Source organism: Panicum virgatum, chromosome 7K (genome assembly GCF_016808335.1).
Source record: "Panicum virgatum strain AP13 chromosome 7K, P.virgatum_v5, whole genome shotgun sequence".
NCBI lineage: Eukaryota > Viridiplantae > Streptophyta > Magnoliopsida > Poales > Poaceae > Panicum > Panicum virgatum.
The window spans coordinates 51,529,402-51,661,426 of record NC_053142.1 but is presented as its reverse complement, the minus strand read 5'-3'; the positions used below and the strand labels follow the sequence as shown (position 1 = coordinate 51,661,426).

Sequence of the window (132,025 nt, the reverse complement as noted above, 5' to 3'; positions counted from 1 at the left end):
TACAAGCATATTATGATTTTTTAATTTAATAGCGGGCTGGGTTGCAACTGGGGCAGCAACATCAGGTGAAGCAAGTTGTTCTTTATCAGCTTGTACAATTTCAGCAGGGGTCATTGGGTGCAAAGTGATTTTCTGGCCCTTATACATAAGTGTGTATGTGTTACTTCTACCATGGTGGACAGCATCATTATCAAATTCCCATGGATGACCCAGCAAAAGCGAACATGCGTCCATGGGTACCACATCACAATCTGCATAATCAGAATATGGACCAAGAGAAAAATGCACCCGTGCAGTTTGATTTACCTTAACCTTACCCGAGTCGTTTAACCACTGAACATGGTAAGGATGTTTATGAGGACGTGTGGCTAAACCCAACTTCTGGACCAAATCAGCACTAACCAAGTTGTTGCAGCTGCCTCCATCAATGATGACACGTGCACGCCGATCGTTGATCACAAATAAAATCTGGAACAAATTATGGCGTTGCATCTTGTCGGCTTGTCCCAATTGTGTACTGAGGACACGGTGGACAATACAAATCCGCTGAGAGCCCGCATCACCCGCACTCAATGAAAGACCCTCATTAGAAGGTGGGTCATCCTCAGTGTCGTCCTCAGCATCCGAAGTACTGATGTAGCCACCATCATCAGTGGCAATGTATGTCCGCTTGCTTGGACATTCTCGAATCACATGGCCAAAGCCCTGACAACGATGGCACTGAATGCCAGAGGAAGAGCGCGCTGCTGGTGAGGCACTCTTGGTCGGTTCCAGCACACGAGGCTTACCATCGGCAGGCGTGGTCGCTGGAGCTGGTGACACATGCGTAGAAGCACCTTTGGGAGTAAAAGACTTGGGCATGTAGGATCTGTTGGAGGTGCTCCTACTCTGAGGTGGTTGCTGCTGTTGTTGTCGTCCCTGCAATTCTTTTTCTGCAAGCATAGCAAGCTGGAACAACTGGTTGATGGTAGTAAAAGATTTAAAGTCAACAATGTCCTGAATTTCACATTTCAAACCACCATAAAAGCGACACACTTTATCCTCAGCATCCTCAACTACACCACATCGAACCATGCCCTTTTGAAGCTCTGCATAATACTCCTGAACAGACATATCACCCTGATCTAAACGTTGTAATTTCTTACGCATATCACGCCTATAAGATGCAGGAACAAAATGATCACGCATTGCTATCTTAAGCGCGTCCCATGAATCAGGTTGTATATTTAATTGAGCACATTCTTGCCACCAGATTATAGCAAAATCTTTAAATTCATTAGTGGCTTGTCTAACCCTATGTTGGTCAGGAACAAGATGGGAAACAAATTTTTGTTCAACAGTCATTTCCCAATCTAAATATTCCTCTGCATCATAACGACCATGGAAAGAAGGGATGGTAAATTTGACTTTGGCATAAGGATCATCATTACCTGTAGTGCGCCGATGTTTGGTTCCCCCATACCTATTTTATTCTTGCGAAGACGTTGACGACGGACCTTCTCCGCACGAGTCTTAGCCATATCAGGCTCGCCATCAGACCCAAAAATGATTTCATCATCGTCGTCTAGCCAGTCATCATCGTCGTCTTTGTTCTTGGAAGGGTTGACTTCAAGACGTTGAACCCTGTCGGTCAGTGTAGAGAGGCGTTTGTTCACACCCTCAATCATATGATTGGCCCCTTGGACGTCTTGCGCCACCTTGTTTATCTCCTTAGCGGAAAACTCCTTGAGTTCGTCCTTCATGGCCTGCAATTCACTAGACAAAACAGGCTTGTCGTCCGGCATGGTTCGTGAAACAAAAAGACCCTATGAAATAGGTGGATTTGTTGGTGGAATCACACCCTCACACGCGTCTTACCAAGTTCTTACCAACACAAGCAGTGGGATGGTACAACCGGTGGATGGTGAAAACCTGTGAGAAGAGGGTACCAAGATTGCAAGGGTCCTTCGCTGCACTGAGATGAAGTGTATGTATGTGGAGCTGTAGGACAGGCACAATATGTATGTGTATGTGGAACAAAATCGAGTGCAGATGAGCAAAATTCAATAACTATCCAAAGTACAAGTCACAATTGCTGGCTAAGACGTGTCCTAGGCATAGCACAACAAGTTGGAACAAAGAACAATGGAAAAAACTCACAGAACAATCAGAATGGCAGTACCGTAAATATTGTACTAGCAATGCCAAAAAGGCACTAGTGCAAAACCTAGTTGATTTCGATTTTCTTTTTTCAATGATTTTTTGATATTTTTCTCAGCACAAGCAACACTAGAATAGGAACCACACCAAGTTTCACCTGAAACAGAGAGCAGATGTGGTCTACAGAAAATCAAACAGGTATGCCGAAAAGCGTGCTGGACAGAAACTGAATTTTTAAATTATCTTCCTGATTTTTTTTGAATTTTTTGAGATCGGCCTGATCGGTGAAGCCGGGTGAATCGTATGTGCAACTTTTCGTTGCCAAGCTCCTGTAAAAATTTCAGCCAAAACGGAGAACCGAGCGAAAAGTTATGCTTGTTTTATGGAAGGTATCCCAAGTTATGTTTTTTTTTTCAAAGGCACAACTCGGCAGATAGATCAGCAGCGGCTAGGGCACAAATTCTCCCTGGTATGCGCAATGGGTAATCGCCAGATGGATCCAAGGGGGGCTGCGGTGCAAGGCGGAAGGCACAAGGCGGCTCGCAACCTATCTAGGGCTGGCGCGGCGAGAGTTCACACAAGGCGGCTAGCGAGGGCAAGTCGATTAATGGGGTGGATCGGCTTGGGATCTGGGTAATGGTGGATGGGATAGCGGCGGAAACAAAAACACAGCGACGGTGCGGTTGAACTACGACGAAGACAAACCCTAAACCAGCAACACGACTCGACCACGGACACAAACTGAACAAAGCGAGTCTGAAAACGAAATTGCAAAGGCTAAACAAGGGTTCTAGGACAGCGGAATTTTTTTTGTATGGCAATTTTCTGGAGTTATAGGACGATGGAACAAACTAAACTAGGGTAAGCCTGACGGTAATACCTGAGTCTCTGATTACCACTTGATATGAACGGGGGTGCCCGATCTTCCGTCAGGTGAAGGATAACTCGTTTTGGTCGGAATGGGACACACCGATCCGGCTTCAAGTCAGCAACCGAACCCCGCAATATTAGCACCACAACTCCTCTGGTTATCAACCGTAGTCACAATCCAGTTGACCTCGCCGAGAAGGCTAATCCCTGCCTGCGAAACGAAGAACACAAGCAAGAACTCGAAAGAAATGCAGCACTCAAATTGAAGTGACAACTGCAGATGAATGATTAAGCTCGAAAGTTGGGGTTCTACAAACCGAAAGACGGCGACTGTTCAAAGACAGATTGATCTAAAGCAAAATCCGAACCCTAATGAGGGATGCGGCTACTGAGATATAGGGGATGGGGGCGTGGCTCCCCCTGGGACGCGCCCCTAATGGGCTCAACGAAGATACACGGCCTAAAGGCCAAATTACGATGTCGCAGCACCGGGACAGATTCTGGACGCCAACTTCCTCGGACAATTCCCGACGACTCAGAATGAGTTTGGTCCTGAAACCAATGCCAATAGAAGCTCCATGAAATTAGCTTTCCGTCCATATGTGGATCGTCGAATTCGGACTTCAGATGTGGCCTGGGCGTCCAATTTACGTTAGGCTGCTCCTGGACTCCGAGGTGGACTCGAAGTTAAATTGGATTGGGCCTCCATGTGGCTTGGCGGCCCTTGCTGTTCCTCCATGCCTCCATGCTCCTCTCCATGTGTTCCCTGGCCTTCTCCTTGGTTCCTAATCATATTATAAAAATTAGGTAGCAAACCATTCTCACAATTATTAATAGAAACGCTTAGAAGCGAGCTCACCTCTAAATTTAATTGTCGCGCGCGAGCTCTTGTGATTGGACCTTGAATGGTTTGAATGTCCAGCGGAGGAACCGCTTGTATATCCATAGGAGTGATGTCCTCATCACAACCCACGATATTTCACCCTCTCAGTCTTGGCTTGCTGACAGATGGTGCGTTGAGCCACATATTGCTTGATCATGTGCTTCATTTTGGGCCAGGCAAAGATATGTTTAATCTTTTGATAAGTCACTTGAAAACTAGAATGACCTCCCATTGCTCCAGCATGCAGGGTCTGGCAAATTTTGGTCTGCAGCATCTGATTACCATCAACCCATATTCTATTTTTATATCTGATCAGACCATCTTTTAGTGTAAAAAATTCTTGTGGAGATTTGATTGATAAGGCTGCCAGTAACTTGCTTGTAGCAGGGTGATGTAGATAACCATTCATCACCTCTTGAAACCAGATAGGTTGGACAGTGGATAGAGCCACCAATACACTCTGAGCAGTAGTAGGTTTTCTAGATAAGACATCAACAGCCTTGTTATCAGCACCCTTCTTATAAGTAATTTTGTACTATAAGCCAAATAGTTTGGTAAGAGCCTTCTGTTGCCATGAGGTGTGCAATAATTGATCATCCAAATGAGCCAGACTTCTTTGGTCAGTTCTGATCTCAAACTCAGCTTGAATCAGGTAATGCCTCCAATGGTCCACAGCTAACAAAATGGCCAAGTATTCCTTCTCATAAGTAGAGAGCCCTTGATTTTTGGAGCCTAATTCTCTACTGACATATGCTATTGGGTGGCCTTCTTGATGTAAAACAGCACCAATTTCTCTATCTGAAGCATCAGTTTCAATAATAAATGGTTCCTGAAAATCAGGCATTGCTAGAACAGGTGCAGTTGTTAAAGCTTGCTTTAGAGCTTGAAAGGCTTCTTCATGGGTGTAACGACCTGACTCGGGATAACGGCTAAGATCTACTCTGCACGTTGAGTAAATCACACCTGCTAAATAACTCTCTTGCGCTTTCGTCCTCGCTTCGCGCAAAAGGTTGCAACCAGAGTTATTCAACTACCCTGGGCCTGGTATTTAAGCTGGTATGGACTCAACTCCATTTCCAGTATGGGACTAAATTCGCGTCGCTACAGTACTGCTACAGTACTCGCGAATTTGGCCCGGCCCACTCTAGCTCGTGGGCTGTTACAATGGGTAGTGGTCCACAAAAATACTTCACCCTTTCTCAAGTGAGTAGTCAAAGGCTTGCTAATTAATCCAAAATTGTTGACCAACTTTCTATAATAACCAGTTAGTCCCAAGAAACCCTTAACTTCCTTCACACATGTTGGTGTGGGCCATTGCTGCACATCAGATACCTTCTTTGGATCAGTAGAAATACCTCTAGAGCTGATGACATGACCCAAATATGACGATTGTTCTTGCGCAAAAGCACATTTGGACAGCTTGACTTTAAATTGATGCTGGTCCAAAATCTGAAACACATATCTAATGTGCTCTATATGATCTGCATATGTTTGACTGTAAATCAGAATGTCATCTATGAAAACTACCACAAATTTTCTCAAGTATGGAGCCAAAATGGTATTCATCTCATGTTAAAAAGTTGCTGGTCCTCCAGTGACACCATATGGCATCACCTTATACTCATAATGGCCATGATGAGTCTGGAAGGCCATTTTGTACTTGTCCTTTGGATCAACCAGTATCTGATGATAGCCTGAAGCCATGTCCAGAGTTGTGAACCACTTAGCACCCCACAGTTCATCCACAATTTCATCAAATATTGGCAAGGGAAATCTATTCTTAATAGTCATAGCATTCAATCTTCGGTAGTCCACACATATTCTCCAGTCACCTGTTTTCTTCTTCACTAACAAAACTGGCGAAGCAAATGAGCTTTGGCTTTCTTGAATCATACCACTGTTTAACAACTTGGTTATTTGATTTTCAATTTTATTCTTTTGAGCTGGATTGTATTTGTAAGGCCTCAATCAAAATGGTTGAGCTCCTGCTATCAGAGGTATGGTGTGGCAACTGAATCTTCCCAGAGGAACCCTCTTGGGCTCTTGAAAAAGCTCAGGAAACTACTGGATCAATGCTTGAACTCCTGGAGGATATTGTACTAGCACAACAGGCTGATCAGAAATGTCCACTTCCATTGCACACCATATATCATCATTTTTGTCCAACTGTACCAATTCCTGTACTGAAATGGCAGTACAAACTGACAAATTAGTTTGTAACCCTCACAGATGAACTTCTGTACCCTGATATTGGAAAACCATGGATTTCAGCTTCCAATTCACAGTCATAGGGATGTGTTGTTCTAACCAATCCATGCCCAATATGATATCATAGCAATGTAGAGGCAATATCCTGAGATTGATGAGGAAGCAATAACCAGCAATCCATATTGGACAATTGAGCAGTTCATGAGTACACAGCAAGATACTGCCATTGGCTACTCTGACTTGAATGGGGGTAGGCAAAACTGACCACTGGGACCATTGTGCAGCAAGAGATTCACTGATGAAACTATGTGTACTGCCAGAGTCTACAAGCATTACTATTTCTGTGGCATAAAACTTCCCCATTATCCTCATAGTCTTGGGTGAATCGGTCCCTTGGACAGCATGAATAGACAGAGCCATCAAATCATCACCAGAATCTGACTCATCTTCTACATTCAGTTGAGAGTTGTCCTTCCCTTCACTTTGCACCAATTGCCACAGTTCCTCTACCATATTGAGGGAAACTGTTGCAGCACATTTGTGCCCAGGTTGTCATTTCATTCCACACTTGTAGCATAGGCCCTTTGCCTTTCTGTAAGCCATCAAGGCTGACATCTTATCTTCCACATTACTTGTTTTTTGTGATTCCACCACTCTTTTCTCTTCAGGTGAACTGTAAGGCACAGGAGCCTTGAAATGATCTTCTCTTCGAGGAGTGTTCACATGCCCAGTATAATAAGATGATCTATGGTTGGGTTTGAAACTCTGTGATTCTTCCTTGACAGATCAGCTGCTAACAAGGCAAGGGAACTAGCAGTATCCAAACTTTCAGGCCTATGAATTAACACTACTACTCTAATATCATCTATAAGACCATCAATAAATTTGTTAACCACATTAGCAGAATTAAATTTAGCATCATGAGCCAAAATCTGATGTACAAGTTCATCAAATTTCTCAATGTACTCAGCCACACTACCATTTTGCTTGACATGGAAGAATTGTCTAAGCAACAGATTGTGCTGATCTCTATCAAAACATTTACAGACTAGATTGTACAATTCCTCTCAAGACTAGACACCACTAAGATCCTCTAAGGATTGCAGCCAATAAACTGCTAGGCCAATAAAGTACATGGTAGCCAATTTCACTTGAAAACTATTGGGCACAGCATACAACTCAAAGTAAGTTTCACACTTCTTTCTCCACAATCTAGGACTACTACCATCAAATTCAGAGAAAGGAAGCTGAGGTAACGCAGCATGCATATTCATAAGGGAAACAGAGGAATCACTACTAGCATGACTATTGCCCCCCCAAAGTGAAAGAAACAGGAGTGATATTGTGACATCTCAGAGTTCTAAGATGCTAAGCAAGAACTAATAAATGAGGTTTCATGCCTAATAAACAAGAGAAAGTCAAGTTATGCATTTCTTGTTGGAAATTAACAGATGTGTATGCATGTGTATGTGTGTATATGTGCATATGTCAGGAACCTCAAATCACTTTCAAACCAATGCAAATAGACTTATGAAAATGAATAGACATGTTCACCATGAAAAGATTAGTAAAGGTCTAGTTGAACTCTATGGGTAAAAGTGGCAAAAATCACATGAAATGATAAGTTATTTGAATTATAGTTTTCGAAAATTTAAAGTAACTTTTAAACCTTTGCTCGAATAAACTTTTTCCTGAAATAAAAGTTGTAGGCTTTTAAATTCTCTACAACTTTCTTATTCAAGGTTTCTCATGTTTCAAAAGGAATCCTTGAGAAAAATTCGAATTTTGAATCAATTTAATTTCTCTCTCTTTCTCTCTACCCTCTCTGTTCTCTCTCTCCCCTCCCCTGTTTCGCGCCCGGCCGAGCAGAGCCGCCGGCCGCGCGCTGCCCGCCCGGCCAGGACCGCCTCCCCACCCCGGGTTTGCCCCGAACCGAACCCACCCAGTCCGCTCGGCCTCGCCACGCGGCACCGCCCCCTGCGCGCACGCCGAGGACGGCCGTCGACGCGCCACGGCGACGCCGTGACGGCCCGGCCGACCGTGCCTCGTCTCGCGCTCGTGTCCTTGACCGCCTAGACCTCTCCAGCAAGACTAGAGCCGTCCTTGACCTTCTCATCGTCGCGCCCGAGCTTGAGAGCCAAGCCCCGCACGCCCCTTTCGCCTGGAACGGCCGTCGCCGCCGCCATTAGCGCCGCCGCCCCCTAGCTCGCCGCGGAGCCCCCTCATCCGCCCTCCTTCGTGCCCAACAACCCCCGCAGCTAGCTTCCTTGGCCTCCACCGGTGCTCCCCGACCCGCTCGCCACCGCCCCGGGCCACCGGACCGCCGCCGCCACAGCCAACTGCCGCCGCCGCCGCCCCTGTTCCGCGGAGGCGCCGCCACCGGCCGTCCCACGCTCAACCGAGGCCACCCCAAGGTTGCTCTCGCTCTCCTCTTGCTCCTCCCCCTAGCTCCCCTCGCCGCCGTTGACCCCAGGCGCCGGAATCCGGCTGCCCGCCGCTCCCCTGCTTCAAACGCCGGCCAGGGGCCTCTCCGCGAGAAGAAAACTTCTTCCAGGGGCCTTTGCGCAAATAGAAATCCTTTTTCCTTTTCCTTTTCCAAACCAGCAAACTTGTAAATTCGATATAAATTCGTAGAAATTTCAGAAAAATGCAAATCCAAATGTTTTGGAATCTTTGCAACATGATCTACAACTTTCATTACATGCACATATTTATTTTCTGTATATATTTTAATCTAGGAAAAAGATTAGATTATATAGGCTATATTTATTCTAGGAGTTCTACTTAGTAGTTTTGGGTGATTTTTGGCTAGTAGTTACCTCATACCATGCTTATCTTTGTGTAAAAATTTGAGCACCATTTAACACATTTAACTAGATGAAACCCTAATCTTGGCTAGATCTATTAGAATATTTTACTTTTTATTTCTGGATGATCTGATATATATATGAGAATGAAACTTTTTATGTGTACTCACAATACTAAATGAACACCACTGTATAAGTTTCATTAGTTTTAGATTTGTGTAACTAGCTTTGTGAATTAATCCTTAAAAATGGTGCTATATTGTGATAAATAGTTGTTGCATATGGAAAATTCTGAAAATTTTACCATGGCTTAGTCTTCATAATATAAGATAGAATACAAAATTTGAGAGGCAAAAACACTTTGTAACTCTCTATATTAAATAGTCTTGTTATATGTGAGCTAATTTTGCCAATTTTATTACTCCTATTTATTTTTCTAGAAAAATTCTGATAAATTTTAAGTGTGTTTAGGATCCTATGTAGACTCCTCTGTAAAAATTTAAGACTCATAAACTATGTGTAACTATAGTTTTGGACAAAGGATGTTATCATTAGTTTTATTTAAGGAAACAACTTTTGTATGGTTTGGTCTATGATGAAAATCCCACGATGACTTTATGAACTAACTAATATTGTTTTCTACTCTATAAACGATTGCCCAATGAAAGAAAAATGATAGTGTGTTATTTCTGATTTGAGTTTTGTTGGTTTACATCTTTATTTTGAAATAATTCATGAATTAGTATCATCACAACAACTCACCCATGTGCATCTCATATAGAAACAACTACTCTCGCTGACGGAACATACAAGCTGGTGTCCGAGTCCGAGAGTGAGCAGCGTGAAGCTCAAGTGAACCTAGCTGAAGCTATTGAAGACCCGAACTCGAATCCGGAAGAGCCCAAGTCTAACTACGCCCAGGAAGGCAAGCCCCGGAGCATGTCCTACTATTCTAAATTTATGCAACTTATTATTGTTCCTATATACTTGTGCATTTAAGTTACAGGAGTTGATTGAAACCTTAGTTGCATGATCCTAGGTACCTATGTTTGAACACTAGTATGTATAGGTCACTAGTTGGCTATGCTAATGGTTCGGTAGAAGCCGAGTGATTTCCGGTCACTCGCGAGAATTATAGGAGTTGTATGTTTACTACCTACAGCAACTATAAGGTCTACGGGCGGGGCTGTGATACATGTGATGCCCCGTCTGTTTAGTGAAATTTGTTAAGGCCGCAGTGTGTGGTAGTGGTGGTTAAGTGTTTGAACGTACTAACCACATGACGAGAAATATGGTAATCGGTAAGCATAAGTACCTGATTGGACCGGCAAGTGGACTTTACTTTCACCTTCTTTGAACGTCGTTTCTCATGCGCGCACATGCGGGTGCAGAGTCGTCGTACTCTGTAGTCGAGGATGGTGACCCTGATCCACAACCCGGAAAGAAAGGGGAAATATTGCACGTGTGACTCTGGGAGTAACCACGTGACGTGTGTTTAGGTCTGCCTGGCCAGGTTAACAAATTCGATTCGAATCGTCCGCTTCTCACGGATAATGGGACTGCTTAACTCTTCTGCCACATAGAGTAAGAAGTGAAAGATGAGGATGATGAATATGGTTGATTGGATAATAAAAGATAATTGTTTTCACTATGTATGCTATTGGATAGATGCTCACCTAGAATGGTTAATTGAACTAGAACCTGAAAACTATAACATGCAATTAAGGATCTACTCTTTACTGCTTTTCGGCAAAACAAACCCCTCAAGCCAAAAGCCTTGCATGTCTAGATAAAGGGCTAAGTATACCCTCAGTCGGGTAAGTCTTACTGAGTATTAGAATACTCAGCCTTACTTGTGGCTCATTTTGTTTCAGGAGATACTTTTGAGGACATGATTGCCAGTTTGACCTGGCCTTGCACTCTCCCGCCTGGTTGGTCCGTGGAGTGGGATCCGTCCCCGGCCAACGATGACAAGAGCGAGTGATATCACGAATCGGGCTTCATCGTGACACCCATATCGTCGTTAGTTCACGTGTTTACTTTCTGCTGCAATAAAGAACTCTGGTGAACCTCTTTTATGTTGGCTTTGCAAAGCACTTTGTTAATTTTCGAACTCGGTTTGTAATTCTACTTTTATGTTAAACTCTATGGTGTATTATATTGTGAGGTGTTGTATTCTCTGGACTCGCCTTCGCGTGAGTTATGCTGCTTTGTTCGATCCAGGTTTAAGTGGTTTCATTGGAAATTTACCCGACAGACCTCCGATGTGCTCCATCTGCTGTGCGTGTTAAACCTAATTGCTTTTGCAACGATGGTTAGCGCACTTAAGCCGGTTTATGTCGGGTGGTTCTGCCACAGATATCCAGAGCATTGTTCGCACCTTTGACCGGGGTCGGCGCGATGGTGATAACCACACCATGGCCAATACTCCGGTGGATGAAGTCATCATGGTGGCCATTAGGCCCTGAAGCCGCTCCCATCGGAGGCGCGGTCAGATGGGCGACCGCCGGCTTCGTGAGATCAATCTCTTCATGTTGAAAGACCTTGTACGCAGGATTCCTCATCTCCTCTTGCTTCTGTGCTATCAGATCCACTTTGACTCGGAGTTCTTCGACCGAACCCTTCAGATCTTCAACCTTGGAATCAACTCTGGGCCCCCACCCCACCAACTCCTTCATCGCCTCAGTGTTCGCATCTACGACGTCTTGAGGACGTTGAAATTCTCTCGATCTGTGGCGCGCTCTGCTGCTCGATCGGTCTGCATCTTCTTCATCAATTCCGCCAATTCCTTGACCGATTGCTCCATCTCTGCTACTCGCTTCTGTTCTCTTGTTTGATACTGAGGACACAGGAGGTACTAAGGAATCGACGACGCCAGGATATCAAGCTCTGATTACCAAATGTCATGATACCAGTTCACTCGCACGGATTTACGAGGTCAAATTGGGGATCCAGATACAATAGAGCCGCAGCTCGCCGCCGCCGGATGCAGCCGGGGTTCTATTCGAGAGTTCTGGTTCTACACCCATCCCCAGCGAGCACACGCGAATAAAAAGGAACGTTATACATAGCAGACAGACGTCCTCAATGCTTTACCCATAATGGGCCTTCATAGTCTTCTCGCTCTTGACCTTTTTTCTGGGCTCCTTCACCAGCTTTTGATATTTTTTTTAAATATCCGGGAGCACTGGGAAGTCATGTAAAATTTTTAGACGCCCACATTAATCAGACTTAATACAGACGAAGCTGTCCGAGTAGTCTCGGGATGCGCCACACTGAGGCACTCACACCCACTACGCACGCATGCCTCAGCAGCTGGTGCGACACCGGGCACGTCCCAGACGGGAATCGAACCCGGGTGGGCGGCTCCACGACGGGAGCGCTTACCATCGCGCTACCAGCGCGTTCGCAGCTTCCGATATTGTTGCCGGTGCTCCTGAGGGCTTCATGACAGCTCCACCTCCCCATTCCTCTACAGAGAGGGGGAGCGACGCTGCGCAAGCCCACTCCATCCATCCCGTCTCTCTCGCAGAGGCAGAGGCAGCCGCAGCCGGTGAAAACAAAATATCCCCGCGGTAACACGTCCCCCGCCGGTAGATCTCCTCCTCCGCCTTCCCTTCTCGAATCCCCCGATTTATTCCCAAAACCAATTCGGCACTCCTCTTATCTCGCCGCGCCGCCGCTCCATTTCCTTCCTCCACCCAAAACCTTGAAACCCTACCCGCGGGATTCCTGCGCGGGCTCGCCTGCCTAGGGTGGGTTCACTCCGCGGTCTCCGCTCCGGCCCGCAGCCATGGCCGTGGCGGAAGCGAGTAGCAGCGGCGGCGGCGGCGAGGAGGGGTACGGGGCGTGGACCCGCGAGCAGGAGAAGGCGTTCGAGAACGCCATCGCGACGATGGCGGAGGAGGCGGACGGGGACGCGCGGTGGGAGAAGATAGCGGAGGCCGTCGAGGGGAAGACGGCGGACGAGGTCAGGCAGCACTACGAGCTGCTCGTGGAGGACGTCGAGGGCATCGATGCGGGCCGCGTGCCCCTCCCGACGTACGCGGTCGACGGCGGCGCCGAGGAAGGGGGCGGCGGCGGCGGCGGCAAGAAGGGGGGCGGGGGAGGAGGGGCCCACGGGGAGAAGGGGTCAGCCAAGTCGGCCGAGCAGGAGCGCAGGAAGGGGATCGCCTGGACAGAAGACGAGCACAGGTTGACTTCATCATCTTCATTTCTGCTGGGTAGAATTGCAGTGATGCTTCAAATTGTCAATCGGTTGCCGAATTGCTTGTGTTTTCGAGTAGGAGAGAACTGTTAGGATGGTGACTGTTGCTGTTTCATTGGGGCTATGCTGTCTAATTAATCTGCATACTTGTCATACGTTTCTGAAAATAGTTGTTTAGGTAGTTTACCTGGTACTCTTGCTGGCAAAACTGGGTGCAAGTACTGCCTACTAGGTGGGTCAGTTTGCAGCTTCAACATATATCTGGGAGTTGCATGTTTTACTCGTGCATGGGATTTTATTTGCTGGGCTTGGGACTAGAGAGATATGATCAAGTTACACTCCTGTGGGTGGATTGCATGGTCTATGCTCGCATGGTGGAATGAGTGTTCTATATCGAACTTACACCCTCAGTGTGAACTGCTTTTAACGTATAGGTAAGTGGATAATTATTATGAGCACATGGATGATTTAATTTGCTTTCAGCATCTGCATCTAAATTTTTATAGTACAATGGTAAACGGATATTACATAAGTATCATTGATTCTGAGCAGTAAGAGCATTTTGGCTGCATTTGTATATGTTTATGTTGTGTGCTCCATGTGTCATGGTCATGTTCCTGCAGACCATTTTATTTTTTGGGCAAACTGTCCTTCTAGAATTACCTGACATGCCTTAATAAACTAGTCACCTAACTTATGGTGCCGGACTGCCAGTGAAGGAAAAATTCTAGTACAATATATCTTTTATTTTTCCTTCGTCAGTTTCATAATGCTTTCCACAAATCCACAGTTAGAATCTCCAGCACCCTGTTATGCATGATTTCATGCTTGTTGGTGCATACCTACTCTTTTCTTTTCCCCTGTTTTCATTTGCTGTACTTGCCATCTTCTGATATTTGTCCTGTGGCACCTTTAAGGCAATGCTCTATTAACTGTTAAATTGCCAAGCAGGAAGAAGTTTAGGTGTTAAATTTACCTTTACAAGCTGTAACCCATTGCTGTCATGCTAAGTTCATAATAAATTGTGTGCTATTTGAGTGATAAAGATGATTTTTCTTTTTTTTTATATGGAAGTGCGACAAAGATGGGTTCGTCACTTGTAATTTTAATATTTAATTAAAATGGCGCTTGCACACAACTAACTTGCTGAGTAAATGTCAGAAAGTGAAAATACATACTGCTGTCAATGATGAAACAGAAGCAGTTGGATGCTAGAATTAGTAGGTAGCAGTTTCAAATGCATTGAGAATGCAGATACTTCCATATGTTATGTTATGCATATTGTTTGAAGGGATGTTTTATCACTGACACTTGCATGCTGTCAAGTATTATGATTTAAGGACAATTTGAGTGGTAGGTTATGCATTCAGCTTTCTTTTGCCTCTTCTGAAATCAGCATATAAATTTAACAATAGTTACCATGCAAGAGTTGTATCATTTATTAAATCAATGCTCCTTTTTTTCTGGAGATTAAATGTAGGAGGAACTTATTCCCAAAAGCATCCTTCATCTAGGTTTTACTTTTCTTGCTACTGATATGCTCTTTAAATTGATTTTACAGATTGTTCCTTCTTGGTCTTGAAAAGTATGGCAAAGGTGACTGGCGGAGCATCTCTCGGAACTTTGTGATCTCAAGGACACCGACTCAAGTAGCTAGTCATGCACAGAAGTATTTTATCCGTCTGAACTCAATGAATAGAGAGAGGCGGCGATCAAGTATACATGATATCACTAGTGTGAATGGGGACGCATCAGCTGCTCAGGGGCCAATCACAGGTCAAACAAATGGACAGGCTGCAAATCCTGGCAAGCCCTCTAAGCAATCTCCACAGCCAGCAAATACACCCCCAGGTGTCGATGCTTATGGTACCACAATTGGACAGCCAGTTGGTGGCCCCCTTGTCTCAGCAGTGGGGACTCCTGTTACGCTTCCTGTTCAAGCTCCACCTCATATGGCCTATGGCATGCATGCCCCGGTCCCAGGAGCTGTAGTACCTGGAGCCCCAGTAAACATTGCTCTGATGCCCTATCCAATGCCACCCCCGTCATCTCATGGGTGAGAAACATTTCAGAGTGCTGCATGGCTTCTAAACAAATCCATAATCTCCCTATGTTGCTTTTAGCGGATGTGCTACCATGTTGCAATAAAGCAATATCAATAAACTTTTGTGTACATTCCAAACTGTTGTTACATGTAGCACTTTGAGGACATTGCAGATTATGTACTTGTTGCATGCAAACTCTCCATGTAGACCTGCTCTAAGTGTTTCAGGATTGGTGCTGTCATTACGTGTCGCGGTCTGGCAGGCTTCAGGCTAGATGTTGTGGACTTGTGCTTCCGTCGGTCTGTGATTTGTAATTGTATATCTGTGGCAACAAAGAGTAAAGATAAAACACCCAGTTTTCCATGTACAATTTGCCGAACCAGATGTCTAAGTTAAAAATATTGGCAGTGATAATGACTTGGTGGGTTTTCCACGACCATTAATTAGGCATGATACACTCTACACTCTCACATAGTAGGACTGTCACAAAACCCCTCATTAACTCTATACTAGGATGTGGCATCATTCTTAATGAATGCTATTATTTTCGGCTTCCATTCCATTTATAGGTTTTGTTTGGTCGGCTTCTTTCTCAGAGAGATTTTACCACGGCATATTTCTTCTTCTTTAATATAAAAATAAAAACATTTATTTAATATTTTTTAATATAAAAAATAAATATGCGCAGCTCTCCTCCGTATCCGAGAAATGAGATATTTTACCCCGACCTTCCTAGGAAAAATTCCCCAAAGCCCGAAATAAATCAAGCAGTGCCCTGACCTCTTCAAGGCCACAGCCGCGGCCATCACCACCTCGCCCGGGCATCCTTGTGCGTCATTCACTTCCAAGCCATACACAGACGTCGTCGCTGCTTCGCATGGCCAACGCCAAGGGCTCGTCGGCCGGCGGCGCCGGCGCAGGCCATGGCGACCTCGGCAGGGGTATCTCGCATGAGCAGTACCAAGCGTTCGTGGCGTCCGTGCACAGGACCGCGCCGGGCGCCGCGAACGTGCACCAGTACCACCACCACCACCAGTACCCCGCCGGCCTGATCCAGGCGCCGCCGATGGCAATGCCGGTTCACGTACCCGTGCCGCGGCCCTCGTACTCCCCCCAGATCGCCGTGCCGCCGCCAGAGCCGCACCGCGCGCAGTCCCAGCCGCCGACCGGTCAGTGCCGCCAGCGCGCTCGCTGAATTCCGCATTTGAGTCTCTGTGATCTTGCCATTTGGGGTTTCTCCGAGGTTGTTCTTAGGGTTTTGATGCGCGCTCGGATCTGTACGTTGAATCGCGCTACATTCCCTAAATGTCGGATCAGGTTACGGTTCTCCTTCGCCGATTTTAATTTGCTACGGTGTCTGCTGTGGTTATTATGATTAATTATTAACTTCTGGTTTTGATAAACAAGCTGTGTTCATTACTGCACAAGAGGACCCCATTTCCATTTTCTGGAGGCGAAGGATATCAATGACAAATCGAGTAGAATTCAGTGTCTTTTACATATGCCATCATAATATGCATGAGAATAACTTACCATTATTTGAAGCAGGCATATGCATGTAGTGACCGTGCACTACTAAATGATTAAATGATTAGCATTTTCCTGCAGGAAAACAAGTTATCCATCATCGTTGATATAATACCGTTATTCTTTATAGCTTTTGTGTTGCATGTTGCTTCATATTCTCCACTTCATTTACACTATGCCAAGATCTAAGCTTTGCTCCCATATGCATATTCTCCAGGACGCTACCAGGATTATTCTCCATATGGCAACACTGCATCATCACAGTACACAAGAGGTTTTGCGGACTGGGGAACGCACAACAATGCGCTCATGTCTTTGGCTCATGCCACTACTACTTTCGGCAGCGGCAGCAGCAGTATCAACAGCAATGAATTTCATCAAAAATTTTCCTCGTACAATACACATACATGGACTACTACATACATGCCACGGGACCCTTACAACACTGCTTATGGTCCTGCAACGATGAATATGATGCTTCAAACTCCTTCCTTTCAGAACAACCATGAAAAGGATTCAGGTATATGTATGCATGTACATTTCACAGTTAAGAAAGGATTATCTGGCATGAGTTTGTGTTAGTTGCGTGTGTGGGGCTGGGTGTTTCTGATCAAGGAGGTAGGTGTCTCGACAGGAGGGAGGAGAAGGCTTGTAGCTCGAGCCCCTTGAACTGAGAGAGAAGAAGATAGGAGCATAATTTTTTTTTGTATTCATCCATGTCACTTTATCCTTACATAGAATGTCTGAGCTAACAAGACAATTTTATCTAATGACTTATTAACTATACTAACTCAAGCTTCCTACTCAGGTGGACCTTGCCCTGCAGGCTAGACTTCTTGTGCATGGAACCAGCCATAGATGCAGCCCATATAGGATTTTCACACTATGTTACTGTGGAGAGGAGGGAATCCATTTTGAGGGTTTGGTTTAACTAATGCGAAGTTGTAGGGAAACGCATGTAATACTAAGAATTTGAAGCCATTATTAATTATCCTTATTATAGTAGCAAGGGTGACCACGTGGAGAGTAGGGGTATATTGGTCTTTTCTCTTAGGGTCATTATCTCATAATAAATAGATAATAATCCTGGAAGCACCCTTGTTGACCATATGAGGTGGATACAATGTCAATCCACTTGATCCTCCGAGTGCAAAGTTGATTAGCGAGTTTGATTTCATAAAGTATACAAGCCCGTCTTCCAGACATTATAGACAACCTGCTTACCTCAGGATTTTACCTGACAAACAATCTTCTTCTTTTGTTGCTGAAAGTTCTTCATAATTTTAGAGTTGTGGTGAGTGGGTTGAAGATAGTCATAGAGAGGCCGGAGTGAGGAAAAGAAGACTATTGCAAGATGGGCAAGAGGCTAGCAGCCTCACCCATTGGCCGCTTGCCAGTTGGTAGGATAAAATCCCACCTAGAAAATTATTTCTTTTGTGGAAACTGATTGACATAAAGAGCGTGAATCTGCAGTCTGAATTAATTTTTAAACAGCTTCATTTGAAGATTTTTTTCATTTATCCAAATGCATGCTACTCTTTAAACTTGATTTAGTTGACGAAAATATATGCATCCTCATGCAGCTATATATGTTTTGAAAGAAAAGGAGAAATGGCCACTCATGTATTGTTTAATTACTTCTTAGCATTTGGTGGTGCCCAGGTGCAGGTTTTGCAGCTAGCAGCTTTACAATGCCTGCAACAGTGGTACCTACTTCCCCTTTTCAACTGATGTCCCCAAAATCAACCAACTATACCTCCACTCAAATCTTCGATGAACCCAACAATTTAGAGGTAAATTTGGACTCTTTCAGAGTTTAGTAAAAAAATCCAGTTCATATGAGAAGTTATGGTATCACAATTCTCTAGGATACTTCAACGGTCTTTGGAAGTGGAGATATCGAGAGCGAGAACAGTGAGGAGCCGGATCCCGCCCCGGTTGCAGAGATCGAAGACCTAAAGCAGGGCAATGGACATGTTATTAATGTGATGAGTACAACAGTATGTTGCCATGCTGATGCATATATGCTTTGTTGATACTATTACTGTTGCATTATTTAACCCAAGAAAATCATTTTGCTCATTCATTGTTTAAGAATAAAGATCATTTTTATATAATCTTCTTTTTAAGACTAGGGGAAATGAATTCACAAATTTTGAACAGTTGATTCTATCTTTAGTTTTTTTATTGTGTAAACAACTCAAACCTAGCGGTCAAGGAGTGGGAAACACTTGTAGAGGCTAAGCTTGTTTGTATTTCGTTTTCCTTTTATTTAATATATAATCAGTAGGGGCCCAGCCCCTCCTGTTGCATAAAAAAAAAGGAGTGGGCAACAAAAAACAATGATTTTAGGTAGCTAAAATGAAGAAGGTTATACTAAAATGCCTGAATCCATAGCTGAACCACTTGCACAATATTCATTTGTACTGTGCCTTGACCCTGAACTAAGTCTGATTTTTTGCCCCTCTTTTGCAAATCCATTACAAAAGATCAATTGTCAAGACTACCGTATTATCTTGCGCAAGGACTTGACAAACAGTGATGTTGGAAACATTGGAAGAATTGTGCTGCCAAAGGTAAGTACTTGTATATCCTCTTAATTGAGCCCTACTCTCTAGTTTATACAGTGCTACATCAATTACGTTTCCAGCACGAACAACATCTATAATGTTACGTTAACTACAAACCGCAACGCTGCTTTGCAATTTCACTGTTTTCTAAATTTTGTAGAAGGATGCAGAGCCTAACCTTCCAGTCTTGGAAGATAAGGATGGCTTGATACTGGAAATGGACGATTTTGAGCTCCCAGCTGTATGGAAGTTTAAGTATAGGTATCTTCATTGTACTCTACACAATAACTTGTTCAGAGTTTCTGATGATCAATAATTTAGGCTGAATACTTGCATGTAATTCCTCCAGACACCAAAAACGAATTTTGCTTAGAGAATTTTTATATCTGCCTGTTGCCGGTAAATGTATTTTATCATGGCCAGTAAATGTAATTTATTTTATTTTGCTGATCGTGCACTCCTTGCTCTAGTCCAAGGTTTGGAGCGCCTCTTTGTAATTAGACTACTCTTTCTCTCTTTATACAAAGATACGCAGCTCTCTTGCGTGTTCGAGAAAAAAGAATACTATCATACTGACGCAATATATTTCTTTCAGGTACTGGCCTAATAATAAGAGCAGAATGTATATTTTAGAAACTACTGGTATGTCGATCAGAGATTAAAAGTAAATATACTAATTCTGTACAGATGTTAATAAATTGCTTGTCCAATTCTCAGGTGAATTTGTTAAGAAGCATGGCCTTCAAGCTAAGGACATCCTTGTCATTTACAAGAACAAGAAGTCCGGCAGATATGTATGTAAACGATCTGTTCTCCCCTTCTTTCAGATGCACTGTATTGTACTTCTGACCATATCTATCTTGCACCTTTTCTTATTAGATAGAAAGGCACTCTCTATTTTTTTTTTTACCTAGCAGTTGTCTACCACCTCATGCCTCTCTTGTCTCCGTGCTAGGTTGCCCGTGCAGTGAAGGCCGAGGACATACAAGTGCCGCAATGCGAGTGCATTAAGGCTGGCAACCTCAGCGAAGAGTGTGGGTTCGCCGTGAGTCCTTCGGCCAAGAAGATTATTATCTAGAGGGATGGAGCTTCATGCCTGAATATGAACATCAGAAACACTTTAGGAATGTTGTGTTGACTGTTGTCATGCTGGAGCACACCAAAAGGCGTTGCTCGAACTTGGAGCGAATGAGCTGTTGTGAGTTTGTATCATTCAAACTGAATTCCGGCTGAATTTTCCGTAGGCAAAATAGAGCAAATAGATGCCTGCCGTCCGAAAGAATTTCTGTTTCCCTTGTTGGTAGCTATGCTGTTTCATGTAGTTTGAGTTAAATTAGTTTTTTTTTTGTATCTGTACATAGTTCGTGTTCGGCGGCAGGAAACAGAATAATGTGATTGTACCATCGTTTGAAAAATTCAGGTTTCACAGGGAAGTACCAATTTCTATGGGTTTGCACTCGCATGTGCCGCTGCAGATATTTTACAGCTCGAGCTAGTATATGCCTTAGCTTTCATTACTTAGGCAGTTGAGGTTTTCATGCATTTCAGACAAGCAGAAAAGAAGATGAATTGGTGAAGGCAACCATAAGACATAAAGTCTGCTCACTATTCAGGACAGCTAATGTTGCGATTGGATCTGGCTGTAGCTGTAGTAGGTTAAATCTTTTCCGCTCAACAGCTAGTGCTAAGGTTCTAGCTCAAGTTGGTGTGACCTAAACACGCCCTATTTGAACACGAGACACATAGGTGCAGTAGCACGGAATAAAAAGTATCATGGAAAGACATGGAAAAAGCATGTAGAGCAAGCTCAGTCCCTGTAGCATCCTAGGGACTAGTAGGATTCTATGATCAGAACCAATCATGTGCCCCTTCTTGTCACCTTTCTAAGAAGGGAAATGTGGAGATATGTTTTAGTTTTGCTTCATTTTCAGTAAAATTAGTTGAAGCAGAAAAGGCTAGCTAACTACATGAAACAAAAACTGCTCATTGACAAGTAAAGGTTTACCCTATCCTTGATCAGGACGATTAAAGACCATCACTTTCTTATAAATATGTGCCCACTTTTTTCAGTGGATACTTACGCTGTCACTGTACCTTCAATACTCCTGACAGTTCGTCCTCAGTGAGCCTACTAAATTTTGCTGACAATTAATGTAAAATCCCTAGAATAATTATAGATTCATCATGACATCATATACATCATCAAATATTTTCAAGAAAAGATTATCCGGATAAACCAAGAGTCTCCGGGTCTATACCCGGAGTTTTCGGGCTAGCAACCTAAACCCGGAGTTTCCGGGTTTGGCAGGACGAGTGCGTGTCAAACTCGCAGAACTTCGACGTCACGTACCCCACTTGGGCCCACGCGTCAGCCCGAGCCTCACCTACACCAGGACACCCTCCCAACTCTCTCTCTCTCACTCCCATTCACTCCACAACTCTCTCTCTCTCACCCTCTCCCTCTCTACTCCAAGTCATGGAGGAGCTTCACCCTCTCCTCCACCATTGAAGCCCCTCCACCTCGCCGGAGCATCGCCGGAGGACGCCGGAGATCGACGCCGACGAGCTGCACCGCCTCGACTTCATCTTCTTCCTTGGAGCTAGGAGCTTCCCCAAGCTTCACCTCCATCTTCTTCCTCCTCCTCTTCCTCAAGCTTCAAGCAAGAAGGACGACCTCGAGCTTCATCAAGCCCTCTACACCATCTTGAAGCCCTTGTCGGTGTTCCACTCATCGCCGGTGAGCTTATCCCATCCCCGATCTACTCCCATTGCCATTTGGAAGCCATGAAGCTCTCTAGAGCATTTTCACCATGGATGACCTAGATCTTTGAAACCCTAATGCATGCACGTTTTAGATACCAAGATAGACTCCCCACACTCCCAAGAACCTCTAAGAACAAACCCCACCTCAAACCGTAGCCGGAATCACCGGCAATGGTCATTTTCCCTTTTCTACACAAAGAAACGTAGAAAAACCTGGAGTATCCGGGGCTATACCTGGAGTATCCGGGTAACCCGGAGTTTCCGGGTTTTAGCTGTCTGGACTATCCGGACACATATCCAGAGTATCCGGGCACCCATAGAACACATTCCACTTTTAGTTGTTTAATTGCATTGCACTTACCTATGCCTAATACACATGTGTACTATATGTCTAGCCTCTTTTAGCATGGTTTTGCAATGTTAACACAAACTTTCTCATATCATTTGCATATCATTACAATCATTCATGGTATAGTTATTTATCAAGCATCATTGCACTCGTGTAGAGACCGTGACGCCGGAGTAAGAGGAGGTTGAGCCGGAGATCGTTGGAGACGATACTTCCGTTGTGAATCAAGGCAGGCACCTATGCATCTCTTACACCTTATTTTGGATCAATGAAGTATATGTGTCTTGTTTGTGCATGAGTTACTATATGTATCCTTATTTGCTTAGAATCTAATTGATGCATTACCAACCTTGCTTAGGATATTCCCTCATAGTTGAGTATGTTTGTTAGGTGTCATGAATTATATACTTAATCATGCTTAGCTTCGGTACAAGACGAGAGGTGGCAAGGGCACCACCACTCGCGAGCTATAGGATGTATGTTTAATTTCACATGATTAGTCAAGAATGGATAAAAGTTGAGCAACTATGAAGGATGATTCGGACTTGGGCAAGTATGGTAGGGCCATTTTGGGATGGAGCTCAAATGGTTAGACTTGCTTGAGTTGATTAAGGACCGATGCGTAATCGCTTTGATACTTGAGCACCTTTCCGTACAAACCACATACTTTATAATGGGACGGTAAGCCAACTAGCATGAGCCACACTTTGCCTTGATCGGATTCGGTGCGAGTTGTGATGGAGTGTGATCGGCGGATCCGGTGCACTTGTCATTCCCGACCGTTCGCTCATAGTTGGTTGTGTTTGTGTGAAAGGTTAAGGCATGAATCAACACTTATCCTTGGCCATGGGTATGGTCGTTGGTCTTGTTCTCGTGTGGAAAAAGTTGTACACCCCTGCAGAGTTTTTGATCTATTGCAATAGCCGCGCTCTCGGTCATTGAGCATGCTCTTATACTTTGACTTTAATGTAGAGTTACCGAGGAAGTTCATGGAAGATTGAGCTTATGATTCATGATCACTTTACTTATGCAATTGTATTGATGTATGTTGTAGAGATCATAGATGCTATGTCTTTTGCTTATTATAACTTGATCAAAGTAGATGCTTTTTTATGCAAAATTAATTACCATGACATATCCTTACTACTAACCAAATGCATTCTTCTTGAGGTCGGGCTAGTATATACCCATATCGGATAAGACCTGCGAGTACCTTTTGTACTCATGGTGCTCTCATTAAAGTTATTGCAGGTGAGACACAGCCGGAGGCCGTTTTTGGGTACTTCTACCCCGCGGACGGAGGTGCCGGTGAGGAGTAGATGGCCGGTGGCTATTAGAAGGACACTATCGCCATATAGTGTTAACCTTCTTATTATGTACTATGTATGGAATGAGAGCGATGTAGAATTTTCTGTTGCAAAACTCTAAGACTTGATGTTCTTGTACTTGAACCTCTTTTATGTAATCTAAACTCGGTGTACGGTTGTGCTTGTGTGATGATGTCGATATGTTGTGCTAGTGGAGTGTGTTTAAATCATGGGCGGTGCTCATGATACATTCCAAGGACTATCGGGGTTGGTATTTTTTAATCTAGTTGATCAATGGATGATGATTTGATTAAACATGATCAATTTGGGCTGGTTCCTCACAGTTAAGACGTACGTAGTGCCATTTCAGGTTGGGAAACGGTATCCCAATAATGTCTGCAGGTTACTGAGCCACGTCAGGGTATAGAACAGGGACCAAGAGGATGGAGATGTGACCCAGATCCAGCAAAGCTCACCTAAAACAGTGACCTGATCTTGCACGTGCCCTGACTAGCTAGCAGACCGGAGAAAAATCCCCAAATCCAACCCAGGTATCAACCTGACAAGTACGCAATCATGTGGTTGTGCTACCATCACGCATACCTTGCCTGACAACGACTACACCTTGCGTAGAACGATTTGCACCCGGCCGGGCTCTAGTAATCTTGACAGTGATTTTTTTTTCTGCTTTCGCATTCACCCAACAATTTTCCCCTCTTTCAGAAGTCTCGCATGCATCATCCAATGTCCCAAACTTTGCTTGTGTCATTTAAAAAAAAGAGAGTTAAATACACCAGCGGCCCTCGAACTTGTCCCCAGGTGCCACTTAGGTCCACGAACTCGCAAAATCGAAATCTGGCTCCCTGAACTTGTTAAGTTGTGCCACTTAGGTCCATACCCCTTCAAAGGGCATGAATATATGCAAAAATGCCCTTGAGTTTTATCGTCTTCTACCTTCACATTTGGGATGCAAAAATGCCGACTTGCGCGCCGCTCCTCCCTCCGCCGGCGCGCCTCTCCTCTCGTGCTGGGATGCAATTTGGGATCTTCTACCATTGCATCCCAGCACGGGCAGGCAGCACCCCAGCGCCACGACCCGCTCGTGGTCGTCGCCCTGCGCCCCTGCGGCGTCGGCCCCGCACAGCCGTCGGTTGCAGCAGCGGCGTGTGCAAGCAGCAGCAGCGGCGTGTGCAAGCAGCAGCAGTAGCGCCGCCGCCGTGACCACGGACCCGCCGCCCAGCACCGGCGCCCTCCGCCTAGGCCCCCTCCTCTGCGAGCGCCCTGCCGCAGCGCACGTACCCGTCCTCCGCGACCTGCCGCCGCCGCCACGCCCTGAACCCCGGCCCCGGCCCCTGCCCCCGCCTCCGCCGGTGATACCGCCGTGGCCTCGGACTCACCGCCGCCATCGTCGTCGGCAACGGCCGCAACGCTGTCACGGCCTTGGACCCGCCGCCACCGTCGTCGTCGGCGTGCGCAGTGGGCACAAATAGCAGCAGCGCCGCCGCGGCCTCAGACCCTGCCACTCGGCGCCGGTGCCCTCCGCGAGCGCCCTGCGGTGCCACACGTCCTTGTCCTCCAGGGTCTACTGCTGCTGCCGCGCCCTCTAGGCCCCTGCCCCGGCATCAACACGGCGGAGCTAGCACCGCCGCCGCCGCTCGTGTCCCACCACTAGAGGAGCTTGCAAAGGGTGGAGGCGTGGCTCGCGGCTCCCACACAGGCGGCGCATCGGTGCTCGTGGCGACCTCTGAGGCGAGCGCGCAGCTATGGACGCCGGGGCGGGAGCATCCGGTGGCGGCGGGAGCAGGGTGCGCCCTCCACACCCTGGCCCCCGCCTCTGCCGGCAACACCGCCGCGGCCTCGGAATCACCGCCGCCATCGTCGTCAGCGCGTGCAGCGAGCGCGAGCAGCGGGAGTAGTAGCAGCAGCAGCACCGTCACGACCTCGGCGCGTGCGGCGGCCTCGCCGCGAGGCAGCCCAGCATGGGAGCCGGCGCTCGGAGGTGGCCTCGCCGTGGGAGGCGGCCCTCGATGGGAGGCGGTCTCGGCGCGGGAGGCCGGTCGACTGTGGGCGCTCGCCGGCAGTAGGCTGGGCGCAGGCAGGGCCCCGGCCCCAGCCTCCCGCGGTGGCTGCCCGGCGGCGGCGTGGCTGTAGGGCAGGTGATGGGGCGGCGGCGCTCTGGACGTCGGGGCGGGAGTGGCTGCCGGCGGTAGGAGCAGAGTGGCGGATTGAGAAAGAGGTGAAAGAGATGAGGAGGATCTACATATAGAAGATGATAAAATTCAAGGGCTTTTTTGCATATATTCATGCCACGTGGCGCCACATCAAGTGGTATGGACCTAAGTGGCACAACTTAACAAGTTCAGGGTGCCAGATTTCGATTTTGCAAGTTCGTGGACCTAAGTGGCACCTCGGGACAAGTTCGAGGACCGCTGGTGTATTTAACTCAAAAAAAACTTGGCCTGCGGGGTAAGACCGCCCCCACGGCATTGTTTGAGAGGTAGAATGTCCTTCTCACAGCAGGCCAAGAAAACCCCCGAACCCCTGCCCCACCCGTACACGGGGGCCCGTCGCCTTGTGAGTTAGGCCGGGCTCCACAGTGTTTTGGACATGAGGCAGGCGAGGGAGTTTTTTTAACCGGATGCGGAAATTCGCCCCTTCCGGAGATCGAACCCACGACCTCCGGAGTGTCGCTGGACTGCCGGAACCAATTGGCCCGACATTCTTTGCCCTTGTGTCATTTTAACAGTTTGCTCTGATCCTGAGATATACCTTCTGATGGGTAATGATGAGTGTTTTCTCATCATCACTTGATTAGTGTGCGACACGATCGATACGACGTGCTCACGAGCGGGAGGGAGCTCGATGGAGCGGCGGAAGACGACTAGTTTGCCACTGACGGCTACGGACCACAAAGCCTAGCTAGGCCGGCGGTGGTGGGGCCGGCGGCGACGGCGCTTTCCCCGATGCTTCTCAGTAACCTCACATCAGCCATGGCCCCGCCTCGCCCTTGCTGCTGGGCGCTGGCTGGCCTGGTGCAGCCATCACGGCATCGCGCCAAGGCCACTGCGCATGGACATGTCTCGCGCCTGGCGTTGTTCGCTGCACTTTGCCCTGGCCGTCTCTTTCAGCCGGATAGGATAGTCGCAGCCGCCGCGCGCGGCGGTAGATTGCCAAAACAACAATGCGGTGATGAGCAGCTACCATATATATGTGTATACAAATATACATGCATATATACAACAATACACTTCTGGATGGTGAGTGGCATACATGAGGACTGGACCACAACACAGTTGCAGCAGAAGCTCCAAGCAGCCATCTCCATGCAGTGCAGAAATGATTTGCAGATGCTCCATGGAGGTGGTTGCCTTGTCACCATAACCACCATAACAGTACTCTGATGTTGTAGCAGGGTCAGTGGAAGAGGTGATTAGACCCAGTTCCGGGATAGTTTAAGTGTCATAATTGAAGCCTAGGAAGGTCCTATGACCCTAGCTACTAGTCCCAAACAAAAGGGCAGCCACAAAACAAGAGGACTTGTCCATGCCTCCATGGCACAGGTGTTGTTGCTGCCAGATGAGATGTCTGAAGATGCATGATCATCAGAGTTTGTGACATCTTGTCTAGAGGTAGTAGGAAACTAGCAACTCAAGGGGTGTGTGTCGCTAGCCTTTACAAATTTAAGTGCGTCTATCTACTCCTTTTGATGTTGAGATGGATGCAGCCCATGGAATTGTGCAGGCTACGGGAGCTGCAGGGGGAAGAATCCACCATACAGATCTGAATTCTGATGGATAAGTTGACTGTGGATGACAAGGATCAAACGTGAAATGCGCTTTCGAAATTGCGACAAAGGGGGTGGTTTGGGGCTTGTTGGTGCTGCCTTTCACGCAAAGCAATGCAATGCAATGCCCTGCACTCCTGCTTCACCGAATCACAATCATGCAGGGGTGCTTGTGGAGGGATGGTTCAGTACATGGCCCTTTTCGCAGTGCGATGTGAAGAGCCATGCGTTGATGCATGCTGGTGAAACAGTTCGGATGCCACTTTCAGGAGCACAAGGGACACACATTCTACTTCAGCCGCGCCTCATCTCCCAAGAAAATCCACTGGAGTTCGCCATGTAGAAACACAAGGACACCTCCTCTAGTGTTTAAAGATTATTATCGGAAGGCAATTAACTTGTTATTATTGCCTGATCACAACCCTTGAAAGTTGAAAACATTCAGAATTCAGTCCCTGAATATGACATCAAGTAGTACCGACTTTTGTTCATCAGGAACTGACTCTGTCACTGAGAGCAATAGTGCAATACTGCCCGAGTTTTTTTCACAGAAAAGTACGCATCCGTACTACGGCTAGATATCGAGTATCTGAAGACTGGAAGCTGAAAATGTTCTCTGGGCATCACGCCTGTGCCCAACCAAGTGTTCAGGTTTGCAGCCTTTACAGTTCAAGAAAACAGTATCTGATTCCTTGCATCTCCATGATTTTTCACCACGATATGATTTATTTGTCGTTAGCCGTTTCGTTACACATGGGAGGAGGTTAGAAAAGGAATAGTGTAACACCCTGTCCGGATACTCCGGTCATTGGCCCGGATACTCCAGGCGTGGAGTTTCTATTTCCCTTAATTTGGTCATCTGGATCCCACAAATATAATAAACATTCTATTTCTTTCTCTCTCAACAGCTCACTTTCACTCCCTCCCCGTTTCCTCTCTTCCTCTCACTCCCTCACCTTGCCCTACCTCTCCCCCAAGCCCTAACCTCCAAATCCCCCATCCCAACTCGACCCCAAAGCCATAGAAGCTTCCAACTGGCGTGGGGAACCTTCCTCTCCATGTGTTCCTTCCTGGGGAGACTCCGTTTTCAAGTTCTTCGTGCAAGCAAGGCTTGATTGAGGTACTCTAGCTTGTACTAGTTCAATCCGTCTTTTGGGATGTTTAGAAGGGTTTCCCCGGGTCAATAATCTCTTTTTGCATCACTTAAGCGGATCCCATCATCGTTTGGGCGATGCCCTAGCTCGGGCTGGGCAGAAAGTTGTGACCGGTATGGTCTGACCGGTTAGGGTCCGGATACTCCGGGTATAAGCCCGGATACTCCGGGTTTGGAACACTCCAGGCGAAACTCCAGGTATAAGCCCGGATACTCCGGGTTTGGGACACTCCGGGGGAAACTCCGGGTATAGGCCTGCAAACTCCGGACTTGGGTGTCCGGACACTCCGGATAGTGGTCCGGATATTCCGGATCTTTGGAAATATTGTCAACTAGTATGGGTGTATTTTTATGTAGATTATTAGTACTTATACTCGTTCAATGACTAATTTATCATTACAAGTCATAATTGCATTTCTCATATCATATGCGTACATGTAGCAGCCGCCGTAGAGGAGGTTGTGTACGAGGTGATTGCGGAGCCCCAGGAGCAGCCGGAGCAAGCCAAGCAGGAGGTTCACAAGGACTCGGTCCAAGGCCCAGTTGACCCTAGCTCTGAGCGGCAGCCCGAAGGTAAGCCCCGGTGCATGCCCTATTATTTCAAATTTATGACACCTATACATGTTTCTATTACTTGTGCATTAGATTTAGGAATTGTTTGGAACTCTAGTTGCATGATCCCTAGGTTCCCTGGAGTTATACTAGTATGTATAGGATGATAGAAATGTTATGCTTAATAAGATCTCGGTAGAAGTCGAGTGATTTTTGGTCACTCGCGAGATATAGGATATCTCGTTATTTTGAGTATATGGAATATTGGAATAGGTTGGAGAAGGAAAAGAAAATGGAGACTGGGCGGGGAAAGGCTAGCCCCGTCTGTGTCGGTTAAGGACCGTTCGTTGTCTGGCCCTGTGATCGAGTTAGAATTGTACTAGCCACATGCCGGGAGTAGGAGGTAGTCAAAACCGGTAAGCCTAGTACTGCCCTGCTTCGAAAGTACAGAACTTCATCACCACCCACTGGCGGACCCAGTGGGTGGCCAGGGTATGCCGTGGCATACTCTAAGCCAGCACTTCTCTTTCTAATGACTTCTTTAACTAGGATTAATAAAATTTGAATTGCAACTTGACAATCATATTGATGACACTAGACATGAAGACAGCTTCAAAGATCTTACCAATCTTGTTGACCTCTCAGTTCTAGTTCAAATTGAGAGGCATAAGGTTTATGATATGGTTTACAATCTTCTAAAATTGGTCTTGCTTCTACCGGTAGCAACATTTTTTTTTCCCAAAGCCAGCTTTTCACTAGTACATATCCAAAAGCACTTTCCTCTACTTTTATTGGCTTTTGGACATACAAATTACCCTCTTGTCATTGATTATGTAGATACCGGTTTGTGTTTTTTTCGTCGCTCTCTCCTCCCTCTCGCGACCGCTTCCTGGGCGCCCCTTCCCTCCCCTCCCGGCAGCGCATCACAAGCCTTGTCCAGCGGGTGCGCGGCCCTGCTCTTATGAGCGCGTGTCCCTGCCCTCATCGTCGTTGAGGCTCCGCGCCCTCCCCACGCCACTCCCCTCTCTCGAGAGGGCCGCATCGGGATGATTGTGGATGATATGTGGGTCCCCTTAACAGTTTTTTGATAAAAAAATTACAGCTGCCCAACCAAATGGCCTTCTGTTTTTTTCACAGCTGTTTTCCATGGCCCACAGCTTACAGCAGCTTTTCCAAAAGTCACAGCTCAATCAAACACACTTTTAATTTGCTTCTACTATTTATATTGTAATCTATGCAAGTATTGAACCTAACTACTTGTATACCGAATTGCTCGTGAAATTTTTTATTGTGCACCGAATTTTTTTAGATTGTACCGAATACCGAATTGTATGTTAAAACTTTGATATGGCATACCCTAAGTTTCAATCCTAGGTCCGCCACTGTCACCACCCCTTAGGGCGAGTCGAGTAGTCGCGGAGAATTGGGAATGCATGTATTTACTTTTGGTGGTCTCTCGTTGAGCTCGGCTGACTATATGTAGGTGGGGCAGTTCTGTAGTTCGAGGCGGGGAGGAGAAGGGTAGGCTCGTAGGGTCCGACGGGGCTTTTGCGTGCCGTGTTGGTTATGTCTACCTTGCAAGGTTAAATCGAATCTATTCGCCGTCAGTTGCTCTCGGATATGAGCACCTTGGTCGCAACACCGCATCGTAGTAATGCTTTATGGAATATAAGTGATGGTTGGAATTGTTTATCCTGAATTAATATTCAATGTTTGCTATGGTTGCTTAGAAGATGCAATTACTAGTTGATGGTTTAAACATATAGGATATGGAGTTAAAAGTTGAAATTAAGGAATTACTTTAGTTGTTTTTTCTGCAAAATAAACCACCAGCCAAATACCTTGCATGTCTAGGTATGTGGGCTAAGTACACCCACTGGTCGGGTAAGTCTTGCGGAGTATTAGTTGCTCAGGGTTTGTTGCCACCCAAGAATGTATTTCAGGACACCCCGACGTCGACTTCTGCCCTGCTGTGCCAAGTTCATCCGCCGAGATGCAGAGGGGTGGGAAGTGGTGGATCGAGATCAGTAGGATAGGAAGGCGGAGGGTTGCACACTTGAGGGCAGAGTGTGCATCCCCTCTGTTTTGCTTGGACCGGTCTGACCGGTAGGAGGTACCGGTCTAACCGGTGGTCTTGGGCAGGTCATGGGTAACCGGTCTGACCGGTTAAGAGAACCGGTCTGACCGGTTGAACAGAATTTGAACTAGAGTAGTTAGTAAATTGTAGGTCCTTTCTTATCGAACTTTGGTTACATCTATTATAAAACTTGTAAAGTATGTAAGCTAGTGTATATTTGAACTCGGTTTGGAAAACTATTGTATTTGAACGGTGGTTAGTGTAGGCCGAGGGGCACCGGTCTGTCCGGTGTTGGGAACCGGTCTGACCAGTTGTGTTGGACCTGAACCAGGGAGTTAGTTTAGTTGCAGGTTCTTTTCTTTGAACTTGTTTTGCTATTGTAAAGTTTGAACATTATGTAATCTTTGTAAATTATGTAAGTCATGGTGTATTTGAACTCGGATTGTAAAACTATGGTAATTTCACTGGGTTTGTAAAAGTTATGTATTACCTTGTGTCGAGTTGTTGTATTTTCAAGTATTTTGTCGTGCTTGTACCATATGCGCCCGCCTTCGCGTGGGACTACCGGTGTCGTTTCGATCGGGCCGTGGGTTGAAAAAGAATCGCCAAATTAAGCCATTAAGCGAATGTGCCTGATGTGTTCAAATGACGGCCATTACGCTTAATTAGAGTTTTAATTTGGCGGTTCCGTCACAAATAGTACGTGAGGAATAAAGAGGAACAGCAGTGCAAAACCAATCCATCTCACAACCGTGACTTGTCATCTGGATGCGTATGTGATACTTTGATCAACAGCAGCACATGCATCTAAGCTTTTCTTTCAAAAATTGCTGACTGTTCACTTTAGACAAAAACAGTGGCTATATATAACACACACAGTAGAAACATTGAACATGAGGCATCTAATGACCATTCCATGAAAATAAGAAAGAATCATGGAGCAAAGGTAGTGCATGTATGGTCATTGACATGTGGATCTCTCTATCCCACACAGACACACACCCCATGTGGTAGCAACAGTTCATATATAATCACAGGCACACCCACTACTTCACCAGTATTAGCACCATATATATATGAACTTGCACAATTAGCACTGTTATAATCAGTAAAAGAGCTGTAGGAAAAAAAGGAAAAGGGGAAAAGCTAAGAACAAATGCCAGGCTAGCAAGGGCAACAACTGAAAAGGAGAATCTAACAGCCAGGTACCAACTGAAACCATCATTTCAGCGCATTAAGGTCATCTCTAGCTACTGCCACAGCACCTCCATCCAATAATCCATCCAGAACCTTCGCAACCTGCAAATTCCAGAAAGGATCGGGACAAATTCATCAGTTCCAGCGTTTTCAGTCACTTGTTCATGGCGAATTTTACTGCAGGCATCTTATTTTCTTAAGAAAATAGACATCTTGCTCTGCTAATAATTTTAGTGCCATCAGGGGACATATAGCTTAATCCATATCCAATGATTTGCGTAGCTTTCCAGTACTAGAATCATTGCATTGTTTTACAGAAAACAGCAGTTGCTTCCCTCTGCCACTGAAGATTCAGATTTCAGAATACACTTTTTTACACAGAATTTTGACTCATTATTCATTTCCACTCGCAGAAATATCCACTAGAAGTCAGCATTAAGCAAAGCATGCATCTACAGTTAGATCCTGATGGCACCGAAAGGGAAAGATGAAAGAAGTGGACCGGACTGCTAGCGCAGAAGCCGACCGATTTCTTGCTTTCTTACGGAAAGCAGCCACGCCAATGCGTCGCCTTCCTCCGGACACGCAAACGACAACTCATTCCGGCTAATCAAGCAGCCGACTAATAATCTTAATCAAGAAGGGATTTTTATTTTACTGTTTTCCCAAGGAGATCAATCGCTAATAATTTACCTAAGCATGGCGAATTATATTCGATCGACCCGCCTCCCTCCGCTCCGGCGATCTCTTCGGCGGCACACCAAGATGAAAAACCAAAGATGCATGTGTCTATATACGTATCGGACGGTTGCGGCGGGGAGGCTGGGTCGGATCGGAGGGCGCCTATTGCCGCCCGAAGGAGTTGCGGTTCTTCTTGATGAAGTCGTCGAACCGCCGGTTCATCTCCTCCGCGCCCACCGACGGGTCCCGCGCCCTCGGCGGCGGCCGCTGCGGCGGTTGCTGCGCGGGAGGGGGAGACGCCGGCGCCGGCGCCGCGGCAGCAGCCGGGCGCGTCTTCTGCATGATGGCCTTCCACGTGGCGTCCATGTCGTCGTCGCCGCCGTCGCCGTCGCAGTCCAGGGTCTGCGACGGCAGCGATGGTTCCCGTTCAAGAACCGCGTGCTGGTGCGCCGGCGCCCGGCTACGCCTGACGTCCGTGACGTAGGATGGGGAGGAAGTGGCGTCCTCGTCGGACTCCGTGGTGACGCAGGAGTCGCCGCCGCCGGAGTCCGGGGAGAACTCGTGCTCCAGGGGCTCGCCGTACCCGGCCGGGAAACCGAACTCCTCCTTGGCCTTGACGGCGGCGGGGGCAGCCACGTCGGAGGACGGGACAGCGGCCGGCGCCGGGTGCGGCGTGTGCTGCTGAGAGACCGAGACCGGCCAGGGGTCCTTGTGGAGGAGGTGCGCCGCCTGGGCTTGCTGGAAGTGCTTGTGGTCGGAGAGCTTCCAGATGACGAGGATGATGAGGTGCACGGTGACGAAGAGGTAGGGCGGGACGAGCCAGAAGCGCGCGACGGCCCAGGCGCGCGGGAGCACGGCGCCGGCCACGGACACGAGCTGCGGGACGGCGAGGCGCGCGAAGGACGCGGCCGCGGCCAGCAGCGCGGCGGACGCGAACGCCACCTTGGCCGCGAGCACCGTCGTCGTGGACATGCCGCTGCTGCCGCGGTGCCGCGAGGCGTAGGCGGACGACATGGACGAGCGGGGAGGTGGTGGTGTGGAGGACGAGCCGAGCGCGAGGAGGTGTCGGCGTCGCGGCGCGGCGCGAGCAATGAATGGGAGGGAGGAGGCGCGCTGGCTGGACAGAGAGGGGAGTGGAGCGGGTGCCGCGGCTATTGCCTATTTATGTGGGGGAGAGGGGAGCGCCAGAGGTCTGTGGATTTTGCTCTGCACTGGATTCTTATTTCTTTTCCTGATTACAAGTTATTACCGTAGTATAACTGAAGTACTACTAGTAAAAATTTATGGGAAACTAACTCGAGTATTTACATCTTTGCATCCCCCTGAACGAAGATCCATGCCTCGGTTGATGGCGACTGAAAATTACGTTTTCTACTCCCAAAAATGCTACCACCACTACAGCACATGGTAATTTGTGGTAATTGACAGGGTCTGGAGTGCTGTCAAACTGGACACTTAGCTCTTCCCTGTGTGATTGCGAAGGGGAAGGAAAGCGATGATCCGTTCCATGGGAGGGACCGACCAACCAACCGGTGGCGAGCTGAGTGGCTGAGTGCCATACCATACCAGCTTCGTTCTCGGTTGGGCACCGCTGTTCCAAGTCATCATTCTAGCTTCTGCTTTCCGGCTAATCCATCTGGACTATGGATGGCTTCTTTCTCCGATTCGGTGCCAGATCAACACAATCCATCATCATCATGGGGAAACCAACAGAAGGGAAAGCAATACGTACTCATATGTGTGTGTGCTAGTATAAACAATTTGGACTAGTCGATCGCTAGCTAGCGAACGTCGACAGGCGGTGGCACGGCACGATCGAGCACTGTTCTCGTCTGACAGTGCATGAGCCTCATAATTGGATTTGGGGTGCCTGACGACGCAGGCGCTTGAGCTCCCCGATCCGGCTACACATGCGAACCCGGGACAGCGCGGTGCGTACACACACGGGCCGGCTGGCGAGTCAACTCCTTGAGAAAACAATGCATTTCCCGGGATCACCGCGTTGGCCTCGATCCAGATCAGACGGGCATGGTCAAAGGCCCAGCGTCCGGGGACCTGACAGTCAGAACAGCCGGAGCAGGTGGGGATAGCATCTTGTCTTCTACATAACCGTTGCTCGTCGTAGATTTGTTTATTTACCCGCTAATAATATTAATAATCAATCGGCGAACCAAAAAAAATTACTAATCCTACGTTGATCAGCAGGAGGGCATGAGCATGAGTAGAACAAAAGCACTAGTCATTTGGTAGCTATGGATGATGCGTGGACTTTGGCTTTTGCCCTTTGTTCTCGGGGAAAGCGCGGGCGCGGCACGGATTTGTTGGGTTCCGGCTGCAGGCCTTCCAGATTCTTCCTGCCGCGCTCGCCGAGCCCAGCGCCGCCGCCCATCAACTCAAACTCAACGTCACCTTCCCCACGCCCGCGCCGCTGATCCACGACCACAGCCACAGCCACAGGTGGTCTGGTGGATGTGGATGGCGCGTCGCGGCGGATCAGGATGAACCCAGCAGCCGCTGCGTGCGCGAACAGTCCGGACCCAGAGGACGGGAGGAGGGGAAAGATCGAGCCCCGTCTCCGGCACGTCGGCAGCCGCGGTCGACGAGCCCAGACGCTACGCTTACTCTCCCAGCCGCGATACTGTAGAGGGAGCCGCGATACGCCGCGGCGAGTAACGCGCCATGTCCGGGGCACGGGACGGGGACGGTCACGCTGATGACCCGCCGCTGTCTGTCACCTTGTCGAAATATCAACGGCCGCCCGGCAGCGGCGCACGCACAGCTCGAAGCGAGGGGCGCTGCTGCAGATGGGTCGCCGATGGCGGCCTGCCGTGCGCGCATTCACTGCGGCAGCCGGCCGGCGAGCGAGACCGACCTGCCGACGTGATCAACGTACAGCTACGTCGATCGACGTCGCCCCGCTGTCTAGATCACGTGAGATTAGCGGGATCCGCAGCATTAACAACGTAGTGAGCCTCAACGGCCACAGAGTGATGCAGCTGCAAGGCTGTATCTAGCTGCTCTGTACAAGCTTGCTCCAGAAGCGCCACTTCTGAGCAAGCTTTATTTGTTCCTTCGCTTTGCAAAAGGCAGGAACATTGCGTAGCTCAGATGTTCAGAGATGTATAAAACATTAACAAACATACAAGAGCCTTTGTATGTTCTGAATTCGTGAGATTTATTTACAACTGGACTTAGACTCGGATTTGGAGGACGATTCCCTGGAATTAAACTATTTATTATTTTGTTGTTCGAGACGGGGCCTCCTATCGCTCGTTATATCATCAAATGATTTTGGTTTGCTTTTTGCAAAAACTAAAATTCACTAAAGTGCAGGAGTGCATCTTTTATATACTAATTAAAATACCCTCTTCTGAATGGGAAAGGAATGGCGTATTCGTGTACTTACTCCATTTTAACAAAAGAGCAGCCCCTGTCCACGCATTTGTTAAAACAAAAGCGTCGTTAGTGAGGGGTTTGCTCAGGCTAAACAATGTTCCAAAGTTGGGACTCGAACCCTAACCACCCGAGTTTGGTTCCCTTCCGTACAGTCCAGTTCAACAGAGGTGGCTTTCCTTGAACCTTGATGCTCTCCTCAGACTTGCTTTCAGAGCCTGCTTTATTCCTTGCTTCTCCTAAACTAAACACCACTTGATCCATGCATACCACAAATAAACGATCGGATCAGACGTGCCCGTGCATTATTCGCTTACTATTTTTAATTACTTCGAACCACCCAAGAATAAGCTACAGTTCAGATTAAAGCTCTTCTTATTCGAAATATCTGATCCACTAGCCTCAATTAGTGGTGTGGATCATGGAATTGGGTCCAACTGCAATTTAATAGTAGTTCGAGAACAGCTAATGTTTCAGGCAATTGTGATGAGTTAGTGTTATTGAAAGACACTTAACTAAGCAGTAGGCGTTTCACATAATTAATATCACAGAAATTCTGTAGATTGTCCCTTTTTCAAAACAAGTTGCGAATTTGTGTTTAGTACTTGAATTTTCATTTCCACTTGGCCTTCAGGTTGGGTGAGAGTCATCAGGGAGGATTCGAGTTTAAGCCAGCCTAGCCTTCAAATAAGTTTTAATAAGCACTCTTTTGGGTGAGAAAAGTGAGACTTCCTTGCTACCAACTACCATCTACCAACAGTAGCACTGTGCATGCATCCAAAAGCAACAATAATGAACTCGATCACAATCAACGATGGTACTAAATATAACATAAAAGAAACCATGCATGTAACCTCAAATTAAGCGCACATCACTTTCAAATTCGAATTCGAAACTAGTAGTATAATGGAGGGCGTGCTTTTGCCCCCTGATGAATTCTTGATGGGCCCTGGTAGGCATCCCCATCACTTGGGCGCGGAGCAACAACTATGGTGATGATAAAACCGGATGGTGGTGGGGCTCTTATCTTTCCATGGGCGGTGCAATCGTGCATGGCCTGGCCCTTCTCTTTCCATCATCTTCTTCTTCTTCCTTCCTCTTTAGACCATTGCCATCATCATTAGCACTCACTAACCCACACCGATGAACGAACTCGATCATATCATTCTCCTGCAGCTTCCTGCCTGCCTTGGGAAATTGTGCAGCTAGCTCTCGGTGTGGTGTGTTCAGACTTCAATTTTTATGTTGGTATGTTTACTAATTCAAGGTCGGTCACTGTGCTGATGGGAGAAGATCTCGGTGAAAGCGATGGTCGTGCCAATGGATCTCGGCGTAGCAAAGTTCCGGGATAAGCACGGCTCAGTGGTGAGTGGTGACAACTGACAAGCAAGAAGGGTAATGCTAATGCTAATGCAGCAGTGGACGATGGAGCGAAATTTCCTCGCGCTGCGCTTGTGCGTTCAGAAGTCAAGGTCTCTGGAATATATATAATGCCGCTGCTGCTGGGTTGGGAGCATTAGCAGACGGTAATGCATGCTTTTTCTCAATGGAGTTGGCGTGAAGCAAACGACCCATTTGCGACACAAGGAAAACGAAATCACAACCTGATACTGCAACTGAAACCTGACGAAGCAATCAACAGTAAACAGATCGATCAACAGATTAGCAGTACACAGTACTACAGTAGTCTGGTCGTTGCAACTGCAGTGAAGAAGGCTACGGAGACTGCCCGGCAAGTAGGTCGCGGCACTAGTGCTTGTAGCCCAGCATGTTTGCAGTGTGCCGTCACGCGCCTGGTCGTCGTCGACGTCGTACTGTCGTAGAGGCTAGCTACGACATGAACCTGATTCCAAGCGACCAAGCGGCAGATGCAATGGTTGCAGCGGGACCCGGCGGCGACTGATGAGCGACAGGGCGAGTGGTCATCGAATGCCCGATGCGGCATTGGCAAAGGGTCAAAGGGAGGCCGGCACAGGCGCCGGTCTACTAGCCAACGGAATAGATTTGAGTTAATTTTTTGAATGCCATCAAAATTTATATCAATCCCTTCAATGCCACTGAAAATTAAGCTATCCCTTTGTTGCCATCAAAATTTAATGTTTTATCCCTTCAATGCCATTCCGTTCAATTCTGCTGTTAACATAACGGAAGCTACTGCGGACCCCACGTGTAAGTGAAAGGGAAGACTAAGACTAAGGCCGACAGGTCATGGTCGGCGGCGTGGCGAGCTGCCTCTGCTCGCGCCGCACCCCAACAGCGCCTCCGCTCGCTCCGCCCCGCTGCGCCATGGCCACTGCTCCTCCTCCCTCCCTCCCCCCGGCGCGCCGCGCCGCTCCGCCATGGACGCGCGCCGGAGGAGGGCAACATGCCGCGCGTCGTGTGGCCTCCGCCCGCCGCAGCTGCCCCACCGCCAGCAGCCGAGCTCGCGCAGGCCCGCTCGCACGCGCGCGCGCCGAGCTCCGGTCACCGGCGGAGGGAGCAGAGAGGGGGCGCGGCGCCGAGGAAGGAGGCGCGGCGCGGCGAGGTGAGTCGGCCGTGGCGCCCCGAGGCGAGCCGATGGGCAGAGGTCGAGGCAGGCCGAGCTCGAGCGTCCCCGAGCTCCAGGGAGGGCATCGTGTGCGCTGCTGCCGTCGAGGCCACTCCGAATCGGCCGGGCCGCCGCGCTATGGCCCTGCTCGCCGAAGGAGGACGCGGCCGGGTGCCGCCGCCGCAAAGAGCCTCCACCGCCGCCCCCACGGTGACTCGCCGCCTGCTGAAGCCGTCGCGCGGCCACGGCCAGGGGGAGCGGAAGCAGGCCTCTGCGCGCTCGCCGGCCCCTGCTCCGCTCCGGATCCGGCCGCCTGCCATGGAAGGAAAGGAGGAGGGGCCGGCCGCGCGCCACTCCGGATCCGGCGCCGGCGAGGGTGGGCGGAGAGGGAGGGAGGGGGCAGAGGGTCGGCGGCGCCCCGATCCAGTCGCCGGCGAGGGAGGGGGAGGACCGTCCCCGGCGATGGGTGAGGGAGCGCCGGCGAGGGAGGGGGAGGAGCGCCGGCGGCCGGCCCGTGTCGTGCCTCCGCGCGGAGAGGCAGCACGGAGGGCGCCGGTCGCGAGCGCCATGGGGGCCGGCCGCGCGCCCCGCCATGGCGGGATAGAAGAGCCGTGGCGGCCGAGCTCTGCTGTCGGCCCGCCCGGCCGTCCGCGCGGCCCTTCGCCTTAGTCCTCCCTTTCAGTTACACGTGGGGTCCGCAGTAGCTTCCGTTATGTTAACAGCAGAATTGAACGGAATGGCATTGAAGGGATAAAATATTAAATTTTGATGGCAACAAAGGGATAGCTTAATTTTCAATGGCATTGAAGGGATTGATATAAATTTTGATGGCATTCAAGGAATTAACTCAATAGATTTAGACAGGTCAGTTATTTTCATGGGCGGGGCTATCAAGACTCAGGTCACCTGCAAACGGTGTGGTTTCAAATGGGTTTAATGGATTGAATTTTGATATAAAGTGTATTTAGGTGGATTGAAATGGATTATATTAGGTAATGGGGTGGGGTGGAGCAGGTCCTATATATAAATGCGGGTTGGGTTGGATTGGGTTGGGTTGAAATGGATTCTTCGTATAGAGATGGACCTTGGAATTAAAATCCCGCGTTCACACTATAAAATTTTATTAAATTGTCCGAAATTTGTTGGAGATGACTCGGTATGACTGGCAGCTACTCTGTGCAAAGCAGTGTGGCTAGACCTACATGTGGGCCCCATGTCAAGAGCCGGACCCTAGAATTAAAACCTCACGTTTACACTATAAAATTTTATTAAAATTGACCGAAATTTGTTGGAGATGACTCAGTATGACTGGCAGCTACTCTGTGCAAAGCAGTGTGGCTAGACCTACATGTGGGCCCTATGTCAAGAGCCGGACCTTGAAATTAAAATCTCGCGTTCACACTATAAAATTTTATCGAAATTGATCGAATTTTGTTGTAGATGACTCAATATGACTGGCAACTACTATGTGCAAAACAATGTGGCTAGACCTACATGTGAGCCCCATGTCAAGAGCCGGACCCTGAAATTAAAATCTCGCGTTCACATTATAAAATTTAATCAAAATTGACCGAAATTTTTTAGATGACTCAGTATAATTGGCAGCTACTCTGTGCAAAACAGTGTGATAAGATTTTTTTTTTTGAAAAACAGGTTCTTATTGGGTTGTAACCATAGTTTGACTAATAGTTATTACATTATGAGCTCAAATGTTTGGGTTGGATTAGTGTGTGGTGATGGTGTTTTAAAGTGGAATGGGTTCATATAATTTTTCTTATGAGAATGAGGTGGTGTGGGTGTAATTTAGTTTCCAACTCATTTACAGGGTGAGACTCAGGAGGCGTGCCGTGCGGCGACCTACCACGACGAGCCGGCCACTCGAGCAGCAGCAGCAGCAGCAGCCGGAGTTGGATTTGTGCGCGCGAGATGGGCTATCGCTGTCCGCGGGGCAACCTATAGCTTATCCGGGCTGTCCGTCGCCGTCGCCGTCCCCGCACGCGCACAGCTGGTGAGCACAAATCCTGTCGCCAACTAGCGACCGACCCGGCAAGGCGCGCGGCAAACCAAGAGGCCCTGCGCCGGCCTGGTCGGGGCGGCTAGCTGTGTGTCAAGTCATCGCCAAATGCCATCGGCGAGGAGCGTCGGCCGCCGGCGACGAGCCCCCCGCGGAGGAGGCGAAAAAACGAAACGGTAAGTCCTGGGCAGTTGGATCCTCCCAGCCGGTCGGGTCGATCCTATCCGCACGTTTTACATCCAGCGGCCCAGATGACGCGGGCCCGGACGGTAAATGAAATACCATCCGGGGGCGGGGTGGACGGTAAACCAGATAGCGTCCACCCCGGCGGCCTCGATGCCTGCCGCTGGCTGCTCGCCGGCGGCGCGCTGTCCCCGTTCGCCACCGCCGGTCGCGCGACACGGCGCCATGTCAAGGAGATACCCCACGTCTACCGGCGCTCGTCCCCGCGGCTGCGATGACAACCGGCCTCGCTCCCCCCGCGTTCCGCGCCGCCGCGAGCGACAGCCTTGTTTTCCGCCACCGGCAGCAACGCTGCGGCGTTGGCGGACTGGTGCCCCGGGGGGACACGCTGCTTCTCCTCCACGCTGGTGCGGTCCCGGCTTCATGGTCCGGCGTTCGACTCCGCGCTCGGGATGGCAGCTTCGCCGTCACTGCCGGGGAACTCGGCAATGGTGATGGTGTCCGGCAGTGGTTTGGCTGCACCACCTCCCCGACCAACACCCGCACGGACGAGCGGCCAACCGTGGAATCATGCGAGCGCATCAAATGATTTCAGATTTCACAAAAAAATCATGTTCTAGCTCTCCCAAGTATCCTATATGAGCTCCGTCCGAGCCCACAATGAGCATTAGCTGCAAGAACGTTTAATGATCGCGCCTCTGCTGAGATAAACAGAAAAAAAAAACATTGAAAGAGGTGCACAGAACATGCAACTCCGATATGAGGTCTCAGCATGTCTCTTTACAGTAAGATGGAAAAGAAAACTTTATAGCTCAAGCATGAAGCAGGAGTTGACCAACACATACCTTAAACTAAAAGGATTACTCAAGAAATTGCCAACGATGCAAAAATTGTCCTTGTCATCTGTACCAGCGTTCAATCATGAAGCCAATTGAGTTGAATTAAACTGAACTCAAGATGCCTCATGCTTGCTTGCGAACACTGTCCCTATTATGCAAACATATTTCAATTCTTCCTGTCCCTATTTCACATGATGCACTTTGTTTGATTTTTAGACATCCCCATGACCCCATGACCACGACATGTCTACTTGCTCCTGTCCGGCTGCAGTCATGTCTCGACTCTTCGACCTCCATCAATCTGAGAACTGTTCAATTCCATGTTTTGGTTAAATGCATCCACAATCTCCAACACTCGCTACAGTTGCAAGTTGCTTTCTGGAAGAAGCAGCTTCATCGTTCCGGAGCAGTTCAGGTAGACAGTTGCCTCTCGTCGAAGCACAGGAAGAAAACGAAACAACGGGCCGGACGACTTGCGCGAGGGCGCCATTCAGACTGGTGCCGCCATCAGAATTCAGGGCATGAAGTCGTCAGCTTGCTTTTGGACGATGCTGTCTCGAAGAATCTTTGGCGGATGCTTTCCATGGCCCCAAAAATTCAACTTCTTTATGGTTTTGTTCGGTCCAAGCGACTGCAATGTAGTACGAGTACTACAAGAGACGCCTTTCAGATCGAAGAGTCAAGCCCGGTCCCGGCAGCACCAACCAACCAACGCAACAAGTGGCGATCAACAAGCGACAGAGACGTGCGCCACGATGCAGAATGGGGGGAATGGCCCAGGTTTTATCAGGGCGGCCGAAAGCCAAGGAAAGTTCGTGGACAACTCGAGAGACGAGAGGAGCAGGTGCTCCGTTCCCACACAGAAAAGACGCCATCACTGATGGTAAAATATTCAGAACATGGCACCAGATTACGATCGCGGCGCCGAGTTACACTACGTTATCGACCTGAGAAGATTGGCACTAGAAAACTGCAAAAGAGCCCATGTAAATACAACCGATCTTGGTTGATGCTGACGTGCCACGGCTTCAGATTAACAAGCAGCATCAATTCATACGGCGACAAATGGAAATGGATGTGGATGGGGACTAAAGAAAGCTCGGGTTCGTCGCTGTGTGGGGCTCGAGGATGCGATTAGTAAGCGATAACATGAGTACATGACAAGCGCTCAATGATAACTAAACCTATCAACCACCAGAAGGCCAGTAGACCTCACACTAGCTAGTAGTAAATAAACAGTTGGTGATGGTCGTGTGAGGAGTAGCAACAACTAACATGACACCTTACCAACCCTGTAGATGGCATCAAGGATTCTGTTCATGCACATGCACCAGGGGTGGTCAGCTCAAATCTGGAAGAAAGATGCATGATGCATTCCATCCTGTTTTCTAGACATGTAAATGGGAACCATTCAAATGAGTTAAACCGGGACATTATGGGCACTTGCACAATCATGATATTTAAATATTTCATCACAATATCTAGTGGTAAGAGAGCAACCAAACGATGGCAAGCTAGTCTGACCCATTTTATAATTATAGATGATATATGATTGAGTGATGAGTTAATTCAACTGAAGGATGACTAATAATATTTCATGATGTTTACTTGCACAGAGGCACATTTCAAGCGAGTCAGGTATGGGCACTTGCACAATAATGGTGTTCAGATGTTTCATCCCGACATCCTGTAATACCAGAACAATTAAAAGATGACTGAAAGATCTGAAAAATTACTACTAATGTCACTATGTCAGATAACATGTAACGAATGATCAATCATGCCTACTTTACTTACTTGCCCAAGCCCTACCTGTATATTTCACTAGTAGTTCTTTGGGAGAATTACTCTCTACCTACCTATAGTAGATTGAGTGGAGTAGTGATGAGCACTTATACATACCAGTCTTTGTATTGAATCGAACTAACTCATACATAGAAATTCCTTTCTGGTTATCTTGCATTTACCTTTTCTTTTATATTATGTCTTGCATTCCCAAAGTGGCAGGGGAAGCTTTACCATTTCAAACTGGTCCGCATACCTTTTATAAGTAAAAAAAATGTTCATATAATCATATATGGTGCATACACACAAAGCTGTGACAAGAACCAACAGGAAATCAGTGTCAATTGACAAGTGACAAGTACGGAACTTTTTATCATTAAGTTAGGAAACAACACGCAGGCATGGTAATACAGTGCAATACTTATCAAATATATCCATCATGGAATTAAAAATAAAGGCAAACTGCTGTTAAGAAATCGTGTAACTTTAAAACCGTTCTGAACTCCTGATGCATCAAACCAACATGTACCTTAAAGGATACCACTAAATATACACATATTTTAACCAAAATCTGTTGTACAACTTGCTCGAACAGAGGGAAAGAGCTCCATGTATACGCACGTAATGGCAACCCATTACCCAAGTTAATGAGTACCACTCACCCAAAAAAAAAAGTTTCAACTTGGTGTTCCTTCTCAAGCACTGGCCAAATGAAATTGGCGAGCATGCTTACAGAAAAGTTGCTTGCTTCTCAACTGAATTATATGAACTTAATGGAATGGTTATTCAGGTCTTCTCAGTAATCTGCTAGGATCACCTGAAATCTGCCCCAATTGCTTCCTGAACAGATTTGAAACCATCTCTGTCCAAACGTTCTGCCAGCTCAGCCTGAACATGTCAAATGATCTATTAGTATCAAACTAGGAATTATTCCTTAGTAAGTAGAACATAAGATTAAAAAAACTATTTTGAGCAATAGTTGGAATCATTTCCAGTAAAACAATAAGAATACACCGACAAAAGAAAAACTATGTTCTTTTTATATGTTTATACCTCAAAACTACATCTCATTTGCACTAATTAAATCTGTTTTTCTCCTAAACTACCTTTGCCTTATGGCCAATGAACAAAGAGACATGACTGCAGTATACATTAGATGGGCACTATGGGAAAATATATCCTCAAATATTAACTACAAAAACAGCATTTAAACTTTGAATTAGGAACATAATGATGTACTTCATATTTAACAATCATGTTTAACTTATACTAACCTTTATTCTAGGTATAAGAGCTGGACCACCATAGGCAAGAGCAGTGTAAAGTTGAACAAGAGTAGCTCCAGAACGGATCTTCTTGTATGCATCCTCACCACTGTACATACATAAATTTGATTGAAATTATGTTCACTAAAGGTGCAAAAATAATTGAAGTAAATACAGAAATCCCATTACCTGCTTACACCACCACAGCCTATGAGGGGAATCTTTCCCTGCAAGGGGTTCACAAGAGTTGTTCATCAAAAGGGCTACAATAAACAGCTATTTTATTTGATAAATGAATACATTTGCTGAGCAGTTGAAAGAAGCTTAAACAAATAGGTATAGTTCTATGAAAGTAATAAGGGTAACACACGTACGCGTGTAAGGATATACATCTCCCTGAGAATGTTAGTAGATAAGTCAAATAAAGGCTTCCCACTTAATCCACCAGTCTCCTGAGCCAATGGATGTGTATCTGCGGGTGGTGGCCTGGAAACTGTGGTGTTTGATATAATCTGTGTGGTCAACAACATCGATATAAATTAGCACCAAATATAAGTGAGAAGTACAGATAGGCATGAAAGTTACAAAAGATTAGGCTATCAGTGCCGTAAGTTGTGGAAGAATTGTGAACCTACCAGACCATCCAGTCTAAGAGCAAGAGCAACCTGAGAAATATTAAGAAAAGGCATTAGATTCTTGATTATATGGTAGACAAGTTTGTAGAACAAGGCTAAGGTCAATAAGTCACCGCAGCAATATCCTCAAGATCCTGCTTAGACAAGTCTGGTGCAATTTTCACGAGCAATGGTGGAGGACCATCTTCGGCCCACTGCATCTCATCCCGAGCAGCTTGCACCTGCAAATCCAGTGTGAGTCATACAGATTTCCATGCAATCATAGGGAAGATGCACTTCAGTTAAGACAGCTACATACCTTCTTAACAAGATCTTTCAGTTGTTTTCTACCTTGCAATTTGCGAAGACCAGGAGTATTTGGGGAAGAAATATTTATGACCTGCAGTAAGAGTACAACACTAGCCTCAGAAGTCAGACTAAACCAGGTCCAAACATACTGTCCACCTAAGGGCCCTCAAACTTGTCAATATTTCATCCTTTATTAACAAACATCATAACCAAAATGTAATTGAGTAGTCTCTTCTCAATCATGCACTTAAGACTGTTCAACCAATGAACAGGCCAAGCCCAAATCAGCCATCTGTTTCTCTATTTGATAGGCTTCTAAATGAGAATGCATAACATAAAAGATGCAAAATTTCTGATTCTAACACAGTATATTTATATGAACCTACAGACCATATGAAAGCAAAGGTACCAAAGCTGTAGTGTGAAGTTAGTAAGTGCAAAAGACAGATACCAAGTAATCAGCATATTGTGACAATGTATGAACCCCTTGCACATAATCAGCAGCAGCATCTTCACTAGTCTTGTTTTTCCCAAGATTGACTCCCAAGATTCCAGGTCCTGCTTTCCCTCCTTGCTTTATGTCGCTGGTTGAGGGAGACGTGGAGCTTGAAGTTTCTTCCATCTTCCGCTTACCATGTTGTGCCCCAAGACGCTTAGCAACAACTACGATTCCTTCACTATTGAATCCACATCGATTGATTACAGCACTGAAGGGAAACAAACAAATCAGCACTACAAGCAACTAATTAGAACCATTCTGAATTTTCTGGAACTTGATTGACATGGAACAGTTTGAATGTCAATAACAAAACACATTACTTACCCATGCTCCCTTAATCTGAAAATTCGAGGCTTGGGATTTCCCTCTTGAGGAAGCGGTGTCACAGAGCCAACTTCCACAAAGCCAAATCCCATGCCTAAGAGGCCTTCAACTGCCTCAGCATTTTTATCAAAGCCAGCAGCAAGCCCAATTGGATTGGCAAACTTCCTTCCCCAAACCTCTAGCCCAAGAACTGGCGGATCAGGTCTCTTTTCTCTTGGAACAAATCCGTGGGCAGCAGCTTTAACAGCCAAACGATGAGCAAACTCTGCATCTAGCATTGCAAAAAGTGGATTCACGAGTTCTGTCGACTTGAATAACCAGCCACTGCACAATCAGTAAGGGTTAGCAAAGGGACTTTGTCAATTAATAATGCTAAATAGTTAAATCTGCTTTCAAAAATACCATTTGGCACATTTTTTCAAGCATATAAGGGGGTGTCATCAGCGGTACTCACATATCCAAATAATAAAATCAGAAATAGTTACTAGAGAAGTAATTGTCAAGAACTCAGTATCACACACCAAAACTTGGCTTCATCAGCGGTACTCACATAAGCACCTCCACCAATGGCCAAACCTATCAGAGCCCCTGTTAAAAGCCTTCCCTGCCAAATGGTAAGAATACAAAACAAATTAATGAAGCGAAACACCAAAGAAGGTCATAGAAGAGTCATTCAAGAAATCAAATTCATACAAGATCTTTCACGATTATTAATTTATTAAGTTGTTTTAGTTCATTAATATTGTTGGAAAGATCGCATGTTTTGCAAAACATATTGGCAATCTCATATTGAAGAGTCCATCATCCCTTGTTCTGGGACACATAAATTACTAATCAAAGATATTGTTCTGGAACACACAAATTACAAATCATAGCTATTATTCTGGGACACATAAATTACGAATCATAGCTAGTCTTGGTATCGCATCATGCCAGATAGATTGTAGACAACTGTGGCAAAAAGGCCTAACAAAAGATATCTTTCCTTAGATGCAAAGCTTTAAGGCAGCGTGAGAGATGCAACGAGCCAGCAGCATCAAGCAAAGCAAGTGCTAAAGGTAGCAAGAAGCGCATAAGCAGCAGGCAGACTACAGTCCGCGGATGCTAAAGCCATTGCTCCTCATGCTAAGCAGCTTTTATTGAGAAAAGCAACGCGGCGGGAGGTCAGCAAGATCACTGCCTGTGAAGTGTATGTCCAAATGCCGAGGGGATGTTGGAGGCGGGAGCGGGGGCGTTACCTTGCGGGGTGGCGGGGGCACCTTCTTCGGTGCGGCTGCGGCCTCCGCCGCCGCGCCGGACGCGGAGGCCGTGCTGGCCGGCCGCGCGGATGCGCCGCCGCGCAGGAGGACGTCGCGGAGAGAGCGCCGCCACACGCGCGCCACGGCGGAAGAAGACATGGGGGGAGGGCGGAAGGGAGACCGGGCGCAGGGGAAGGTCGGTACTCGGTAGGCTGGTGGAGCCCGAGTAGGACGGCGGTGGCGGCGAGGCGAGGGGGATGGTCGGCGTGGGGAGCAAGCAGAAGGGGTTCAAGGGCTTAAGCGGGCAAGGAACAGAGACACGAGTTGGGTCGGATCGGGCCCAGATATGAGAGATATTTGACGTGTCTCAGCCCACTTGGCCTATAACTTGGGTTTGGCCCAGGTTACCGACTTCAGCCCAGAGACTGGTTGATGCAAAGCCCATGCTTCAGCCCAGATTGGATGGTCATTTTTTAATTTTAACCCTAGTAAAAAAAGGAGGGTCCTACCTTCCCGGAGAAGTGTCGCCTCGCCGCCGCCGCCGCCGCATCCATTTTTCCGGCGGTCTCTCCTCCCCTAGCTAAAGTTGGCCAAATGGGCCGGGCCCAACGGGCCGGCACGGGCCCGGTCCGGAAAAGCACGGCACTGACCCGGCCCGGCCTGTTACCCCACGGGCCCGTGCCGTGCCCGTGCCAGAGGCCGGGCCGTGCCTGGGCCGCGATCTCAGTCCGCGGCACTAGCACGGGCCCGGCCCGGCTAAGGGCCTAGCACGGGGAGGCACGGCCTCGGCCCGTTTGGCACGACGGCGGCTCGTCCGGCCCAGCGCCCCGCGCCCCCCTCGACCGTTGGATCTGCCCATTGGGGGGAGGGTTATATAAGGCCCGGCGCCGTCCGTTCCCCCCTCCCAACCCTAACCCTAATCATTTCTCTCCCTCCGCTGGCCGCCGCTCGTCTCGCTCTCGCACTCTCGCCTCTCAGTCTCTCACCCTCTCGCCTCTCATCCTCTCCTCGATCTTCCTCTCCTCTCCTCTTCCCGAGCTCCGGTGAGTAGCTCGGAGCCCCAGAGGGTGAAGGCCGGGGTGCGGGGCCGGCACTAGCAGATGGCACGGCCATCTAGACCCAACGTCTCGATCTCGTACAGACGATGTAGCATCCTCTTCTCGTGGTCATCCTCCTCGCTGTCGCCGCCGCCGGACTCTGGTGCTCCGGATCTCGCGTAAGTACCTCTATTCTTTCATCTCGCTCTAGCACAGACGCTCTCGGCCTCTCGATCTCTCACTCTCCTCACCTTTTTCTGTAGATGTAGACGAGATCCGTCGAGGAACCAGGGCCGGGGGCTAGATCCGTGCTTCATCGACCTCGCCGGTGTACCTGGTGCTCCGGCTACAAAGGTGAGTCTCTTACCCTAACCCTAGATGACTAGATCTATGTTCTTTCCCTAACCCAGGTCTTGATCTGTGCAGCTATTGAGGAACCAGGTAACTGGCGAGTGACGATGGCCGGATCTGACGACGAGACGGTGGAGCTCGGTGTTACCGAGAACGAGGAGCGGCGATTGTGCGGGATGGCCGGAGATGATGACGAGGATGACTTGCGCGAGGACCGTGATGCCTTGTTCGGCCCTGGTGCTGATGATCCCATCAACGTCGACGATGATGGCCCTGCTGTACCTGCCTGCGGCGGTGCACCTCCCCCAGACGGTAACAGCGCCAAGCGCTCACGTCCCTCTACCTCTCCTGTTTGGGATGATTTCGAGAAGCTATTCAAAATCACAGCTGATGGTAAGACCGTCAGGTATGGAGCTAGGTGCCTACATTGCTCTAAGATCTACTCTGCTTTTTCTAGTGGTGGCACTGGTCATCTTTCACGCCACATTGCCTCTTGTGTTAAGAGGTGTGAAAAAACTCGCATGTCTCAGTCTCAAATCTCTTTTAATCCTGATGATAGTATGCGTACTTGGGACTACTGTCCTCTGGTTGCTCGTACTCAACTGGTTAGATTGATTGCTAGACTTGATGTTCCTATCTCTATGGGTGAATCTGAGGCTTTTGAAGAGTTTATTAAAACTGCTCACAATCCTAAATATGCTAGAGTGTCTAGGCAAACCACCACTAGAGACATACAGAAGTACTTCACTGATTGCAAGGCTAAACTTGTTGAGACTTTTGGTACTTCTGTTAATTGTGTGTGTCTAACCTCTGACATTTGGTCTGGTAATGCCAAAGAGGATTACCTCAGTGTTGTTGCTCACTACATAAACTCTGACTGGCAATTAGAGAAGAGGGTTCTTGGTCTAGTTCTTATTGATGTGTCCCACAATGGACAAAATATTGCTGACCGTGTAGCATCTGTTCTTGCTGATTATGGTTTGACTGATAAAGTGTTTGCTGTTACTTTAGACAATGCATCATCTAATGCTTTAGCCATGCTAAAATTGAAACCTATCCTGTCTCACTACCTTGGTTTTGATGTTACTGATGAACCAGAGTATGCATCATGTAATGACATTGCATCATCTTCTGTTAATTCTATGTTCTTGCATCAGCATTGTGCATGTCATATTCTCAATCTGATTGTCAAGGAGGCCTTAACTACTCTCAAGCCTTTGATAGAAACATTTAGAACTGCAATATCATTCTTAAATTCATCTAATCAAAGAATTGCTGCATATAAAAGTTACTGCATTGCAACTGGTGTTAGGCCTAGAAAGTTTCAGCTGGACATGGAGGTTAGGTGGAATTCTACCGACCTAATGCTTAAACATTTGTTTCCTCATAAGTCCCCTTTCACTACTTTCATCCAAGCTCAGTATCCTAGGTCTGAAGGTGAGCCATTTCTGTTAACTGATGAGCATTGGATGATTGCACAAAAAGTTTTATCATTTCTTGAGCTATTTTATGATTCAACAGTTACATTGTCTGGTGTGTACTATCCTACATCTCCACTTATGATTCATTATCTTGTTAAGATTGCTTTGCATCTAAAAAATTATGCTAATGATATATACATCAGATCTGTGGTGCAACCTATGATAGACAAATATAATAAGTACTGGAGGGACATACCTTTGCTGTACTCTTTTGCATTCATCTAGGACCCCAGAGCTAAAATGAAAGGTTTTACTAGGGTGCTTAGAAGGTTCGGTGGTCTCACCAGTACTGATTATTCTACTTATTTGGTTGGCACTAGAGCTAGACTTACTGATGTGTACAATAAGTATGAAGAGAAATATGGTGTTGTTAGGTTAAGGAGGACTGACCCTCCTGTCCTATCTGGTAAGTCAAGATCTGCTTGGGACGAAATATATGATGATGATGATGGTGCTGCTGGTTTGGTTTCTGGTAGCTTGCTTGGTACTCTTAACATGTCTAGAGATACATCTGCAACCTCTTTGCTGCATGCTTTAAGGTCATCAGCTTCAGCTTCCAATGCTTCTGAACTTGCGTCCTACTTGGACTGTGACACTGTCAACCACCTAACTGATGACTTCAACATCTTGAACTGGTGGCATCAGCACAAACTTACATACCCAGTACTCTCAATCATGGCTAAAGATATCTTAACTGTTCATGTTTCTACCATATCTTCAGAATCCACTTTTAGTATGACTGGCATGATCATTGAGGAGCGAAGAAGGAATCTGCCTGAAATGGTGGAGATGCTGACCTGCATCAAGGACTGGGAGGCTGCAGAAGCAAGGCTGCAACAGAATGTGGAAGACAAGGAGCTTGAACAAGCTTTTGAAGAACTTTATCTTGATTAGTGATCATTCATGTAATGGGCTGTAATATTTAGGACTTATAGACACTCTAGAACTTTAAGTATTGGACTGTGATGTAATGAACATTATTGGAGCTTGACTGTACTCTTTTTCCCTCTCTAGAGTTTCTCACAAGGGTGAGTTTTATCTAGAGAGGTTTTTAATGAGGCAGCCATTGCACAAGCTCCTAATAAAATTTATCTTTTGTTAGATCTTGTGCTGAATTTTCTGAATTAAATTATGTGCTTGTTTGAATCTACTACAAATTCTGAGTTGAATGAGTATTTTTGGCACTATCGTGCTAGTGCTGGCCCGGGCACTAACAGGCACGGCACGGTTAATCAACCGTGCCACTTAGTGCCGTGCCGTTTAGTGCCGTGCCAGGCCGTGCCCGTGCCGTGTAGTGCCGGGCCGGCCCGTTTGGCCAACTATACCCGTAGCCCCGTTCTCAAATTCCGAAGCTAATTTCTCGCTTGGGGAGTCGGCGTAGGAGGGGATAAGCTTCACTGCTTGAGCATGGAGCACGGGCAGGATGCCGCCGTAAGGGACGAGGTAGCTCTCTCCATGCGCCTCCTCCGCCACCTCGGCAGCCCCGACGAGCCCGCTAACCTCGCCTTCTCGCTGCTCTCCTTCCATGCCGTCCTCTCCCTACTCGCCTCCGGCGCCTCGGGCGCCGCCCGCGAGCAGATCGCCGCCTTCCTCGGCCCCGCCGGCGCCGACGCGCTTGCCTCCAAGGTGGTCTCGGACGTCCTCGCCGGGCGTGGTGGAAGGGATCCCGAGGTCCGCTGCGCCATGGGCGTCTGGGTCGACGCCGCGCTCCTCCTCAACCCCGCCTTCGCCGATGCTGCCGCTTGCAAGTTCAAAAAAAAACGCGGCCGGAGGGGTGAACGGACCCCACCGTTTTTCATTAAGAGGAAGCAACACGGCTTCTCCCGGTCGCGGAAAAATCCCCGAACCCTGGCCCATGCCCGTGAGGGCCAAGCCTTACGGCGAGCACAGCGAGGGGATTTTTTTACCCACGGGCAGAAATTCGTCCCAACTGGGATTCGAACTCGCGACCTCGTGGTGACGACCATACCTCAGCTCCTCTAACCAACTAGACTAGAGGAGCTTTGGTCCGCTTGCAAGTTCAAGGCCGCTGTGAGGACGATTGCCTTCGGTGACAACCCCGCAGCAGCCAGAGCCGAGATCAACGATTGGTTTAGGAGCGAGACTGGCGGCTTGGTCGATAACCTCCTCGGCGAGGGCTCCGTCGACGGCAGCACGGTGGTCGTCCTCGCCAACTCGCTCGCCAACTCGCTCGCCAACTCGCTCTACTTCAATGACGATTGGTACAAACCCTTCTTCCCGGACCTCACGGAAGACGGCATCTTCCATGTCTCTCCGGACGCCGCCGTCCGCGTGCCATTCATGATAGGGAGTCACCAGCACACCTTCATGGACATCGGTTGCCATCCTGGCTTTAACGTCCTGCGCATGCCCTACTGCATCGGCGGCGGCGGCCGGACGTTTGCCATGTACATCTACCTCCCCGACGAGCGCGACGGCCTAGCTGGCCTCGTGCGCCAGATCAGCTCCAACCCGGCGGCGCTGCTGCACAAGACGATCGTGCCCAAGCGGCCTGTCATGGTGGGGGAGCTCAAGATCCCCAAGTTCGAGGTCTCCTTCAAGGTGGAGGCCTCACTTCTGCTGCGCGACCTCGGGCTTGACCTGCCTTTTCACCCTGCCGCCGACTCCTTCTCGGCGATGCTGCTGGGTGGTGCTCCACACAAGAAGGTGGCCGTGTCGTCCGTGCTCCACCAGTGCTTCGTCAATGGTTTTTGAAACGGTAGCCTTTCATTCACTTAACCGATCGTTACACGGAGAAGACCTGAGAAACTCAGGTGCAACATGAAACCAAACCGATTCAGAGATCTGATCGGTTGACCTAGCAAGTACATGAGCTATCTCATTACAACTTCTAACATGGATAAAAGAGAAGACAACAGAGGAAACATAAACCGCTTTCTTGATATCTTGGATAATGATTCCTGTATGGGATCGATCCATGGCCTCTGACTGGAGCTTCTTGATCAAGGAGAGGCAATCTGTTGCTACTATGACCCGGTTATATGAGAGATGAGAAGCAAAAAGAATCACCCGCCTGAAAGCAATAGCCTCCGCTAATTCCGGGTTTGTGATCCTGTCAATGCCCTACCTGCAAGCAGCCAGGAAATCCCCTTTGTGGTCCCTGATCACAATGCCCAGCCCCATTCGATTAGTTTTATGAAAGATTGCTGCGTCTACATTCACCATAACCCATCCCCCAGGTGGTGGGTCCCAGCGTTTAGACTTATGAGAATCACACCTGTTGGGAACAACGGGATTATATAAATGCAGCAACACCATATCGACGTATGCCATCAATTTCTCAACTAAACATAAGGGATGCATCTCACTTTCTCCGTTTCGAATAGCATTTCTAACCTCCCAAATATGCCAAAGAGTTATCACAAATATAGAGGCCTCTCGCTCTGAGCAGTCAGCCAAAGTTTCAAAAATCCATTGCCTGGGTGAGATAAAAGATTTGAGCAGCTTCCTGAAACCGCACCTCCTTTTCAATTCTCTCCAGACTTCAGCAACATATTGACAAGTGAGGAAAGCATGTTCAATAGATTCGTATCTTCCACAATGACAACATAAATCATAGGCAGGGATGTTTCTAAGTCTGAGTTGCTGTCCAGTTGGAAGGCAATTATGTGCGAATCGCCACAGAACAATTTTCATCTTGGGTGGAGCTTTAATACTCCAAAGACGCTTCCATTCTTTTGCATTACATAACTGATCTGATGATTCCCCTTTACCGGTGGCACTAGCCTTTAGATGTACTTCCCCACTTTTAGCCAAAATATAAGCTGATTTGACTGTGTAAGTGCCTGTCTTTGTTAGAGGCCAAGATACACAATCTAGGACCTGGTTATGGCTTAGAGCAATATTTAGAATGCATTCAGCATCAGCAGGTCTGAAACATATCCGAACTAATTCCTCGTTCCATTTTTTAGAGGAGTGATCCATCAAGGAGCTCACCTTCGGATCATCAGTCATTTGCGCCCTGTTCGGATGGGCGAAAGTGGCTGGCTGGGCTGATTCTCGCTGGGCTGACCAGCCCAGCCGTTCGGCACCAGCCAGCCGTTCCACTCCCCTCGGGGCCGCTCTCCTCAACGGACCCAGCAGCTGGCTGCCTCCGCCGGGTGGGCTTGACCAGCAGCTACCCGCACTTTCCAGCATGAACAGTACCAGCCAGCCATCAGCCTAGCGTACCGAACAGGGACAGTAGGGAGAATTGGATGACAGAGTGCATCAGGAATCCATCTATCTTATGTAATTATGATTTCTTCTCCATTGCCCACCCGCCAAAGGATCCCACGATCCAGGAGGCTTTTTCCATGCATCAAGCTTCGCCACGTAAAAGAACTCGACCTTGTGAACGAGGAAGGGACCGTGGCTGATCCTGGGCTGAGCCATGCCGGACGATCACATCGTCAACTTCATCGCTGATCATCCCTTTCTCTTCTTCATCATGGAGGAGGACAGCGGCCTTGTGGTTTTCGCCGGTCAAGTCGTCAACCCTTTGCTCCACTGATCGGTTCTGATCGGTGTGGTGGAGAGATGCCGACATCAACAAATCGACCATGAGGGGAAGAACTCCTATCCTGTTATTACTCATGAATGACTTTCTCTGGGCATAGTTAATGGTAACAGTTTGACAATAGCACTTATATGTTTTTTTATCACTCTCAGTTGTTGTTGGTGTATCTTGCTGCTGCTGACATATGGTTATCGTCTAGGCGAAGACGAACTGTACCAACACAGGGCAGAGGTTGCGAAGAATTTTTTTCAAGCCATGTTATCTGATAGGCTATCATGTCAGACATTATAGAACTGTCCAATTATCATTACGTTTCAAACAGCCAGATTAAAATTACATGACATGCATACACATTACAACTTACAACTCATCAGTTAGTGTAACAACAATACTGCCATGATGTAAGTAAACCAAACAAAAATGGTCAAAAACTTTCAGATAAATGAGTGTCAAGAAGAATGATTTCAAGAAAAATGATATATAGGCAATCACAAATTCGATGGTTTTATAAAGATTTATATTATATACCTAAAGTAGTGTATCACGGATTTTTTGCTTTGGCTCCCTACTTCCTTCTCTGCCTCCGGCGGCGGCTGGGTGCCCTCCGCCTAGACTGGGTTCAAGGGGGCGAGAACTAGGAGTTCATGTGGAGGCGCCAGTGCCTATTACAATTTACAACTCGCGCGCGGCCACGACCAACCACGGCCGCTCAGGCTTAACCGGTCACGGTCAGCAAAACCCGGAGGCCCCTCCGCGTGCATCAGACGGTGCGGCCGCCATGCCGCTGCGCGCACCACCTGCCGTGCCGCCCCTTCCCTCTCCAGCCTCCGTGAAACCCCGCCGCTTCCACGCCGCCACCCACCACCACCAAGAGCCCGTTCCTGTCCCTGCACACAGATACACCTACGCGACCCTCCTCCAGCGCAGCGCCGTCGCCGCCAATCCCCACCTCGCCGCCGCCCTCCACGCGGCGCTCCTCAAGCCGGGCCTCCTCTCCTCCGACCTCTTCCTCTGCAACCACCTCCTCATCGCCTACTTCAAATCTCGCTTCCACCGCCACGGCCTCCGCCTGCTCGACGAAATGCCCCGTCGCAACGCTGTCTCATGGTCCGTCGCCATTGCAGGGCTCACGCAGGGCGACCACCCCCGCGAGGCGCTTGCGCTGTTCCGGCGGATGCTTCTTGCCGGGTGCCCGCCTAACGAGTTCGCGCTGGTGAGCGCGCTCAACGCGAGTTCGTTCGTCGTCGGTGCCGCGGGCGCTGGCCGCGCGCGGCAGCTGTACGCTCTCGCCGTGCGCCTTGGCTTTGAGTCCAATGTCTTCCTGATGAACGCCTTCCTCTCCGCAATGGTCCGTCTGGGGCAGCTCGCGGACGCGGTGCAGCTGTTCGATGATGCTCGTGCCCGGGACATCGTCTCGTGGAACACGCTGCTTGCGGGGTTCGTGCGCCATTGGTGCGTGCAGGGGTGGATTCTATGGCGAAGGATGGTCAGGGAAGCTGTTGGCGCCGACGGTTTCTCGTTCAGCACCGTGCTTTCAGGACTGGCAGCAAGTGCAAGCTTGGCAAGCGGCTTGCAAGTTCATGCACAGCTCGTCAAGAGTGGCTTTGGTGGCGATGTCTATGTGGGGAACTCTTTGGTGGAGATGTATATGAAGTGCAAGTGCCTGGTTGACGGCACCAGAGCGTTCACAGAGATTCACTGCAAAGATGTTGTGTCATGGACAGAGATGGCCGCTGGCTGCCTACACTGTGGTGAGCCTGCCAAGGCAATTGGCATTCTCAATCACATGATGCTGGATGGAGTTATGCCTAACAGTTACACATTTGCAACGGTGGCTAATGCTTGCGCAAGCCTCACCGATCTGGATGAAGGAAGGAAAGTTCATGGATATGTGATCAAGCTAGGAGATGACTCAGATGTTGGCGTCAACAATGCACTCATCGATATGTATGCCAAGTGCGGGTCAGGGAACTGTGCTTACAAGGTGTTCCTGTCCATGCAACAGCGGCCGGTTATCTCCTGGACAGCGATGATCATGGGTTTTGCGCAGAACGGTCTAGCTCGCGAGGCTGTGGAGGTGTTTGACGACATGCTGTTGAAAGGCGTGGCACCCAACTATGTCACATTAATCTGTGTTCTGTACGCTTGCAGCCAAGGTGGGTTTGTGGATGAAGGTTGGATATACTTCAACGCCATGGAGGATAGGTTTGGTGTTCAGCCTGGTGAGGACCACTATGCCTGCATGGTCGATCTCCTCGGAAAAGCAGGCCGTATCGAGGAGGCTGAAGAGCTGATATCAAGGATGCCATTCCGGCCAGGGGTTCTGGTCTGGCAGGCATTGATGGCAACGAGGCTGCAGGCAGGAGAGCTGCAGAGTGTGCACTTGCGCTCGAAAAGGATGATCCATCGACATATATGTTACTATCCAACATGCTTGCCGACCGGTACAATTGGGACAGTGCAGGGAAGCTGAGAGGACTCATGCAAGATACAGACATCATGAAGGTGCCTGGATCTTCATGGTTTCAATCCACGGCTGACAGAAACCGAACTTGTATCAGGTGAACTTCTGTTCAGTGGAATAGAAGCATCTGGTTCTGCATTTGACCTGAAAGCATCAGACTAGAGAAAGAATCAGTTACTTTGATCATCTCTATCTGATTGGACTGGCTTCTGCAAACACCTCACTGGTAAAGGGAAGTGGCTTGTATTTGACCAACAATTTAACATGGCTATATCTTAATTGAGCTACACTTTGATCATTTGTATCCTCCATACAATTTGGGAAACCGCAAACCACTGTATGCACAAATATATCATAAAATGAACTTGCTTAATATTAGCCATTTAAAATTAGTTGATACATCCTCATCACAGCTCTTTATATATACTAAATTTGCCAATGACAATCATACATAGTCAAGCAAGATGGTGTAGTTAATTACAAACTAAAAAATGTTGCTCATGTAAGGAGGGATTCTTCAACATTCCCGATGCTTTGCGCAAGCCAATGCCATCGACATTCTGAGGGCTTAAACTGCGGGCACTGATATTAAGCTACAGTTGTCGCTAAGAAAGGCTCCAAGTATTGCTTGAACTTGTCTTTTGTTATTGCACCTTCTCTTCGGCTACCTGGTACCTCTTGCCCATTCTTGAAGAGAATGAGTGTTGGGAGACCAAAAACCTTGTACTCTTCAATCAACTGAGGATTTGCATCATGATCGATCTTGACAATCTTTAATCTCCCATCATATTCCTGCTTCACAAAATTTCAGTTTATGAAAGCTGGCAATTCTGATGATCTACCATGGCGTTTCCTCTAGTAAGATTCATTATGTTGAACAACCATAGTTAAAAGTTTGGGTCAATTGCAAAACTGCCCTTGTTTTGACCTGTAATTGCACGTTTGCCCCTAATTTTTTAACTTTGCATGTTTGCCCCTGTTTTTTGAATCTGAAGGTTCCACTTGCCCCTGTTCCGTGAAAGAGAGTTAACAGTGTTAAGTGCAAGCTGAAAAGACACAAATGCCCTCGACATCTCACCCACCGCTCACGCCTGCCTGCCGCCTCGCCGGCCCCCAGCCGCTGCCGCTGCGCCGACCAGCCTGAGCCGCGTTGGTCCCTGCCCGCCTACCATCGCGCCGGTCCCCGGCAGCCTGCCGCCGCGCCGAGCAGCCCGAGCTGCCTCGGCCCCCGCCCGCCTGCCGCCGTGTCAAGCTGCCCGAGGCGCGTCGGCCCCCGCCCGCCTGCCGCCGCATCGGTGCCCGCCCGCTGCTGGGCCCGTCAGGCGCTGCCCCCCATCACGACGCCGCCGCCGGCCGTGTGAATGGTCACGAAGCAAAACAGAGAGAATGGGAGGAGTTGTGTGTTTTGGATAAGGGTAGTATAGTCTTTTTCTTTTTTTTCTTTTTTTGCGAAATTTTTTTAGCACTATTATTGAGCTCCAGCTCACGGTGTTAAGAAACAGGGGCAAACGGTGCCTTCAATTTTGAAAACCAAGGGTAAACATGCAAAGTTAAAAAAATAAGGGCAAACGTGCAATTACAGCTCAAAACAAGGGCAGTTATACAATTGTCCCTAAAAGTTTCTACATATCCTTTGAACTACTTGTTTTCGCTCCAGTAAATAAAAACAGGGTAGTTTGCCTTTGTTAAAAACAAAGAGAGAAACTTTGTCTCGCATACATGGATATCTCTGCACATTAGTCAATTAGTCAGAGGTTGTTCGCAATAGCCAAAACAACAGGCTATGGAGTGACAGTAAATAAATGTAGCTGCAGGCTAGGATAACATCGTGTGACATGTTCGATTTCCAATAAGCAATGTTAGCCTAAAGCCGTAAGGACTTTAACCATAGTTTGACACTTCTTTAAATTGGTCTAGAAAATCAATGGAAGACTTAACTGAAACATGATTGGCTGACTTTCTTATAAAACATTTTGCCTATGGAGTCTTATCACAACCAAACTGACAAACTGTACGTGTTATATTGCGGCTGCCACTTGATATTATGTCATATATATGTCAGTTTATATCTTATGGGGCTGCCACTTGATCTCATATGTCAGTTTATCGCTTATGGGGCTGCCACTTGATGTTGTGGCTTTAATTGGCATTTTACCGAACATGTGCTAAATTCTTTGAAATTGCTAAATCTTTCATCATTCATTATATCCAGGGAGAAACAATCCTTTAAGATATTTGTCAAGGCCATCGTATGAACATTTCTGTCAAGAAGCAGGCAAGTAGCAGAGTAATGTATACCTCTGAGGCCCAATCAACGACGGGCGCGATGAGGCGGCACGGCCCGCACCAGTCGGCGACGAAGTCAACGAGGACGGGCAGCTCCGACTCCAGCACCTCCGCCGCGAACTCGCCCTGCGCGATGAACTTCACGGCCGCGGCGCACCGAACGCGCGCGCGCGGGCACGTGTGCCGGCCTGGCGCCGCGCGGCAGCCAGCCGAAGCGGGCTGGGCGGGCGAGAGACGGAGCGTGGGCGGGAGGCGGGTCCCGCGGGGGACCGAGGAGAACGGCGAGCGGAGGGTGGACGCGGTGGTGCTGGGCGCGAGGGTGGACGCCATGAGCGGAGCGGAGCGCAGGCTGCGCGATGCCGATAAGTGGGGAGGGGGTAGGAGGAATCTTCTGGAAGGTGCCAAATAGCAGGGCGAGATTTGTGCTGGAAGGTGCCAAAAAAACTTCCGGAAAATGCATAAGATTTTCGTCCCCCCCCCCCCACCTCATCTTCTGAGGCGCGGAATTCGGCCCAGCCCAGTAAAAACTGCAGGGGAAACGGAACGGAACACGAGCGGCCCGTTCTGCTCTGTTTGTTTGACTAACGTCCTCCCGAAATTCTGGCGGAGGAAGGCGTGACACTGTGAGCGGAAGATAAGATGTAACCTTTCGTCCAACGAAGAAGATTCGTTTTCGAGGATACAAATTTTGTGGAAAAAACAATCCTACAATGTAAGCTGATTCTCGACATTGAGAAAATGACTTTTTTTTTGTATGGATCTTGTTAACTTGTGCCTTCCCTAGGATCAAGGACAGTTCAGTGCATGAACCAAGCACTACATCCAAGATGCCTGTTCCATATAAATTCAGAAGAATATGGACCATTTTTTTTGCGAAATATATCGGACCATTTTACTAAGACAACAATGGAAATGAAATTCCTTGGCTAGGCCAAGAAAAAAAAGGTGAAGGAAAGAAGACAAAAAAAAAGAGGCATGTCACTGTCAGCAGCTGAAATCGTCCAACATGTACCATGCCACGTCTACAAAGCGCGCGTGGACCAAGTCCACCGAGAAAGCGCGATCCATCGCCCCCGCAAGGCCGCAACCCTCCAGCGCTCCGGCCTCCGGCTTCGCCGTCACGACACCTCCCCCCTCCACTCCTTCACTGACGCTTTCTCCCTTCGTCTCCAGCTTTATTCCCACCCCGACCCCCCACAAAAACCTCCCACATCAACGAGGGTTTTATATGTATACCATTATAAAAGATGGCTCCGACGTCCATACCACTAAAATGTTTGGTGACACTTCTATATCATCGCGTTTTTTCGTTTTGACGTATGTACCATTTTGGACGGAAGGAGTACTAACGGAGGGTAATGGAGCTGCGAAAAGACCATTATACCCTTAGATGCTAAAATTGCTTAAACTCTCTCCTCTCAATGACGAGCGGGTCCCACTTATCATCTTCTTCTTCCTTACGGTTCTTTTCCTCTGTCTCCCTGACTCGCGCGCAGCGGAGGACCTCGGCGGTGCTGCGCTCGGCGTGCTGCGGGATCGCGGCCCGTGGGGACGCGTGCAGGGGCGCGGCGCGGCCACGGCCCGCAGCGGCAGGATAGCACCGAGCTCGCCGCCTCGGCGCCGGCGATGGCCCCACCGAAGCGGAGCTTCGTGCGGCGCCATGGCCCTCTCCCTGGCTCGCGCGTGCGGCGGTGGCGGCTCGCCCCGCTAGGGGAGGCCTGCCCGCGGCAAGGCCCGCGCCGGCGGAGGCCTGCCCGAGGCGGCGCTCCCGCGCGCAGCCGCCCTCGCCGTGTGCGCCCTGGCCGCGCGGCTGCCCCGCCCCGACCGACCTCTCCGCGCCGCCCTCGCCGCAGCCGCCCTGGGCATCCTCGGCGCGATGACCTGCCCGGCGGCGCCCTGCGCCCGCGGCCGCGGCGGACGCCGCCACGGCGCCCTGCACTCCACCGTTGGCGGCGCCCTGCACTCCGGCGGATGGGCGTCTCGACGCTGTCGAGGACGACGACGAGCCGTTGGCGGCGCCCTGCCCTCCGGCGGATGGGCGTCTCGACGCTGTCGAGGACGACGACGAGCCGTTGGCGGCGCCCTGCCCTCCGGCGGATGGGCGTCTCGACGTTGTCGAGGACGACGACGAACAGGGGTCCGCGAGCTCCGTGCTGGAGATGGACACGCCAGCATGCTTGGCCTCGACGAGCGCCATCGGGTTTGCTGGCGGTGACGCAGCGATCTGCCTGCCTTGCCGGCCTCGCCGCGGTCCCGCCCCGGCTGTGCGGCGGCCTCGCCGCGGCCCCGCGGCGGCACGCGGCGGCCGATGTCCGAGGGTGAGCGAGGGAGGGGGCGAGCAAGAGAGTGCGCGAGGGGGCGAGCGACGGATGGTGCTGGCGGCGGCGGCTCGTGAGGATGGGCAGGCCGGGAAGATCGGGCACAGCGAGGAGGAGTCTGACGGCGACGGGGAGAAGGAGATGCAGGGCGACGGGGAGGAGATTGGGAGGGCAAAATGATCAATTTACTATATTAGGCCCACATGTCAGAGCTCTAAATCTGTTAGTTTCTAACGGATGGTGGATGAAATGGTACAGACGTCAAAACGAAAAAACGCGATGATACAGAAGTGTCATCAAACTTTTTAGTGGTATGGACATCGGGACCATGGTATACATGTAAAACTCACATCCCAAAGCTCGGTGCAGTAACTGCATGTGCAGTTGTGCCGTTGACGTGTGGACCCCACGGCGCATGGGTCCACACGTCAGCGGCACAAATGCACGTGCAGTTACTGCACCGGATCTCTCTCCCAAAAGCTCCGCACATGGAGGCCTCCGGTTAGGGTTGGTTCTCGGTCCCGGCCATGGTGATGCCGACGGTGGCCTCTGCGGCCGCGGCGGCGCTCCACCAGGCGGTCTCGACGCGGCGTCTGGGGGTCGGAAGCGGCAATGCGTCCGCCGCGCCGGGTGGATTCCTGGCGGGCGGCCGGCGACCGGCGGCTGCGGGGTTGGTGCGTGCCAGGGTGGCGGAGGCCGCGCCGGTGGCGGCCGAGGGCAGCAGGCAGGACGCTCCCGCTGCGCCGATGGTGGAGATCCCCGTCACTTGCTATCAGGTGAATAATTTGAGTCACCTGGTCTGCTTGTCGATCGCAATTTTGGAAATGTCGTTCCCGTTCCGCTGTTGTACTGATCGTCGCTTGATCTGGTTCAGCCCATTGCCGGTCCAAGTTACAGATTGAGTCGGAATTTTCCCATTGTAATTCAAAGTCAATCAGTACAAAAAATGCCTTCTAAAATCTGCACCTGTAATTTATGTGCTTCCTGCTTCCCTCGTTTATAAGAGTAAAATGTTTGGAACAGGCACTGATGGTTGGTTGTTATCAATCGAGGCGTGATTGGACCAGTTGCTTTCGTATTAAGTGTTGACATACTTTTCAAATGAATATGCAGATTCTAGGCGTTACAGAGAAGGCTGAGAAGGATGAGATTGTGAAGGCGGCAATGGAGTTGAAAATTGCTGGGATAGAAGATGGATACACAGCTGAGGTTTCCACTTTCAGACAGGTCGCTGACTGATTTCTGCAACTATTAAGATATTGTGTGGTCTAGTTGATGAGGGGATGCAAGTATCATTTGGGTGCTGCTTTTTGTCAGGCTCTTCTGGTAGATGTGAGAGATAAACTTCTATTTGAACAAGACTACGCAGGAAGCATAAAGGAGAAGGTTCCACCTAGATCCTCTCTTCATATACCTTGGAGCTGGTTGCCTGCTGCTCTATGTGTCCTGCAGGAGGTAATGTATGACACAAACATTTCTCGTAAAACTAATGTGCCATTATCAAGTTAATGCTGGTATCATTCGGTTAAGACTTTTCACTACTGGTGGATATGCTCAATGATTTCATAGTTACAGTGACCATGCTTTAAGAACTAAAAATTTAATAAGGAATGGAACAAATTTCATTAGTTGAATGTTCCTAAGCTCTGAAGTAGTCACAAGAGGGCATAGCCAGGTTAACATCTTTAGGATCATGGTGTGGTGTATTTAAATATAGGGAATGTATCTCGTTTGTATGTTCAGCATGCACTTTGTGCTTTGAGGACCAAACACAAAAGATATGTTAGGATTCCAATTATCAAATTTAAACATGCATTTTTAGCTTACCATCATGCACTTGCAGTACTGGATATTGTTTGTCATCAATGTAAGATATGCAGTACCATTGCAGGTTGGAGAAGAAAAGCTTGTCTTGGAAATCGGTCAAGCGGCTTTACGATGCTCTGATTCTAAACCTTATGTTCACGACATACTTCTTGCAATGGCATTAGCAGAAGTAAGAATTGCATAAGGAATTTCCCCCCATTTTTAAAGCTGCTTGATAAAATGCACATTAACCTATTTGGCACATTCAGATGATTTCATGTTTTTTTTTCTTTGTAGTGCTCTATAGCAAAAGCCTGCTTTGAGAAAAGTAAAGTTTCCCTTGGCTTTGAGGCTCTAGCACGTGCTCAATACCTTTTAAGGAGGAAACCATCTTTGGAGAAGATGCCACTTCTTGAACAGGTAAAATATTGTTACTTCTACTTGAGCAGTTTCTTCTAAATATAAATTTATGTAGTAACTTATTTCATTGGGTGATCCAGATTGAAGAATCACTTGAAGAGCTTGCACCTGCTTGCACTTTGGAGCTTTTAAGCTTGCCTCAGACTCCTGAAAATTCTGAACGCAGGCGAGGTGCTATTGCAGCTCTCTGTGAATTGCTTAGACAGGGCCTTGATGTTGAATCATCTTGTAGAGTCCATGACTGGCCTTGTTTCTTGGGTCAAGTAATGAACAAATTATTAGCCACTGAAATCATGGATCTACTTTCTTGGGATACTTTGGCTACAACTCGTAAAAATAAAAGATCATTGGAGTCACAGAGCCAGCGTGTGGTGGTTGACTTCAACTGCCTCTATGTGGCAATGCTTGCCCACCTTGCATTTGGATTTTCAACCCGCCAGACTGAATTGGTATCCTCTTTTTCTCACCTGCTTCATAGCTTATAGAAGTTGCTGTCTTAAATTTATTTTACCTCTGTGCAGATCAAGAAAGCTAAAACTATCTGCGAATGTTTAGTTGCATCTGAGAGCACAGACCTAAAATTTGAGGAATCCTTCTGCTCATATCTTCTTGGAGAGGTGATAAGCTTATGTCAAGTTATTTTTATTAGTTTTATTTCCTCACATTACTAGTACTAATTATTAGCTCTCAGGAAACTGGCACCACAGTTTTTGAAAAGCTTCAGCAGCTTCAGAGTAATGGAAGTTCAAATTCAAAGAATTATGGGTTAGATAAAAAGAAAGACAGCAGTGACAAGGTTACTGTCAATCAATCACTGGTATGTTACATCTGTTGATTGTATGCTTCAGAGCAAAGAAGCTTTACTATTCTATACGACTTTCTCCATCTCTGCAGTTATAATGTATCTATCATGATTGAATCTTTCTCATGGTGGACAACTTTTTATAACCAGGAACTGTGGCTGAAGGATGTGGCGCTTTCTCGTTTTGCAGATACAAAAGATTGCCTGCCATCTTTGGTTCGTGTAAACTACTTTTAGTAATCACCTGCACAATCTCAATGAAGTAATTTAGTTTCTGAACCTCTTATGACAGGCCAACTTTTTTGGAGCTCCCAAACGCATCCTTAACACTTCCAAGCAGAAACTGGGATCCCCAAGATTAGTTCTTCTGAGCTCTCAGCCGTCGTCTTGTGCATCATCATGCAACAGAGCTTCAGGGGAGCAGACCCCAAGATTGAGCCCTAACAGCCATTTGGGGGAGGCTGTTAAGCAACTTGCACCTACTAACCTGGGTCTCCATTCATCAACAGATAGGCAAGTAAATGGTTCAGGAACAACATCTGTTCCCCTAAAGCGCAATCCTGGATCCCATCCTCTCAGAACATTGGAAGTATGGGGACTAACTGGAGATGTTATGGGAAAGCTTGCCTATAGTGCACTCCTAGGCTTTATTGTTTTTGGCACATTAAAATTGTTCAGATTCCAGTTCGGACACATGAAATATGCCAACCCAAGTGGAGAATCTGCATCCACATTGTCCTTGGATGAAGCATCTGCACCAAAAGGTTCTTTTATCACCGGCAGTATCAGGAAGCATTTTGAAAATTTGTCAAAATTGCTTTGGCTGAGTGATAGGGTTTATCCAAATAGTGAAGAAAGAGAGAAATACCCAATGCCCAGTGATATCACTGCTGTTCACAAGCAAAAGATGGATCTTCAAGAAGCAGAAGCACTTGTAAAACAGTGGCAAGACATAAAATCTGAAGCTCTTGGCCCTGACTATCAAATTGAAATGCTCCCTGAGATTCTCGATGGTTCAATGTTATCTAAGGTTTGTTTCTTTCTGACTTTGTGGTTTTCATATGCACTGATATTTTTCTTTATTTTAATGTGCATTATTAAAGACCATCTTGTGGTGCAGTGGCAAGATTTAGCCTTATCGGCAAAGGACCAGTCCTGCTATTGGAGATTTGTATTGTTAAATCTTAATGTTCTTCGAGCTGAGATAATCTTGGATGAAGGTGCTGGTGAAGCAGCGGAAATTGATGTTGTGCTTGAGGAAGCGGCTGAGCTTGTTGATGACTCCCAGCCAAAGAAACCCAGTTATTACAGGTATTAAATCATTGCTGTTGATTACTCTTTTGCGTTCTTCTCTAGGATGAATTTGTGATAAACTTGGTGATCATATTTGCATGGTTGTAATTGCAGCACATACGAAGTTCAGTACATATTGAGGAGGCAGAATGATGGATCATGGAAAATCTGCGAAGCCGCTGTCCAGGACTTGACGTGATTTTTGCCTACGGGGCAAAAAGACTTACATAATCGTCAGATGATAGGTCATGGTAGTACTGATCTTATCGAGTTCCGACGTGGTGAGCAAGAAACATAATTGGAAATCTGTAGTTGCACTTGCACTGTTAGGGTACCATGGGATCTATCTGAGTACCGTGCTATAGTTATAGCTTAGTTCCATTAGGATGCTCGAGTCTAGAGCTGCTCGTGATTAGCTTCCGAGACTCGTCGCATCTGGATTTGACACAATAGTTGCTGGTAGTACAGATGCTAACCACTGCTGATACCACATTCCATTGTTCCTTTTACCTCTATATGGTGTGAGCTCGTGTGATTTAGTGTGAGTTTTACCCACGTGTAATTGATTTTGCGACCGCCATTGTTCGAAGAACAATGCAATTTGCTGACTGGCTGTGAAGTGTTAACCTGTTACGTTTGTGTGACTGTAAGCTCCAAGCATCCCCATTCATCCTGGTTAGCCTCACAGCTCAATAATAATAAACACTTGTTTTTACTTGCATCTGTTTGATCTATCGCGTTATTTACCTCTATGAGCAGTAGTTGACTGTAATCGGATCCAGAGTTTTGATCCATCAGCACAATAAGATCCCCCGTAAAGCGATCACATGATTGCATCTGCCGATGATTTCAGTACCAATTGCCACGCCTGAACTGTTTGTGTTCTACCTGTAAGTAACTCCGTGCGTAGCACCACAGATCTCTCGGACCATCTTCCTTCCAACTCGTAGCATTCCGGTCAATGGTCATTGCCGTAGACATCCCGCCGCAAATTCGTTTCTGTCCCCATCACCCCGCCTCCGCCATCCTCTATGCCCGCCGGCGCATGGCCGGCCGCAGCCACCTTCGCTCCGCTCTCCGCCGCGGTGCGCGCGGCGATGCGCACGCTCGGCGGCCTCCTCCCCCGCGCCCACCGCCCGCACTCGACCACCGCCACCACCACGACGGCCTCAGACGCCGCTTCCTCCTCCCCGTCGTCGCACACCCTCCACGACTACAACCGCATCCTGGCCGCGTTCGCGCGGGACGGCGACGCCGACGCGGCGCTCCGGGTGCTCCGCCGCATGCGCCTCTCCTCCCCCGCCTGCGCGCCCACCGCCGTCTCCTACACCTCCGCCATGTCCGCGCTCACCAAGGCCGGGCGCCCCGCCGAAGCCGCGTCCCTCTTCGACGACATGCTCGCCAACGGCGTCGCCCCCGACCGGGCCGCCTTCTCCCTCCTCCTCCACGTCTACTCCTCCCACCTCCACCTCCCCGCAGCCGCGCACTCTGTCCTCTTGTGGATGTCCCGCCTCGGCCTCCCGCCGACCCCCATCGACTACACCGACCTCATATTCTCCTTCTGCAGCGCCGGCCGCCTGGCCGACGCCCTCCAGCTGCTCGACGAAATGCGTGCCCTCAATTACCCACTCACACCACATACATACGCGCCGATCCTCAAGGCATTCTGCGATAATGCCGACATCCAAGGGGCAGACACAATCATCAACTCCATGCGTTGCTCCGGATGCCTCCCTGATGTTGTCATTTACAACATCTACATCCAGGGGCTATGCAAGGTGGGGGATTTTGATGCTGTCGAGCTGGTTATTGATCAGAGTGACCGGAATGGGTGGGTGCCAGATGCAGTCACATACAGCACATACATCGCTGGGCTCTGCCGGTTTGGATACATCAAGGAAGCATTTCGGCAGCTGGAAATTATGGTAGCAAAGGGGCTACAGCTGACAGTAGTTGGTCTGAATATACTGTTGGACCACGTCGCACAGGATCTTGATATGTGGGCAGGCAAGGAGGTGCTGGAGAGGTGCCAAGAGCTTGGCTTTCTGGTTGATGTCGTGACATACAACACAGTCATGGATCATTTCTCCAAGAAAGGGAAGTGGCTACGTGTCCTAAAGCTGTTCACAGATCTGCTCAAGAAACCCATAACACCCAATGTGCAGACATACAACATTTTAATTTCATGTCTGTGCCGAGCTGGCAAGTTTCAGTTTGCCAAATTTGTGTTCAGCAGCAAGGGGTTTGTGGCGGACACTGTTACTTGTAACATTCTCATCCATGAGTTCTATGGGGCCGGAAAGAAGGATGAGCTTGTGTTTTTGTTTGCTGATATGGAGGCAGGGAAGATTGTCCCAGATACCATCACATATAATACACTGGTCGATTGTCTCTTCAGGTCCGGGAGGTGGTCGGAGGCTGCCAATTTTGTCAGGCATATCGATGATGGCTACCCTACGGAGCCTGTTGCTCATTTAACATATTGGTTGGTTAGGAGTGGAAATACACGTGAGGCGTTGAAGCTGTTTGATGATATCCAAATAAAAGGACTGGTTTTAGATAGTAGGATTTTTGCTAATGTGATCAAGGCTTTCTGCAGAAAGGGTCCAACCAAATGTTCAGATATGTCGCAATTGTGCTCTGTATTGGATAGGATGCTTGCAATTGGATAATCTTTCTGTTGCATGGGTCTATAACTTGAAGTGCTTAGATTCTGTTTATTCTTATCACTACTTTGCATGGAAGAGATCTCTTTTTTTTTCCTTAACTTGTATGGTTGTACCAGTAGATAATACCCATTGAAGGTAAAATGCACCTCTGGTTTCTTCATGTAGTTTTTTGTCATACATACACATGTTAAGTACAATCTGTGACCTGAGGATTGGCCATGTTTGGCTCCTGGAGTTATATACTTATAATGTTTCATCCTTCAATTATGGAATTCTTCTGCACATAACTTGTGGCTGAGTTGGTTTATTCAACCAAATTTGTGTTCTGTGGTAAAGCATGGGCTGCATTGTTATTGTATGCCTAACTCCTGGTCACTAAGTTGTGGATGATACATTATTAGGGCACATGCCCTCCTTGGTGGACTGAAGGGCTTATTGCAGCAAAGCATAAAAACGACCAGTAGTATTGTTGACTTTTTTTTGTGTGCTGTTGATCTGTTGCAGTGTTCGGAGTTCTGGTAGCAGATAAAATAGCTTTTCTTTCTTCTAGAATTTAGAATTGAGGAATCAAGGTAAAGCATCAGTTGGTTCAGCAGTCTTTGTGATTCTGTGTAAACTTGATTGCATTGAATTGTATCATGCTTTCAACAATAAGTTTGCTCCTCTCTTTGTGTACTATGCTACAGAGCAGCTGGTTTGGTTTTGGTCTTTGGGCATGGGATTTAAGCGTGATGACTGAAATCCTACACCTTGTAAGGATGCAATTTGCCACTTTGTAAGATTTTATAAAAACACAGTCACTGACTCACTGCTTTTCGCCTTGGGTCCGGCCATTGATCTGCTACTTCGTTGTTTTCTCCCCATAGATTAGTCGTCTTCTTAGCCTCTGCTGCCATCTACTTACCCCTAAGATCATTTCAGCAAGTTCATAATCAACTCCAGTTCAAATTTGGCTAGTCTGATTCCCTTTCCTATATATGGCTATACGTTAAGCGATTGTAAACTTACAGCCCGCTTATGCACAAAAGTCAAAAAAAATTGGAGAGAGATGGGTGAGCCATGCATTAATAGTGAAGGGTTCAACCATGAATGGGCAGAGAGAAAATTACAAAAAATCCATATAGCCAGTAGTTGGCTGTATTAGCCTTGCTCTACTACTGTAATTCCATCTGATCTAGAAGTGGTCATCGAAATGCATTTTGGATCTCTATACCTCAAATTAGTGCACAAATTTTATTTTTCTTTCTGGGTCATGCAAAGCTACCTCCGCAACTGACATGTAGGGACACCCTAAACACTACTACAGAATACAGCGCCACTGGGTTCAGAGATCTAAACGATCATTTCCCGCGGTGCACGCCGTGTGACCGTGTCGCCGTCGGCGGCCGCCTCAGCCCACGTGGTCTACTACCCATTCAGCCAAACGCATGCTCCGACTCCAGTGGGACCCAGGTTTCAGTGTCACAGATGCCCTTCCAAGCGATCTCCACTCCACGTCGGACAACTGCCTCGGCCGGCCAGCCCTGTCCCACCAGTCAGAATATTTATCCTCCAAATGGATATCCACCAGTAGGATCCACGACCCGAACGGGGGCTCGCCGTCGCCTCCGCCTCCGCCTCCGCCTCCGCAATCGTCCTCCCCGTCCCCTGATCTCAGATCCAAACCAAACGAACTCGACGCTAAACCCCCGCCGCCCCACGCCGCGCGCGCATGAAACCCTAGTGACCCATCCAGATCTCCGCGTCCCGGGTCGCCGCGCCGCCATGGCGACCACCGCGCTGGACTTCCTCCCGGCGCCGCTCCGGTCGCTGCGGCTCAAGACGAAGCAGCAGGAGCTCCTGCTTCGCGTCTCTGCGCTGGCGCTCATCTACGTGCTCGCCTTCGCCGTCCGCCTCTTCTCCGTCCTCCGCTACGAGTCCATGATCCATGAGTTCGACCCCTACTTCAACTACCGCACCACGCTCTTCCTCTCCGAGAATGGCTTCAGCGAGTTCTGGAACTGGTTCGACTTCGAGAGCTGGTACCCGCTCGGACGCGTCGTGGGCGGAACACTCTTCCCGGGCCTCATGGTCACCGCGGCGCTGCTCCACCGCCTCCTCCGCGCGCTCTCCCTCGCCGTCCACATCCGCGAGGTCTGCGTCCTCACCGCGCCCTTCTTCGCCGCCAACACCACGCTCGTCGCCTACGCCTTTGGCCGCGAGATCTGGGACTCCGGGGCGGGGCTCGTCGCCGCCGCGCTCATCGCCATCGTCCCGGGGTACATCTCCCGCTCCGTCGCTGGTTCCTACGACAACGAAGGCGTCGCCATCTTCGCGCTGCTGCTCACATTCTATCTCTTCGTGCGCGCCGTCAACACGGGATCGCTCGCCTGGGCACTCGCCTCGGCGTTCGGGTACTTCTACATGGTGTCAGCATGGGGAGGCTACGTGTTCATTATCAATCTCGTCCCGCTTTATGTGCTCGTGCTGCTTGTCACCGGGAGGTACTCGCAGAGACTCTATGTGGCCTACAATTGCATGTATGTGCTTGGGATGCTGCTTGCGATGCAGATCCGCTTCGTTGGGTTCCAGCATGTGCAGTCTGGGGAGCACATGGCCGCTATGGGAGTCTTCTTCCTATTGCAGGTAAATTTCATTCGGACACTCTTATGTTGTTATGGACTAATGCAATTTGATAATTGAGACCAAATGCACACCCATTTTTTTGTGCACTAGGTAAATCATAGCAGATATTTGAAACACCGGAACGGTTTGATGGCTGACATGTTAGAATAGTGAAACTTGATTTGAAGGGTGAGATCAAAGTAAATGCCATTTTAGGATCTTTAAATCGTTAAGCTGACTGCAGCATACATCAAGATTTGCTGATTTGGAAAAATGCATTCAGATTCCTATAATTTCTGTCAACATTATCAGATACTACTGGTACCATTTTATGCATCTTTAGACTTTAGATAGTGTTTCTGCTTATGCTTCCATTAGGACACTTGCCTGTCGGGTATGTATCTGGCTAGTAAAGGCAAAATGGGCAACACTTGATTATTGAAATGACATCCATTCCACCTGTAATGTGATGTTTGTTGCTTGATTCAATTTTAGTAAAAATGTAGATGGCGTTCAGGTCCTTAATATATTTTTGCCTAATTATCGATTCTAGTTGAAGGTCTTCTGTACTTTCTTTAAATATACACAAGTGCTAAAAGAAAATATTCCTTTTCCAGGTTTTCTTCTTCTTGGATTGGGTGAAATACTTGCTGAATGATGCAAGACTATTCAAGTCATTCCTTCGAATTACTCTTACATGTGTGATTACTGTTGGGACCTTGGCTCTTGGAATTGGTACTGCATCTGGTTACATCTCCCCTTGGACGGGGCGGTTTTACTCCCTTCTTGATCCTACCTATGCAAAAGACCATATACCAATCATTGCGTCTGTCTCTGAGCATCAGCCAACAGCATGGTCATCATTCATGTTTGATTTCCACATCCTCCTTTTCCTGTTTCCAGCTGGCCTCTATTTCTGTTTCAAGCGCCTGTCAGATGCCACAATATTTATTGTTATGTATGGCCTCACGAGTATGTACTTTGCTGGAGTGATGGTTCGATTAATTCTTGTGGCAGCACCAGCTGTCTGCCTTATCAGTGCCATTGCTGCATCTGCTACAATTAAAAATCTGACCACCTTGATCCGGACAAAGAGCAAAAGTCCCCAGGCTACTTCTGGAAAAACAACTGGCTCAAAGGCAGCTGCAAAGGTACTCTATTCTCTTTTTATCTTATTCGCATTATGTTGATATTGTAGTCCAGCTGCAAATCTAGTAGTGAGCTTGTCAAAAGGCTCAGCCCTTTTGATATTGATCAAGTTGTTGACTGCTCGTACAATTCCTGTTTTGACATTTTACCTCCTATTTTAAAAAAAGGTGGAAAGCTTATTCATACTTTAACATACTTGATGAGACTGAATGACTGATGGGTCTTAAAGGGTCACTGGTTGGTTTGCAAATGGGTACCTAATGGGCAGTTCTCAGTCACCTCCTTAAATTGCATCCCTATTGTTTCAAGTCATGATTGTACTTGATTTAGGACTTGCAAAGATGAAATATTTTAACAGGAATAAGATGTTTACTTTTATTGTTGCGACAGCTCAAATTTGATCTTTTTCAATGTGATTTACTGAAGAATTTTATTTAAGTATTGAAATTTGAAATGACATTGGCTCATGCGTAAACAGGGAGCGGTTGATCAATCTTTGCCATTCCAACATAACGCAGCTATTGTTCTTCTTCTGGGTGCTTTTTACTTGCTCAGTAGGTATGCCATACACTGCACTTGGGTGACATCCGAGGCCTATTCTTCTCCATCTATAGTTTTGGCCGCAAGGGGTCATAATGGTGGAAGAGTCATCTTTGATGATTATCGTGAGGCATACTATTGGCTTCGTCAGAACACTCCTCCTGATGCCAAGATTATGTCTTGGTGGGACTATGGGTACCAAATTACAGCCATGGGTAACAGAACTGTTATCGTTGACAACAACACATGGAATAACACACACATAGCTACTGTTGGGCGTGCAATGTCTTCTTATGAAGATGAAGCATATGAGATTATGCAGTCACTGGACGTGAATTATGTGCTTGTTGTATTTGGAGGTGTTACTGGCTATTCTTCAGATGACATTAATAAGTAAGCTAATCCACTTAACCATGATGCAGTTTGAAAGGCCTTGTCTTTGATGAGTGAACTGCAAAACAGTTTATCTTACATTTTCTTTTGTGAGGAACACCTTATCTTACTTAGCTGCTCTTTACCAGGTTCTTATGGATGGTTCGTATTGGTGGAGGTGTTTTTCCTGTAATCAAAGAGCCCGATTACCTTGTTAACGGGGAATATCGTGTTGATAAGGGTGCAGCACCAAAAATGTTGAACTGCCTAATGTAAGTTCTCGATATATTGACAAGCAAAGGACTTAGAATTCTGTGTGATAAGTGAAACATTTCCTATGAAAGAAATTACTGATAAATTTCAATAAACATCAATAAGTGAACAATTTGCTTGGTGAACTTTACTGTTTGTATTGCTTGCTCTCATTCTTGCCCAATCATATCTCATGCATTTCGTTAATATATGACTTTTTGAGACGCAATACAGTCACCTATTTGTATCAAGTTGGTATATCTGTAGTATCCACAGCATGGCCAAAGTTTGTTAATGGGGATATAGCATTTCAATGTCTCTATAAGGAAATTATGTTTGATCTCATAACTGTAGAAGATGCATTATTTTGGCTTGTTGTGGTAAGGGCATGGTAGTCAAACTTAAGTTGAAATGGTGTGTTTTATTTTTTCTGCCCATACCTGTATTTTTATTAGATTTTTCTCAGGAATATTAGTTACTGGAAGCTGCTTTTTTATTTATTTCCAAATGGCACCTCTAGAAATACTCAAATTGACCACGGAATATGGAGAACTTACCATAACCTCTGTTTGGCAGGTACAAGCTTTGTTACTATCGATTTGGAGAACTTACCACGGAATATGGAAAACCTCCAGGGTAAGTCTTTACATTGCCACGGGGCATTCTTGTATTCCTTAACAAGTTCAAGATGTACTTTTGATAATTCAGCAATAACTATATAATTCATCATCCTGTAGGGATTGTTGACTTTTGTCATATAGGCTTAGAAGTATGCTTCCTCCTTACTGATGACAGGATTATTTTTCAGATGATCAAGATAATTAGACTAGCTAGTAGCTACTAATTGATTTGGGAGTACTACTCATATTTTTCTCTTCTTTTTTTTGCCTTTTTTTTTTCTGGTTGCAATGCAGATATGATCGTGTTCGAGGAGTAGAGATTGGCAACAAAGATATAAAGCTTGAATACTTGGAGGAGGCATTTACAACTTCAAACTGGATAGTGCGCATATACAAGGTCAAACCCCCTAAGAACAGGTCCTGAGGTATCCTCGTTGGTGAAGTGTTTGGAACCTTAGACAAGTACGTTATTGTCAATATCTGAGTGGCTACAGGAGATGGGGCAGTTGTTCTGATATTTGCGACGGAAGCCCCTCAAAACATGGGCGCTGCTTTGGCGAGACTGACTGTAGTAACCGTAGTGTCAGTTCTGCTCAAAGTCAAGAACCATATTTCCCCTCATTTGGTCTAGTGATTGGTGTCATTCAGAAGGACCAATTGTGACAACGAGTACTTTTTTATTGTTAAGCTTAAGCATGTCATGACCGAACTTCAAAAGTTTTTGTAGGCACAACACAATGGCTTATTTGAGTAGTAACCTGGATTGTCTTTGATTAATATTGCAAGGCAATGAAAATTTTCTCGGAGCTTATGAGGATGAAACTATGAAAGACTGTTGGTTGTGTTCTCCCTTGCGTGTTTAATCAATGCTGGTGCTGAGGGCGCCTTTTCATGCCGCCAATCCTTAAATACCTGAAATTATGCTACTAACTTGGTTTAATGAAATTTGCTCTTCCTTTTCAAAATAAATTCTTGGTAGTTGTATGTAGCGTAATTTCGTCTGTGGGCTATCCTGTTTGTAAACCCTTTGAACATGCGCCTTCATTTCCTAAGCCAAGCTCTTCCGCGAGCTCTGATTCATGTTGCAATGAGACCCATCCACGTGTTGGTAGATCACCACATCTGATCTACCGTTTAAATAAAAAGGACAAAGATCATGCATCTGCAGCACGAGGGTGAGGAACAACTTGCAAACACATGCTGCTTTGTGCCAGCGACATCTATGCACAATCCAAAACATGTGCTCTGCTTTGGTGAGACTGACTACTGTAATATCCGTAGCGTTAATTCTGCTCAAAGTCATGAACCATCTTTCTCCTTGTTGGTCTTGTTTGGTTTGTGCTATGCTAGAAATTGTAGCAACTTTGACTATTAATTAGAGGTATTAAATAAAGGCAGTTTTGCAAAACTAACTCCACAACCCCTATGTTACTTCACGAGACAAATCTAACGAGACCTTTGACCGCACGATTAGATGATGTTTATCGTATCATTACTGTAGCTAATTATGGATTAATTAGGGTCATTAGATTCGTTGCGCAAAGTTGCACCCATCTGTGAAAAGGTTTTGCAAATAAACTTCGTTTAGTATTCTATGCATGCAAGATTCTCTTTGTAGCACAAGCTGCGCTAGGGAACCAAACTGGCCTGTTTGGTTTTCTAGAACAGGGTACTGTAGTCAACTTTGACGATTAATTAGAGGTATTAAATAAAATCAGTTTACAAAACTAACTCCATAATCTCTGTGCTACTTCGCGAGATGAATTTAATGAGGCCTTTGACCGCATGAGTAGAGGATGGTTATTGTACAATTACTGTAGCCAATCATGGATTAATTAGGCTCATTAGATTCGTCGTGCAAAGTTGCACCCACCCGTGAAAATATTTTACAAATAAACTTTGTTTAGTACTCCATGCCTGCTAGATTCCCTTATAGCGCTAGATGTGCAAACCAAACGGGGCCTTTTAGTGATCGAACCGCCGCAGCCCGCTCACCTCACGACGTCATTAATCAAATTTGTTTTCTCTCTTCTATTTCAGAGTATCCATTCATTCGATACTCATCTGCTTCTAGTTCGACTTTCTGTAATCGAATCCGAGCTTTTTTGAGTTGTTCAAGGGTCCATCTATGCAATTCTTCCAAATTTCGAATGGTACTTAAGATCCTCCGTTTTCGATTATCTAATAAATTTTTTAATGAAAATAGATTATGTTGCCATTAAGTTTATAATTTTATGATCTCTTCCCGAACCAAACATGAATCTTTCGATTCATTTGGCTCTCCCGCTCCTTTTTTCTCTTTTTATGTATTATGGCTATTTCCATTTTTTTTATGTGTGCTCGGCTTTTTCTTCATCTCATCAGTGTGGCACTACGATTTTTTTCCATGTTGTGCTTTGATTTCTTCATGCTCCGTGCATCTTTATGGTGGTGTACTAATTAATATTTTCATTTTTTTTGTTATCAGCAATGATGGGGAAGATCTCTGCTCGCCGGCTGGGCGCTCGTTCCGGGTGAAGAAGGGTGCCATCCTGCTCGCCGCCGCTGCCCGGAGGATCAAGACATCAGCTGACGATGCGGCCGCCGATCCTACACCAGTGCTCCCGCCTACTATCACCACGCCGTCCCCGGAGCCTATTCCCGCCATCGGCACGCGCCGGCAGCAGAGCCTCTCATGCTCGCCGTGGAGTGCTAGGTGGGGGTCCTAGCTGCCCTGGCCTGAAGCTATCTTACAATTTAGTTGCCAGTTGCCATGAGAGTAGTAGTATTTGGATATGTGATGTGACCGTGTGAGACTTATGTATGACCACAAATGCTTGATCATTTGCGAGAGTCGGAGAGTGAACGCATTTATCATGAATTCATTCGTTTCGAGCATGCTCATTGCTCATTTACTTTCAGATGTCCTCTTGTCTTCTTCCAAGCACCTGGATCACACCGGCAATAGCAGCGCCGATGATGAACCAGGTCACCCCGGCCAACATGACCTTCATTTCGAAGCTGTTCACGATTCCAAGAGCAATGGCGCCTCCAAAGTGCTCCTGAATGCCGCCGCTGCCGCTTCCGGCCATCTCCTCGCCGTTGTAACCCACAAACCCCGCCGAGATGATGCCCAGCAGCAACGGCGCCGTCAGGTCGATGCTTGCACCCTTCGTCGCTGGCCCGGCGGTCGCTTCACCGGCAGCAACTCGTCGCCTGCGGCTGTGCCCTTGCGGAGCGTCCCTTCCCCTCTGGTGAATGCTTGGTGGAGAGGCAGACGATGGCAGGTTCAGCTGCGGCGTCCAGTAGTCGTCGCGGTGGGCGTGCGCCGGGGCTGCGGTCGCCGCGCCTTCCGTTTTACGCCGGGCGGCGACGGCTTCTTGGAGTCTGTCCGCCACGGGTCAGCGGCTTTAGAAGATGATGCCGCCGACGGCGGCGGCAGGAGGCGCGAAGCGAGGACGATGGTGGCCGGCGCCGATGACCCGAATGGGCACCAGTACCACCAGTTTGACATGGATCTGATGGTGTGCACGGCTGAAGTCCTGGATTGCTTGACTGTCTCTGACTCCTGCGCCATGCAGAATTCAGATTTCAGACCAGTTCGACGCCAGAGGAGATGGCAAACTAGATTCTAGGATCAATCACGTCACTTGGGATTCTCTTGTTGTGGATGTGTGCTTCATCTCCTCGAATCTTTTCTGGAACTTGGCGACCTCGTTGAAGATGTTTGGTGCGCGAGCTCCCACGGCGTTGCCTTCGGAGACGCGGACTCTGCCGCGCGGCTGCTTGGACATGAGGAACTCGAGAGCCGCCAGGTCCGACCTCTCAACCATCCTGAACACGCGCAGGCAGAAACCAATCAGAATCTCAAATACTGAAATTTCTCGATGGTCTCGGATGAAGATTTATCCGGGTGCGCGCGTGTGATGAAGAGATTACGTACGAGATGCAGTCGATGGGGCACGTGCTGATGGCGTCGATGATCTTGTCCTCGTCGTCGGCCCACTGCGCGATGACGCGGGCGCGGCCGTAGACGGACTCGACGGCGAAGGTCCTGGACGCGTGGAGCGCGCACTTGAGGCAGCCGACGCAGCGCACCTCGTCGACGAAGACCGCGCGGCGCTCGGCCTCGGCGCCGAGCCAGGACGAGTAGAGCGGGCGGCCCGTGTAGCCGGCGAACTCGGAGCGGCGCGCCTGCTCCTGGTCGTAGGCGAGGCGCGCGGCCGGGTCGGAGAGCAGCGCGTAGACCTCGTTGAGGACGATGGCCATGTCGTGGCCCTCGGCGGCGCCGGCCACGTCCGGGTGGCACCGCTTCTGCAGCGACCGGTACGCCGCCTTGATCTCCGACTGCGGCGAGGAGCGCTCCACGCCCAGCAGCTCGTACAGGTCGTAGTCGGAGACCCACGACCCGCGGACGCCCCCCGGCTTGTAGCCGTCGCCTTTGGTGCCGCTGCCGGATGCCTGGGCTCGGCACCTGTGGCGACTGCTAGTGCCACTGCTAGCTCGCCGTGTCGTGGTGGGCCGCGAGGAGAGTAGCCATGGGCTGGCGGGGGAGACCGATATGGTGGTGTTCACGAGAAGCGCTGGCATGGCTGCTTCACGGCAACCGAACAGTGGGATGTTGAGATGGCAGGGGATGATGCTGAGGGGGAGAGGATCTGCTGAGAGGACGAAGAAGTGATGAGTTGAGGGGCGGGAGGGAGGTAGTGACCGGTCGACGGTTACAGGGTAGATATTTCGGGCCCGGTTCTCCTAAGCCACGTAAGTGGAGAAAAAAATCTCGTATGTATGGAGTACTAAATGAAATTTATTTGTAAATTTTTTTGGATAGATATAATTTTTTGCGACGAATTTAATGATGGTAATTAATCAATTATTGGCTACAGTAATGCTACAGTAACCATCCTCTAATCACGTGGTCAAAATTCTCGTTAGATTCTTCAGGATTCCTAACGCAGAGATTCTAAAATTAGTTTCGTAAATTGACTTTATTTAATACCGCAATTAGCGGTCAAAATTTTCTAACACTCACTGACACAACACAGAGAACCAGGGCCTCGGTGTGCTCCTATGCGCTTTTCGCTCCTTTTTTTTTCTCGCTTTTTCTCCACGTACTTACAGGTGGAAATGTGGAGTGAGATATTTTGGAGAGATTTTATCTATTTTTTAGATAGGCAACGTGGGCGCTGGGCGTGCTACCCAGAAAACGTACAGTAGCGTGGCTCACTTTACAAGTTGGAATAGATACTTTCTGACGCCGATATCCGCCCGTGCGTGTCCATCGATCCTTCCAGGAGTGGTCGGTTTAGCATTTTTTTTAATAAAGAATTAACCCAGCCTCTATATCCATCAGTTTAGCCTGATCGTTCATACCAGAGGAACGTCTATTCCAGGCACAAGTCCACAGCGCACTTGCTCTAGAAGATTGTGAGCATGAAGAAACCAGCTTCTGATAACGTATGAGAGCAAGGATTGAAGCCTTTAATTGGCCAATGATTTTGTAAAATAATCTGTACACTACAATGTATTTTGACTGTACAAACTAACTAATATTTACACTGCTACCGAAGGGCCACCGCAACCGTGCCATTTTAGCACATCACGGAGAATGATATGCATTTTTTTTTTTGGCGAAGAACCACCACCACCAGGAAGCCCAATATCGTAATCCGTATAACATAACATCCACACTAAAGACAGATCAAATGGCCTTGGGTATTTTTCATGGCCTGAATATTTTCATCATTCTAGACACCTGCGTCCGGCAAAATGGGCATCGTGAAACCGAACTAGAGCATCGGTTACATAGGACATGGCCGCATGGTACTATAGTCATGTTGACTTCAGCATTCAGGCAGATACGGCATGACCAAGCCGCCTTGGCAACATCAGCTTCTCTAATGGCAGCCTCGGCCTTCTCCTGCAAATATAGTTTAAACAACGTTCAGTGTAAAAAATATGCATAGACAAACAAACGTAAAATAAAATTGATCAGGTAGCTTATGAATGATGCTAGAGTTTCTTTCAATATAAGACAGTCCGTAGCCTCACAGCAGCTTATAAGTGCAGTGCAATGCAAACTATGAAGGATGGAAATTTCCTTAAATGTCAAAATAATAGAACTACACAATAAATTCTACTAAGTGTGTGGACAATAGTTTCACATTTCAATTTAAATCCTGGTCAATTCATTATGCATCTTACTTCTAAAAAATTGGACCCATCAATGGCACAGGCTGGAGTCTAAAGGACAGCAATATCCTACTGCTTAAGTTGACGGAAAATGGATATAAATTATTCAATACCTAAATTCGATTAGGACAAATATGGTAAGGGGTAAGGACTTCCCCCATGGCCCAAGCAGTGTTTTCCTTGCTATTCAAATCCGTGTAGGTGTTTGACAGAAAATGTAGATGTGACATTATATCTTTCAACTCTTTGCTCTAACAATAAAAGATGTACTGTTTACATCATATTCAAATTCATAGATGTGACATTGTATCTTTTAATAAAAGATGTACTATCCACATCGTATTCAAATTCAACAGTCCAATACTCCCTCTGTTGTTATGTACATAATGTCATCTAACTTGAGGTGAATTTACAACTTGTTCCAATGAATACAACTGCATGCCATCAGTAATTGAACTTTACTTAGCCAACAAAGTTATATCACCAATGTCAATTAGTTGTGCAGCAAAGTTGGCCCTGGCAAACTTGTATTTATCAGCACCCATACATGGGTGCCTAATGCACACAAAAGGCACTATGCATGTGAGAGTGAATTATGGATCCTTCCACTGTTCAATATGGATAATAGGTCATTTGCTGACACGTCTAGGTTGTAGTGCAAGGTTCTAGAGTAACATCATTTCTGGAAATACAGGGAGTATATATTTAACTTATATAGAGTTATATTCGTATCTAAACTGATATACAGATTCATTTCTGAATACAAGAAATGTTCCAATTGGAAATTCCTACTCATTTTTGTAGAAAAAGATGGATCTAAATTTGGCATGGCCAATATTGAAACCATTTTCGCACCTAGCTCCAGTATAAGTAGTTCAACAGTGAAACTCGTCTCACATTGACTGTCATTACATAATGGGTGCAGATTGTAAGACACTGCACGCATCATTGTGTAGAAATGACCAACATTCAAGATACTACAGAAACAAAACAATGAATTAAAGATAACAGGTAAAGGTATCAAAGTAAACAAACCTGCTCCACCAAGAGAGCAACTTGAGATTCTTTAAGCTGATCTTGCAAGGAAAGAGTAGCCTGCATCAGTGTTTCCTTCTCAGCATCCATCCTTACTCCTGCAGCTGAAAGCATATCATGGACTGCTTGTACCAGCTCAGTGGAAGAAACTTTGCCATATTCAAGCCCATGAGCCTGCAAATAGTAAAACTACAAGAATTAGGGCAAAATTAAGAATCCATCTTGAGCTAGTAGAAGATGCACTTGGAAACCAACCAAGTCCTCGGCGACTTCAGTGCTAGTGTTGATCAACAAGAGGTCCTCCAGCCCACCTTGTGCCACTCTATCACCATCCACTTGGAACGGTGCGGATGAGAGATCAGCCATTGAAACACTTTTAAATGAGTAAACCTGACTTGAAAGCAGCATGCGAGTCTCCCCAGGAGCTGTCTCCACTGGAAACCTATAAAGTGCCTGGCCAGCTGAGGGTCTTACATCTTCAGGGACCCTACCATACCTGAGCTTTTCCCCCTCTTTTCCTGTCTTCCATGCCACAATTTCGCCAGTATAGAATGGTCTTAGAGGAAGGAATTGCACCTGACGAGCATCTTGTGATAACAACTCTGCTCCAAGGGAAGCATCGTACCTCCCTTCACGTTTTGAAACTCTAATGTCAGTGCCCAGATTAAGTATTTTAAGGACTTCTTTCTCTGAGCCATCTGGGCATGCAAACAATGAAGCAATTGGCAAGATTACTGGTGCCCCCAATCTGTGGCTAACTACAATTGCAATAACATCATATACTTTCAAAAAACTAGGGGGCTCTGCAACTAGGATACAATCCGTAGACTTGTTGATGAAACAAATGCTTCGGTGCATTCCATTGCTTGACCATTCAGGAATGGAAGGATGCTGAACAGTTTTTGTAACATCGTGTAGACTGGGAAGTAAGAGAAAGCGAGTATGGAGGCATTGAACCAACTGCAGATTCTTTGATATGTCCTCTAGTATACATTCGATCTGGACCAAAGTGAGAGCTTCAAATGCAGGGAAATGATTGGCTATGCTGATCATCACAATTCTTAATGCATCTTGCAAGGATTTACTTTGCAGCTTCTCTTTTATTCTGTCTAGAGTAACTGAGTGAATGCTATTGACCGGCTTAATTCCTTCTTTTTCATCAAGTTCCTGACAGTAAATGCAAAATTAAGTTGTTTTAGTAGAAATAATTAATCTACTTTGCTCAAAAAATTTAGTTAAATTTACATCCACCAAATTAGTTACAAAATCACTTTGCTCAAGAAAAAAAGTTAATTACATCTACCAAATTAATTGAATGGAAAAGACCCTGAAAAAAAAAATCAGATTTCATTTTTGTATACCTCGACAATGACATCCGAGAGCCTTTTTATGCCCAAGGCCTTGCAAATATTCTGAGGAAGATCTGGATGAGAAAATCTTAGCCTTGATGTATTTATGTTACTCAGTAAATGAGAACCATATGGGTCAACATATACACATGATGAAGCAGTGACCAGCCTGCAGCCATCATCTGGTATTACTGAATCAATAATCCCATCTGATCGATCTGTGGTATTTTGATTGATTCCAGAACACATGAAGTCCAAGATTTCCATCACTGCACGGAGTTCATTTGGGTTCAATCGCTGGTATCCACATGCCTTTTGGATATCCAAAAGAAGTTCTCTGGCATAAGAGTCTGTAAGGCTGTCCTGCATCCCAATTTCTCTAAGAAGGGAGACAAATGGAAGATATCGACTTGGAAGCTCAAAAGCAAAAGGTGACATGTTAATTGTCAAACGAGCAAAAAGCGATTTCACCGGAACTAAGCGAGTACCGTTTGCAACTGGTATAAATGCCAGTTTCTCCAATTCTTTTTTTTCTGAAAATAGAAGGCAAAGAAACACTTGGTTATGAGTACTGACAGATATACTCTCCCAAAGCAACACAGACTCCTCTTTATTTTTTATGGATATCTTTGTACAAACTAGAATCAATGTGCTGTTGCATAATCTGATAGTTAACTTTTTGCGGTGGTTACCACTTAGTTCCTCTATTTCTGTATAAAGAGTTTTGGCTTAGGAGGTAGAAGCACTCATAAATATGACCCTCAAGCCCATATTGAATTTAGTCCATCCAACAGCCCACATAGAATGCTTGCCTTAGTTCAATGAAATATTATCGCATACCATTTTGAATTGCATAGCTCTCAATACATTAAGGACCACAGCGATATATTGATTTCTAGCATGTTAGTACTCCGAAAGGTTGAATTGAAGAACAATGTTAGCTACTTATATTTAGTTCAAGGAGAGTATAGCATTAGTATTTCATTATATTTCAGAACAACGAAGTGCAAGAATAGCAACAAGTGCATCCCAGTTAAAGAAACAACTAATTTTACTTCTAACAATTAAAATAAAGACAGTTGAAAGGCCAGAACTAAAGCTGTAAATAACATAGGCATACAAGCACACCAGATTTTGTGCTACCTGTGAAAGATATTGTTCCCCATATTTTATCCAAGTATTGCAAGATCTGCTGAAAGGCATCTTCCACCGTCATTATTCCTGAAGAAGTTGGCCAGTGTGCTAGTGTGTCCTCACCATTGCCTCTCCCAACAATCTGTTCCATTTCAGAAAGTTAAGGAACAAATCATTTTGAAATGACATATTCAAGGTATTGTGTGATACTCACCTGCAAGTGCCTAAAAACTGTACTGAAGGAAGGAGGGCTCCTAAGCCGAAATGCTCCCCATGAATATTCAGGAGGGACAACTGTTTGCTTGGTAAGAATTGGCGCAGAACTCCATGCTAATGGCCAGTCTTTTGATAAGATAGCTTCGTTATATGAGGCAAGTGCCCTTCTACCACCTCTCTTACCACCAATACTTGGAAAACCTTTTTCAGCAGGCACAAATGCAATTTTTCCAATCTTTTCACAAAAAGAACTGTCATACAAAGTAGCAAAATTTGCCAAAATCACATTTACAACTGATTCTGCCAAAGACCATATCTCAAAAGGAATTTCATTTTTGCTGTCTGAGAAGTCTGCAACAAAGTCATCAGGATCCTCTAAAGATGACATGACATCATGCCCCATGGTTTCTATTTTTGTTGCACACTGTACTATCATATCAGCCTCTGTGGATGTTCGAAGGCCTGCTTTTCTGAGTATACCAAGCCAAACATCTGACATGAACCTTTCAGCAGGGAACTTATTTCTCTCCCCAGAGAATACTGAAGTAAGCAAAGCATCTGAAGGGTCAAGTAATTCCTTTGGTTTGAAAAACTCTTTACAAAATTCATTTGCATTGGCCACAAAGTTTGTATCCTTTAAAGTTTCTATTACAGCAGAGTTCAGCTGTAGATCTTTCCAGTTAGCATACAAGTAGGTCAAAATGTCATCCTGCTCTTGAGCTGTTTTATTTCCAAATCCAGGCAGTGAAAAATTCACCAATATTTCATGATCACTTAGTTGTTCAACCCCCAAAGCCTGAAGAAACAAGGTTGCATCAGATGAGCAAGAAAGGCATCGGTCATCACTGGGGTGAAAAAATGCGCTAGGAGAAAGAATGCAATGATCAGATCCTAACAGACTGGTGTATGTTCCTGTAACTGTCTTATAGATTGGAAGTGTTCTCAAGACATCCAATTCTTCTCTCTGATACAAGTGGTTGCTTGCTAATCTGAACTCCGAAACAAATAATTCAAATAGTCTATCGCAGTCTCCACTTGATAGACTAAGTGGCGAAGGTAAATGGGCACCATTTTTTGCTGCAACCAACTTAGAAACAATTGTCTGTCCAAGAGTCCGACTATTTGAAGGAAACAAATTGCATATTGCACCACACTCTGGGAAAGAGGAATCAAAAATTGGTACCTTCAACTGGTTAAGCAGCGCTGGTAGCCATGGAAAATTTGAGTTCATTAACTCAAATGTAGTATCAAGTGCATTCTTCTGTTCCGCTTCTCTTGCATCATCTCTGGCTGGATCTGATATGTCCAGATGTCCAGATACATCATCAACAGGCCCAGTAACTGTATTTGTTGGTGGCACAAATATTAGATGGCAATCCTTTACACGACAGAGAACCGGCTTGTCCAAATAAGCAGGAATTAAGGGCCAATCAGACAAAAGAGAAAGGTCACCATTCAAGGAACTAAATATTGTCCAGAAGTTTCTAATCCATTTTGGTGTTGGCCAAGCAGTTGATGATTCAGCATTATTACCCCAAGGAATCCACGAGGACTTGTTCTTTAGTGCAAATTGTACCCAATGCTCATCAAGTATGTTCTTCAAATAACCTGCTAATAACTGAGGAGAAAAACTCCTCAACTTCAGCGGCCCATGGATTACCTGAGTGGATAGTAGCAGCGCCAAGAAGGGCTTTTCCAGACATTTATAGTGGATAAAGTGATCCAGCAAGGGGCTCATCAGTAGCTGCTGCTCCTCATTGGCTATCCAGAGTTCAGAAACTCCCAGCCTCGTTAGACACTTTCTCGATGTTGGAAATGGAACACCTTTGAGCTCAGCAATGATAGATGATAACACATTATTTTCAGTGGCTTGAGATCTGTGGGATGCTGGGCCACTGGTTTTGCTGATATCCTCAACAACCCCCCTGCCAAAGTCATATAGGGCTTTTCCAAAGTATGTCATAATTTCCAGCGCATCACCTCCAGAGGTACCTGGCAACTGAGTACTTGAATTATAAGACAGTGAGCTGCTCGAAGATGGCATAGAATGTGAGCTGGAAGAATGCATTGTTCCAACATGTTGGCTGTTAACTGGTGATTCATCAGGTATACGAAGATCTGAGAAGCGGTAAGGATCCATATCTGAGAAGCAATATTCAAGAACATCTATATATGTTTCAATGGATCGAAGTAAAATTGATGAAGAAGCTTTTAGTAGATCTCGAACCATTTTAGGCCTGATCTCTCTTATGGTAACTCCAACTGCCTGAATTTCGCTAACCAACTCCCATGGTACAGAAAAAACAGGATAGTGCTCTTTAATAAAACTACAAACACTAGCTGATGGGAGGTTATCATTATCTCCATTTCCTGAGTGGGATAAGAACATACCCTCATCCACTTTAACAAGATTTCCACGGTAAAGTTGCCAAACTGGAAGATCAGCTAATCGTAGATAGAAAGGTCTTATCACTTGCTCTATTAAGGATTGCCAATCTGCTTTGGATGCTCTAGGTGAATCTGAATTGATTACAGTAGAACCATGTCCAGTGCATGAAGTTGGATACTGCTTCGACCTTGGCCAAAAAGAGTACACCCTATCACCGTATGTTTGTAATATAGCACTCATGGACTCTGCAGACCTTAGTTCAATAGTAGAAGATAGAGGATCCTTCTTAAGCTTTTGAAATTCAAGGACCATCTCAACATATGAGTCGCGCACGCATAGCATGAGTTCTTTATTCCATGCCTCAACCAATCTGTCTCTGTCCAATTTAAGTTCCGGCAGAGATGCAACATGTGTGCTGCCAAAAATGTAGCGCCCACCACTATGCCTCACAATGAAATGACCCAGAGTTGTAACTGGCATGCTTAAAAATCCAGATAGCGGTAAGGGAGATAATATACAGCTGGATGGATGAATATTGGTCGATACTCCATTTCGAGCTATGTGCGCTGCTACTCCAGCAACAGGGGTTAGGCTATAGGCAAGATACCGCCTGAAACAGAAACAAATCAAAGACCCTTCAATCAGCACAGAACTTTAGAATCAGTCATTGAAGTTTCTTGGACAATGTTGAAAGTAGATATGGCAAGTGGGGTTCAAAAGTAGATAAGGCAAGACACCGCCTGAAACAGAAATAAATCAAAGATACCTGTCCAGAGCCATGTTTCGTGTTTGACCAGATCCAAGGGAGAGAGAAACAAACCACTTGTCAATATAATTGCAGCCACTTTCAATCACATGCACATCTATAGCTTGCATCTTGATAGCTGCACTTGTACTTGAAAATATTCTGGATATTTGGAACTTCCTCCATTTCTTTTCCGAAAATGGATTCCTCAAAGAAGCAACTGATGGATCAACAAGTACAGAATAGTTTAGGGTTGGCTGAGAGGATCCGTCCTCCCATGTTGACAAAGATACCTGTTTGAATTACATTGGCAGCACATTGACATCAGAAGGTCTAACCTGAGGTTTTCATTGGCATGTTTCAAAATCATCCAATAAAGCTTCCTTACCACTATTTCTGAACAGCTAAGACATCTCTAACGTATGTATGGCTATCTTAAAATTTGAAGTATCAAATATCAAGTTTAGATATCTGAACACCTAGCAATGCATTACTTTACACAAAAAAAACACTAAAATATTGAAGCGGTACAGCATGCTTGCAATATTACAAATCCAATTTCCAAGTTTAAATATGTTCATTGATACCCAACATCTTTCAATAAAAGAATTGAAAGGCAAATTTCAGCTAAGCAGTCTACTCTGCATTATCCAGATAGTACTAAAGCTTTGGAAGGCAACAAAAGCTTTCAGTGCTGCAACAATGGAAGGGATAGACATGTTTGTCTGAAGGTTGAAGGTGCTTACTCAGTATAAAGCATACACAAACCTCATCATAAACAAAAGTGCCCTATTCTAATTTAATTACATTATAATGTGGTTTCAGAATGAAGTTCCAGTAAAGTAACCAATAATGAGTGTAGAAACTAGAAACCAAAACCAAACGAGGTTACCCCTTGAAGAGGAAATCTTGAACAAGTCATGCTTACGGCAACAGGCTGACAGCCTGTCACAAATAATCCGTACCTGAATGATTGATCTCAGGAACAGCAGAGTACTGGATGGATTCTGTGTAAATCGATCAAAAATCTGTTTTACTCTATTGGAACCTGCTTCAAGTTCTTTCAAGCATTTTGATGATAAAGGCATTCGAATAATTGTGGAGTTTGCAGTAGATAATGAAGCATCCTGTGTAACACGCATTGGGAGGAACTGATCATGAAACCTCTCGACCAAATCATTTCCTGAAAGCCAATAGCATTTTATCGAATCCATCCAGAACAAAGATATCAATGCCAAAACATTACTTGAGAGGATATGCTTTTACAGAATCTACATGTTATATTAAGGGTGCACCGCAGAAAAAATATATGAATAAATTGAGTGATCAAGTTTCGCACCTAACAAAGAGAAGTATCTAGCTGATGAGGTAGCAGTGGAAGTAGCACCACCAGTCAAGCCCAAGGGATCAAAGATGTAAAAATAGCCACCAGAAAGAATAGTCAATGTATCGCACACAAAGTAACTGCTAAGAAGTCCCAAGCCATAGTTAAGCATGTTTCCCCTCAATTTCCAGGGAGGAGGAAGTTGGAGGCTACAAACTTCTTCTCGGTTCATCATGGTTCCTTCAAAGACCACTGTCAATGAAGAACCTTGGAGGTCACCTATAAGTAATTTTTTTCACCAAAAAAGCACATGGTAAAAGGTTTAAATCTTTATGTGAACTTGAATAGCAGTAATTAGATTAAGTACATATATAAACATAAATAGACAGCCTGAATTATTGAAAATAAAAATACAAGAGACATAATTGACTAGAGACAGTTTCAACCATACCTAGACTCTGCTGCAGCAAGGACTGCTTGGGATGTTCTCTTTTATCATAGATCAGATGCACTTTCTTTGCATTGCAATAGTCTGCTAGCTCGATAAGGTCAAACAAAAGAAAGTCACTCTCGCCATATAAAGCCAATAATTCACTTATTTTAGCATATTCTATGCATGGCAAATTCCTCATCAACTCATCGTCCAACAATGATGATCCGCGAAGAGATCGTACACCAAGCCTATTAGCTAGATCATTGCCAATGCTAAGATGCACGAAATTCTTTAAAGTAGAATCAGCATTCATCCAGGGTGCGTCATTATATACAAGGTTTCTAGCAGGTGCCAAAACCCCAAATGAATCTGGAATCACCAATGAGTTCAGTAACATATCTGGTGCCTGACTGTCAGGGTAACAGTCAACAAATGCCTCCAATACACAATGAACAAAACTCAGTTGTTCTGTAGATAGCGGCTCTCCTCTCACATCTCCTTGTAAACGGCGAAGCACATTCAGATAATCCATTGCATCAAATGTCTGCCTCACACCCAACTCTAATAGTAGCTTTTTAAACTCTGACAGTTCGGATGGAACTGTGTAAAGATAAGGATGATATTTTACAGGTGAATCAAAAGCAAGTGCCTGTGGTGTTACAAACCTATCCCCTATATAAACCCATGGAAATCCATCCATATACTCTTTTAGAATGATGGCATTGGTAGTGCCAAGGATATCTTGCAATTTTGAGTAGATTATTTGAACTTCCTGTTGCAGAATAGCATCAATGTCTGCGTCTGCAGAAGACATCTTGAGCTCATCGTAAGACTTGGAGAGCTCAACTAACTGGGAGGATAAAATGTTCACATTTGGTGGGTCACACCAGCCAAGTTTTCTTTGCAGATACATGGAACAGGAATCAGCACTAAGAATTCGCATTTTTGATGAAACAAGCCACATCTGCGATTTTGGCCTTGTGATGACTGGAGGTGCTACACTATCTTCAGATAAAAACCATGGAAGTCCTTTAAGCAATGGTGCAACATGGACTGGACACCATGAAATATTTTTCAGCTCTGACCAAAACAAATCTTCTGGCATATCATGGTCAAAATTCAAGAACAAAGATGCACTAGTTTGGTCACTCAGGTCACACCCATCCCCATCAGTTTCTTCTTCCAAAATTTCACTGATTTCAGATGCTTCTAGATTCTCATCCTTGAGGGAAGTTTTACTGTCCTCCATGTTTGAAGTCTTGGATTCAAGAACGTTGAGATAGGTAAGTACTTTTTGCCCAGACGCAAATGCATCCTCTTGTCCTGAATCTTGCGACAAGGAAACTGATCTCGCCATGTCAAGCAAAGTACTAAAGCCAAAATTTCTTTTTAGTCCAAAACTAGCCAATAATTCAATAATATCATTCATCATGAACTTTTCTGAAGGAAAGAAGGTTTCTTTGTTCAGCAACTTCTGTAACTCAGGCACACGGGGATCATAAAGCCTGAAGAGAAACCAAATATTACTTCTTGTACTAAATAATACACATTGTCAAATATCGAAGTCAGAGAGAAATATGAGGGAAGGGAGGAGTGAAGAAGGGAGACTGACCTGGAGGGCTGGACCCACTCTCCATTGCCTGCCAAGACAAAAGGGGTCTCACATAATGCAGCTCTCGCTGAATTATCATTATCTATCAACAGTTTCACATCACAAATAACTGCTGAAACAACAGCTGGCTGAGATACAAACTCTGACATTCGAGGAAGAACATGGTCCTTGTAAAAGTCAACCTTTTGAGGTTCCTTGATATCAAAGTATGATACCAAAATTGACCTCTCCTTTGCCGATTCAGTTCTTATAAAACTTGCACTCAATAAATCTTCATGAACCCCTTCTGGTTTAAGCCATTTTCTAGGATTTGTCAAATTAACAAGCTCCCTAGATTTATAAGATTCGAATATAGGGAGGTTCCTGATTGTACTCATATGGGAGGAGGTGATCTGATTTCCAGAAAACCACTTCGATTGGAAAAGAAAACTGCGAAGTTCATGTGCTTCTGCCAATGAAATACCCATAAACAATTCCTTAATATCCTGGAGATTAGAAGCTACAGACTGCATAGCATTCAAAACACCAGCTGCAGTGGATTCCTGAACAAAATTTGCTAACTGGGGATGTTCTATCTGCATATCAGAACGCAGAAAGAAACATCCCAGTTTCTGAAGCAATGAATACATATTCTCGCTCCATCCATCATCTCTTACTACATTTGAAGCATTCCCAAGTTGCACAACCTTGCCATCTACAAGAGGTAGTATAGGCCACTTTGCAAAAATTGAAATATCTTCACATGAATGCCTCAGAAAACTCCAGAGTGACATCATCCATTGCACACTTGGCTGACCTTGTTGCTCTGGAAACCAAGATAACTGCTTAGCATGTTGCCATTCGGGTGGCAAGATCCTAGGCAACAGTTCAAGGAGAAAATTACATGTGAATAAATACAAGTTCATGCGTGCAGAATAAGCTATGTCATACAACTTCTTCAGAGCACCATCTGGTAAAGAGTTGTCAATAACAAGATGTGGTATGGAATCCTTAAGAAGGTCAAATTCTATTTGTGAAGTGAAGAATACTCTCTCGCCCTCTCCTCGCTTGTTGAATGTTGTGAATGATCCATTTGCCACAGGAAGAATAGACAAGCCTTGCAATTTATCATAAAAGGAAGGATCTTCCATATCACTCAAGCAGTACTCTAGAACAAGTATAGCCTCTTCTCTGCTTCTGAAGCCACGCTTCCGTCGGATCAACAAGTTCCTCAACAAATGAGGATTTAGTAGATGAATTGATGGACATGCACTAATGAAGCTGTCAATAATTGCCTTGGATACAGACACCACAGGCAAACCGGCCTGAGTGAGAACTTCTGCCAACTCCATCGCCTTCGGAAAACTGAAATCTGGAAAAATAGCTTGCCTTGTTGACACCCAGTGGCCACCTCGGGCTTTTGTATGCAAAACATGAAGTCCAAGTTCTGCAATAGATACATAAAGCTTCCTAATCATTGAAGACCATGGCTCCACACCTACAGCACTGGGCCAAAATGACAGAAAAAGATCAGAGGGACCAAGCTCTTCTGCAATAGCTGCGAGCAGGTGGCCATAAGCAGGAGCAACAACATCTTCAAGCAGCGCTAGATTCCATTCTGATCGTACTCTTCCTCCCCCGGCCATGTCATTTCCAATCCAGATATCCCTTCGATTTGAAGATAGTTCAAAATAAGCATTTACATGCACCGGTACGCAAGTGTTGATTGGTAGAGGAAGAAAGCAAAAGGCCCGACCCTCAAAATTTTTCCTGACCTGGGAAGATCCAAGATCTGAGTTTGTGGAAACTGAATTGTCATGGTTGACTTCAGCTACAGAAGATAGTTCTTTTGTATCATCTACACTCACTGAATGCAGATATGCAGCAACAGATGCCCATGGAACAAAGAAGTGAGATTTACTACCAGAGGCAGTTGACAACTTTCTAGCATGACCCCCTCCTATACACTCAGCTAAAATCCATGAATGCATCCAGTGCGCAGAAGGGTTTTGCTCAAGAATTGCAACATTCTGACAACTCCAGGGCAAATCACTGTCTTTAGTCCTGTTCAACTTACTGAAAAATTGATTCCTATCCATTCCAGATGGTTGGTTTCCGTGTATAAATGCAAGCATTGTATTAAGTGCATGAGGTTCTTTAGCCATCTGAGAACTATTATGCTTCGAAACACAATGAACAAGCTGCATCTCCTGACTGTTGTTCTCCTTGACATACAGAGTTACCTTTTTAACATTGCGGAGAAAAAGTAGAGCCTCAGATACAACTTCAGAGAATGACGAGAAAAGCATTTCCACATCTTGCGGTGCATATTGCTCTCGCTTTATTTGACTTCTTGAAGCAGCAGTCTCATTCCTAAGAGGGAACCGGAAGAGTGTACCTGGAAATGGCTCTTGCAAATTGCAACCAAAGTGTAAGAATGGGGTGAACTGATCAGGGAACTGATCCAAGATCCTTCTTCCTACAAACTTTATCCTTAAACCTGGATGAGATGGAGATATTCCTGGCAAGTAACAGGCATGTGGATCAAACATGACAATATTCTCGCCGGAAACAAATCCAGGAATGTCAGTGAAGTGATACACACAATTGAAGCCAAGACCAAACCTTCCAATTGCAAAAGGTTTCTCAAGTTTGCTATCTTGACCTATTCGTGAGATGGCATAAAGGTCCTGTGGGCTAAAAACTGAATCATTAAAGCAGTAGAGAGCAGGCCCTTGCCATTCAGCCATTTCAGGTGAAAGAATGGATGAAGTACCATACTGAGTCTTATCCAACAAAAACACAACCTCAGAAGCCTTAGCATCTTCTGCGTTCTGTACCAACTCAAAGAGAATTCCAGGGCCATCTGCATACATCTCAACAATGTGTTTGAGTCGTGTAGTCAAGTCTTCATGCTGTCCAAAAGCCTCAGCAACCCCTGACAAACTCAAATTCATCGAATCAGAACTTTCAGCAAGTAAGAGGCGGCGAAGAGAGCGGACACCAAGCCTTTCTGCCACATCATTAGAAATGTTCCCATGGACAAAATTATGAACATACTTTTTCGAGCTTAAAGACATGCTTGATGCAGTCCCAGAGATGTCATGACCAAAATCAAGCAGCCAAGGAGCATCATTAAATACAAGTTCAGAAGATAGACAGAGCCTAGATGAAGAATCAGGTAAATAAATTTGTGTTTGCTGGTCCTGAAACCGGAACTCAGCTAGATACTGCACAACTAAGATAGCTGTTCTTAGTTCTTCAGCTTCAAGTGAAGCCGAAGCTTTCCTTATGGCCATTCTGCTGAGAATACTAGCATAATCCACAGGGTGCAGGTGCTCCTTTATGCCAAGCTCTAAGAACAAGTCCTTGAACACTGCCAAATCAATCGGAACAACACGGATGTACGGTGCCAGGTGAAGGTGGCCACTTAAAACAACTTCATCCGCTTTCGCAAATCCATCCCCCACCCAAATCCATCTGCAGCCCTCTAGAACGACTTTCACAATATCCATTTCATCAGAACCAATCAAGCTTGTCAATAGAGAATAAATCTTAGGCATCACCAAAGCTAATTCTTGCCGAAGGACTTGATCAGTCACAATTTCATTGTTCTTGCCTAATTCAAGCAGTTGAGCTGCAATAATGCTTCCTGATGGAGGAGACAACCAGCCTAAGCTGAATGACAGGGCTGAGGAAGTGCATTCACCATCAAGAATACGTGAGCTAGCAGAAACAATCCACATATCTTCCTGCAGTCTTACTTGCTTAGGTGGAGCTACCATTGATGATACTGAAGGCCATGGCAAAGCTGGACTTGGAGCAGAAACCAACACAGGACACCAACAAATCATTCTCAGATCACTCCAAAACTTTTCAAGATCAGATTCCCACGATTTATCACGAGGCCTGAGCGCAGTAGTAACTTTAGCTAGCATGTTTACCTTCTTTCGACCATCAGATAGCTTATTTACATACCATTTGTGAGCATGAACTTCAAGATATGAAAGAAGGACCTTACCCCTTGAATGAGCCTTCTGCTGATCTATGTTCACAAGTGAGTCAATTTGACGAGCACTTTGTATTATGGTATCAGTAGAAACAGAAGTTCGAAGCCCCAAGCAAAGTAGCATATCAAGAACATCTGGATTCTGAAATAAACCATGCGGAAAGCAATCTGATTCCTGGAGAAGAACATAGAGTTCTTCCACCCGGGGATCATAAAGAGATTGTGGACTTTTTAAGGTCCCACTGACAGTGGGAACAAATCTAAGGACTTTCAAGGCTTCCTTGAACATTGGATCCTCCAAGGACAGCTGAGGCAGATCTTGTAAGATGGTTAATAGAACTGAATCACGCAAATCTGTTTGCAGCTTGTCTAACCTATTCAGAACATACCTCTGGTAGAAGTTTGACTTTGGCATGCGCTCAACACCATAGTATCTCATTATGATGTCTTCATCACTTGGGCAGATAGAGAAGATAAAGTCAGCATTGAGTAAGTGATTAGGAACGCCAAGAGGTGGCAGGTACTTTATTGAACTGTATAAATCTGAGAAGCCATAAGAACTGGGAGAACTTCCATCGAATTTCCTGAAGATTGGCAGCCTTTTGCAATTACTTATGCTTACGTCAGAAAGGCAGACTCCTAAATACCATTTTGGATCCATAAGAAACTGGTATAGTTCATTTCTTTCACCAGGGGTAATGCGTTGAAACAGAGATTGCAAATCGACACCCTCCAACGATACAACCCCGAAGATTGACTGAATAACTCCAGTTGCATCGCTGTCATACACATAATATGATAACTGCTTATGCTCACTAAGATATTTGGTATCCAGTATCTTGCAACCTAACTTTCCCAGGAGTTCATTCATCAAACTAGACAGTGATTCTGTTTTGATTAACTTTGAGCCTGTATGTGCCCTGTGAAGGTGACCAGAAGTAGATGGCAGTATAGGCCAATCACTAAACAAATAAAGGTCATAAGAGCGTTCACCTATATATTGCCAAAAAAGTTTAAACCAGGCTGCTGAAGGCAATGACCCATCCAATCCTGGATTCCAGGGAACTTGATCTCTACCCTTCCATCCTGGAGGAAATATTCTGGGTAAGAGCTGACGAAAGATTGGGCCATCGATAAGCTTAATGTTGGCCTGAGAACCACTGGCTATCTGATACAGCTTGTTTAGTAGTACAGTAGGAATGCTTCTGTCAACTATTCTATCACCAACTTCAGAGAGAAGCTCATATTCTATGTTATCACACACATAATAATAGTCCTCTTGGGAACTGTCAGAAAATATCCCATACTGCATATTTGCTAGTGGAATCAGTGGGAGGCCATTCATGCATTTACCAATATCAGCGCTGTTAACATCAGTGAGGCAATATTCCAATAATACTAACTTATGAGATTTTCCTAGCGTAGCAAGTTTTCCATAATTCTTGAGGAAATTCCTCACTATAGCAGGACTTATTATTTTGAGCATAGACTGCGTATAAAATTTTGAAAACATGTCGATGATTGCCTTAGGTAGGCGAACAATAGGCATGCCTATCAACACAAGAGCCTCATTTAGACTATTGCATCCTGAGAATCTCTCATCATGCAGCAAAGCGTCAGCTGGAGATATCCAGGTCCCGCCTTCAATCTCTGTGTGCAACACTGGAGAGGTGTAAATGACCTTGTATATCTGTTCCACAAGGATACTCCAGGGCTCTTCGTATAAACCAGTTGGCCACAGCGAATAATATGATATTGTGGGGTCTAAAAGTATTCGCAATTCCAGCAGCAGTTTCCTGAACAGTGGAGCTACAACATCTTCTAACAGTAGCCTGTTCCAGTCAGAGCGAAGCTTACCACCCCTGTCCATGTCAGCACCATACCAAATGTCACGTCGGTTGGATGAAACTTCAAAATAACCATTGACGTGCACGGATAACCCTGTCCTTACTGGCAAAGGAAGAAAACAGAATGCATGCCCCTGTCTGAGAACAGTATCCTGTAAAATTAACCAACAGTCTAGGTGTGAAATTTTTTATAGAACCAACAGTAGACAACAACGGACAAGTGCCCAGCTGTCGCCACAAATTGCATATAGCAAAACTAAAAATACAAAACACCACATGAGTCTTGATCCTTAAATGAAATTGTACCTATGAACTCCACAGCTTGGGCCTATCACATACCCTTCTTGCCAATTTCCATAAGTGAGATGTTCAATGAAAGTAAATGAAGTTGACACCTTACGACAACATATTTAATTCAGTTAACTAAAAACCACAGAGATAGTTGCATGATTACATGCATTAATAATGCTTCCTACAGTCATGAGCCAATAGCAAAAAAAAAAAAAAGCATACCGAAAGAAAGAGAGAATTGTACTGATTGAGAAAAGTCATGGGTATGTTAACTGACTTCCCAGAGAATATGCAAGAGCTTGTGCGGTTTGCATTAGGAGGGAAAAGAACATTCAGGATACAGACTACAGGACAGGCCAATCCCAAAAAAATACATGGGGGAATAAACAACCTGGCAACCTAAGCCAATACTGGAAATGCAAAATGAAAATGATTTGGGTATTACCTCGAGCCCTGCTTCTGAGATGCAAGCAGCAACAGAAGCCCATGGCAGTAAGTGAAGATCATACTCCTCGGCAGCTGCAGTTGCAAAAGTACCGATTTTACTTAATGCAGGTGCCATTCCCTGAACAATAAAATAGGTAGAGCTCTTTTTCTCAAACTCCTTGCCCAAGAATGCCTCTGATATGAAACCCATCGAGAATGAATCCACCTTACGCTTAGAAGATTCAGCAATACTGCCAGAGAATCTGATGAGGGCTTGGCGATGCCAGGACAGATTTTCATCTTTTGATCCTAAAGAGCAAGAGTACACTATTTTTGGCTCAGTCATACCAGATTCCCATACATACATCTCAAGTGACAGGACATTTTTAAGGAAAAGCAAATTATATACAGCTTCATGGTACAGTTGAGCAAAAAGAGATAAAATATCATCCTCTGTGTATGATTGTCTTGATAACCGGCTTGAAGATGCTTGCTCAGTACTTCTCAAAGGAAAACGAAACAAAGTTCCCTGAAATGATGCTTTCATGTCGCAGCCAAACGCACAGTAGGGTGAGAGCTGATCATTGTACATCATAATTGCTGATGAACTGACATAGTCTATGCGCTTTCCAGGATTTGCTGCCGACACATTTGGAAGATAAGCACCCTGGGGGTCGAATAGGACAACATACTTGCCACTCACAAATGATGGCAAGTCAGTCAAGTGGTAAACTGAGTTAAAACCAACCCTGCAGAAATATAATTGTGTTTTGTGCTTCAGAAGCCTTCCAATAATATAATAAAAAGTGAGAAGCTATACGGCTCAATTCTAACATAATTACTCTAATAAAGCATGGACATCATCATTTAATAAAACATTATAAGCCGTTGTGCTTCAGAGAAAAAGGCACATTGCAACACAAATGTGAAGGATGGAAATAAAAATGGAGTCACAGAACAAGGCGGTAAATAAAATTCAAAATATTCGCTCATTAGTCACTGTATCCCGCTTTCTCCTTACACAGAATACTGATGCATTTCCTAATCAGTTCCCATTGGTCCACCACCCTCGAAATAGCTGACAGCCTGACACATTGTAGTGGTCATCGCGCCATAACACAAAAGCAACACCCTATGTAGGTAAGACCGCAACAACTAAACATGCGACAGTGCAATTTCACCAGTTGGGAAGCTCGGCACTGCAAGTTCCAACTCCAAGCAAGCTCGCACATGATAATGAGACAGAGAGGCGTACCCGAAGCGCCCCGTCTTCCATGTCTGCGCGACCTTCCTGCTGTCCCCGATGCGGGAGATGCTGGCGAAGTCCTCGTCGGTGAACACGGCGTCGTTGTAAGCAAGCAGCGCGGGGCCCTGCCACTGCGCGAGCGCGGGGGCTAGCAGCGACTCCGTGCCGTGCGATCGGCGGTCGAGGCAGAGGCGGACGCGCGCGGCGCCGGCGTCGTCGGCGTTCTGGATGAGCTCCCGCAGCACGGTGGTGCCCTCCGGGTAGTTGGCGAGCACCTCGCGGATGCGGCGCGTGAGGTCCACGCGCTGCCCGAAGTCCTCCAGGAGCATCGCGCCCCCGCCGCCCGGATCCATGGCGGTGAGGCGCCGATCGGTGCTACTGGGGCATTCCGGAAGCGAGGCTAGGGTTTCGGTGGGAAGCAGCGGGGATGGGAAGGGTTTGGCTCTCCGATTTGGGCGTGTTCGTGGCGGTGCGGAGGGTTGGTTGGTCTCCCGGGGATTTGACTCTGGCTTGGTTTTCCGCCGTGTTTCATCTAATCATCTTGCCGTGTGTTTGGACGCGGGATCAGTGGGTTGGGTTGGCTCCTATTTTATTTTGAGAACGGAGCCAACCCATCTATTGTTTAGTTATATGTCTGATTTTAGGGATGAAGTCAACCCATCACATGTTTGGTTGAGGAAATTGGGAATCCGGGTTGGATGGCAACACTAACTCCATTAGTGGGCCTGTTAGTGGGCCCCACATGTCAGTCTTCTCTCTCCATCTCCTCCCTCTCTCCACTCGCATCATCCCGCCGCCGCAGCCGGTCAGCTCCCCTTTCCCTCCCACCGAAGGCGCCTCCTCCCCCGTCGGCGGATCTCGCCGCCGCCGCCGGATCCGCGCCCGAGCTCGCCGCCGCCGCCGGATCCGCGCACGGCCGAGCTCGGGGCCGCCGCGCCATGAGCCATGACCTCCGCCGCCCCGCCATGGCCTCCCCCGCCGCATGCACGAGCTCCGCCATGGCCACCTCACGCGGATCCGGCCGGCGGGGCGGAGTAGCCAGCGGTGCGCCGCCGCGCCATGGCCTTCGCGGGAGGGAGGCGAGGGGGACGGGATTGGAGGGAGGATACGCCGCAGAGCAGCCAGCGCGGCGGACCTCCGGATCCGGGAGAGGGAGGGGCGCGGTGAGGAGGTTGCTGCCCTCTTGCTGCTTCTCCTCCGCCGCGCGGACTGTCCGGTGCCCGCTGCCGGCCGCTTCTGCTGCTGCCCCGCGTGCGTGTCGCCGCCGCCACTGCTGGCGGCCCGCGCGCGCCGCCGCTCCATCCCGCCGCTAGGCATGGCAGGCAGGCCTGCTGCCCCTCTGCTCTGCTCGCCTCGCGCCGCAGCTCCGCCTTGCACCACCGCCGATGGAGGGGCGCGGGGAGGAGGAGCGGCGAGCGAGCGGCGGCAAAGGAGGGTCGGGACGGGCGCCGCAGGCGTGAGGAGGACGACGAGGACGGGCGGTGCGGTAGCGACGAGACTGACGGCGCGGGACACACGGACGGAACCCAGACGGGTTCGCTCCGTCCCTCGAAATTTGACGGGCGGAGGGAACCCGCATCTCGAGCGAATATCCAGCGGCTCCGCTCCCTTCGCCCCTCATCCAAACAAACCAAAAGTGGGTCGGCTCCAACCAAGTTGGCTCCGCACATTCAACCAAACACACGGTTGGAGGGGAAGGTAAACCGAGGAAAAAGGGGGGAATTCGCGGCAGCTCGCAGCTGCTCCCGGCTGACGGATTGGACCCACGCGTTAGGAATTGGCGGCAGGTTTTTTTTTTTGAGGAACAGGTTTTTTTTTAGAATTGGAATTCGCCAGCCGTACAAAAGGAGAGACGACTATGGGCTTGGGCCGTGTAGTGGCCTCTTTGAATGCAGAAAACGGCCCAAACTGGGAATCATTTTGGTAATTTTAATTTGCTACTTTACTTATCGTGATAGGTCCATGGAGATACAGGCATACAAGTTGGGCGTGAAAACCAACTTTTGGAATCCGCACATAGTATGTTGTGGGCTCGTTGCCAGCATAGACATGATCCAGACGCTAGTTAAGTGATATCTGATTCCTTAGAAAAGAACACCATCATACTATGCTTTGTAAAAGCTATATCACTGTTTGGGGGCTGTATCATTGTAAAAGCGGCACGTACACAACCATGCTCGGTGCTCGGACTGGCGACGTTGGCGCCCAGCGCGTCATGGTCCCTCTTGAGGGCATCGTCTTGGGGACTTCTTTACGCCTTGGGTGGTCGTTCTGTGCTCCATTGACTATCATCACCATGGTCTGCTAGTGCTGCGACTACTTTGACGGATGCTTTGACGTCATTGTGCTGGCGGATGCTTTTGCGCCCCTGATTTGCGCGGTCTGGCGGATACTTTGCCGCCCGGGCTACTCCTACACTGGCGGATGCTTTGCCACCACGTTTGCACTGCTTTTTGGTTGTCTCCGGCGGATGCTTCGCCGCCGTGGAGTTGCTTCTTCTGGTGGATACTTGGGCACCCTCTGGTTGTTTCGTGGTCTCAGTCGGCGGCCTCGGTGATATTGTTCTTCATATAGGTTCTCCTGTGTCAGGTCACTTGGTTGGTCTTGGCGGGTTGGTGAGGTTTTCTCTTCTATTCTGTGGTCGTCGTTCTGCTAGTTATGTGGTCGTTTGTTTTCGTTGGACTTTCTTCGGTTTTTTCTCTGTTGTTAGTCCTTTGTGTGCTTGTGGAGGTCAACTTCTGTTTGGCCATCATCGAGTTATGTCTGTAATCTGCTTTCTTTTTAATAAAATGCGTGCTAAGGCACGTTCGCGAAAAAAAGTTGTATCATTCGCTCATTGCATGACACAGTACTACAAAAATTGATTAACCGAGACGCTTTAAAAGGCCTCGGAGTCAGGCACATTAAATAACCGCCTCGGTTAATGACCAGCATTAACCGAGGCAGTTATTTTCTATTAACCGAGGCAGTTACGAGAACAGCCTCGCAAAATTGATTAACCGAGACGGTCAACATTAAAATAACCGCCTCGGTTAATACTTCTATTTTCAGAGGCGGTTCCCTTATAGTGGTCCGCCTCGGTTAATAGACCAAGTCCAAACTCGGCCTATATGAGCCCAGTTGCATAGAAGGACTATACAACAACCACAAACCCTAACCCTAACTCTCAATCTCTCTCTCTCCCTCTCCCTCCCCTGCAACCGGCGCCGCCCCCGCCCCCTCCCCCTCCACTCTCTCCCTCCCTCCCTCCTTACCGGCGGCGCGGACCCGGCCCCCTCCGGCGGTTGCGGGGCGCAGGAGCTCCGGTGGCGGCCCCCGAGCCGCGGATCCGGGGGGCGGGCCGCGGGCGGCAGGGCTCGGCGGCAGCCCCCGCCAGCGGATACGGGGGCGGTGCTCGGCGGCGTGCTCCCCCGACGACGGATCTGGGCGGCGGGGTGCGGCGGCGCGCTCCCCCGCTGGCAGATCCGTGGCGGCGGTGTGACGGGCTCGGCGGGCCTAGATAAGCTCGGCGGGCTTTCTCTTTTTTTAGTTTTTTATTATTTGATTTGTCGAGGCGGGCAGCAAAACCGCCTCGGAAAACATTGTATTTACCGCAACGGTGGCTCCGAGACGGTTGGTGTTACCTGCCTCGAAAAATCATTTTCAACCGCCTCGGAAAATCTTTTTTGTAGTAGTGACATGGCACCTTTAGCGAGCATGACAATTCTCTACCAAACGAGCTAGCACTCTTCCGGTCTTCCCAGCCAAATATCAAGTTTGAGTCGCACACGAACCGTGTCAGGTATGGTATGTCCACACATGAAGTGCACATACACATTCAAGGTTATACGTGCACATGAGCCAATGATTACGAAAATTGATCATTCTTGACAAAATTTACACGGCTTATGGATATCTTGCATAATGCAGGCCGTGGGTACGCAAATTTATGTACAGGTACTATTTGACTTAACCAAGTTTGTTTGAGTTAAGAAAAAATTGATAATACTAGTAGTGCCATGGCGTGGTGCCACGTCTTCTCGAAGCGCAGTTTAAATAAGGTTTGACCTTCCAACTGCACGTTCAGAAAAATGGCACAACGCGCGATTCTTAGCACGCATCAGGCATTCAGGTCAGACATTCGAAGTTCACACTCTGAGATGGACCAAATTAATTATTGGTTGGCCCTTGCTAATAATAATGGAGATCTTTATCGCGGCCGACACAACAAAAATTGGTGGCTGACACAGATGAGATTATCCCATGACCCCCCAAATAAATTCGCATCCCTCCATCTCAAATCCGGCCTGTGTCTGTGCGGCGTTGCAAACCCAACCACTGTGCTTATTTTCCCAGACGTGCATGGCTCAAACTCCGGCGACCTCCTCTCCTTCCCGACGTGCCAGGCACCACGCGTACGTGCGTCGTCCGCCATGTCGCGGCCGCCCACTCCTCATCATCTCCAACCGTATCGATCGACCTTATAAAACTCGCCGTGCCGGCCTAGCTCAAAGGCCACTACAGAAGAAACGACGACGACGGCGACGGGAACAGCATTGCCTGAGGTCGAGCCATGGCGCGGTTGATGACCACCGGGACCTTGGTGATGGCGGCAGCCGCGCTCCTCCTCCTGGCGGCGGCGGCGGACGCGTCGTCGTACGACTACGCCGGCGCGTTCGACAAGTGCCTGCAGTTCTTCGAGGCGCAGCGGTCGGGGAAGCTCCCCGCCGACCGCCGCGTCAAGTGGCGCGGCGACTCCGCCCTCACCGACGGCTTCTCCCAGGGGGTACGCCGTCCCGCATGCATTGGCATTGCTGCTAGCTTCAAAGGAGTGTGCATGTGGATCATCATGGTGCGTGATGCATGCGTGGACAGGTCGATTTGGTGGGCGGGTACTACGACTCGGGCGACCACGTCAAGTTCGGGTTCCCCATGGCGTACGCGGTGACGATGCTGTCTTGGGGCGTGCTCGAGTTCGACAAGGAGATGGTCGCCGCCAACAACCTCCAGCGCGCGCTCGACGCCATCCGCTGGGGCACCAACTACTTCATCAAGGCCCACACCGAGCCCAACGGCCTATGGGTCCAGGTGGGCGACGGGGACAGCGACCACCTGTGCTGGGAGCGCGCCGAGGACATGTCCACGCCGAGGACGGCGTTCAAGATCGACATCAACCACCCGGGATCCGACGTCGCCGGCGAGACGGCGGCCGCGCTGGCCGCGGCGGCCAAGGCCTTCCGGCCCTACGACTCCATGTACGCGGACCTGCTGCTGCTGCACGCCAAGAAGGTACTACATATAAATGTGTGTAACTGTGCAGATCGAGTTCTGAATTAATGTTCCACTGAAACCTTGTGTTCCTACCTGCGCGTGACATACATACAGCTCTTCACATTCGCCGACACGTTCAGAGGCAGATACGATGACTCCCTGCAGAGCGCCAAGAAGTTCTATCCTTCTGAATCTGGCTACCAGGTACATACTGCTAATAACAAGAAACAATGCAGTTGGAACAGCAATCGATTTACAGTCGTGTGACATTAGCAACAAGTTCATCACGGTCTGATTGATTTGACCATCAGGACGAGCTGCTCTGGGCGGCTGCGTGGCTGTACGAGGCCACCGGCGACGAGGACTACCTGCGGTACGTGTCCCAGAACGCCGAGGCCTTCGGCGGGACGGGCTGGTCCGTGCTCGAGTTCTCCTGGGACAACAAGTACGCCGGCCTCCAGGTGCTCCTCTCCAAGGTGCTTTTCGAGGGCCGCGGCGCCGGCGACTACGCCGACACGCTGAGGCAGTTCCAGGCCAAGGCCGAGTTCTTCCTCTGCGCCTGCCTCCAGAAGAACAACGGCCACAACATCAAGCTCACCCCCGGCGGGCTCCTGTACGTGGACGACTGGAACAACATGCAGTACGTGAGCTCCTCTACCTTCGTCCTCACCGTCTACGCCGACTACCTCGCCGTGTCGCGCGGCGCGCTCAAGTGCCCCGACGGCGAGGTCAAGCCCGCCGAGATCGTCAGGTTCGCCAAGTCCCAGGTGGACTACGTCCTGGGCAACAACCCCAGGGGCATGAGCTACATGGTCGGCTACGGCAGCTACTTCCCGACGCACGTGCACCACCGCGGCGCGTCCATCCCGTCCGTCTCCGACGACAAGTCCACCGTCGGGTGCATGGACGGCTTCGACAAGTACTACAACAGCAAGGGCGCCGACCCCAACGTGCTCCACGGCGCCATCGTCGGCGGGCCCGACGCCAACGACGGCTTCGTCGACGATCGCTGCAACTACCAGCACGCCGAGCCCACCATCGCCGGGAACGCGCCCATCTGCGGCGTCTTCGCCCGCCTCGCCTCCGAACCGGCCGACGCCGCCTCCGGTGGTAAAACAAGACGTCCCCTCGTATTTGCAATTCTTTCATCTTCACAATTCAGACATGCATGCATGATCTTCTTTCTGATCGACAGCTAGCGATCTTTTGTTTAGTCACTGAACAACGAGATGCATTGTGATTGCAGATAACAGCCCGGCGCCTTCTTACTCGCCGCCTCACGATTCCTCGCCATCATCAAAGGGTAAAAACTGAAAAACAATTGCAGCTGCTGCAATCAAATGAGCAAGATTATCTATCTGCAGCTAACTTGAACTACTAGTACTGATGACAACATGTGATTATTCTCTCTGCGCGTGGCTGCCCAGGGTCTCCGCTGGAGTTCGTGCACACGGTGAGCAACTCGTGGACGACGAACGGCGTGGAGTACTACCGGCACGTCGTCACGGGCAAGAACACGTGCGGCCACCCCATCACGTACCTGAAGCTGCACATCAAGGGGCTGTTCGGGCCCATCTACGGCGTGTCCGCCGCCAAGGAGAAGGACGCGTACGAGTTCCCTCCGTGGCTCGCCCGCCTCGGCGCCGGCGAGCAGTTCGCCATCGTGTACATCCAGGGCGGCCCCGCGGCCAAGATCTCCGTGGTCAACTACAAGACCGCTTGATGAGGATCGAGGATACAGGCTGCCGGAGCCGGCCGGTGTTTTGCGTTGCACGTCAAGTTTTTTTTTCTCCATTGCTCTATACGACTATACAGTTCTTTGACATCTTTTTTCATGTTTGTCTCGATCATAATTTATATGAGATTGGAAATGATTAGATAGCGTCGTGAGAGGCGTTCTCAGTTGTACTCTATGTGTCAACACATGCCTTCCCTTATTTCTCCCTTGAGAGCTAGAGAGCAATACTACCTTTGATTACTGTGGATCTCCATTGCAAAGACAGGAGTAGACTTTTGGGACGCGATCGCAAGCTTTCTGTGCGAAGATTCGATGCTCGTGCATCCGTAGTCCCTTTTTGTCTCCGGGCGACATGAGTGCGGAATGACTAGCGTGCCACGCAACTCGACGGTTGTTTTCAGCCCGGATGGGGACTGGAACCTGCAACAAAAACAGCTGTAGGCACGCAGCTTAAGCTCCGTTTGTTTTTTTCAGTTTAAGTCATAAGTTCCGTCACGTCCTGTGGCAGAACCACCTGAATTATCCCGGCTCAAATGTGCTGACCATCACCATAAAGGCAATACCGACACAAACGCACTTCAAACGAAACAATTCTTGGTCTGTCGGGTAACGTCCCGATACAATTACCGGTTCTCGGATCGAACAAGCATACCCCGCACGAAGGCGAGTCCAGAGATATTACAACCACATATTTTACAACACAAGCATAATAGTTATTACAAACCAGTTAAAAGCATTATTACAAATCCAAACTCAGTAAAACATTATACAAGACATAAGTTTAAAGTTCAGAGTTTAAGCAGCGGAAAGAAAACTCGACGGCTACAACACGTCGCAAAAGTATACCAAACTAGCCCAAACAAGGTATCATTCACCGGGGTCATTGCTGGCCGAAGACGGATCCCACTCTACGGACCAGCCAGGAGGCAAAGAGCAGGGCCAAGACAGACTAGCGATCTGGTCCTCAAAACTCATACCTGAAAAAAGTTTCAACAGCAAGACTGAGTATACTAATACTTAGCAAGACTTAACCGTCAACGAGTATGCATAGCCCACCTAACTAGACTATGCAGGGTTCTGTGAGGCTCTGGTTTTGCTTTTGCTGAAAAGCAATAAAGAGTAAGTCCTTACTTCACATTTTAGCTTTCCATATTCTAGTTGATTAACCATTCTATGTAAGCAACTAATCCTATTCAACCATGGTAGAACTTTTAAGCAAACATCAAGATTGATCATAATAATGTTACTCTTATTACTCTGTGTGGCAAAGGGATCAAGCAGTCCCAAACCGTGAGAAACGGACGATTCGAATCGAAATTTGTTAACCTGGCCAGGCAGACCTAACACACACGTTTAGAACACCGTCGGGTCGTTCCCAAACAACCGTTTACCTTTCATTCCGACCTGTGGATAGGGTCACTCTCCCCGACTAGAGGGCACCATCTTCCTCCCTGTAGCCGCGGTGTTGCGCAACATAAACATAAATAAAAACCTATCTCTAAGAGAGAGTGAAATGTATATCCACTCACCGGTCCGATCGGCGACTAGGTTTACCGCTTACCATATTTACGGCATGTGGCTAGTACGTTCAAAAACTTAACCACCGCTAACACACACCGCGACCTTAGCAAGTTCATCAACACAGACGGGGTCTCACACAAGGTCATGATATCGAACATGACCTCGTCCGTCGTCCTTATATTGATATCAGAAAGTAAACAAGCAATTCCTATAGAGCTCGCGAGTGACAGGCAATCACTCGACTTTTACCGGTCCTATAAACTTAGCAATTATTCGAACTCAGGTCTAGTGTTCAGTACATAGGTTCCTAGGATCATGCATCTAGGGTTTCAATTCAAATCCTAAGAACTGTAAATGCACAAGTAAGTAATAACAATAAATTGTAATAATTTGAAATACTGGGTTATGTCCGGGGCATGCATTCGCGGTAGTTGCTACCTAAAACAGTCTTGGGCTCTTCCGAACTTTGATCCGGGTCTTCAGTCAGTTCAGCAGCGTTCACCTGGCCTTCTGGATCACCTTCTTCGGACTCCGGGATCAACTTGTATGTCCCGTCCGTGTTATCGCCATAAATTAACATGGTTAATTAATGGGCCGAGAGTGAGTTGGACTTAATGAAGAGATTGAAAAAGGCTTACGAATCGGCTCCTGCGTGAGCATTTGGGCCCTATGGGCCGTGTATCATTAGAATTAGTTCAGATTGAGTTAGAGATAGAGTACGATATGGACACATTAGTTTAGATTGTTTCCCAAGTCTCCGGACTATAAATATGTACCCTATGATATTCGTAAAGAAGGACGTCATCACGTTTCACCAACAACAACTCTCGGCGCACCGCCACCCCTAATCTTAGGGTTTCATCCAAGTAAGCGCCATGCTGCCCTGATCGCTCCTTGCGATCAGGGCAGCGTTGTTCTTGCTTTTACCTTGGTATTACTCGTACTGAAGCATTTTTGATGGCGAGTAATGCTAGTTATTCTGATGTTCGTAGCATGGCTTTTAGTAGATCCATCGCGCTTTTATTGCCTGCCATCTACGAATATCATGTTGTTTCTGTGCAGTTACGTTTCAATCTTATGCTAATTCTTGTTGCGTAGAGTTAGTTGCACGGAGACAACACTCTGCTTCTTTTCTATCTAGTAGATACAATCTGTTACGGTTTGTTCTTATGCTTAAGAATTGGCATAATATCTGCTAGGTTAGGCCTTGCAAATGGGTTGGATGATCCGGTGACGTATTAGATGCTTTGCTTTAGTCTTAACAGGGAATTGATCCGGGAATTGGCTTTAGCTTGTTCTTAGGCCTCTGTTCTGGTTAAGGTTTAGTTACTTATTACGTTCATTAGGCCCAATCACGTGTAGGATGTTCCGATCTAGCAGTGAAGCTTTTACCGTCGTGGATTAGATTGACTAGATTTAATTGAAGCAGCTTTACAGTTATTTGCTTTATTTATTGATATCCGGATACAAACAGATCCAATCTGACACCGGGACTCGATCGGCTCTTTAAAGCCGATGCAAGAGTCGTCCTGGGGAGACGACCACGGCTCGGACTTATGTTTCCACGTGTTTGTGTATGCAGGCAAATCGTTGCAAGCACGTTCGCACCTTCCTGATCGGGTATAGGTCAGGTGGCACGCCCTGCGTCTTCATAAGCCGTGGCGTGTGCTGGAATTGCGGGCCGTTGACGAGGGAGCAGTGCCTGCCAGCGCCCCGGCTACCTCCCGGCTCTTCGTGTTGCCTGTCGCTACTCGCCGGTGGGTTTTGACCGACAACACATTCTGGCACGCCTGGTGGGACATTCATCAACAACAACGCCCGCCGCAGAGAAGACAGGAGCTCAGGGTAACGCACCGGTTCCGCCGGTCACCAAGCCTGTCACATATAAAGAGCTCACTCCAGAACACAAGCAAAAATACGATGAGGTCAAAGCTCAATTTGAAGACGATCTCATCGGCTCTTTTGAGAGGACCCGCAACCACGACATCAGGTGGAAGGGGTTCTCACCGGAGGGCACTCTCGACAATGTTGATCTGTCCATGGCGTCAGAGGAGCGCACCAGGGCCCTACGCCAGGAGATGAACTACATGGTGGCTCACGCGCTTCATCGGCACTCAGAGAGCCTGGTGAACGAGCTCGAGCGTATGGCACATCGCGTTGTCCAGGAGGTAATCAAGAACCAGTACTCCCCGTCAGGACCAATCTTGGGGAGTCACAGGGGAGAGGCCTTGCTCCAGTCTAGGCCGCCATTGCCATATTCACTTGCAGCAGTAGGATAGCAAAGCTCGCCGATCTATGTCGTCTACAAGATCGGCGGTGACCCTGGAGAAGGACAGTTCCTGAGCGAGCCGCCCAAAGAGATCCCGCACGGCTACACGTGCGTGTACATACCTGACAATATCAACCCAACATGCATGGGGTAGCTGGTGGGTACAGCAGCTTCAGGAGTAGACGCAGAGAAGCAGGCATGGCTGGCAAAGTACGCTACCGGGCCGAGTGCTGAGCCCTCGGCCCCAGGAGTTATTAGTGTGGAGCAGGTCAGTGCAATACTGAGGGACCAGTTTGGCATCCTGCCCAAGAGAAAGGCGATCGGCTATTCCAAGCCGTATCCAAGTGACTATGATTTGATCTCGTTGCCACCCAAGTATCGGCTTCCGGAGTTCACCAAATTCAGCAGATCAGAAGGAGCCAGCTCCATTGAACATGTGAGCCGATACCTGATGCAGCTTGGGATGATCTCGGTATCAGATCCTCTGAGGGTCCGTTTCTTCTCCCAGTCTCTCACAGGTTTAGCTTTTGGATGGTACACATCACTGCCTCCAGATTCGATCCGGACTTGGAGGCAGCTGGAAGATCAGTTCCACACACAATATCATTCAGAGGCTGCTGAAGCCGGGATTGCCGACCTCGCCCAAGTCAGGCAGAAGCGAGGGGAAAGTGTCTCAGAGTACGTGCAGCGCTTCCGAGAAGACAAGAACCGATGCTACACGTCGCGCATAATAGAAAAGGAAGCGGTTGATTTGGCAGTTCTGGGACTCGCTAAGCCGATCAAGGATCTGGCTTTTCAGTTGGAATTTTCCTCGCTGGCACACATGGTGCAGAAGCTCACGGCATATGAACATTATCATCCGGACTTGTACCAGGAAAAATTCAAGCGCCATGTAAACATGTCCCAAGCAGATGATTCTGATGATTCCGGCGAGGAACAAAAAGTGGCTGTGGCAGAGTGGACCCGGGGGGCAAACCCCGTCCCGTGCAAGTGGGTCAAACAGAAGGGGCCTGTGAAGGGCTTTGACTTTGACGTGGCCAAGGCAGAGCAGATATTCAACCTACTGCTCAAGGAGAAACAGTTGAAGCTCCCAGAGAGTCACAAGCTGCCGACGGCACAAGAGCTGCAGGGGAGGCTGTACTGCAAGTGGCACCACTCGTTCACCCATGCCACGAATGATTGCAAAGAACTGCATCGGCAAATCCAATCGGCTATCGAGCAAGGCCGATTAATTCTGGCCCAACACACGATGAAGGTGGACAGTCAACCGTTCCCACAAGCTAACGTGGTGGAGCTGTCAGATTTCAGACCCAAGGGCCAGAATTTGGCATTCCAGATCAACATGGCGGGACCCATGCGCCGCCGTGACGGACAAAGGAAAGATGCCGCTTCTGGAAAATGGCCCCAGGACAAACACGAGCCGGAGCAGCTACATGTCACTGAAGAACAAGTGCGTCACATCCGCAATCAGCTCCCAGTTCCAATCGGCTTTTGGAAAAGTACCAGTATCAGTACAAGTTGCGCCGCCGATACGAATCGGAATAGGAGGAGTATGAGCACCACACAGGGAGGACGCTAGGGAGACGCCAGGCTATACGCGACCACTGGCATTGCCCGTTCTTCAGGTACTGTTGGAATTCCGGCATGAGCCGATTGCCTACTATAGATGATTGCTTGGAGTGCAGGCCTTGGGGACGCCAGCAGGACGAGACATCGGAGTTCCAGCGCTTAGAGCCCAGAACACGTCACGATGACCGTGTGAGGTGGCCATCCAGGGATGATCTCAAGCCAGAGGAAGAAGATAAGTACCACCGTCCACGATGGTGTCCTGACGGGCTCAGCCGATCACAGAAGCGCAGAGTGCAGCGCCTACGCAATCTCGAAGAAGCGGAAGCAAAGTACCTTGACGTGCTGAGGAAAGCACGTCCAGATCTCGCGGAGCAAGTCAGGCACCCGCGAAGGGTGGAAAGGCACCCTCCAAGGAAGGAGTGGCGCCCCAAGCAGCCAAGAGCCGATGACAAGCCATCGGTTGATGTCAACATGGTGTCCGTGCTCCCGTCGGAGTTTCGGGCACCCCAGCCGGAAGAATTGGCCATCGCGCAGCTGGATCTCGGCCCGCAGCCGATCATCTTCGAGAAGCCCAAGGAGAAAAGCTACAAGCACCTGAAGGGATTATATCTCAAGGGCCTCATCGATGGCAAGCCTGTGAACAGGATGTTGGTCGACACTAGCGCCGCAGTCAACCTGATGCCGTATTCGAGAAGACCAACGTTATGCTCAATGATTTCAACGGTCAGCCGTCGGAGGCACAGGGTGTCCTCAACGTAGAGTTGAGAGTTGGCCGCAAGACTGTCCCAACCTCGTTCTTCATCGTCAACAGCAAGAGTACGTACACAGTGCTGCTTGGGAGGGATTGGATTCACACCAATTGTTGTGTTCCTTCCACGATGCACCAGTGTTTGGTCCAGTGGGATGGCGATGAAGTGGAGGTGGTCCGTGCAGATGACTCCGGCGAGGTTTCGCTCGCGGACATGAACGCCTGGGACGCGGAAGGGCGAGAGCCGATCTCTGGGATCGCGATGGAAGATTGTGATCGGATCGAAGCGACAAAAAACAGGCTGAGGCTGGTCTTGTCCACTGGCCTCACAGAGTAAAAACATCCTGGCAAGCTACGAAATACAGCAAGATTAGAGAGGCCGGTCCCAGCGACTGGCCCCAAAAAATGAGTAATATATATTTGGAGTTAAAGTTGTTACATTATGTACAAACAAGGGCCTGCTCCGGTAGCTGGCCAGTTAATGTGCATTCGGTATCAAGGAGTAATATAGATAAGGCCGACCCGTGCGGTCGGCCGAAAATTTTCATTTGTCATCTCCCCGTGTTTGTTGTCGACGTGGTAGATGATGACGAGTCGCCTTCGTCCACAGTCGATTTAACAGGCGACGGCAAGTTGGGGTACGGGTTTACATCAGCTGTCGATTTGGAGGAAGTCGATATTGGTCCCGGGGATAAGCCGCGACCAACATTTATCAGCAAGAAACTAGACCCGAGTCTGCATGAGCCGATGATAGCACTGTTAAAGGAATACCGGGATTGTTTTGCGTGGGATTATACTGAAATGCCTGGTCTGGATAGAAGCATCGTTGAACATCGGCTCCCGCTTAAGAAAGGATTTCGGCCGTTTCAACAACGAGCAAGGCAGATGAAGGCCGAAGTCCTGGAGGAGGTCAAGAAAGAGGTGCAAAAGATGTTGGACGCAGGGTTCATCAGGCCATGCAGGTACGCAGAATGGATCTCTAGTGTGGTCCCCGTACAGAAGAAGGATGGCCGATGGAGAGTCTGCGTGGATTTCAGATACCTCAATAGAGCAATGCCAAAGGACGAATATCCGATGCCCATAGCAGAAATGTTGATCAACACCGCTGCTGGTCACAAAATGCTGAGATTCATGGATGGTAATGCTGGCTACAACCAAATCTTCATGGCTCTAGAGGACATAAGCAAGACCGCGTTCAGAGTACCAGGCGCGGTCGGCTTGTTCGAGTACTTGGTTATGACCTTTGGGTTGAAGAATGCCGGTGCAACGTATCAACGCGCCATGAATTACATTTTTCATTATCTCATCGGCAAGCTAGTAGAAATCTACATTGACGACGTCGTGGTCAAGTCCATGTCAGCTGGGGGGCATTTGGAAGATTTGCGTAAGGTTTTGGAGCGAACTCGGAAGTTTGGGATCAAAATGAACCCAAAGAAATGTGCCTTTGGCGTGTCAGCCAGTCAGTTCTTAGGATTCCTGGTGCATGAGCGGGGAATCGAGATCGGCTTGAAGAGTCAGGAAGCAGTAAAAACAATGAAACCGCCTACTACGAAGAAGGAACTACAGAAACTCATCGGCAAAATCAACTTTGTCAGACGATTTATATCCAATCTGTCTGGGCGTATCGAGCCATTCATGGGTCTGGTGAAGATCAAGTCCGATGATGAATTTCGCTGGGGGGTAGAGCAGCAGCAAGCTTTCGACGAAATCAAGGAATATTTGTCGAAGCCTCCAGTATTGGTTCCGCCTCGTCAGGACAGGCCCTTCTACGTGTACTTGTCCGTGGGCGACACTTCAATCACCTCGGTTCTGATACAGAAGCATGACGACCAGGAGAGGGTTGTCTTCTACCTCAGCTGGTGCATGTTGGACGCCGAGACCAGGTATCCTGAGATCAAAAAGCTTTGCATTTGTTTATTCTTCACATGTACAAAGCTTCGACATATTTTTCTCTCGGCGGAAACAATTGTCATATGTAAATCGGATGTCACCAAGAATATACTGTCGGCTCCTATTCTGAAAGGCCGACTGGGAAAGTAGATGTTTACATTGTCAGAATTTGATATCCGATATCAACCTGCAAAGGCAGTCAAGGGGCAGGCACTGGCGGATCTCATTGCAGACAGGGTCAACACTGACGTATCTGCACTTTTCGTACGTGCCTGGGCCATGTTCTTTGACGGATCGGCTTGTGATGATGGGTGCGGCGTAGGAATTCTGTTGGTATCGCCTCGTGGGGCGACATATTCTTTTTCCATCAGAATGGCTACTCCATGCACCAATAATTTAGTAGAGTATGAAGCCGTTCGCAAGGGAATGGAATTACTCTTGGAAGCTGGTGCAGAAGCAGTGGAAATATTTGGGGATTCGAAGCTTGTGATTTCTCAGCTCACGGAAGAATATAAATGTGAGAGCGAGGCTCTTTTTCCGATATGGATGCAATGCCGTGAGTTGATGTCACAATCCAGGTATGTCGGTACCCCAGGACTGGGGTACCCCCTCTTGCTGTGTCTAGGCAAGAAGAGCCTTGTAGTTATCCTTAACTACGTCCAGCAGCCGGACCCCTGCGGTCTGGAGCCCTGTTCACCCGACAACGGTCCCGGACCCGTCCCCTGGTTGGGAAAGGTCCGGGAGCACCACGTGTTCCGGAAGAAGCAGGCGCTCAGCCCGAACAGCTAGAGGCTCCGGACCTCCCGTGGAGGTCCGGATCCCCGCGGAATCCCGGACCCCCGGCTGTGGGTACCTTAGAAATCCCACAACATTTGACACCGTCCGTGGGGAGGTCAGGCGCTGGCTGGATCTTCAGGCTTCTGGGGCTGTGTTCATCCTCTGCAACGGCGAACGAGAAGATGAAGGAAGGCAGGGCGTCACCCACGCCACATGCCGTGGCACTGGGGCGCCAACGCCCACGGTGCGGCTGCGCACGGCTGCGGCGTTTGTTGTGCGTCGCCACTGCGACACCTCAGAGCCGGCGCGGCAATGCACAGCGGAGGTGCCGCTGGGCGCTGCCGCCCCTACGTCGGCTCAAGGTTTTCTCTCAAGCAACGGCCACGCTTCCTCTGTGGTGGCATGGCGTCGGCTCAAGGCTTTCTCTCAACATGGAGCCTGGAGCCGACGGCCATCCCGGAGGAAGTTGACCGTGTCATCGTGTCGTCTCCGGCACCACCTGAGGTTCTTGGTGCTGCTGCAGACAGGACCCTGCCACCAGGTGCGGGGGCCCCTAGCGCTAGCACCAAGGACAAGCCGGCGAATGACCGCCCTTCTCCACGCTCCGTGCTCGTCCATACGAGCACCCATTCTCCTGCTGCGCCAGGGTGGAAAACCAGTTTCTGCCGCTGCGAGCGGCAGGCGGGCTGGCCTCCGGTAGTAAGACGACGACGGCTAGGGGCCTCTCCCATTCAAAGCCAAAGAATTTGTCTCATGCTACCTAAGCATATGACAGCTCTTAGGCAAGGAGTGGCCCCCCGAGCTCCCGAGGTGATGCTGGATGATGCAGTTCAGGCACATCCAGGGCGCCTTCACCTCCGACGACCATGAAGAATTCAGGAGTGGCCGTACCACTTCCAATCGGAGAAGAACATGTTGTATAGAAGGCAGCTATAGGTTACCCCTAGATAAGACTAAGAGAGTTCCTCCTTTGTAATAATGTGGCACCTACGTGTGGTCCAGAGCGGTCAAGGTCCGGCCTTGTAAACCCGATCTCTGGTTCTACTGCACAAACAGGCAAAAAGTGGTCCGGAGCGGTAGAGGTCCGACCTCGTAATCCCGACCTCTGATGTATACCATGATAACCACAATAATAAAGGAGATTTATTTTCTTAGTCTTATCTCGACTCCACCCTGATTACATTCATTCATTTTGGTTGGCTATTTCTTGGTTAACCATCTCTTTCTCCCAAACATAGTCTTTTCTTTTGTTGCTAGCGATCCAAGTTAAGTTGCTGGCTTGTGGTCAGGTGAGAACACCCCTTCTAGCTGGAAGGCAGTCCGGACCCCTAAGGACCTGCTCTGGAGAAGTGGTACTCGTATCCTGGGGTAGAGAAGCTCCGCGTAGCTTAGCCTGGTAATATACCCTAAGTTTACGTACTTCACTACCCTGTTACAGGTACTCTAGTATCCGAAACTGCTGTCTTTAGAGGTCCCGGGCTCCCTTCTAGTGTAAGGCTTGGTTTCTTGCACCTTACTATGAGGTCCGGTGACATATTTCATCGGTTCATCAGCAATAACTCAAGTCCACTCCGGTGGCCCGCTCCGGCGGAGACCGCTCGCCACGGTCGACTCAAGTCCACTCCGGTGGCCCGCTCCGGCGGAGACCGCTCGCCACGGTCGACTCAAGTCCACTCCGGTGGCCCGCTCCGGCGGAGACCACTCGCCACGGTCGACTCAAGTCCACTCCGGTGGCCCGCTCCGGCGGAGACCAGCTCGCTACGGTCGACTCAAGTCCACTCCGGTGGCCCGCTCTGGCGGAGACCGCTCGCCACGGTCGACTCAAGTCCACTCCGGTGGCCCGCTCCAGTGGAGACCGCTCGCCACGGCCATCTCAAGACCACTCAGGTCGCCCGCTTTGGCGGAGACCGCTCGCTACAGTCGCCAAGAGCCGGGTCCGGGAAGTGGTGCTTGCTCCCTGAGCGATCTGAGGTCTGTGTAGCCGCTTAGCTTGGTTCCGCACCCTAAGCCTACACCTTCGTCGCCCTGTGGAGAGCGCTCTAGAACCTGAACCAGGCAACCGGTGTTCCGGCCTCAGGGGTCCGGAGCACCCGCTCTTTGCATGAGCACACCGACGCAATCAAGTTTGCGTGGAAACACATCACGATAGTAGGCCCCACCCGCGGGTTCGTGCCTCTCCCGAGGTGGGCCCGGGGGCCACTGTCGGTACCCCAGGACTGGGGTACCCCCTCTTGCTATGTCTAGGAAAGAAGAGCCTTGTTGTTATCCTTAACTACGTCCAGCAACCGGACCCCTGCGGTCCGGAGCCCTGTTCACGCGACAACGGTCCCGGACCTGTCCCCTGGTTGGGAAAGGCCCGGGAGCACCACGTGTTCCGGAAGAAGCAGGCGCTCAGCCCGAACAGCCGGAGGCTCCGAACCTCCCGTGGAGGTCCGGATCCCTGCGAAATCCCGGACCCCCCATGGGCTCTCGGACCCCCTGTATAGTAACCGGACCCCTCACCAAAGGAAGGAATCGACACCCCGCCTCGGGGTGGTCCGGAGCCGCCACGTGTCTGCAAGCACAGACACGTATATAAGGCCGCTTGGTCTCCATATTAAGGCTCACCTACCACTGCATTCATTGTAGTAGGAGGACGTCTGCATTGATGTAGCAGAAGCCGAGGCGATTCTTTGACCAGGGAGCACTATTGATCGCGTATTACCAAGATGCATAGTGGAGCTGCTGGCGTCGTCCACGCCGCGCCTGTCAGTCTGCCATAATAGATGGATACGATGGCTCGGCCTCACCCATTATGACACCTACATAATAGCCTCAACAGGTCACGCCGCAAGCTACGTTCCCCCAACGGGCACCTTACTGACGGGACAAGAGAAGACCTCCCTTCGTCAGAGGGTCAGCAGGGCATGGAAGCATATTGGAGGAAAGATTCGCAACCACTGTAGCCATTTAAGTACTCTACGCAGTATGCTACACAGTCACGTTGAGCCCACCTGTCGGGGCCTCAAAGTCCTATGTATCCGCACCCCTTGGTCTATAAAAGGGGGGCGTCCGCTAGAAGAAAACTCAGGCTGGGTGAAAGCCAAGACCCGGTAGAGGATAGATTCATACACAACCAAGATCAATACCTCTCCCAGTGGATGTAGGGTATTACGCCCTGGTGGCCCGAACCACTCTAGATCGTGTGTTCTTGTGTGCTTGTCTCAGTGCTAGATTAGCCCAATCGCCTAGTAGTTCCCCGAGTACTCCCTCTCTGGGAATAGGCGGGTGCGTTCCGCCACCCGGCTGTGGGTACCCAAGAAATCCCACAACAAGGTACTTTAATTTCCACTGGATATGGAGGACTTTGAACAGTGAAGCCAATGATTTGGCACAGATGGCTTCTGGATACAAGGAAACAGCCGATGGAGTCGACGTAGAGGTTCAGTTTCTGGAACCTGGAGATTGGAGAGCTGATATCTTCAATTATTTGAAGGATTCGGCTCGGGGGGCACCCAGAAGGATAAGACTCAAAGCTATGAAGTATGTTCTGATAGGGAACGATATGTTCTACAGAACTTTGGAAGGACTGTTGCTTAAATGTTTGGGGCTTTCGGAGTCGAATCGGCTCTTGCACGAGGTTCATGAAGGAGCCTGTGGTACTCATCAATCGGCTCATAAGATGAAATGGCTGATTAGGCGATCAGGATATTACTGGCCTACCATGCTCGAAGATTGCTTCAAATATTACAAGGGATGTCAGGCATGTCAGAGGTTCGGCAAGAGTTAGATAGTGTCGGCATCAGTAATTAACCCTATTATTAAGTCGCGGCCGTTCAGGGATTGGGCTATGGACATGATTGGCCAGATTAATCCGCCATCTAGCAAAGATCACTAATGGGTGTTAGCTGTCACGGATTATTTCACAAAATGGGTGGAAGCGGTACCCATGAGGTCGGTGGCATCGAAAGATGTGATCAATTTCGTTAAAGAGCATATCATTCATAGGTTTGGGATCCCTCAGACCATTACGACCGATGGAGGATCGGTCTTTATATCGGAGGAATTCAGAAAGTTTGCCGATGACACGGGGTTCAAGCTGATCAGATCATCTCCATATTATGCCCAGGCTAATGGACAAGCTGAAGCATCCAACCAGAGCCTGATCAAGCTGATCAAAAGAAAGATCGATGAATATCCTAGGCGCTGGCACGAGGTGTTGTCAGAGGCGTTGTGGGCATATCGTATTTTGTGTCACGGATCCATCAAGACGTCACCATACCATTTGGTCTACGGCCAAGATGCTGTGTTACCATGGGAGAGTACGGCCGGATCGAGACGTGTTGAGTTTCAGAATGATCTATCGGCTGAACAGTATGCAGCCTTGATGAGCGATAATGTGGAGGATCTTACAGAGCTAAGACTTTGGTCGCTGGAGAAGATTAAGGAAAATAAGGCTAAAGTTGCTCGTGCATATAACAAGAAGGTCAGGCCGAAAGAATTCCAGGTTGGAGATTTAGTTTGGGAGGCAGTGTTACCATTGGGAACCAAAGATAGAAAATATGGCAAGTGGTCTCCAACTTGGCACGGGCCGTACAAGATTGATCAGGTTTTGCCTGGAAATGCCTACATGCTTGAAGAGTTTGATGGTGTCAAGTTCCCTGTGGCGGTTAATGGACAACACCTCAAGAGATATTTTCCGAGCATGTGGGAAGGCGACTAACAAGAGCCGATTAGATCCATCTGGCTGCAGTGTGATAGGCCAACACGTTGAGTTGGCCAGTAAAAAAAATGATGAAAGGCCAACACGTTGAGTTGGCCAGTAAAAAAAATTATCAGAGGCAACACGTTGAGTTGGCCAGTTAAAAAAAATCATTAGAGGCCAACACGTTGAGTTGGCTAGTAAAAAAAGAGATAATATATGAGAAGCGAGATAGCTGATGTGTGACCATCGATTTAAGATGTTTTAAACAGTTACAAGTTCCAGGTTAACAGTCAATACTAAATGTTTCTTGAGCCTATCTATTAGTTCAGGAATTCTTCTATGGCATGGATGGCTTCCGTGCGGACGGCGTCTGCTCGTGCTATGATTGCTTCATCATCCTTGTCATCGCCTGTTACTATCTGCCGACTCAAGGTGCTTATCTCTGCAAACTCTGCTTGTATCTGCTCGGCTATTTCCTGGGATTCTTGTTTGGAATTTGCAATAGAAGCTTCCTCGACCTGGATAAGTTTCTTGCTGGTGCGAACCTTTTCTTCGAGTTCTGCCTATTCTTTCTTCAGGAGGTCGAGTTGGTTCATGTTGGCAGACACGTCAGCTTTGGTATCTAGAGTTGCCTTCTTCTGGTTGAGGGCCTTGCACTTTTGAGCAATGTCAGCTTTCAGAGAGACTTGAGAACGACGTGCTTCTATTCTTTGTTGTGCTCTATTCACTTCTACCCGGAAGAATGGAAGATTGCTGGCTGGCCAGAGCTTGATTTGCAATGGCTCTGGGAGTTGGGATTCTATTTGCTCGAAGATGTTCTTTATTTCACTGGAATCACCAACTAGAGCAGTAATTGGAGCAGAGAGCAGGTCCTTGATATTTTGAAGCTGATTTGTAATTGTAATCGGCTGCTGTTGTGGCTGCATTTCTGCATTCGGTGCATTCAGACCCATTGATGCTGGGTCAAAGGAGAGCAGGTTTGAAATATTGAAGCCCTGCCGATATGATGAAGATTAGTTGGGAACGAAGTGCGTTAATGGAGTGATCAACTGATTTAAATCAGCTCATAAAGTTACATGTTCTGAACAAGAAGTGAAGATCGGTTCAAGAGCGGCCGATCCAGTTGGTTTGGAGGTGACAACAGGGGTTTCAATTATGTCAGCCTGATCGTCATGCACATCCGTCAGAGCATTGGAAGTTTTAGTTGCTCCAGTGTCAGCTTCATGAATGATGACTTCGTGTTGCACTGAGCTACTAGTATTAAGGATGTCTTCAGCTGCGTCCTGGAAATAGAATTACAGTCAACCAGAGTACATATGTACGCAATAAAGAAGAGGTTTCAGAAAAATGAATTACCTGGTTGGTGTTAGACTCTGATGGACTCGGGGAAGCTTGTGTTGATTTCTTGATGACTCGCCTTGTGATCATCTTCCTTTTCTTAGTTGGGACTCGGGGGGCAGCACTTGCAGAGGTTTGTCTTCGTTTAGAAGCCGACTGGAGTAAGTCTGGCTGAGCAGCCATTATTACTTTCTTCATTGATGGAGATCCCTTGCAAAAGAGGACACCAGGAGCAGTCGGAAGAAAGTGGAATGGTTCCCCGTTATTGGCTACAGGTTCTGGACCATCTTGTTGCTGTAAGCAAAGTAAGTAAGGATTAGCCAAGAGAAAGGGATAGAGGATTTAGAAAGAATAAAAGCATGGATTCAGTACCTCTTCCTCGGGGATTGCATATTCAAGATCAATTTGATGTAGTAGAGGGCCTAAAGCTCTTCTGAAAACATGAGTTTTCCATATCTCCCACCAAGTGTTAAAGCCGATTGATGAGGAAGTGAAGGACAGATCGGCTGGTATTAGAATGTGGAGGTTGTCAAACATGCTGTAGCATCTTGAGCTGGTGAGACCATCAGGCAGATCGGCTCTACTCTCCACCAAGTGGTTAATATGGAAGTGGGGAGGGACTTATCCTAAGCCAAATTGCCGAGCTGCTACGACTGGTTGATAGGTTTCATAGCCTGGTTTGATGATTCTATTGGAAGTACTCATGCCAATAGGGAGGAAACCAGGTCGAATCATCAGGGAATATAGATGCCGAGTGCTGTCGTCATCGGCAAAGCTATCCAGTCTAAAGGCAGTTGGGTTCTCAAAGGATTCAGGTTCAGTGAATGGAAAATAGAGTGGATTGTCTAGTCCTTTGTAGAAAACTCTGAACCAGTTTGCTGCATCTGTTGGATTCAGTTTGCTGCCAGGAATGCTGAATAAAGGTTGGCCATAGCTAGTGCATCTAATTAGCTTGCTATTTTCATCGGGAAAGGAGTTCTTGGTTAGGCTTTGAAAGTTTGGGATCTGATGCTGAAAGTAAAGTTGTGCCCATAACTAAATGAACCACCAAGGGCCTCCAGTTCTGAGTTTCCTTTGGTTGAGCAAGTTGGTTGTCATCAGGTGGAGACATCTGTATGTTTCTCCAAGGAAAAGTTTGCCTAGACCGGTGCGGTTGCCATGAGCCAGGTGGTAGGCCAAGGGAAGATAATTCTTAGTTGGAGCTAAAGAAGGACCACAGAAGATGAAATGTTCTAACCAAAGATTTAAAAAGGCTGTGTGTTCCTTTTCAGTCACTGGACCTTTTGTTTTCATGTGTTGGTTCATGTAAGTGCCCCAGTTTGTGCAGTTTGCCTTGGATGAAAGTTTAAAGGGGAGTTCTGCCATTTTGTGGGCAGCAGGATTAGGGGATCCAATGTCTAGGCCAGTGATCATGGTGACATCTAGCAGACTAGGGGTCATGGGACTATGGCCAAAGAAGAAACAGTTCAGGGCATCAGACCAAAAATAGCCAATGGTTTTCAGAAGATTCTCATCTTTGTCATGGGGTGATAATGATAAGCTAAGTGCATCGGCTATGCCCAATTCCTGCCACAAGGGCATATAAGTTTTTGCTACTCTGCTATACCATGTAGTCCAGTTCTCAGGGGGGGTTAGGCCAGGCTCTTAAGCAGTCGGCCCAAAGGTTCAGATCAATATTTTGACTCACGAAAGGAATCCTATTTGCTTCACAGGAGATTAAATCTGTAGGATTTTCATAAGTTCGTGGGCCGAGGCAAAAGGATTTGGGATTGGAGGGATGCGGCAGAAGAATGTCTGACACCTGAAGTTCGAAGATTCAGAAATTTACATGTGGTGTCATATTTCAGAGTTTAATTTGTTGGAGGTTCAGCAAGTTGGAAAAAGTCAAAAAGGTAGGCTGAATATTACCTTCAGGCCACAGATTGCCGCATCATTGGTTGCAGAATTCGTTGTCTAAGCTGCAGAGTCCGCCATGGTTCAGATCTGCTGACTTAGGGTTTGGTTGATTCTGCGGGTTCTAGTTCGAACTCTGGATGCTTGCAAGTCTTTGCTCGAATTTATGGAGCAGGGTTCTCGAATTACGCTTGGACTTGAGGTGTCTATTACAAGTCAGATTCAGAATGGAAGTGGTGTTCTGTTCTTATGTGGATTGCTTCCAATTTTGAATTTCGTCGGCTCTTGGGCATTAGTAAAGCCTGATGCGATGCCATCAGCTTTTTTGGGAATAATCCAAACAGACAAGATGAAAAGAAAAGACTTCATTAAAGATTGGATTCTTACAAAAGAGCCGATTTGACAAAGGGAAATTCCTTCGGCTTTACAGTTCTACTTCTACTCTACTACCTACACCTACTACTCGTAGGTACCTAGTACCTACGATGCTTGGGGCTTCGAACCGGCATATCTCCGCCGTCGCTGTCGTCGTCGTCGTCATCGCCGCTGGCGCCGTCGAAGGCGCTGCTGCCGCCGTCGGTTTCGGCATCGTCGCTCCATTCGCCGCCACCATCGCTCTCCTCCTCGCTGTCCTCCTTGGAGGACCCGAGGAACCGGAAGGGCTTTCCGCCCATCGGCTCGTCGTCGTTGGAGGGGGAGCCGATCTCCTCTTCCGAGGAGGAATCGGCTCCATCCCAGGAGAACCATTCCTCACTGCTGCTCTCCAACTCCTCCTGGAATAGGAGTTGGAGGTCTTTGCCTTCGGTCTGGGGCTCGTCGTCTTCGGAGGCGATCCCGAAGTCGAACTCCTCTGCATCCCAATGTAGTGAAGCGAGCGCCTCGTACGCCGCCGTCGGGTTGTACTCTGGCGTCGGCTAGCGACTCTCTGGAATGGAGTCGAGGGAGGAGGCAGAAAGGTTTGAAGAAGGAGGGGAAGAAGGAGGGGAAGGAGAATGGCCGATGGTGTTGGAGCCGGAAGAGGAGGAGATCGCCATGGCTACTGGTTACTGGAGATTGGGGTTTTTTCTGTGCTACTTGGCTTTGGGAAGAAGATGAGTTTTGCCATGAAGAGAGCCGATTCGGGATGGGATTAAATAGTTAAAAGATGGAAGACGGATCGGCAGTTTCACATTCTACGAGGAGCCAGTTGAAGAGACGTTGCGTCTTCCTTGGTGGTTGCAGCAGTTTTAATGAGCATTAACGGGAAGATGAAGTGACGGAGTGGTTTTGGAATTATCATTGCCAAAACCAGGGGGGCATGTGTTATCGCCATAAATTAAAAGGTTAATTAATGGGCCGAGAGTGAGTTGGGCTTAATGAAGAGATTAAAGAAAGCTTACGAATCGGCTCCTGCGTGAGCATTTGGGCCCTATGGGCCGTGTATCATTAGAATTAGTTCAGATTGAGTTAGAGATAGAGTCCGATATGGACACATTAGTTTAGATTGTTTCCCAAGTCTCCGGATTATAAATATGTACCCTATGATATTCGTAAAGAAGGACGTCATCACGTTTCACCAACAACAACTCTCGGCGCACCGCCACCCCTAATCTTAGGGTTTCATCCAAGTAAGCACCATGCTACCCTGATCGCTCTTTGCGATCAGGGCAACGTTGTTCTTGTTTTTACCTTGGTATTACTCATACTGAAGCGTTTTTTATGGCGAGTAATGCTAGTTATCCTGATGTCTGTAGCATGGCTTTTAGTATATCCATCGCGCTTTTATTGCCTACCATCTACGAATATCATGTTGTTTCTGTGCAGTTACGTTTCAATCTTATGCTAATTCTTGTTGCGTAGAGTTAGTTGCACGGAGACAACACCCTGCTTCTTTTCTATCTAGTAGATCCAATCTGTTACGGTTTGTTCTTATGCTTAAGAATTGGCATAATATCTGCTAGGTTAGGCCTTGCAAACGGGTTGGATGATCCGGTGACGTATTAGATGCTCTGCTTTAGTCTTAACAGGGAATTGATCCGGGAATTGGCTTTAGCTTGTTCTTAGGCCTCTGTTCTGGTTAAGGTTTAGTTACTTATTACGTTCATTAGGCCCAATCACGTGTAGGATGTTCCGATCTAGCAGTGAAGCTTTTACCGTCGTGGATTAGATTGACTAGATTTAATTGAAGCAGCTTTACAGTTATTTGCTTTATTTATTGATATCCGGATACAAACAGATCCAATCTGACACCGGGACTCGATCGGCTCTTTAAAGCCGATGCAAGAGTCGTCCTGGGGAGACGACCACGGCTCGGACTTATGTTTCCACGTGTTTGTGTATGCAGGCAAATCGTTGCAAGCACGTTCGCTCCTTCCTGATCGGGTATAGGTCAGGTGGCACGCCCTGCGTCTTCATAAGCCGTGGCGTGTGCTGGAATTGCGGGCCGTTGACGAGGGAGCAGTGCCTGCCAGTGCCCCAGCGACCTCCCGGCTCTCCGTGTTGCCTGTCGCTACTCGTCGGTGGGTTTTGACCGACAACACATTCTGGCACGCCTGGTGGGACATTCATCAACAACAACGCCTGCCGCAGAGATGACAGGAGCTCAGGACCAAGCACCGGTTCCGCCGATCACCAAGCTTGTCACATATAAAGAGCTCACTCCAGAAAGTTATATAGTGTTTCTGGATCCTAAATTTTACATACATGAACATATGACCAAAATAGAGTTCTACAAAAATTCTCAGAATTTTCTAAACAAGGAAACTATTTATCACAATTAAAATTTACTTAACAAGCATTAAATCAAAGATATACTAGACAACTCTAAAATTTCCCAAACTTGGGTAACAGCAATGTTGTAGTGATATGTAAGCATGGAAAATATTTCACACTCAGAACTCTAATCTTTCTACCAGCACAAATATATTAGCATAAGTAGTAGATCAAGGAATCTTGAAACTTTGACCTAGCTAATGATGTCAAATAGGCTTCAAATTTTTACCAGACAATAGTAACACTGTAAGACACAATCAAGCCAAAAATCACAAACAGTTACTGAGTAGAACTCCTAGAACAAATAAAGCCTATTTATTCTTTCTTTTTTCTTGGATTAAAATACAGACCAAAAATGAAGATGTGCATGTAACAAAACCTGCAGTTATTGTAACAAGGATTCCAAAACATTTGGGTTTGTATTTTTCTACGAATTGCTAGGTATTTTCAAAGTTCAGCCTAGAAACAAATGAGAAAGGATTGAAAACTTGCATCCAGGGCCCTAGAATTCTAAAAGTATTTGCAGGGGAGTCCCTGGCCAGAGTCAAAGCAGGGGAGGGAGGTTTGACTGGCCGATTCCGGCGGGGCTCGTCGCCGGCGGCGAGGGTGGAGGGGCTGGGGAGGTTCACCGGGTCAAGGCGCACCTGTAGGTGTGCTTGGCTGGGTCTGGAACGGTCGGAGGAGGCTGGTCCGCTGCGAGCAGGGTGGAGGCGGCGGAGGAGAACGGCGGCGAGGGTGCTCCGGTGGGTTCTGGGCGAGGAGGAGAGGTCTGCGAGATGCGCGAGGACGAGGCGGAGCTGGAGATGGGGTCAGCGTGGGTGGAGCGAGTCTGGAATGGCGGGCCGATGGTGAGCTTCGAGCTCGCCGGCATTTGGGCGGGGCGGCTGCGGTGTTCTGGGGGCTCTGGGCTGGGAGCTAGCGAGTGAGCGAGTGGATTGGGTTGCTGGGGTGCTCTGGGTGCTAGGGCGCGCGAGAGATGGGGGTCCGGGGTACTGCGTCGGGCTGGCCACGGCGGTGGCGAGGTGGCGGCCGTGCGGATGGCCGGGGTGGCGTGGCGAAGACAGGGAAGCTCCAGCGCGAGGGGAAATGGGCGGCGAGGAGCTCGGGCGCGACGCGTGGGTGCCACGTGAGGCGGCAGGCGAAGCAGGAGGTGGCCTGCGGCCTCCCTTGGCGGCAGGCGGCGGCGCTCAGCGCCGGCGGCAGAGAGAAACAGAAAAGCAGAGAGGTGGGAGATGAAGTCTGGACTGATTTGCAATTTCCAAAAAGTTTAGGGGCCCTATTGTAAAACAAAAATATCTCCTAAACTAGGGCTCAAAAAGTGCCCTACATGAAAGTTGTTCAATTTTTCAAGATCTACAACTTTGATGTTGTGCAAAAATTGATTTGACCAAAGGTTAAAGAGTTATTTTGAAAACATAGGAAAGATTTTGAGTTTAATGGACTTTTGTCTTTTCCAATGCAAATTCAGTTTAATTTCAAACTAAAAAGCAAAATTTTCTGCCAAGCAATGATTACACTGAATTTTACAAATAAACCCTCCACAAAAGCAATATTTGCTCTCCCTATTCAAATTAAGTTATAGAAAGGCACCCTACATTAAATCATATTTACACAACTACCCTTAGATTTTTACAATAAGATCCTTTTTCAAGCAGAATAAGCACATGATGCATAAAATAAATGCAATTCTACTGTGCAGACACCTAGGGTGTCACAGCCTTCCCCCCTAAAAGAAATCTCGCCTCGAGATTACAGGAAGAAAAGGAATGGAAATGTTTGATACCTGAATTTGTTCTAAGAAAGTCGGGAAGGTTTATTTGGAGAAAATTTTCAGTCTCCCAAGTGGCTTCTTCCTCAGTATGATGATTCCACTGGATTTTGTACATTTTAACTTTCTCTCTTCTAGTACTTCTTTCTTTTGTGTCAAGAATTTTGATTGGGTACTCAGCGTAAGATAAATCGGGTTCAACCTCGATATCTTGTGGTTGAAGAATCTCAGTGGGCACTTTGATGCACTTCTTGAGTTGAGATACATGAAAGACATCATGAATTGCGGCCAACTGAGAAGGAAGACGAATCTGGTAAGCAACTGATCCACAAGTTTCGATGATTTCAAATGGTCCGATGTATCGGGGTGCCAATTTCCCTTTTATGCCGAAACGTTGAACACCTTTAGTAGGAGATACTCGCAGATATACAAAATCCCCTACCTTGAACTGTAAAGGGTCTCTTCTTTTGTCGGCATAACTTTTCTATCTTGATTGGGCTACTTTAATATTAGCCTGGATAACTTTGACTTTCTCTTCTGCCTCAGTAACTAGATCTGGCCCAAATACTTTGCGTTCTCCAGCTTGTGACCAACTCAAAGGAGTTTGACACCTTCGACCGTATAACACTTCAAATGGTGCCATTTGCAAGCTGGATTGATAACTGTTATTATATGAGAACTCTGCCAGTGCTAGGCACTTATCCCAGTTCTTGCCATATTGAATAGCACATGCTCTCAACATATCTTCAAGGATTTGATTGTTTCGTTCGGTTTTCCCATCTGTTTGTGGATTATAAGCTGAACTACGAATCAATTTAGTTCCAAGGGATTCTTGCAATTGCTCCCAGAAACGTGCAATAAACTGAGCCCCACGATCCGAAATGATCATCTTTGGAACTCCATGCAGACGGATAATCTGGTCGAGATATATCTCTGCATACTTCTTGGCAGAATAAGTTGTATTCACAGGAATAAAATGAGCTGTCTTGGTGAGTCTATCAATGATTACCCAAATAGAATCATGCTTCTGCGAAGTGTTAGGTAAGCCAACGATAAAATCCATACTGACATCCTCCCATTTCCAGGATGGAATGGGTAAAGGTTGGAGAGTACCAGCTACTTTCAAGTGACTAGCTTTAACTCTTTGACAGACATCACACTCAGAAACATATTTGGCGATCTCTCTTTTCATCCGAGTCCACCAGAAATTCTGTTTAAGATCTTGGTACATCTTGGTACTACCGGGATGAATAGAAAACTTCGATAGATGTGCTTCATCAAGGATTTGTTTTCTAAGCTGGTGATTCTTGGGTACAACAAGACGAAATTCAAACCATAGAACTCCTTTATGATCCACTCGAAAACACTTGTACTTCGCTTCTCCTTGGGATAACTTTTCCTTGATTATTTTGATACCTTCATCAAGTAATTGTGCCATGATGGTGCTATCATGAAGTGTAGGCTCGACAGCTATATGGTTCAGACTTCCTTGAGGTACTATTTCTAGATTTAGTTTCATCATTTCCTGGCATAGAGTTTCGTTGAATGGCTCTACAAATAGACAATGGCATTGTGACTTGCGGCTGAGTGCATTCGCAACCACATTAGCCTTTCCTAGATGGTAGTGCACTTCTAGATCATAATCCTTTATCAACTCTAGCCAACGTCTCTGCCTCATGTTGAGATCAGCTTGGGTGAAGATATAATTGAGGCTCTTATGGTCAGTATAAATGTTACAATGAGTTCCCATAAGATGATGTCTGCAGAGCTTAAGAGCATGAATGACAACTGCTAACTCCAGATCATGTGTTGGATAGTTCTTCTCATGATTCCGGAGAGCTCTTGATGCATACGCGATCACCCGGTTGTCTTGCATAAGTACACAACCAAGTCCCGTACCAGAAGCATCACAATAGACATCAAAAGGTTCGGTACTGTCCGGTGTAGCCAGCATTGGAGCAGTAGTCAATCGTGCTTTGAGAGTTTGAAAGGCTTCTTCACATTTATCATCCCAAACAAATTTCACTCCTTTCTTTAATAACTCCGTCATAGGTTTGGCTATTCTGGAGAAATCAGGAATGAATCGACGGTAGTATCCAGATAAACCGAGAAAAATGTGAATCTGATGGACTGAAGTAGGAGGTTCCCAATCCATCACTTCTTGTACTTTAGTTGGATCAACTGATATACCTTCACTAGAGATAGTATGACCTAAAAATTTCACACTATCCAGCCAAAATTCACATTTGAAGAATTTGGCATAAAGGTGATGATCTCGTAATCGCTGAAGAACGATGCGTAAATGCTGAGCATGATCTTCTTCATCCTTGGAGTAGATAAAATGTCATCGATGAACACCACAACGAATTTATCAAGCTCTGGCATGAAGACTGAATTCATCAGGTACATAAAATATGCCGGGGCATTGGTAAGACCAAAAGACATAACCAGATACTCATAAAGTCCATATCTGGTCGAGAAAGCTGTTTTCGGAATATCACAGGGCTTGATTTTTATTTGATGGTAGCCAGAACGAAGATCGATCTTAGAGAAAACCTTGGCTCCAGCTAACTAATCAAACAAGATATCAATGCGGGGAAGAGGATACTTATTTTTAATAGTGACCGCATTGAGTGGTCGATAATTAACACATAGCCTCAAACTGTTGTCCTTCTTCTTCACAAACAGGGCTGGACATCCCCATGGTGAAGCACTTGGACGAATAAAACCCTTGTCAAGAAGGTCTTGAAGTTGGATTTTCAATTCTGCCAACTCATTTGGAGGCATTCGGTACGACCTCTTAGAAATAGGGGCGGTACCGGGTTGAAGCTCGATAACAAACTCGATATCTCTATCAGGGGGCATTCCAGGTAAATCATCTGGAAATACATCCGCATACTCACACACAATAGGAATATCTTCAATCTTAACTTCTTTTATGGCATAGGCACAAGAGTTGAAGCACTCTCGTTGTGGTAGATAGAGTATGGTGGCTCCTTGATATGATGAATCTATCTCGATAGCTCGGGAAGAGATATCTTACAGTACTTTATGTCTAGTCATCCAATCCATGCCCAGAATAACATCCATGCCTTCTAAGTTCAGTAAGATCAAAACTGTCTTTATCAATTTGCTACCCAACTTAATTGGCACATATCTAATAATTTGATTGGAAGCTATCTTCCCACCAGGGGTTGCTATCATGAAAGATCCCTTAGTATGACAAAAATCCAATCCTATTCTTACTCCAAATTTGGCACTTATAAAATTATGAGTTGCACCAGAATCAAATAATATGATTGCAGGTTTATTGTGAATAGAGAAAGTACCCGACATGACTGGTGCTCCTTCGGGAAGCTCTGCAAGAGTAGTGAAATTAACTCGCCCCTGTCGGACTTGCACCATTTGCTTCTTGCCCTTGCCCTTGTTGTTCTGATTGGAGTTCTGCCCTGGATAAGACTTCTTGGGTTGTGGGTAATTCTTGGCAAAATGGTCAGTACTGCCGCAATTAAAGCATCAATTGTTGCCATTCCCACGATTGAATTGTGGGGTATTTGGCCTTGGGCCAAACTGTTGCGGCTGTTGAAAGACTGGAGGTCTGAATCCTCCCTGTTGCTGAGGCGGCCTAAAAACAAATATGCCCGTTGGGGCATTTCTCTGTGGAGGTCTGGGTGGAGTATTCTGCACCAGACGATACCTCGGTGGCTGAGCACTCGAGGGTCTTGTTGGTGCCTTTCGCTTTTTCTCAACGCGATGTGCTGCGATACAATCTTCTTGAGTAATGGCCATATTGACCATCTCATTATAAGTATTTGGCTGAACAAGGTTTAGGCGTTCCTTGAGCTTGGTGTTGAGGCCATGACGAAAACGATCGCACTTCTTGGCGTCAGTATCCGCATGATGGCCCACGTACTGGCACAAATAATTGAAGGCCTGTGCATACTGAAGAATAGTGCGGGTTCCTTGATTCAAAGCCAAGAATTCATTCAACTTTCTCTCAATCAATCCCTCAGGAATATGATGTGTCCGAAAAGCATTCCAAAATTTCTCCCAAGAGATAACATGTCCAACAGGCTGCATAGCACAATAGTGATCCCACCAAATATGAGCGGTGCCACGAAGCTGTTGGGCGGCGAATTGAGCCTTGTTTGCATCAGCACAAGGTACTGCTAGCAAAGCAAACTTGGACTCAATAGTACGGAGCCAAGCATCGGCGTCCAAAGGTTCATCAGTTCGGCTAAACAGCGGAGGTTGGGTACCAAAGAATTCCTGGTAACCCGCTGGTTGTGCATCACGTCCTCCATGCTGCTGGCGTGGTGGATTCTGCTGCCCTTGGACCAGCTGACGAAGCAATTCGATTTGCATGGCCATTAGCTCGGCCAGATTCAGCAGTGGGGGCGGTGGCTGCTGAGATCCACTGCCAGTTTCACGGCCGAAACCTTCAGGCGATCCACAGGTATGACCAACCATCTGTAATTATGGAAGACATCCATTAGATACATTTTTCTTGCTCCCAAAATCAATGGTATGT

The 132,025-nt window shown here is 47.5% G+C and overlaps 13 protein-coding genes and 1 pseudogene across 16 annotated transcripts; 8 read left to right on the top strand and 6 right to left on the bottom strand.

Annotated features, from left to right (window-relative positions):
• Positions 1-12,414: 12,414 nt before the first annotated feature.
• LOC120642110 (transcription factor SRM1-like) lies at positions 12,415-15,529 on the top strand. Its single transcript, XM_039918514.1, has 2 exons — positions 12,415-13,101; positions 14,676-15,529. Exons 1-2 carry the CDS (start codon positions 12,701-12,703, stop codon positions 15,172-15,174), a joined length of 900 nt encoding a protein of 299 aa, XP_039774448.1. The 5' UTR covers positions 12,415-12,700; the 3' UTR covers positions 15,175-15,529.
• Positions 15,530-16,019: 490 nt separating this feature from the next.
• LOC120643160 (putative B3 domain-containing protein Os04g0676650) lies at positions 16,020-20,517 on the top strand. The gene is made up of 9 exons (XM_039919678.1): positions 16,020-16,328; positions 16,904-17,206; positions 18,349-18,479; positions 18,555-18,686; positions 19,176-19,262; positions 19,417-19,517; positions 19,852-19,898; positions 19,974-20,050; positions 20,212-20,517. Exons 1-9 carry the CDS (start codon positions 16,037-16,039, stop codon positions 20,332-20,334), a joined length of 1,293 nt encoding a protein of 430 aa, XP_039775612.1. The 5' UTR covers positions 16,020-16,036; the 3' UTR covers positions 20,335-20,517.
• An 11,611-nt stretch (positions 20,518-32,128) lies between these two features.
• On the bottom strand, positions 32,129-34,261 carry LOC120642109. The gene is made up of 2 exons (XM_039918513.1): positions 33,132-34,261; positions 32,129-32,540 (listed from the first exon to the last, which is right to left on the bottom strand). Exon 1 carries the CDS (start codon positions 34,131-34,133, stop codon positions 33,282-33,284), a length of 852 nt encoding a protein of 283 aa, XP_039774447.1. The 5' UTR covers positions 34,134-34,261; the 3' UTR covers positions 32,129-32,540; positions 33,132-33,281.
• Positions 34,262-44,271: 10,010 nt separating this feature from the next.
• LOC120642108 (dihydroorotate dehydrogenase (quinone), mitochondrial) lies at positions 44,272-52,436 on the bottom strand. Of its 2 annotated transcripts, XM_039918512.1 has the most exons (12): positions 52,304-52,436; positions 48,619-48,684; positions 47,393-47,475; positions 46,872-47,195; positions 46,500-46,755; positions 46,059-46,139; positions 45,874-45,981; positions 45,761-45,790; positions 45,500-45,637; positions 45,315-45,352; positions 45,135-45,234; positions 44,282-44,748 (listed from the first exon to the last, which is right to left on the bottom strand). In XM_039918512.1, the coding sequence occupies exons 2-12, from the start codon at positions 48,661-48,663 to the stop codon at positions 44,674-44,676; spliced, it is 1,278 nt and encodes a 425-aa protein (XP_039774446.1). In that variant the 5' UTR covers positions 48,664-48,684; positions 52,304-52,436; the 3' UTR covers positions 44,282-44,673. The 2 variants fall into 2 exon arrangements, with proteins under 2 accessions (XP_039774445.1, XP_039774446.1); XM_039918511.1 differs by lacking the exons at positions 48,619-48,684; positions 52,304-52,436 and adding an exon at positions 48,110-48,566 and having other exon boundaries at positions 44,272-44,748.
• LOC120640391 (serpin-Z1-like) lies at positions 52,372-53,693 on the top strand. The gene is made up of 2 exons (XM_039916220.1): positions 52,372-52,726; positions 52,970-53,693. Exons 1-2 carry the CDS (start codon positions 52,386-52,388, stop codon positions 53,691-53,693), a joined length of 1,065 nt encoding a protein of 354 aa, XP_039772154.1. The 5' UTR covers positions 52,372-52,385.
• A 2,439-nt stretch (positions 53,694-56,132) lies between these two features.
• On the top strand, positions 56,133-58,259 carry LOC120642106 (pentatricopeptide repeat-containing protein At2g13600-like). Its single transcript, XM_039918509.1, has one exon. The coding sequence runs from the start codon at positions 56,276-56,278 to the stop codon at positions 57,968-57,970; it is 1,695 nt and encodes a 564-aa protein (XP_039774443.1). The 5' UTR covers positions 56,133-56,275; the 3' UTR covers positions 57,971-58,259.
• A 57-nt stretch (positions 58,260-58,316) lies between these two features.
• Positions 58,317-60,689, bottom strand: LOC120642107 (thioredoxin X, chloroplastic-like). Its single transcript, XM_039918510.1, has 2 exons — positions 60,260-60,689; positions 58,317-58,753 (listed from the first exon to the last, which is right to left on the bottom strand). The coding sequence occupies exons 1-2, from the start codon at positions 60,575-60,577 to the stop codon at positions 58,550-58,552; spliced, it is 522 nt and encodes a 173-aa protein (XP_039774444.1). The 5' UTR covers positions 60,578-60,689; the 3' UTR covers positions 58,317-58,549.
• A 951-nt stretch (positions 60,690-61,640) lies between these two features.
• Positions 61,641-62,444, bottom strand: LOC120640390 (spidroin-1-like). Its single transcript, XM_039916219.1, has one exon. It carries the CDS (start codon positions 62,442-62,444, stop codon positions 61,641-61,643), a length of 804 nt encoding a protein of 267 aa, XP_039772153.1.
• A 592-nt stretch (positions 62,445-63,036) lies between these two features.
• On the top strand, positions 63,037-67,546 carry LOC120642104 (plastid division protein CDP1, chloroplastic-like). The gene is made up of 12 exons (XM_039918506.1): positions 63,037-63,341; positions 63,679-63,792; positions 63,883-64,020; positions 64,457-64,561; positions 64,669-64,791; positions 64,872-65,240; positions 65,313-65,408; positions 65,483-65,608; positions 65,744-65,809; positions 65,886-66,623; positions 66,714-66,904; positions 67,001-67,546. Exons 1-12 carry the CDS (start codon positions 63,093-63,095, stop codon positions 67,083-67,085), a joined length of 2,400 nt encoding a protein of 799 aa, XP_039774440.1. The 5' UTR covers positions 63,037-63,092; the 3' UTR covers positions 67,086-67,546.
• Positions 67,547-67,726: 180 nt separating this feature from the next.
• Positions 67,727-69,819, top strand: LOC120642105 (pentatricopeptide repeat-containing protein At1g63080, mitochondrial-like). The gene has a single exon (XM_039918507.1). It carries the CDS (start codon positions 67,918-67,920, stop codon positions 69,556-69,558), a length of 1,641 nt encoding a protein of 546 aa, XP_039774441.1. The 5' UTR covers positions 67,727-67,917; the 3' UTR covers positions 69,559-69,819.
• A 1,327-nt stretch (positions 69,820-71,146) lies between these two features.
• On the top strand, positions 71,147-75,929 carry LOC120642103 (dolichyl-diphosphooligosaccharide--protein glycosyltransferase subunit STT3B). Its single transcript, XM_039918505.1, has 6 exons — positions 71,147-72,180; positions 72,777-73,310; positions 73,787-74,241; positions 74,370-74,492; positions 75,049-75,108; positions 75,387-75,929. Exons 1-6 carry the CDS (start codon positions 71,320-71,322, stop codon positions 75,514-75,516), a joined length of 2,163 nt encoding a protein of 720 aa, XP_039774439.1. The 5' UTR covers positions 71,147-71,319; the 3' UTR covers positions 75,517-75,929.
• Positions 75,930-77,895: 1,966 nt separating this feature from the next.
• LOC120642101 lies at positions 77,896-79,787 on the bottom strand (annotated as a pseudogene).
• A 744-nt stretch (positions 79,788-80,531) lies between these two features.
• Positions 80,532-99,822, bottom strand: LOC120642100 (sacsin-like). 3 transcript variants are annotated; one of them, XM_039918503.1, is made up of 13 exons: positions 99,308-99,822; positions 98,072-98,801; positions 91,501-97,487; positions 89,907-91,393; positions 89,471-89,734; positions 89,097-89,314; positions 88,153-88,424; positions 84,996-87,996; positions 84,791-84,923; positions 83,660-84,180; positions 82,554-83,465; positions 82,299-82,472; positions 80,532-80,991 (listed from the first exon to the last, which is right to left on the bottom strand). In XM_039918503.1, exons 1-13 carry the CDS (start codon positions 99,649-99,651, stop codon positions 80,794-80,796), a joined length of 14,241 nt encoding a protein of 4,746 aa, XP_039774437.1. In that variant the 5' UTR covers positions 99,652-99,822; the 3' UTR covers positions 80,532-80,793. The 3 variants fall into 3 exon arrangements, with proteins under 3 accessions (XP_039774437.1, XP_039774436.1, XP_039774438.1); XM_039918502.1 differs by having other exon boundaries at positions 82,299-82,487; positions 99,308-99,810; XM_039918504.1 differs by lacking the exons at positions 80,532-80,991; positions 82,299-82,472; positions 82,554-83,465 and adding an exon at positions 84,703-84,704 and having other exon boundaries at positions 83,749-84,180; positions 99,308-99,815.
• A 3,994-nt stretch (positions 99,823-103,816) lies between these two features.
• On the top strand, positions 103,817-106,453 carry LOC120643159 (endoglucanase 13-like). The gene is made up of 6 exons (XM_039919677.1): positions 103,817-104,063; positions 104,153-104,566; positions 104,663-104,752; positions 104,860-105,658; positions 105,795-105,851; positions 105,976-106,453. Exons 1-6 carry the CDS (start codon positions 103,851-103,853, stop codon positions 106,269-106,271), a joined length of 1,869 nt encoding a protein of 622 aa, XP_039775611.1. The 5' UTR covers positions 103,817-103,850; the 3' UTR covers positions 106,272-106,453.
• Positions 106,454-132,025: the final 25,572 nt, after the last annotated feature.

Coding starts and splice junctions, on each gene's coding strand:
- LOC120642110 (XM_039918514.1), top strand. CDS start 12,701: ATGGCCGTGGCGGAAGCGAGTAGCAGCGGCGGCGGCGGCGAGGAGGGG. Junction 13,102..14,675: donor TGGACAGAAGACGAGCACAG/GTTGACTTCATC, acceptor TTGATTTTACAG/ATTGTTCCTTCTTGGTCTTG.
- LOC120643160 (XM_039919678.1), top strand. CDS start 16,037: ATGGCCAACGCCAAGGGCTCGTCGGCCGGCGGCGCCGGCGCAGGCCAT. Junction 18,480..18,554: donor ATGAACCCAACAATTTAGAG/GTAAATTTGGAC, acceptor ACAATTCTCTAG/GATACTTCAACGGTCTTTGG. Junction 19,263..19,416: donor GAAGAATTGTGCTGCCAAAG/GTAAGTACTTGT, acceptor TAAATTTTGTAG/AAGGATGCAGAGCCTAACCT.
- LOC120642109 (XM_039918513.1), bottom strand. CDS start 34,133: ATGTCGTCCGCCTACGCCTCGCGGCACCGCGGCAGCAGCGGCATGTCC.
- LOC120642108 (XM_039918511.1), bottom strand. CDS start 48,268: ATGTCTTCTTCCGCCGTGGCGCGCGTGTGGCGGCGCTCTCTCCGCGAC. Junction 47,196..47,392: donor GCTGATGAAGCCAAGTTTTG/GTGTGTGATACT, acceptor CTGATTGTGCAG/TGGCTGGTTATTCAAGTCGA. Junction 45,353..45,499: donor AGATGTATATCCTTACACGC/GTACGTGTGTTA, acceptor AACCCCTTGCAG/GGAAAGATTCCCCTCATAGG.
- LOC120640391 (XM_039916220.1), top strand. CDS start 52,386: ATGGAGCACGGGCAGGATGCCGCCGTAAGGGACGAGGTAGCTCTCTCC. Junction 52,727..52,969: donor GCCGATGCTGCCGCTTGCAA/GTTCAAAAAAAA, acceptor CTAACCAACTAG/ACTAGAGGAGCTTTGGTCCG.
- LOC120642106 (XM_039918509.1), top strand. CDS start 56,276: ATGCCGCTGCGCGCACCACCTGCCGTGCCGCCCCTTCCCTCTCCAGCC.
- LOC120642107 (XM_039918510.1), bottom strand. CDS start 60,577: ATGGCGTCCACCCTCGCGCCCAGCACCACCGCGTCCACCCTCCGCTCG. Junction 58,754..60,259: donor TCGTTGATTGGGCCTCAGAG/GTATACATTACT, acceptor TTTGTGAAGCAG/GAATATGATGGGAGATTAAA.
- LOC120640390 (XM_039916219.1), bottom strand. CDS start 62,444: ATGGCGCTCGTCGAGGCCAAGCATGCTGGCGTGTCCATCTCCAGCACG.
- LOC120642104 (XM_039918506.1), top strand. CDS start 63,093: ATGGTGATGCCGACGGTGGCCTCTGCGGCCGCGGCGGCGCTCCACCAG. Junction 65,609..65,743: donor TTACTGTCAATCAATCACTG/GTATGTTACATC, acceptor TTTTATAACCAG/GAACTGTGGCTGAAGGATGT. Junction 65,810..65,885: donor AAGATTGCCTGCCATCTTTG/GTTCGTGTAAAC, acceptor CTCTTATGACAG/GCCAACTTTTTTGGAGCTCC.
- LOC120642105 (XM_039918507.1), top strand. CDS start 67,918: ATGCCCGCCGGCGCATGGCCGGCCGCAGCCACCTTCGCTCCGCTCTCC.
- LOC120642103 (XM_039918505.1), top strand. CDS start 71,320: ATGGCGACCACCGCGCTGGACTTCCTCCCGGCGCCGCTCCGGTCGCTG. Junction 72,181..72,776: donor GAGTCTTCTTCCTATTGCAG/GTAAATTTCATT, acceptor TTCCTTTTCCAG/GTTTTCTTCTTCTTGGATTG. Junction 75,109..75,386: donor GAATATGGAAAACCTCCAGG/GTAAGTCTTTAC, acceptor GTTGCAATGCAG/ATATGATCGTGTTCGAGGAG.
- LOC120642100 (XM_039918502.1), bottom strand. CDS start 99,651: ATGGATCCGGGCGGCGGGGGCGCGATGCTCCTGGAGGACTTCGGGCAG. Junction 84,181..84,790: donor GGGAACAATATCTTTCACAG/GTAGCACAAAAT, acceptor TTCTATTTTCAG/AAAAAAAAGAATTGGAGAAA. Junction 83,466..83,659: donor TCTCGGATGTCATTGTCGAG/GTATACAAAAAT, acceptor ATTTACTGTCAG/GAACTTGATGAAAAAGAAGG.
- LOC120643159 (XM_039919677.1), top strand. CDS start 103,851: ATGGCGCGGTTGATGACCACCGGGACCTTGGTGATGGCGGCAGCCGCG. Junction 104,753..104,859: donor CTTCTGAATCTGGCTACCAG/GTACATACTGCT, acceptor TTTGACCATCAG/GACGAGCTGCTCTGGGCGGC. Junction 105,852..105,975: donor TTCCTCGCCATCATCAAAGG/GTAAAAACTGAA, acceptor GTGGCTGCCCAG/GGTCTCCGCTGGAGTTCGTG.